Raw genomic sequence first — 131395 nt, 5'->3', positions numbered from 1 at the left:
TGATTTTGTCAATTGTTAAGGGACTTTCCGTTTTAAATTTTCTTGGAGTTCGGTATTTTTGTTGTTTTACTTTTTAGATAAACGTCATAGATATCAAGTCAACGTAAAAAGCTAAATTCTATCGAAGGCTCGACATACGCTTTTCAGCAACCCGTTAGTGTCTATATAATATGTCAACTCTAACTCAAATCCAGTCTAAAAAGTTGTGAATAAACAAACATCATAAACACCCAAATCTTCAATTGAAAATAAAATCATTGAGATATAACAAAAGAAAACTACTGACGAGGTGAATATTATAATTTTACTTTTCAATATCTTATAATAGTAATGGCCATAGAAATGACAGTACAACCTGTTAAAATTTCTCAATCTTAGCTTGATAACTTTTTAATAATTTTGATTAAGAAAATCCGGAAGATAATCAGAATGCCGTTTAGAAAAAAAATATGCCAAACTTGAATCATATCATACTTCAAACCCAATGAACGCTATGGAAAAAAAACAGGTAACAGGGCAAATGACTGGTTTATTAATTTTGGATAACTTTGTCTTTTGCAAAACTCAAACTTGAACTTTTGAAATATCTTAAATGATTTAACCCAACAATTTTCTGTATTTTCATCTTAGAAATTGTTTGATAGAATAATATAAAGGGTAAAATGAATTACCAGTTCTAAAATTACGGGTTGGAATTATTTTTATGGTTAGTGTATTGCAGTACTCCTCTTACTTTTAAAGACGCAAGGATTTTAGCTAAATTTTCTAAAGACTATTCCCAAGTGAGTTGCTTATCAAAATATTCAAATGTCTACTGAAGAAAACTTCCATTTCGTTACATGATATTAAATGAAATACTTAGTGTTCTACAGACTTTCCTTTAAACGCCTTCTTTATGTTAAAAAACTGTAACGGAAACTGACACCAAGGCATTTTTTTCTTCTTTTCACTGAGTCTTCATTACTTGTATGTTTAGGCTTCGTACAATAAGTGTGCTATTGCATTGCATTTATTTGTTTCTACAGGGCAAGTAAAATGTAGTCATTCCTCTCCGGTAACACTTCGTTTACTTTTTTCTTTAATAATTCTTCTCAAATGTTCTTAATCTTTCTAATAGAAAAATAAGTTTCAACAATAGATCAGCGTTTGTGCATTACAATAGAAGGAATGCCTGTCTCCTAATGCTTTGTGATGTTATGTTCAGCAATACAATTGTATTATTTTTCGGTTCTAAGAATTTCTTATCATGTTACTGTGCTAGATAGAGTCATTAAAACACAGTATATATTTTTTCGTTCCATGAGTTGATATATTTAAAACTAAAAAACAATTGTAAAATCTTACCGTTTCTTTCCTTGTTTGAGCAAGAGTCACATTCAGCAGGTAAGAAATCAACAAAGGATTTTTCTTTAAAAACTGTAATGAACTTTTTCAAAACACTTTCGTTCTGCATTATATACATAATAAAACGCTTTGCCCTGCTTAGTCTTGACCGTTTACAGTTCATTACAGATTCCTTGATAAACTCAGAAGCATTGCATAAGTGGAATGTTTTTTCGATTATGTCAGTTTCCATTTCACCAAGTATAAGTTCTATATTTCCACGAACTGTTTCTCGAAGGATCTAAATTAATAATAAACTATAGCTTATCAATGAATGCTCATCGTTACAGAAATTAAGCTAAAAGTAGTTAGATTATGCCATCCTTTTCTTCAGAGTGTATGTCATACACCAGCAGTATAAACATTACAGTAAGACAGGATCTTGTACAATGCCGAGAACATAGGTGTTCGTGTTTTTGATGCAGAATAACAATTAAACATTTTAGTCTTTAATACTTCAAACGATTGACGTTCATCCCAAAAAAACGCAATACGTTGCATTTGAACAGTATTATAAAACCCTTTGCAAATAAATTTATTTAATCCAACAGAAAGATCTAAACGGAAGTTCATAAAACTGTAATTTTAATTGATATTACCATAAAATATGAAATAAAATTTTATATCAATATAACTTTCATTTAAATCTGAGACGTGATTACAAACACACGCATATCCAACCAAATGTTAATTCCGTAAGAAGGAGTCAACCGGACATCATAATCAAAGAAAGAAAGATTAACAATAGGAAAGAGAAAGCCGCTCGGTTTATCATTTTTACAATAAACTTATCATAAACTCTAAACCTACCTTGAACATCCATCTTCATATGTGCTACATGTATCTTTGATTTTACCTACAAATAACATAAGCAATTTATATTGTGTTAGAATAAAGAATTCCGGTACACAGCTTTGCAATATTTGTAAAGAAATCATCATTTCATAACGTATAAATTTGTTTAGCACTTCTGTGTTGACATGCACTATCATTGATATGGTCATAATTATAGATTAGCTGTTTACAAACTTTTGAATTTTCGAAATACTAAGGATTTTCTACCTCAGGAAAAGATTAACTTAGCAGTATTTGGCAAAACTTTTAGGAATTTTGGGTCCTCAATTCTCTTAAACTTCGTAATTATTTGGCTTTTTTAACTTTTTTTATTCAAGCGTCACTGATGAGTATTTTGTAGGCGAGACGCGCGTCTGGCATACAAAATTTCAATCCTGGTATCTATGATGAGTTTATTGTAACCGAAGTGCAGATTTTAACAAAAATCGAATACTCCCACCGAATATAGTTACTTTATTTCAACGTAACATGAACATAATACTTTGAAAAGTCACTTTTATCTAAATAATCTTACAATCGCCATTACCATATACTTTTATTGTAGAAGTATTATCAGTTTTGTTTATTTGAAAATATCATTACCGTGTCTGTCAGTCAAAAATGAACCATGCAGTTTTCGTTGAGGAAACGTCACCACGAAGATTTTAGTTTTAGAGCTTTCCACAAATAAATCCGATTTTAAAACGGTTTGTCAAATTTTTTAAATTTTTTTTATTCGTAATTCTTCGTCTGCCATGTTCATTTTTCTATAACTTTGAGGAATGTATTATAAATTGAGTTTCCAGGATAAATGTCGAGAACACCTTGTCTTTCAAATTCCTCCAAATGAACTCTATTCATAATATTATCGTTTATTGAGTGTCCCTCTATACCGATAACAAAATCATAATCTACTTCATCGGAAACAATACATATATTTCCAAACGTCAAACCATTTAGATCAGAAACACCATTTGCTAAAACAAAATTAAAAGTACACTAAATAGTTTTGATATCAGTTGTATTTTTCCTCCATTTTAACTTCATGTACAGATTTGATACCTAAAATCTATTCATTATTCATACTTTTTATTAGATATCACGAAAATGTAAGACAATGCTCAAAGTATCTCTAATTAAGCATTATCTAATATGTCCTTTTTAACGTAGCTACGATTTTACTTGAAGAACATTTTCATTGTAGATTTTTCGTTCCGAGTATAATAGATTCTACTTTGGTTCAACTTTCTTCAACTTTGAATCGAGCGCCACTGACAAGTCTTGTGTTGACGTAACGCGCGTCTTGCGTATATATTAAAAGCAATGTCTAGCTAAATAACTGTTTTAACTGTTGGGGATACTGGATAGAGGTTAGGTGTTTAAACTCATCATTAAATAAAAAACAAATAAAAGCCATGTAAAGTAAGTCTAAAGAATCTGTATTATGCACATGTTATAGGTAGATGACATCTCTGTTAAAAAATCATTGATCTATATTTGCGGAATAAAAGTTAGTCATTCTAAGATTTAAAAAAGTCTAGCTATAAGAACGTTCATATGCAGAGGCTTTTATGTGTTGTATATTAGAAGTATGCAAGCAGATGTTAATGCAGCAGTTAGTTAAGCATACAGTTCACACTAAAATTAGACGGCTACTATTTCTACTGTTGATGTATATTGATTATATATGTAGGGCTCTAAAGTGCAATGGTACTCTAAAGTGCGATGGTCACGCTAAGGTGCGATGGTCTACGCTAAAGTACGATGGTGTCTCACGCTAAAGTGCGATGATTGCTAGTTTGCTAAAGTACGATGGTATAGCACGCTAAAGTGCGATGGAACAATAGGGTAAGGTTCGAGGGCTTAAAACATCCAGTCAAGTGCATGGATGTTAAAAACAAGTCTTTTTGCAAAACCTAGTATGCTAAGGTATAATATATGTAATAGGCTTTATGATTGACCGGTAGGCTTAAGTGATTGTTTCTAAATTGAGAAGACCGACCACGTAATCATTGCTAAAAAGGTAATTTATGTGTCACAAAATATTGTATTTCTTGTTTGTAATGATTTTTTAACAATTTCTTTCGTATTAAATATTTGGATAATTGGTGTAGCTTGACTCACAAAGTCTATCAATAATTTTACAGTCGTCATTGTAAATTACAAATACAAAATGCGTTCATTGTCGGAATAAGTAAGTTAGAATTTATTGCTACAAGGCTTCAAGCTTAAATGCGAGAAAAATGCGATATTCGCCGAGCTTTCTCCTTTTTCACAAATACATGTCATATTTTCCTACACTGAACAAGCTATGTTTTAGCCAACAATTTATAATTTACGCTTAAAAAACATGTACCTTTATTTTACCGACGTTACTTCAATAAAATCGACTGACAATATTTTAATGGGGACAGCCAATTAAACTGCAACGTAAACAAATCATATGATTTAAATGTATTCGTTCCCTTCCAATAGAAGCAGGATACAGGATACCTATGCGTATACTATTTTGTATCTAATAGTTAAATGGTCGACTGCAGGACACAAGTCCTTCTTCCAGCACCCCAAAAAACACGTTTGATTCAGCCGACAAAGGACGGTTAGGTCTGAAATTAAGTCATGGACATTTGATTTAAAAGTTGTTAATCAAATACTCTTAATTTATCTTCCGCGGAGCATGTACATTTTTGGTTTGTATAAACGACTGTTAACGTCATAATCCAACTACGCTTCTTACGTCTATACTTTCGCGGACCATCGGACTTTAGCGTATGGAGGCATCGCACTTTAGCGCAGACCATCGCACTTTAGCGTGACCATCGCACTTTAGCGTCCCTATCGCACTTTAGAGTCTTACATATATACCGCAAAGTCAGATACATGGTGGTAGATTTTGTAATTGGTGTCTTAATGGGGAGCTGTAAAACCCAGGGGAACATTATATTTCGGCGGATATTTTCTTTTTGTGAATTTCATAACAGTATATGCTGGACATGTTTTCAATCTTTCCAAGAATTTCTGGGTTGTTCAGTATGATTCCCAGATTTGCAAAGTTCTGACAGTCTAGTATAAGCGTCCATATTGCATCACGGTTATTGAAGTGAGTTGTCAATTTTGTATGATATATAATACTCAGCATAAAGTTTTTGATGGGAGTATATAATGCTTTCCTGATATTCATATACATCGGACAAGTTGACGAATGACATAGATCTTCCGTTTCGGTTCTGCAATTTGGACAAATCGGGTCTACCTCTGCCTTGTTAAATATGTGCCTATGAGCTTGTAATAGATAGGTTCCTGTTAACATGCGGCTTTTTGTAATTGCTTTTCTGATGTGTGATGAAGAAACATTAAACCAAACAGGATGTGTGACACCTGTTTCTAAGTTTGAGATTGCTATATTTCGTAGAGTTGATTTTTCTTCACATTCTAAGCGTAGTTTCCTAGTCCAGTGTTCGCTTATTGCTTATTTTGTCATTTTTTTCCACTCTATTGTTGTATACTTCTTTTCAAATACTTCAAGAAAGAAAGGTAGGTTGTACATCTCTAGAATTTCTGCTGTTTTGGTTAAGAAGCTTGTTGATTTACCGGACATATATTGACGCATAGCTAGGGATCTAATGGTTTCATTGTTGCTTTTGAGAACACCAATTAAGAAGCTAAGTTTTCTTTTGTCAATTTCGGCAGCGGAAGAGCTCCCAGAAGTGGGTAGACCGATGCACATGCTGTCCTTTTAGGAAGTGACTGTATTTTCCTTAGAATATATAGGTGGAAGCTGGATAGAACCATCATTCTTTGGAGTTCACATGCAGTGTTTCAAGCCCGTATAGCAGTCTTGGTAGGACGTATGCTTGGTAGATCCTATATGATGATTTTGGGTGTAAACCATATGAGCCATGTAAACCCGTTTTTATGAGAGAATATAGCGTTCTTCTTGCTAAACGGATCATCTACATTTATTCTGATTGCATCTTTTGTTGATCTTGTAAGTCCTAGATGAGTCGTATGGTCAGAACAAGTTAAATCGTTGTTTCCCATTTTGAAAGCCTCGATATCTTCAGGATTTTTATGTATTTCCTGACTTTATCATAACATTACTCTTTTGCGGATGGATGTTAAATCGATGATCTTTTGAGTAGTTATCAACAATGTCTAGCATTTCTTATATTTCGTCTCTGTTTAGGGATAGAGGTACGATGTCATCAGTGCAAGTAGGACATCCCACATAATTGTTGCCTATATGAGTAACTTAATTTCGTTTTTGTAGATCGAGAAGCAATTCATTTATGTAGGCCTTATATAAGTGAGTAGATAGGACACCTCCTTGTCGCACGCCTTGGTATATATGAAAGCTAGTACTAGTTTCTCCTTTCCATTTTACTGTTCAGGTTACACCGTTGTATAGCTCCTCAATATTCATATTAAATCCGTAATGATATAGCATTTCCATCAATATTTCGTGACTTTCAACGTCAAAAGCCTTCTGACTGTCAAGTGTTGTGACAAAGATGGTTTGCTTTCCTGAGATTTCTGAGCATGCCTTTAAGTATTAAGACTGCCATGTTTGGAGATAATCCTTGAGTAAAACCAAATTGCAATGGAGATTGTCCAGATTTCATAAGGTTGGCTTTGTACAAAATGATATATTCAAATACTTTTCCGATAACTGATGTAACTGTTATACCACCGTATACTCTTTCGTAGAATGTTTTTCCTTTCTTCAGAATTTGTGTTACTGTTCCAGTTTTAAACATTGATGGTACTTTTTCCCCTAATATTTCTCTAATAGAATTTTATTAAAAATTTATTGTAGTATTTCTAGTACGCTGTCCCCGGAATGTTTCAAATGTTTTACGGCTAAGTCATATGCATATGCTTTCTTAGTTTTCAGTTGGTTTATAGCTTTCTGGATGTCTTCCCTTGTTATGGTAACTTCTGAGTTGGTTGAAGCTTTTGCTATTTCTTTTATAGACTTTACATCTTTTTTTACAGTTCAGAAGGTTTTCGTTGTTAAAATTCATGTTGTCTTTTGATTGGGCCAAACCTTCAAAGTATTTTGCCAGTAATTCACATTGTTCTGTTTTTGGATACAGCTTCTTCCTTTCCCATTTTCAGAAAATCAGTGTCCGATTTTGAAGTTTCAGATCTATTTCTTCGGATTAGTTGGTAAAACATTTGGTCATTACGATTTTTTTCAAGTTTTTGAATGAATTGTTCTATTTCTATTGTAGTTTCTTTTCTCTGCTGTTTTCTGAGATTTCTTCTAGCTTCCTTTTTTTCTTTAAAGAGAGGGTGGTTATCTCGTGGTCTACCTGCATCATTCCAGAGTCTGTTTGTTTTTACTTATTACAGTCATTTTTTTTTAATCAGGGAAGCTTTTCTTTTGAGTCCATTTAGCTTAATAATTCTTGAAGGTACTGCTAGTTTGATAGCTTTATGCAAATTTCCCATGACACACTTTAGCTTACCATTAGTTGTAGTTTCATGGGATGGAAGGTATTGAAGATGTTTATCAGTGTTTATCAATCTCATTTATATATACGCCTTTATCTATTTCTTCCCATATAAATTTATATGCTTCTGTATTTGTTTTTTATTTTCTGTCCTTCTTTATTTCTAGATACAGATTTGTACATGCTTTTACCGGTTCATGGGTTGAGGCGTTTACTGGATCCTGACTGTATATATTGGTTGATAGTAAAATGTTGTTATTGGACAGAATATAGTCAATTTGAGAAGTAGCTTTTCCATCTGTATGAAAATAATTAGGTTAGGATTGGATATCGTGCGATGGCTTTAATCCATTATATGAAGTAAATCGTTTGAGTCGAATATCGTGCTTGTTGTTTCATGTTGGTATTAATGACCCATATAGATCTCCACTTAAGATGATATTGTGTGATTGATCATATTTGTTCTTGATGTTAAAGATGATGTTGAGGCATTCCTTGTATTCATACAGTGTGTTGCATTTGTTGGCATGTAGGCATTCATAAGGCAGGTTGGTTTAGGTACAGTCATTATCTCTATTGCTATAATTCTTTCATTCCTATCGTCTAATTTTGAAATAACTTTGTCGAATTCTTGTGGCCAGTCTATTACTACACCAGCTTTTCCTCTTGGTATTTAAAAGCTAGTTATTGGTTATTACAATCGTGACTCCGTCCAAACACCTTATAATCTGTCATTTTTTCATCCAATTTTTTGAAGTTCAAAAGACCATAACCAGTGTTCTTGTAAACAAATGATATCTAGTTCTTTACTTGAATTTGAAAGATAGGCCGAATTTTCCTTTCTATGTTGAAGGTATTAATATATTCTTAATCTCTGCCGTGACTGTTGAGTGTTTCTGTTGCCATGATTATTCTGAGGATGTCTGGTGGTTTGTTCTTGAGGCTCGGAATTTCTAAAATAGAGGTTGTTTGATTCAGTCTTCCTTCACCATTTTCACCTTGATTGTTTCCTGTCATTTGCTTAAACCATTTCATCAAATTCCTCAATATTTTTCACTCAGAACAGGTACTACTTCTGATTGTACTATTGAAGTAGACTTTTCAATGTTCTCAATTATCACAGGATTTATTTCTGATTGCGTAATCTCTGTTGTAGGCTGTATACTTGGTAAGTAGTGAGTTCTTTCCTTCTTTTTACGCACCATTTTATTTTGTCCATCTGAACATGTATTTCTTGCATCTTGAGCTATGTTACTTGTTGATTTGTCAGTATACAATACATGTGGATTATTTTCTAGTTGTTTTCCAATATATTGCTTGATGTGTTTGTATTGATATGTTGAGGCAGCCCTGTTTGGTTGTTGTTTCTCACTTGCTGACATTGAGATGATCTTTGTAGATTGGCTTGATGGTAGGTTGGCGGAGGTGGTATGTGCCCATTTGCATGCCTGTTTTGAGTCTGATATGGTGCCATGAGTATTTTGGTGTAAGTAATGACTCTGAAGGGCTGGATTCAAGTTGACATATCCTTGACTAGAATGGTATGCAGAAATTGAAATTGGTTGTATAGGCCTGGTTGCATAGCTGGTTGAGTGGTTTGATTATACATTGGATTTTGATGATATATTAGTGATTGTCCTTGTATATATGGAGCTGGTTGGTTGTGGTACCATATTGATGGTTACAGGTGGTACTTGGTTCCTTGAAGAAAGGGTCTGTTGCAATTGCATGGAAATTTGCGTTGTCAAGGCAGAAGTGATACACATATGCTGAATCATTTGTTGCTCTAAAGCCCGAATGTTGTTGGAGAGGTGCTGATATTGACATTGAGATTGGCATCCATTATTGTTATGTTGACTGTTTGGTTGTTGAGCATACATGAGATAAGACTGTTGTTCGTTATTTCTTATCTGTTGAATTGCTAATTGTATGTAACCTTCTAATAGTGCCATGTTTCATTCCAGTAAATTTATTGTCTGGTCTCGGTCTTTTATAAAATTGAGAATGGAAATGGGGAATGTGTCAAAGAGACAACAACCCGACCAAAGAGCAAAAAAACAGCCGAAGGCCACCAGTGGGTCTTCAACACAGCGAGAAAATCCCGCACCCGGAGGCGGGCTTCAGCTTGCCCCTAAACAAAAATGTGTACTAGTTCGGTAAAAATTGTGTTTTGACGCTCATATATATAGTTTTTGAATTCTTCAATGTCTTTAGATTTTCTTTGTTGTACTTTAATCTGGTTTAAACTACTTTGGTTGTTGTTCTTTTTATCCTTTACAGTTGGTCTTTGTTCTGGTTCTATTGCGGTTTTATTTTGCGCAACTACATGTATGGAGCTCGAGGTTCTTAGCATATTTTGGTCGTTTGGATGCAATTCTTCTGTTACCACGACGCTACTGTGGGTTGTAACATTCTTGATGTTATTGTGTGTTTCCCAACCTTCTTGTGATGTCACTGTAGATTGGTCTTTGTCTTTTTGGAACTCAATAGTTGGTTCTTGTTGATACAGATGTAGTACTTCCCTGGCCGAGGTGTTCACGAAGGTGTTGTGGTCCATTTCAGTACTATATAGGTTGTTTTCAATACATAAGCGACAGACAAATGGATTGTCTCTTATCTTATCAATATCGCTGTTTTTTAGCCCTGCACAGTTGAAATGTATCCATTCATCGCATTATTCACAAGCAACAGTACGTTCAACTGCTCTTTCATCGCGTATAGGACAGAATTAAATGGTGAAGTGGCCAATTTCTTGAAATTTCTCACGGAGGTGGATAATGGTAGAATCTGATGTTGATCTTATATTAATTTTGTGGTCTCTCTCTTTGACGGTTAAAAGGTACCAAGCCAGATATATATCCAATTGTTACCAAAGTGTCTTATTGCTCTATCAATATTTCGTTTGATGTATTGAAGACCATCAGCTGCAATATATCCAGAGTCACCCCACCACTGGATTTTTCTTTCTATGGTGTTATAATTTCTTTGATTACATTATTGGTACCCATTGCTGTCTTCTAGTAGTATTGGAGTATATTGTTTGATACCATGTGAATTTGGAGTTTCAGTCTCTAAAAATCTCTCGAGTTTTGATGTTGATATAAGTAACTTAGAGTTGTATGATGATGTTCGAAATGTGATTAACAAGTTCTAGATTATGTGTAGAGATTATCTGAAGAAAGTCGCCAGTTGTAAATGGTAAGTACAAGTTTATATATATTTCCAAGACTTTAAAGATGAATAATTACACTTTAAGGATCCAACATTTGTTGTTCATGTTAGCCTAAAAGAATTCTTGTTCAAATTTTAAGTTCAGCTTTATGGCCCTGTCCTGCTCTCCTAGCTATATGGAATATTTGTATCAAAACTGTTTTATAGTTTCATCAAATGATCAATCCTGTATTTTGCTGTTTAAAGAAAAGAAATTGAAAGTGTGTAGGAACCAGAAATAGGGTTCATGCAAGGAAAGTTTTACAATTGAATATATTTATGGTCCTTACATACAAAATACTTATTATCTTTTACAATGCAAATAAGTTAGGTTTATAGCTTACTATACATTATGGGTTATGCTTATTGTTGAAAGCCGTATTGTGACATGCAGTTGATGACATCCTTGTCCTTTAGTCCTCTAGATAGTTGTCTCACTGGCAATCCCACCACATTGCCTTATTGCTTTTTAAGTGGTCTTCTGTTTTTGAAGGTTATAATTATACTGTTGTTGCTAAATCATTGCATCTGGCATTCTTAGGGATTGATATTAATTCGATTACCTATAGTATGAAACAAAACTAGAAAGTGGTTTTTTTTCTGTAACTGTACACAATCATGTCTAATAACATGGCTGTATGAAATCTTTACAGACATATAGCCGCCAATACTGAGTCTACGACAGCGTGTTTTTTTATGTTCTATTGGATTAATTAATTTGAATTGACAAACACACAGAAAAATAAATAAATATTTATTGTATTAAACAGAAAATTGCACAAGATAACAAGTGTATCAGAAAAAAGAAAAAAAGCTATTTTACAGAGGTTAACAATGTTGTTCAAAAATTAATGATATATCAGAGGTTAACTATGCTGTTGAAAAATTAATGATATATCAAGATTTAAGGTTTACACAATTCTTTTCTGCATAAATAACTAAATTTCTTATTCATTGTATACATGTCCTCTGGCGACTATGACAGATACAACATCAAAACAAAATCATCACTTCATTTTATGTAACAAAATCCACAGTTCCTTTTCTGGTATTATTTTATGATATTTCTGATGCTTTGAGTAAATGTTTATCTTTAAATGGTATAGAGTGTTTTGATCAATAAAAATCTGGTATATCTATATCCCAAAACTCAATAACTAAATAACATTCCAAAACATAAAAAAGCTACTCTATCCATTTATGTAGAATATTACAATACTGTGTGATTATCAGCACATTGTCGAGCCCCACAATTTCAATGCCGGAAATCAAGTACCAGTGAGTCACCGCAAGACATCAGTTTACAGACATTGATAACAATATAATGGAATTCTACAGAACATACTTGCTTGGTCCTCAAATGTAGTTAATTTAATAAACAAGAGGCTGAAAACAAACAGGGTTGTTCTTACATTCTTAAGTACCATTGTTATAGAGGAATAAAGGGCTGTTCCAAAATTAAATGCATGGGAGGCACTTTTTTTGAGACCCCAACCACCCATAAAATTAATTTAAAAAAAATTATTTTAATTCTTACAAAATTCTTAAGAAAATGAAGCCACCCATATTTAATTGATTTGAGTGTCTCACAACTCTCCACTAGATAAAATTGGAACAGACTTAAACTGCAAAAGTGAAAATATTTATAAACCAATCTTGGCCTCCATTTTGTCATGAGAAACAACATATTGAATTTTTAAAAAGAATTGGATCAAGAATTCTCAATTTATGACATGGTATTGATATAGAATGCAATTTCCAAATCAAACACTTAACAGTAAGTGAAATAAATCTGTATTGAACTTGACCTCCCTTTTTGTCATCAGTTTCAACATATTGAAATTTAAAAAAAACATTGGTCAAACAAGGCTGTAGTTATTGCACAGAAATAGCTTGAGTCCCCTGCCTGCCTGACTTTTGTAATACCCCAAATTTATAACCAGATTTTCTGTTGGAAATACCACTTCAAAAGTATGAGTTCAAGAATTTTGTGATTAAGGAACCTAAAAATCGTTTCAATCATATCTCATCCTTTGGAACATTTTAAATAAACATCAACACTAACAAATAAATATGACCTGTTATAAAATTCTACCTGTAATTAGAAATTTGTAAAAATTTGTCTTTATCACAGATAAATTACTGTTATAAGTGATAATTTAACAGTATAAGTATGAAAACTTTCCGTCATTGATGAGAATGATATTTTACAAGTAAACATCTTTAATCCGATGTGTCACATCACCTCATTCAAGTCAATCTGAACCCAAAGTCATCTTGAAATTCATATTTTGCAAACAATCTTAATATTAAAGATGGTATGTTTGTTATTATCAAATATTTTCCATAAAATTGTGTGATAAAACACCATACCACATTACCATGTCCCCTCATCAAAGAATAGAGACATCAATGACAAACAAGAAGATGTCTGAAAATCAGTTGCACAATTCATGCTGATGGCTATGGTAGACATGTAGACAACATTATAAAGCTTCAGTTTATAGAATTCATAAACAACACTCTTAAATATCACAAGTTATTTCATACATTTATCACAATTATCAATATCTCAGTTTGCCACACACATTCCACTGATCACAATCACCAACAACTGTCACAACATATATTTATCTCCTCCTTGTTCCTCCAAAACCTGAGGCAGTGCGTGTTCCACTACTGGAGCTGGTACTTCCACCTCCCAAACCTCCTCCACCACCACCCCAACCACCTCCTCCAGCACCATATCCAGTTCTTCCACCACCAAACCAACTGCCCCACCCTGGTCTGTTGTAGTTTGTGTATGGCTGGTTGTATGGTGAGGCATATGTATGGCTGCCATAAGAATTTCTGTTGTTGCCCATCAGATATCCCAGCATGCCACCTGTAAATGCTCCTGTCCAGAATCCACCTCCTTGTGGCTGTTGTTGTTGGTGTGTGCCTTGTGTGTTCCCAGTGTAAGTACCAGAACAAGAATCTGAAATGAAGAACATCAATATAATACAAAAAAAGCAAAACCTTTAAAAAAAGAACAGCAATAAACACAATTTGCTGTATTAATAATGTGTAATAATAATTACTGGCACTTTAAAAGTTGTTATCTCAGGAAGTTTATTCCATACTCATTTCCCCAATGGTTTGAAATACAACAGTCTCTAATAAACTGGTTGTAGTATTAGAATCAATGCTTCCTATTACTCCCTGTAACCTGAGACTAAAATCTAAGAAACTGCAACTATAGCTAGTAAAAGGCTGATTAATTGCTCAGTAAATATTCCATTATACATAATGAGTTAGACTTACATGGTTTAAAAAGATTAGGAATGGTGTTTTACTTGCTGAAATAACATAATGATGCGAGTGTTTCTTATAAAGTTTTATCAAATTTTATGAAAATGTGACCAAGGAATTTGGATAGCATTGTTTTACTGTACATGACCATTACAGCCCTATGTTGTATCTTTACAGTATTTCTAAAATCATATTACTTGTTATCATATTATATATGAATTTTACTTATTAAAAATGTATAGTGGTTCTAAAAAATCAATAACAAATCTACTGAAAGTAACAGAAATAAATAATTAAACTGCTTATCAAGTTTCCTTCATTTATAAGGACATCAAAATGTCTGAACATTCTGATTATTACAGATGATATTTAAATTTAAAAGATATTTACATCCTAAAAGCTTTTTATCAGTTTAAACTGCTAACCTGTGTCATTGTATTTTCTATTAACATGCACCTGTAATTATTAACTTCAATGGTTGCGATAAGAAGTGTTCACAGGAGGTTAACAAAGAGTCAGTTATTCCTTAACCAACTGATATTTCCTGTCCATTAAAATTGCTCTCACTTCCGTCCCCTTCACTACCCTCTCTATTTTCCCTAACTGTCTGTTCCCATTCTTCTAAAAGTCCTACCACAAGGTTTCTGCCTAATCTTTCATACCCTGACTTCATGAAAAATGAACTACTTGTTTATTTCTTTACAAATGTAAAATATACATAGAGATAAATTGTAAGAATGAAAGAACCTTCGTGAGCAAGCTCCCATATCCTTTGCCCGCATATATTAAATATAATGGGATATTTTTACAAGTCCCCTTCCCCCAAAGAGAATTGTCTGATTATTGAACTCATCTGCAATTTTGATGATTGGAAACCTTTCAACAAATTTGAAGGCAATCTTATCAACAATAGAGGTGCTATCTTGGAGACAAGACTTAATTTAAGACATCCCGAAATAAATGGGTCCATTTTCAGATTTTTTTTCTATCAAACTCATGCACAGTTTTGATGAGTGGATTACTTCATCTTAATTTGAATAGGATTCAACAAAAAAGATCTTATCCGGACAACAAAAAAGTGATTCGCCAAAATGGACAGACTGATGATATAATACCCTACAAAACCTTGTGGCTTCGAGTATAAAAAAATACAAATTAAATTCTTTCAATATGAAGGCTCCAGAAACCCATTATATCCTTCAATACTTACCCCCATTGTTTGGCATGTAGTCTTGTCTAAAACCTGGAGGTGGAGGTCTGGATCCTCTGTCATGTGATCTGAATGATGGGTCACCTGACTGGCCATGTGATCTATCAGCTATACAAGTCCTGTATATGGCATAGATTATGATTCCAACAATGCACAGAATTATAATATCACTACATATGGAGGAGAATTGCTTTCCAAAAGTTCTGAAACAAGAAATAAAATCACATAGACAGATGAAGTCATAAACAATTACCATAAGGATCCTGTTGTTGTTGCCATCTTTTGTGAAGTCTTGTATATTTACCAAAGTACAATGACTTGTAAGAAGGACATAGTACTGTCTATCAGTTTCCATCTTTTGTGAAGTCATGTATATCATGGTATTAGAAGACATATATGAAGAAGTCATAAGTTACTGTTGACTGTAAGACATTTATTAAAGTTGAAAACAGTTAACTAAAATTGCTTTCTTAAAATCACTCCTAAGACTTATAATTAACTTATTGTTTTAATCATAAGCATGAAAGCTCCTCTTAATTATGTTTCAAAGACTACTCAACTAATTCTGATTTGGACTAGGAATTGTTCAACCCTAATCTCAGTTGACTAGGATAGCCAGTTTTCCTGCAGTAGGTCAGTGGTTCTCTCAGAGCACTGTAGCTTCCTCAAACAGTAAAACCTGGACACCATGATATAGCCAATAGTGCTGAATGTGGCATTAAACAACAGCAATCAATCATTCATGAAAATTTTTTCCAGCATAAAATATTTTCAATTTTTAAGGCCTGGAACAATTGATTTTATATTCCATTTTTTTTTTTTTTTCAATTTCAGCATAGGTCGGGAACCCTTTTGGAAGAAAAGCTGATTTCATTAGGAAAAATTGAGCCTGACAACTGAAGAGTTAAATATGTGGGAAAGGCAAAAGTTCATATATCACACCAATATAAACTTTTCTATTGTTGCATTGGTGTCATTCATTTGACTTTCAATCCAAATACCAAAATATAAGTGACCTATTTGGAATACGGTAGTTACTGAGGAACAGTTCCTATTCTGCAGAATTCACCTTACCACTGAAACTGTAATTAGCATTTAAATGTGTTCAAGGCCATATGGCACATAAAAGATATTCCTCATTATCAATAATCATACCAAGTATTGTTTATCTGTTATAGTAATAACAAACTAGGCATTATCCTAAAATTCAATCTAAAAAGTGCAGCGGTTATCATTAACACACTTACAATCACAAATTAAGATTAACAAGCATTCTGAGGGTATTGCATGGCAATACATAGTCCCCTACCGGGTAAAAATTCATTATACTGGAACAAAATGCTAACTTGTTCTACAACTTGTCATGGTGTAAACAAAAAGTAAATATCATGTCAATATCTTCAAGCATGACTAAAAACAGTGTTGAAAATTATTATATGAGTGAATTTTTCAAGTCCAAGGACCATAACTCTGCACAAAATTATTAGACCGAAACAAAAATTTGAACTTTATCTTTAACTTGTCATGATAAAACTATATACCAATTATCAATCAATATCTTATAAGCATGATGAAAAAAACATTAGATATGATTAATAGTTCTCTAGAATTAGATATGATGTAATACAGTGTATATCTATTTTCAAATTATAATCAGATATAATTAATAGTTCCAAATATTTTTTTCTTTCATTTGTCACAAACTAATATAGATTTGTAACTTATCTATAAAATGTCAACAACTTTTATCTACACAATGTAATGTATTGAAATATATACATTAATAAAAATAGATTATTATCTAATTAAAGGATTTCTCTTCATAATTTTTTTTGATATATATAGCATTCAGAAAATTAGTTTATACTAAATAACAAACAAACCTGTGAAAAAATTCTTTAAATAAATTAACAAAGAATGTCTTTTAAAAAATGAGTAATCTCCCTTTGTACAGAAATATGGTTTAACATAGTACTCTAACATTAGATATGATCCAGAGTTATGGTCCATAACTCTGGACTAAATCATCAGACCGGAACAAAATTCGAACTTGATCTATAACTTGTCATGATAAAACTATATACAAAATATCAAATCAATATCTTCAAGAACGAAGAAAAAAAGTGTGGAAAGCTGATTTGCCGGACGGACAGACGGACAGACGGACAGACGGACGGAGTGCAAACCTAAAGTCCCCTTCGACTTCGTCGGTAGGGGACTAACAAATGCAAAAGTGGAAATAAGATATAAATGTATTTGTCCATGCTGTATTCAAAAACGAATATGTAAGATCTATCTTCCTCCCTGTCTTTGGCCACAAGCAAAACAAACAATAAAGGTATGTACCCATCAATATGTTTACAATTCTAAAATTAGAATGGCTAACAAGATATTTACTGTTAGTTTTAACAAAAGTATTTACATCATATTTATATAATATTCGACATGTACTAAAATTCAAAACATATGCTCAGTGCTGAAAATTCAGAAACTAAAGTGATGTTTTTTTACTGGTGCAAAAATAACCACTGCAATTATTCCATAATATTTGACTATCCAACATGTTCATGAGTCACACTATTTTTTTCCTATCATTGTTCATTTAACAATAATAAATGAACACATTAGATTTAAATTTACAGTGTTACATAAAATTTAAATAATTTCGATCCAATAACTTTTTAACATATTTCTGTATAGATAGGAAAAAAATCAACAGCTATAAAAACAAAACATCTACATGTATGAGAGATGACTCTAGTTATCACCCACTGTGTGGCACAAGACAACTGTTTTTCTTGAGGTCTTGGTAATCCATCAAGTAAAATAAATTCAGAAAATAAAACAGTCATGACAGTATATCTGATATCTGAATGAATCAATCCATGATCTTTTAATAATTAATCATGGACAGGAATATTACTGACAGTATTATCAGAGTTATGTTTATATCCAAGTTCAACTGAAATACGTTTTTTTACTGTTTTGTTGATTTTTTAGTCTTCTTCAAATTCTTCATAGTACCTGTAAAGTGATATTGTCTGTAAGAAGGACTTCTTCAAAAATAGTACTATGCATAAATAGGGAAAAGATTTTTAAGGATAACAACTTATTTCTTTTATTATAATTGGATTTACTTTCTTTTTATTAGAATATTTTGCTGTTTAAAAGTCTGTATATTTTGTAGTGAAGATATATATATAAACTGTGATTTTAAAAACCACAGTCAGCAGTTTCCATTCTTTGCATGACCTAATCTAATCTCCTCAAAAGTTCCATATAATGCATGTAAAACTACATTAGTTTGAATTACAAATTATTGAAACATAATGAAACTTGTACGTAAATAAACATCTCTATTTTTTTCTACTAAACCTATCCTCTTAATCTCCATAAAACATAAGGCTTTCACTAAAGATGACTGGTTTTTTTTCACTGTTGATCTTAAGTTGTGGAAAAAAAGAAAGAAAATAGAATCACACTATCATTTGACAATTAAACTGACCAATCAGGATTGTGTCCCCTTCTGTGATAATAATGGTCATTGTGGTCGTAACCATGGCCGTGGTAATGTTGACCATGGTAACTGTGGTCATTGTCATGGTAACCATGGCCATGGTAACTGTGGTCATGATAATGTCCATTGTAATAATGTCTAGGATTATGGCGGCTGTAATAATGACCTTGATTGTGTTGGCTGTAATAATGGCCAGGATTATGTTGGTTGTAACTAACAATATAGATAACATAATTAGACAGTATAACTTGAATGAAATTGGCTTTTAATAAAATGTTTATCAAGTGATTACAAATATTTTGCGAAACATCATTCATGTCCCACTTCTAAGTCAACCCTATGGTACAAATTTTTTATAATAACTATAGACACAAGAAGCTGTTTTCCCTAGCAAATGGCATGGAAAAAAAACAGAAATCCAGTTTACAATTTAATACATAGACAACTCAAAATTGTCACATCATAGAGATGAACAAACAATCAACAAACGCTTATTGGTTACAGCACGAAACAAGACAGGTAATAAACAAATAATGAGACACAACAAATTCAAGTAAATTCTTTGGTGAAGTAAATTCCTACAAAAAGTAATAATAAAATACTTGGTAGCCATAGTAAGAAAAAAGTTATTAACTTACCCTTGTTGATGTCTTTGGTGGTAATTATCATGATGACTACTGTGCTGAGAACCATAATAGTCATGGTTTTTCTGTTTTTTATGCATGTGTCCTTCCATTGTCAAATCTAATGTGTATTCCAACTATTGAGAGAAGAAGTTATCAATTAAAAAGGAAATAATGTGTTCAGCTTGTGTTTTCATTAAGCATTATTTAATATTTTTCTTACACCAATTTAAATGAATGTAAATAGATTCTAACCTGTTATTATGAGTAATAAAACTAAAATAAAAAGTAAATTCATAACATATTTAATTTCTGTCCCATATTTTTGTTAATTTGGTGGTAAATAAAAAATATCCAACTGGATCACCTTAAAACCAGTCCTTCACATATCACCTTAACCATCCAAAGTTTCAGGGGTAGTTACTCTACATGAACCTATGAAATACATGGGTCACCTGAAAAAAACCAGTCCTTCACATATCACCTTAACCTTCCAAATCTGAGTCTAGATGATCAAAGCCTGCAATAACTATATGAACATCAACTGCCCCAAGCCTCCGAGATATTTCTCCCATAAGAGTCTCTGTAATTGTATTTGTCATCTGGAAGATCAAGCTATCACATACCTCCATAACCTTCCAAAGCCTCAAGAAAACTTAGCCCTCAAGATCATTTGAGAGTGAATCAGATGTTCAGATGATGAAAGAATTCATACTTTCTAAAACCTTTGTGATACATACCCAAACAAGAGTCTTTGATCAAAACCTCTGTACACTATGTCATTCTAAAAAAAACTTACCCCACATGAGCCTCTGAGTATGTATGGGTCATCTGGATGATCAAAGCCTTCACATACAACCTCAACCTTCCCAAATCTGTAGGCATTATCCATATCTGTCTTACATTCCCACTACAAAAGAAATATTTATACATTGTACCAGTTTCTAATAGTGTTGCAGTAATAGGCACCTTGCAGTATTTAAAAAATTATTTGTCAATGGCCATGTGACATGTCGTTTGAGATATTCTAAACCAATGTGGTATTTTGTTGTATTTCAACATTCCTTATATTGCAAAATCAAACAGCAATTTATTATGGTGTACTGGCTACCACAACATTTACCATTCAATAAAATGGTCATTTCATGAAAATTAATGGAATGCAATCCTACAAATATTCATTAATAACCCTAATCATACCCTACTATTTATTAAAACCACTATTGTATTCTTTTTTGTATATTTTGTAAATTTTTAAATGTATATGTATTGAACAGTATAACAAGTAACTACATTTCACTATAATTTACCTGCATATCATAGCCATCACCTCCTCTATTATAACCCGGTGTGACTAGTAACTACATTTCACTATAACTTACCTGCATATCATAGCCATCACCTCCTCTATTATAACACAGTGTGACTAGTCACTACATTTCACTATAACTTACCTGCATATCATAGCCATCACCTCCTCTATTATAACACTGTGTGACAAGTAACTACATTTCACTATAATTTACCTGTACATCATAGCCATCACCTCCTCTCTGATAACACTGTGTGACTAGTAACTACATTTCACTATAATTTACCTGTACATCATAGCCATCACCTCCTCTATTATAACACTGTACCACTTGTGGAACAAATGCTTGACAACCAGCAGTACCTCCAACACATTTTAACTAAAATTCAAATATTCATTATTTCAAATTTGTTACTAGTATTTATAAACCACTACACTAACTAGAGGCTCCAGCTATCTGGGATATTGCCTCTAAATGCTTGAGGGAAGATAATTTTTCACAAAAAAAATGAAATTTATTTACAGAAAATGTAGTTAGTTTTGTTTTCATCAAACCTCAAATATTTCAATCCAGTTTGCTTGGTAGTTTCAGAAGAGAAAACTTTCGAAAATTCAAACAATTAAAACTTTCCTATGTCAACTATGTTTCTCCTCCTATTGGAACCAAGTAAGGACAGTGTGTAGAAGTCCTTCCGTGCATAGTTCCGAATCAGGGTAATTGATGAAAATTTATTTTCTATAAGGTTTTAAGGGAACTTTGTGCCAATCATGTTGCCAAGTTATCCACCCGATCAACATTTTATTTTAATCATTTGTAGGTCTGCAAATAATCAACCCCATAAAGTTTCAAAACATTTAGAGAAGTTTTGTTTTATTTGGCCATCAGAATCAAACACTGTCTCTAGTGGCTACATGTTTATCGTTTGATAGCAATAGTTCCAATCTTTCCAAAAACTGTAATGTATACTGACAAATGAATGTTTCATGTATATATGTTACAGTGTCTTAGCTAGCCCAAAATAGAAGGATGCAGTTCCCCTCAGTTCTTTCTGCGCTCCCCTCTGCCCATTTTGTGTGCCCCTCTGCCCTTATTGTCCTGCAGTATGACTTTTGTGCTTTCTGAAGGAAAATAAATACTGTTCAATGCAAAACATAACCATTACAACTAGAGGAAACAAATTTTTACATCCCATGAATAATGAAAATCCAGTAAAAATCCATTAAACTATTCAGTGATGTCAATTTTTAATTTATAAACATGACCAAGCTGACCCTTTTCAGATCAGAAACTCTGCTAATGTGGCCTTTTTCATAAAACTGTGGCCCTTTGCCTTTAAGTCCTACCTAGAAAACTAAAGTACATGTAGTTTAATTTACCTGAGGAACAGGGGATGACCTTCTAGCATTTGTCATTCTACCATGATAAAGTGTTAATGCTGAGACTTCAGATAGTAGCATTCTATCATTGTATTTGTCATGTCCTCCAAAAGCTCCTAAAATGTAAAAGTGTTTGATTAAAGAACATATTTTCCTACTTTGGATAACTTTCATTGGTATGGGTCTCAGTAATGATATTAAAAGAAAAAAAGCTGATTGCAGAATTTTGTAATTGTAAAATTTTCTCTTGGTAACACAACTGAAAATTTGTATTCAGCAAATAAATATATGAAACATATATGAAATAGTATTGTTTACACAGCAGACATTTCTACTTTCATTTTGAAACAGTGAATGGGTTGTGCATTTATATATTTATTTGAAAATGAGAGTGCACAGCCTAAAAATACTTGTCTGCTTAATTTATCATAACTGGAAATACTATACTGGGTAATAAAGGTCTTACTATGTGTGTCCTGACCACTTCATAAACTAACCAATCAAAATCTTAAGATGAAGTCAACAGCAAGGTCAGACTACCTCAAAGCATTGTCACTTGTTTAAGTACTCATTTTACTGAATTTAATGTCAATCCTTGGTTGTACATGTAGTTTTAACATATTTTATTGTTCAAAATGACAAATGGATCAGACACATGTATTACAACTTAATAACATCTTGTCCAAACACATAGTATTCATGAAAAATGAAACTACACAAATAATTTATAGGTATACCTTTGTTGTACAAAATTCTTAAGGACTATGTGCAATGTGTTGTATCTAACATGTATTAAGTATGGATAAGTCTCAGTTTTAGTTCAATACTGCAATTTTAAAAAACTTACAACTCATTTCCAATGAATATTCATCATTTTCCATAAAATTTAGTTATGCTGAAATACATTTGAATTTAGTTGTCCCAGAATTGTACCTTCACTTTACTACTGTAAGCATGTTAAAGAAAATCTGTTGTAGATTTTGATTCAACAGTTCAATTTAGAAGGGTTTCTGGTAACGAGTTTCGTTTACTTTAGAAAGTTTAACCGTATTGTGAAATTGATGCACCAAAAACAATCGTGCTTACATGCACCTCTAATCTTAAAAAGAGTAAACTTCATTTAAATAGAAAGTCTTACCAAAAACTGTTGATGAGGACAGTAAAAAAATCAATCCATACAACAAAACAATCTTCATTTCTGAAATTAAAACAGACATAAAAGTTTAAAATGAATGATCTTCAGACAAAATTTATTGCACTTCATGTACATGTGTATGTTAACAAAATATTTACCATTGTTACATGTAGGTGGTATGCTACCACTGCTATTGTCTAAAAAAATAACCTAGCAGTGACTTTATGATGAAGAACAGCAATAAAAGCGCTGTTTCTTTGCTTTTTGCTGTGCATGTACTGATTTTGTGTCGTGGATGGATACCTCAAATCCTTTGTTTTTCTATTATATTTTTATTTTTCACTTTTTCCTCAAAGACCTTACATAAATTCAAAATTTTAAAGAAAAACTTCACTAGATTTAAGTGATCTAGTGATAAGGGACATTTACCCACCCATAGAACATCTCTTAAAAGGTAAATGTCAACTATCAAAATCAAACTTACATTGTAACCTGTACATTATGGTCCAAGCAATTGTGTTAGTTAAAATTCAAAAAGATTCTGGAAAGTGGTATTTTAGTGTGTAATTAGGAAACCAAACAAAAAACTATATATATTTTTTAGATAATTTAGGGAAAAAACAGTTAATGCCAAAACTATTCAAACCTTAGTTATTGACCTGAAGTCAATAGTACATGACATATTGTTTAAATTTAAAATAATTTTGTCAAGTGATATTTATATTATTCTCCAGAAACAACCCAAAAAGTCCCAATTTTTAAGATAATTAAGGGGCATAACTCTTGAAAAATAAAATGTCAAAGCTGTATTTTTACCAACTTTTATGGTTCATCATTCATAGCATGTGTTAAAACCTAAAAAGATTGTATCAAGTTAGATAATCATAATGAGAGATTTTAACATCTGCTCAATGGTCACAAATAATTGTCTGTACCAACATGACCAAGCATACAGCAAAGTTATCAATTTGTTTGGTTTATAGCAGATTATTACAGAAGCGACAAAGGTTACCAACAAGACTAAATTATTGCTTGACCATATTCTTTGTAATTCAAGTGAAAAGATCGGGCAGTCAGGTGTTATCAGTACTGGTATTAGTGATCATTTTTAACCTATTGCACAAGAAAACAAAGAAGTCACTGTGTGTGTTTAAGCAACATAATAATGTGAAAATCAGAGTTAAACAACTTCGTCTGAATCATGCATTTAATGCATTTCACGACAAATGTCCAGAATACTTAAAAAATGGTTTTTCAAAAACTTCCACGAATAGGAACAACTGCTTACAGTTTTTATGTTCCAAATGTAAAAGGCATTAGATGTACCTAAAGTGACAACCATTACTATATTTTAAGGTTGTATTTAGCTAAGATTCAAAATCTTATTATGTATTTGTATATAAATGTTTGTATTGCCTATACATTGTACCTGAATAAACATTATCAAGTTTTAATTGAATAAAAATCCAGATCTGTATGGTTACTCAAACAATAAATAATAAAATCAGATTCCTGTATTTCATGGTCAATGAAATGTGTTCAAATTTCAGAGATTTGGTCATTATGTACATGAAACCAAATTTTTGACAGACAGATGCCTGATGGACATATACTGACCATGTTTAACAGGAGACATAACTCTGGGTTAAATCCCATCTTACCTTCTTTGAGGCAGGGTATAAAAAGATATATTTCCATTTTCAATAGTCTAAATACTGTAGAAAATGTACTTAAACTTAAACTGTGTGTGCTTAATCTAGCAGAAAACAAAAAAACTGGAGTTAAAATTATTAACAAATAAAAAATTAAATTGTTCTTCATTTTTCAACACATGGCCTGTAAAATTTAAACCACAAACTAGGACATATTAAAAACATATTAGTTATTCTCTTCTCAGCCAAAAACAACTTCAAAATATTTTCTCGAAAAAAAAGAGTTGTCAGGTTATCTTGTTCCTCCCAGGTTGAGGAACCGTAGCTCATAGGTCCTTATGATATTTTTTGACAATTTGCGGACCAAAATCCGTAGCTCTATGGTCCGCAAATTGTCAAAAAATATCATAAGGACCTGTGAGCTACGGTACATGTACAGCAGCTAGTTCCTCCCCATTCTCATTTGGACCTAAAGACGTTTCACCTTGGTTAAAAACGATCTGGAGAATCAGTACACATTACAAGTAAAAAGAGGATCACCCATTATATGTAATCCAAATATAAAACAGAATTTTTTAAGTCTTATCAATTTAAAAATTATAAAATAAGAAAAAAGTGGTATGTTGTTTAAGTCTAATCTGATCTAATTTAACTTATCTTTAATTTATTGTATAATTATATGGAGGTGACAGTGAATTTCATATGAAAAAATAAGACTACCAAATATTGAGTTATGATATATATAATATATACAGAAACCCTCAAAATATTAGCTTGTCAATTTATTATTTAGTGTCCTTGCATACATTTTACTGAATTATGTATGCAGAGCATGTTCATGCAAATACAAAACATACTTTCCTGAACAGTAGTTGTCAATGACACTTTCTAAACAACGTGTTGTTGGTCGAAAAAAATCTGTATTCTCTAATCACCTGAGCTTCGTTTTGTTTTTATTATTACTTATCGGTTGACGTGTACATGTAAGCTTCCGGTATGACTAAATTGTAAAATACAATATGCAATCCTGATGGAATGCCGATCATTTCAAAATTTTTAGACCATGACTGAGTAGGCAGTGTCAACTAATCTCCACGGAAATGAGATGTGCCAATGCTTATACAACTTCATCCCAAATATCCTTAACTGATCTTATACAATTTAACTATCTACTATTGTACTGAGACTACTATAACACATAGTAGTCTCAGTATTGTATAACACAGAGATTGGCAACTTCACGTTATGGCCAATCAAATATTCTGTTGGCATAAAAGCATAAAGATAAATATTTTTATTTAAGTATGTTCGCTCCTCTGTTTTTAAATAACAAGCTTTTTAAAAGGCTATTATAAACAAAGGAACTTAAAAAGAAGGGAAAAATGACAGGTCCGTGTCCTTGGTTTTGAATAAGATAAGATAGATATCATAGCCAGAAATTAGTAGTACTTTTGCTAATTAATATTCATAATATGTAAATGAGAATTGTACCACGTGATAATAGTTTGAACTGGACTGGCTTGATATCATTAAAAGCTTTAAAACACGGATATTATAAGTTGCCCGTCACAGAGTCCTTGTTTATAATCACTCTGATATTTCCGTAAAGTTGTCAGGCGGTCAAAATCAAAACAATGAACGCGAATTTAGTGAATTTTTCGTGTTTTCGTGAGTTTATTCTTCTTGAAATAGAGGCATTTTAACTTTACGTGGGAACCTAGAGTTCAACGACTACACATACAAGGTTTGGACTTGCTTATTCTTTGGACATTCAAGTTTCAAGTTTCACCCCGGCAACCTGTATTTCTAATGACCTTGTTAGCCAATTTTCAACACGAAGTTTCCAAATTTGACGTTTAAGCCATTTTAGCCTGTATTTTATACTGCAATGTTAAAAGCCTCTCGCTTCGATTTTTAAAATAGCTCAGGAACCTTGATTTTTGAAACGACAGTCATTATATTTCGTTTAAATGGTGTATATTGTTGAGTATATTTATTTTCTGCCCCGGCAACCTGTCTATCACTTAAATCAAAGTTAAAACAGACATTTTTTAAAAATTCCCTATCATTTCAATATAATTTCCGTGACCCGTATCCGATTTTTTTAGTATAATCATAGATATAATATAAGCAAAGTGGTGTTGATTTCTGGATATGTTTTATTACCAATTAATAAGGGCCCACAAGGGGCGTATAGAAAATACGGCATGTATAAGGAAAAAGAACATCGATTAGCATAGATACATAGAATTTAAATACACAATTACAATACAATTAGACTGTAAAAAAAAACTTGGTTTAAAGTATATAATATATTTATATGAGAAATAAATACATCTAACTCATATTATCTTGAATAAATTTTCCAACAGCATTAATTATAATTACCTGATTGTCTTCACAGCTCAATAAATATATGAATTTTTGCTGATTGTCCAGTAAAGTAAAGTTTGGCATTTTATGGCTAACAAAGTCAAAGAGAGCATCTCTATCAGAGTTAAATTTTTCACATGAAGTTAAAAAATGGATCGCATCTTCAATACAGCCAGAGGAGCATTTTTGCAAATTCTTTCATTTCGTGGAATAGTTGAAAAACGGCCAAATTCTATTTGAAGCTTATGAGCAGATATACGTAATTTACAAATAGCTCTTCTAAAATCAAAGTTCTTAACCAAAGAGAGATAATTTTCATAGCCAAAATTTTGTTTAAATTTCAAATAATTGAACAATTTTCAATCAGAAGCATTTTTTTGGCTAACATACCAATTGTTTACCTATTTAGTGTGAATTAATTTGTTAGATATATTCAAAATTTATATTGTCCAAAATGTTTTACTTCTTGTTTAATTTCAAAAACTTCTAATAATTTCTTACTGAAAAATGAGAACCAATTGAGAAGTCATGTTAGAGTTTGTGAAGCTCTTGGCTGCATTTATAAGCGTCTTTCAACAGACTGAATTCATTCTGAAGATTTTCAAATCTATACCAGTATTTAACAGTTGACTTTACAATATCATAATGTAGGGGAAAATGCCCGTTCTCAAGTGATAATACAGCAAAATTTACAATTCTTTTGTGTACACCAAGTATAAATTTTGAGAACTTGAGATGAAGTTTCTCACACTGAAGATTTTTATAAATATTTTCAAGATTAAATAAGGAGGATTGTAATTTATTACAAGAAACATAATAACCTCCCCATACCTCTGAATTATATGACAGAATGGGTTTAAGGGTATGATCAAAAATATGAACACAGGATTTTATTCCCGGAGACAAATTTATGAAATACTTTCTTAGTTTATAAAAGGCCTTAAGAGCCTTATTATATAGTTCAGTTTTAGCTAAATGAAAATTTCCAGATGCAGTAAAGTGAACACAATTATATGATCAATTAAAAATTTGGCGGGGAAAAAATTCTCTCAAGACTTTTCATACATTTAACATTGGCACCTTTTTTCTTTCAAAAATTAAGAAAAAATAACAAGGATTTTATAAGATTTTCATCAAAAAATTGTTTTTTAACTATATGTAATAAAAAAAAGTATGGGTTGGCGTAACCCGAATAATTCAATCGTTATATTCCGCTGATCTACGATTACTTCATTAACTCGCAAGTAGGAGAGATCTATTACGGGGAGGGACTGAATTATTCGGGTTAGGGTTGGCGGGCAAAATTTGTATTGGCACTACATGGATAAAACTAGAGGATTCCGAATATCTGACAAAAAGTGAAAAACTAAATTGCGAACATCCTTAGAGTCGGGTATACATATAACAATACAACAGAAGCTCTGTAGAGCTTTAAACCGACATACTTATATAGCCGACCATACGGTATGGGTTTTTCTCATTGCTGAAGGCCGTACGGTTGCATATAATTTCTTACATCCACCGTTCATTTGAACTTTGGTGGATAGTTGTCTCATTGGCAATCATACCACATCTCCTTATTTTTATATACATAGGAATGATTTAAAATATGTTATAGTAGTCTCAGCTGTAACATTTGAACCATCAGATTGTCAGTTTAAAGTCAGTCTTTCTTACTCTCTACAGCACATGCACTTGTCTCTGACATTTTTAACCTATATACCTAAATGTAACCTATAGACTGCTATAAAGCTAATGTATATATCCGCACACCTAGCATATAATAACAACAAGTAGTTTAGGTATGGAGCAATGATAATCATTACGTGCATAAATTATCACCCGTCTTCAACCGATTGCACTAAAATGCACGATGTATAAACATGTAAATGACAACACAGTATTTGTACAATACAATATTTTTTATTTTCCAAATTAAAGGGCCCATTAAGAGCATAACATTAATAACAACATGACATAAACATTACAGAGTGATTAAAGAAACATAAAATAATAGTTCAAATGCACGAGGAAAGGGTCAGTGGTCAAGGGGAGATAATTTTGCTATCTATTAGAGTATTTATGTAATTTTCTGATTTTCTAAGTTGCAGGCCTTTATCAAGGTATGCACATAAAATAGATAAAAAAACTGCTATCTTCATTACTCATGATCCATGTAAAAAGATCATTTCTGTTTAAATTAACTAAACTTGGGTATTTTTTGATTTGATCAGTCATATCTCTTCTGAGGTTATTGTAAAGAGGGCATTCCAGAAGAAAGTGCATTTCATTTTCAATAGAATTTGAATTACAATATAAACATATCCTCTCATGTCGAGGTAATATTTCATACTTACCACATACATTGATAAAACGTTCATGTCTGCCAGTTTCTATTCTTAAACCATGATTGCTGAGTCTGTATTTTGTTAACAAATGTTTTTGGGGGTGCTTTAAATCTAAATAATTTTCATAGTCAAATGACCTCTTGAACGAAAAATACGTGTCCAATTTGCCTTGATTCTGTAAATAAAAATCTCGCATTTTCTCCCAATCATTTTGAAAATTTAATTTGAGCTGTTTTTTTCAGTAAATTTTTAAATTTATTTTTGCCTAAATTTTTACATATATTTAGGTCAATACCCAATTTTTCGCTGTAGAAAATGATATTAGAGAGCCATGAATTATTGGAGATAGTTTGAGCTTTACCCTCAATCATTTTTAACTCAGCATAAGCACTTTTCAATAAATCAGATGGGGAATTCTCTAGTCCATGCCAATACATAAACATATGTGTTAGCAAAATATAAAGAGGATATCTACCCAGTTCAGACAGGACTGCTACGTTTGTGCACATCTTTGTAACACCAATAATATACTTGAAAAATTTTAAATTTAGCTTCTCAAACTCCCAATCTTTAAATATGTCATAAAGGGATAATTTTTTCCTTTTAGGAGTAATGTTAATAACACCCCAATTTTCACAACCATATGTTACAATTGGCTGTATACAATGATCAAATAAATGCAAAAGAGTTTTAATAGGAGGATTTGATGATTTCAAATCTTTATACAGTTTAAAACTGGCCTTTTGACTTTTTTGGAATAATTGTTTCCTGGCTTCATTAAAGTTTCCAGTATTTTGGATGACTATGCCAAGATATTTGTATTGTTCAACACATTCGATAGAATTATTTCCTATCGTGAAATCTTCATTAAGGAGTCTACCACTCCTATTGAATATAATAATCTTTGTTTTCTTCACATTTATTTCCATACACCAATCTTTGCAAAATGTGCACAAAGTATCAAGTCTCTTCTGAAGCCCTTCTTTTGAGTCAGATATTAATACAAGATCATCAGCGTATAGTAGACATGGTATCTTTTCATTATCTAAATTGACATTATCATAATTGTTTGACAATATATCTGGCAAATCATTAATAAATGGTTTAAACAATGTGGGACTCAAGACGTCACCTTGTCGTACACCAACATTATATAAAAAAAAAATCAGTTATTTTGTCTTCTACTTTGACACACACTTTGTCATTACTATACATAGATTTCAATATGTTATAAAAAATACCATTATTTGTATGTTGTAATAATTTGTATAATATACCAATATGAATAACCTTATCAAAGGCCTTGTGAAAATCTACAAAGCATACATTTGAGTTTTATTTATGATATTATTATCAGATAGAAATTTATCAAGTCTGTTATACAGAATGGTATTGAAAAGTTTGCCAAGACTATTATTGATGGCAATACCTCTGTAATTTTCAGGGTTTTGTGGGTTATCAGATTTGAATATAGGAGTAATGTAACTCTCAGACCTATTAGGTCCGGGTACACAGTTATCGTCCTTTGATTTTCGTTGTCCACAAATATAGTCCCTAGTGTGGACAGTGTGTTACTTGTCGATTTTTTTTATACCCCTTCCGAATTTATTTCTCCATGTTTTATGACTCAAATAGTAAGTAGGGGGGTGAAATGACACTGTAAAAAAATTTGGGTCATGAATTTTAAAGTAAAGTAGTGATTTGGTCCAGCTGAAAAATGTTAAAAATTAGCACTTCGGAGGCTGTCAAAAGATTTGAAGACCCCCTTAGCATGAAATTGTCCATATTTTGAGTTAGAGCCGATGAAGTTTTCTATAATTTTGATATAATTTGTCCCAAAAGTAGTACAACACACTGTGAAAATATTATTGAGAAAGCGCAGGTGGGATTTTTTTAATTTTCATTTATTGTCTAAAAGAAATGCACTACGAAATAACTGTGTACTCGGACCTAAGAGGTGAAATCTGGAAATATAGAATCTGTACTTTGGCAACTTCCCTGAATGATTTGATGGTGTCAATTTATCAAATAGCATAAAACTAAAGGATTTAAACTTTTATTTGATAGAATTTCTGCAAAAATGACCAATTTTGGCATTTTATGGTCAAAATAAGCATTTCATAGCTTTTTCAATTTTGATGCATAAGTGGCATTCTGACTTTCTATCTGACAGGTTTTTATGTGTCAATATTTGTGTTTCTATGCTTCAATCCAGTTGTATTACTCATTTGTGAACTCTGAATCTACAGAAAAGAAGATTATCTCAGACAATATGTGCAAAATGTGTTGTATATATGGTCCTCGTCTAGCGCCCTGTTTGGATCAAGTTAAATGTGAGGAGCTTGGAACATAAAAGTTGAAGTCCATTATAAAGACCTCACTAAATTTGTATAAAAAGCACTTAACAATGTCTTTTGTGCCTGTTTTATGTCACATAATATCTTTCTTTTCTTCTGTAGGATAGCAAGTGGTTCAAATATAAGCCTGTTGAGACTAAAATTGCATGCATGTTTTTCACTAAAAAGTGAAAAATCTTTGTATCAGACCATACTGTCTGCAAAAAAAGTTGAATGCAAGAGTCTTTTTGTGCTCAGATTTATTGTATCATGTCACCTGAGTATAGAAATGATAGAAAAGACACAAAATTTTATTTCATATAGCTTCAATATGCATTTTTAAATGTAAATATGTGATACGGCCTAAATTGACCCTAAATTATTTTCAGTCTTACTTGGCCTAAGACCCTTTTAAACTAATGTGATATGTTATTTGTAAGTTTTCTTTCCATTTAAAGTACATTAAATATATATGTAAGGATTATTTATAACCAAAAAGCTTTACAAATTTAAAATTGCTGGAAAATATTACATCTTCATGTAAGGCCCCCCTTCATTGGAAAACCTCCATTTTTAGCCACAGGCTCATATAAATTTGACTTTTTAATAATTATAATAAGTCTGATAAATCAAATGAGTACTCTATTGCTTTTAATACATAATATATTATATATTAAGGCATTTCAAAAGTATATTTTTGCAATATTTTAATTTTTTAAGCCCCAAATGTTGATAGTTGAAAATTTTCAATTTTAACGTCTAAATTTAACACTCAAAGTTGAATATAGAATATAGTCATATTGTCTATAATATATATTCTATTGCCATGAAACTTTGTAAGCAGTCTTATAATTTAATAAGCTTTGGTCATACCTAGTTTCATTAAGATTGGTCAACTTTTTCTACCCTATTAGGTCCGGGTACACAGTTATCGTCCTTTGATTTTCGTTGTCCACAAATATAGTCCCTAGTGTGGACAGTGTGTTACTTGTCGATTTTTTTTATACCCCTTCCGAATTTATTTCTCCATGTTTTATGACTCAAATAGTAAGTAGGGGGGTGAAATGACACTGTAAAAAAATTTGGGTCATGAATTTTAAAGTAAAGTAGTGATTTGGTCCAGCTGAAAAATGTTAAAAATTAGCACTTCGGAGGCTGTCAAAAGATTTGAAGACCCCCTTAGCATGAAATTGTCCATATTTTGAGTTAGAGCCGATGAAGTTTTCTATAATTTTGATATAATTTGTCCCAAAAGTAGTACAACACACTGTGAAAATATTATTGAGAAAGCGCAGGTGGGATTTTTTTAATTTTCATTTATTGTCTAAAAGAAATGCACTACGAAATAACTGTGTACTCGGACCATTTACTGGGATAAATGCCAGATAGAAGTATGGCATTAAAAAGTTTTAGTAAGCAATCTTGCATATAGCTCTGTGAAACTTTTAACATTTCATTTGTAATAGTGTCTAGACCTGGACTTTTCCCAGATTTTAATTGCCTCAGGGCTTTTTGGAGTTCACCAGGGGTAATTTTAAAGTCAATCTCACTGAATCCAAAGTTTTTACTTTCTAATAGTTCAAGTTTACTCTTTATCTCTTTTATCTTTGACTTTATATGTTAATTTTCAGGAATTCATGACAATTCAGAGAAATATTTGTACCAGATGTCACCATCTATGTTGTTTTTAGTTTCTTGATAATTTTCATGACGGAGTTCATTAACAAGGTTCCAATAAACTTTTGGATTTTCTGATTCTAGATTGCTTAAACGGTCCAAAATATTTTCTCTAAATTCTCTTTTTTTTCTCCTCCTTAGTTTGGCAAATTGTTTATTTAGTTTAAAAAATGAGCCACGCAATATCGGATCTTTCGGAAATTTTGACATTAATACAGCTTTATCATTAACATGTTTTTTCATAAGTTTTAAATCTTTGTCAAACCATTTTTTATGATTACATGTTTTTACCCTTTTCTTCTTCTTTTTCAGTGATACTTTGCATACTTTCTCATAAATTGAATGAATACTATATGTGGCATCGTTTACATTCTTTTTGTCTAAGACAATTTCGTTATTCAAAAAAATTTTCAGCTCATTTTGAATGCCAGAACCATAATATCATTAATCAACAACTATTGCATATGCAATGTAAAATTGGGGATTTCTAGAATGTATTGATAGGAACATGCTGTATGCTCTGTGTAATATGCTGTTTTTGACCTACCACCAAAAAGCTTAACGCAACAGTATTGGCTTGCAAACTGAGTAAATACAAATGTACATGTGATCAAGTTTTAATGAATCACAAATCCTTATAAATACTGATTTGATTAATAATATATACAAATATACACCCGCACCCACTAAAAACTCTTACCAACACACAAAAGAACGTACCATTAATCTACCAATTCATGCATATATATAAGGAATGACTGTAATATTTTTTCTGTCTATAAAGAAATGATCGATGACATCAAAACTGTGTTGCACAAAAATGTGTTACATCCAAAATTAAATTATATATATAACGGTAACGGCAAAAGCGTGCTGTACAAATACTGCGTTGTCGTTTACATGTTTATACATCACGTGCATTACAGTGCAATCGGTTGAAGACGGATGATAATTTATGCGCGTAATGATCATCATTGCTCCATGCCTATAGGTAGGGCACTAAAGGTTAATGTCTTATACTTGAGATATACTGTAAATACTGGATAGATGCATTCATCTGCATTTTATGTAGAATATGTTCAACATTTAGGGCACTATGCGGCAAACACGCAGGAAAAGACAAAAAATAAAGCACTATGTAGTAAATGTCCAAATAGATGATAGGTAGATTTAAGCACATGATAGAGATATAATCTATATATTTATATAAACACTTCTCAAGCGGATTGTCGTTATTTTAGAAAAGATCAAATGCTTCTAGGAATGTCTTTACTACGCCCTCATCTTACCCTGCAATTTGTCTTATTCTACTGGTATGCATATCATAGCATAACAGCCATGTGAGGTTTTCTAGTTCTAGTAGTGTTGTTGTTTCATATGGAATCCATAGTAATTGCTTTTGTGAGTACAGTCCATCACAATTTGTATAAGCATGTCACAGTCAACCAAGTTCTGATAGAGTCCATTCTTTAAGTTTTCCAGGTATAATATACTTTCTGGAGTTGACTTTCACATGTATGCTTATGTATACTGCATGAAAGTATGAAGTGTTTTAGATCTTCATCTGCCGTATTACACAATGAACATATTGGGGGTATATTCTTATTGTGTTTAGACCCAACTGTCTGTTGCATATATGTTTGTGTTACTGGTCTGCTCTTTATTTCTCCTGTTTTCACATTAGTTGGGTTGTTTCCCGTACATTGCCAGATATTATGCGGCATGAAGGATGGGTTTTCCTGTATTTGAAGGTATTCCAATATCTTTTTATTGAACTGGTATCCTAAGCATACTTCATGCCAGTATTTATTTTGATGAAATCTTACTATCCTTTTCCATTATTCCTTTGATTTTGGGTGTTGCATAAGAGTATTAACAGGTTCCATCCCGTACTTTGTCAGAGCTTCCTGTCGAGGAAAGTCGCAGTATGCGAGACATAGGTATTACTATCCGGCGGCGGCGATGTAAACTATTTGTTGTTGTTACGAAGTTTCCGTCTGTCACATGTCCATTGTCCTTGACCTCATTTTCATGGTTCAGTGACTGCTGGAAAAAAGTTGTTTTTTGTCATTTGAATTTCTCACTTATCATGAATAACAGGGTAACTATATTTGGTATATGGGTTTCTTGCAATGCCTACATGTCCGTCAGACAAGGATCACCTGACCGCGACCTCATTTCATAGATCAGTGATCACGGTTAAAGTTACGTGATTATGTCAGGTTTTTTTTAAATTTATATTTTGATGGTAAGAGGAAAGAAGCTTTACTAGAAAGTGCCCAGTCAACCAATTTGTGAAGATCTTGTTTTATAGCACTTCGTATTGTTTGTTTGTTTATTTCACTAGTTATATAGTCCTGTATTTTAACTGCATGTTGGTCCAATTCGTTTTGTTTTGATTTCGGTGAGATAGTGTGGTAGATCAATCGCTGGGACCAGCCCCCATTTTGTTGAGGAACTGGAGTCTCTGGAGTTTTAGATTACCCAGTAGTAGTAATCGTCGAATAGTCCCTTTTCCGCTTGAGCAATAATTTCTGATGATGAAACGGACACCCCTTCGTTGTATTCGTTCAATTTTTTTGATGTCACCTCTCATATAAGGGTCCCAAATTACCGCTCCATACTCGAGTGAATTGTTGATTTCACAAGTGAGATGTAGGCATTTTCCTGCAAGACGATGAACTGTTTCATAAATTTCTACGGAGAAAATCGAATGTTGAACTAGCTTTCAACGGTTGCAGATATTATTAATGTGGGTGTTTCATTGTAAATCTTCTGGAATAATCATAATACCTAGATATGGATTTTTTGGTACTGCTTGGAGAATGTGCTTGTTTAGTTTGTAGAAATGGATAATCAGTGCTGTATGCTGAGTACGTGTCATTTTTTTTTTTTGCATTAAAGCGGATGCCCACTTCGTTGCCCATGTTTCTAGATGTTTGAGGTCTTCTTGAAGTTTCAGGTGGTCTTCCATTGATCTTATTGGCCGATACAATAAACAGTCGTCAGGAAAATGGCGTACTTGCGATTCAACCGTTTCAGGTAAGTCGTTGATGTGACATAGAAAAAAAACGGACCAAGCACTGTCTTTTTGGGTACCCCAGAAGGGACAGGTTCTTCATGTGAGGCTTCTCTCTCGACTACCACTCTCATGTGCCTATCACACAGAAATGATCGCGACCAGTCTTGCAGCGATCCTCTATTGCCATAGTTTTCCAGTATGTGCAGTAGCCTGCCTTGCGAAACTGTACCAAAGGCTTTACTAAAGTCTAGTATGACAATGTCTGTTTGTTGGTTCTTGTCGTAGTTCCGCGCTGGTATTCATTGGTGATGGCGTGTTGAGTTTCACATGAGTATCCACTTCGAAATCCATGGTGTCAAATCAAATCAAATTTATTTAAAGTCGGTAAAAATCATATGATACAGTAAAACATAAGCTCTTTATAGCTTTTAAAAACGACATACTATAAGTACAAACATAACAAATAACTTCAGACAAACATTCAAGAACACAGACGTAATACTGAGAAAAACAAAGGATATGGGGTATCCACCCATGACACAAAATCAGTATACTAGTACATGCACATGCAGTAAACATACAAAAACACAAAAAGCAAAGGAACAGCGCTTTTTGTTTGACACCTTGTAGATTTGTTGTGATTGTTTTTGTGAATACAGAGCTGAATTGTTTTAATAGAGTCTCTGCTTTTGATGCACTGTTACTTAGTAGTTGTTTTTTAGAAGTGGTGATACGCCTACGTTTTCTTGTTTCCTTGCTTTTGCTTTAACATATTTTCGGAAAGGTTTGCCATTGTTTTCAGCCAGCCATTTCTCTATTTCTTTGTGTATGTATGCTCATTCTGCTTGTCGAAATTTCCTTTTGCATTTTTTTTTTGGATAAACCTTTACGGGATGAACAGTTTTTAGTTTTACGAGCTTGTGTGTATACACGGAGTTTCCTGCCTTATATATTAATTGTTCACAATTTTATAGAAAACATATTTAGTTCAATCTGATTAAAATGCAGGTCCTATTTTCACCCTTTGCTGATCTGGCAACACTCTCTTTTGTTTAATTTCTGTTATGGTTATTTTTACATCGGCCAATTAAACCCCAACCTATATGTACAAATGTCTAAGATGTGTATCATTCTGTCAAATTCAAAGGATCCGAGTCTTTAAAACAGAAAGCAGATCGGAGCGTTGTCATATCTTTCACTAATAATAACCAACAATATAGCCAAGAGTGCTGAAAGTGGCGTTAAACAATAATAACTAATCAATTAATTTTTTTCATATTTGTGCAGAATCTCAATTTTAGTCGATAAGTTCATAATCCCGGTGGATTTCAGCTCCATCTTTACCAACATAGTTATTATTTCAAATAACTTAGAACTATTAAACAGTGGGATATCAAAATTACACATTGACGCGTACTGAGTAGACATGAGAACAATAAATGCAAATTATAAAACAAATCAATATCACAACTTCAGACGTTCTCATTTTTACCCTCTTCAACTGGACCAAATCACTACTTTATTTTTTAAAATTCATGACCCCATAAAAGTGTTTACCGTAGATATAAGAATAAGAATATGTGGTATGATTGCCAAAGAGATAACTATCCAAAAGAGTCCAGAATAAAGAGGATTTAAGCAACTATAGGTCATCGTACGCCCTTCAACAATGAGCAAAACCCATACCTTACAGTCAGCTTTATGTCCCGACTTCACAATATTCAAACGAAAAAACCTACGGCCTGAATTATGAAAAAACAATAAACAAAAACAATTATGACAGACAGCAACAAACGACAACCATGCACTGAATTACAGCCTCCTGACTTTGGCCGCGGACAGGCACATATGGAATTGGCGGGGTTAAAAATGTGTGTGAGCGCTCAAACCTCCCCTATTATGGGCCGTGACAGTGATGTAAAAAGTAAAATAACAAAAACAACGAACTACAAGGAAAATTCAAAATGGAAAGTCCCTTATCAAACAACAAAATAAGAACTCACTGTAAAATCAGTTGAAAATTGTCGGCACGAAGCACACAAAAAAACTAACATAAAGTCAAAATACACAAAGTGTCGATCTAAGAGTACAAAGAATGTAGCTACGAAGCCAAAAACAACTAATGAATAAATCATCCATGTTTTCCCAAGTTTGTTATTTAAAATTGATTTTGTTTCTTCTAATTTGCTCTGATTTGGGGCTTCATCATTTGGCTTCAAGTCAGATATCCAGCTTTTCATTGTAATGTTCATGTAAACTTTTTTTATTTCTATTCTATGGAAGTTAAGATTTTAAGTATTGGTGTCTTCCGCCATCTTGAATTGTAAAATGGCAGGACACTATAGGTCTAGATTTTAAAGACAGCAAATTTCGATGCAAGAATGCAATTTCCTAAAAAAAAACTTTCATTTAAATAAAAAAGGTACAATATTTTTGCTCGATTCCAAATTTTTGAACATATCGTATTAAGGGGAGGTAACTCAGAAATTGTGCAAGTTTACAAATGAATCTACAAGGAATTTCTATTTTATGTTATAACCATGCAGGAGAAAACGTACGGTGAACCAGTTTTTCTTTTTATATTATGATAGCACTTTATGAGAGCTATTTTAATTTTATTTATATATCATTTTAAAATTCTATCTATTATTCATTTAATGATAATTTTCTCTGTATAATCCATACAAAATAAGTCATTTTTTCACGACCTGTAGCTTGAATACAAGCCCGACGACCTTTGATTTTTATCATATTTTTTAACATACCACAAAGTGACAATATATACTATATTTTGGCAAAGTACGAACAAATTCTACCATTTTTCGTTTATACTCCAACACCACTTTAAGGTAAAATATCTTTTTGTTGCTTCATTTGAAAGACTGGACACTGCAGATCGAGCCCGTTCACCCTAATTGATAACTTTAAAATTATCTTCTTTTTTCAGAGTTACTAAAAAAATTTGTACAATATGAGCGAGTATAAAATTGGTGGTTTTAAAATTATGAAAATTGTACAGTAGACTATAGTGGTAAAATTGGAACAAGGGTTTATATAGTACTATATGCAAATCCTTATTTGAAACAAACCCCGGGCTAACACACGGCGGATATCTTTCTATATAACGGTATACACAGACGTGCCGCTGGTAATGTCAATGGGGTGCAATTTCACGGAGGCTTAATATTTCAATGGGTAGAAACGTATATGTCAAAGGGTCATAAGTGTTCATCTCCTGTTAAAATGTCTGTAAATCTAATAATGTGAATGATCTCATGCGGTTAAATAAGCTAAATAAGATATCATTATAGCTGGGAACTATATATAAATGGGTTGCCAGTGATTTTGCAATGAAATATATGAATGGGTGGTGATTTTTCATCAGTGCAAAAATCAATGTATGAATGGGGCGTGTTTTTGTTCAGGCAGTGGCTATTTTGCCGGAGCCGGCAAAATAGAAAATATGCTATTTTGCCGGCTCTGATTAAAGTATCTTAATTTTAGCCGGCAAGAATACCATGTTTGTATAGCAATGGCTATTTTGCCTGCGCCGGCAATATAGTGAATTTGTTATTTTGCCGGTTCTGTGTAAAAGTTAATTTTGATATTTTCCTTTAAAAAGTACTACGAAAATGTGCATTGCCAACTTCAAAGAATCAAATTATTACTCATATAGTAAAGTAAGATACCAGAAACAATATTTGAGATACGAATAATCGTTTATAAACATTTATGGGTCCAAGTGAAAATAGAAATTTGATAAGACATAAAAATAAAAATATTGAGCATCCATTTTCAGCAATGAAATCATACCAAAACATTTAGTTGAAGTACTGAACATCGGATGACTGCAAGTTCTTGTGGATGGTCACAAGCACTTGTCTCGGAAAAAAAATCACATCTCTATACCTGAAAGTGAGGTTAATGTACAGATATTTTTTTTTTCTGACACAAGTTCGTGCGTGGATGATAAATAAATGACAGGGAATTCAACCTCATCGTAATAACTATTATATTGTAGTGATACAAATCAGTATAATCTGGATTGTTGTTATATATTATATTAATATTTGTATATTACAGTTACATATATATATAATTTTCATCCATTTGTATATCATTCTAATTTACTATATTAATAATAGTGCAGTGCAAGTGCAGGGTGGACACTGACTCTTCTGTAATAATTCGATTTTTCTAATAGATTGGATTTGAGTAGGCATTCATATTTTCCCGCCAAACGTTCAATCTCCCATGCCGAGTTATCGGTCCTTGAGAGAGAGCAAAGACCGATAACTCTGTATGGGAGATTGCAAACGTTCTTGAGATATTCTTCCGCATGCGTTAACCTGGGAACAGTATATATGTCAATATATATGTTCCTGCGTTAACACACTTTTTCTGTACGTGTGCATAGATATTAAAGATTTTTTACTTATATATATATTTCTAACGACAAAACATTTTCATATTATTAACTTATGTTCTAAAAAAAATATTTTTAGGAGTATCCATTGAAAAAATTAATTTATTACAAGCGATAAGGAATGTTATTTTTGCACTCGATAATGTCCGCGTATTTATCATGTTTATAGATCGGTTACCGTGAATCCCAACACGAAAGTTACGTAATGGAAATCTAGGCGACAGCAATACACCGGAATGCCTTCACGGTCATCCGATGTAAAAATTGCATATAAATTTGATAAAACATTACGTACACAATCTAACAAAATCATTCACATAGCTTCAAAACCAAAAATGTTGAATTACATTTGCTTTTGAAATAATAGTCAGTTCTTTGAATTGCATTTCTGTAAACACAATCTTTTTTACTGGCCAAATTGGCTTCCGCTTACCTAGAGCCGGCGAAGTAGCCTATGCTATTATAGAATATGCTATTTTGCCGTATTTAATCGGTATCAGGTCGTTCCGTCCCCAAACCGATCCGGCCCCAAGTCGATCCGGCCCAAAGTCAAGTTGATCCGTCCCACGCCGATCCGGCCCCAAGTTGATCCGGTCCCATAACATATTTGAATCAGTATAAATTCACTGATACACTAATCAGAGCCGGCAAAATAGCATATTTTCTATTTTTCCGGTGCCGGCAAAATATCCACTGCCTTCTGTTTAACCGGACGTCTGTACCCAAATTTACATGTTGAGGACCTCTCCTCCAGTGAGTCAACAGGGTATCGGGTCCGTTCGCGCCCAATACACGTTCGCACCCCACACGTTCGCCCCCTGGGTCCGTTCGCGCCCTTTTTTTTTATTCAAAAACCCGATGAATTATAAGATGTTTTTTAAGATGTTTATCTCAAAATAAAGAAAAATTCGGCAATTTTTTGAATTTTTTAAATGAAATATTGTTTTAAATTGATTTGATGATTAATTATTATATGCTAATTATGTATGATTACTGTTAATTATATATGGTGTTTACACAGCTAAACTTGATGTAAATTCTGCATGTAGTTATATTAGCATGTATTTAACTTGGTATGAGTTAAAACAATTAAGATTCAAAATGTTATTGTTGTTGAGTTTAAAGCGGTTTGGTATCTTAACATTTAAATAATATTCAACACAAAAAACTTTTTTAGAAAGTCACTTTATTTTGAAACAATGAAACAAAAATAAATATAGCAATACACTAACCAAAACACGATTAAAAAGATATTCAACACAAAAAAACGTCACTTTATTTTGCATGTTTTGAAACAATGAAAAAAAAACTTATTTATAGCAATACAATAACCAAAACACGATTTAAAAAATATTCAACACAAAAATCGTTTTTAGAAAGTCACTTCATTTTAAAACAATGAACAAAAAAAATATTTATAGCAATACACTAACCAAAATACGATTGAAAAATTAATTAAGACAAAATCAATAAAAAGGGTGCGAACGGACCCGGGGTGCGAACGTGAATGGGCGCGAACGGACCCGGATTCAGCAAACAGGTACCTGCAGAGGAGAAATCCTTCTTTTATTCACCTCAATCTCTTACTGGTTTACTGTTTTTCGGAACCAGTTGCAGACTAAGGACGAAAATGTCCTCTACTCCAGGAGGTCTCACTCCAGAGGACAAGAAGCACTATACGTCGTTTACCCCTGACTATACCAAATGGCCCGACAAGGTTTTAGGCCCTTTAAATTATGATACTCCACTGCGTCTGCTGCTTAAAGATGCGAAATCCAACTTTAATGAGCCATCTGGAAATAATGCTGAGAAAAAAATAAAGGGATTGACGATTGTAGCAGCCATGGGTGGTTAGTTGAATTAGAGACATAAAAATATGTCTGGTTGGAAAGACTTTGGCGCCAGCATCTATTAAAAGACGTATTTACTACCATTTTCTGCTTTGGCATATTATCATAAACATTTCATATGCAATTATATGAAGCAGTATCCTCGTATTATCAGTTTTCCTTTACGTGCTATTAAGAACGCATTGTGAATTCACAATTTCCATTGAAAAAGCAAGCATAGTAGGTATTCATATGGTGTACGAAAACATGTGATCTGACCATAACTGAAATGGCTATGTGTACATCTTTAAAATTGAAAAAAAGATTTGATATTTCTACAAAAACAAAATGCATGTAACTTTAATATATCTTGTAGAAGGTCCTATAACAACAACACTTTAAGGAATGCTCCAGTAATTTATTGAGATCGACATGTTTCGGTGTCTAGGGCACCGTCATTAGGCACTGAAACATGTCGATCTCAATAAATTAGTGGAGCATTCCTTAAAGTGTCGTTGTTATAGGACCTTCTACATTTTATGTTTTTATCTTAACAACCCTGCATACCCGAGGTATCCACTTTATGGAATCTACTGACAGAAGATTTACCAGGCGTTGTTTCACTTGTGTTTAATTATGCTGTAGCGGTAGGAGCATTAAGTTTTACCCTTGTCCGTCTGTACGTACATAGTACGTTCCAAAATTGGTTTCCGTTCTCTAACTTGAGTTTACCCCAACCAAATGTTATGAAACTTATACACAATGCTTATTACCACAAAACACAGATCGTTTGAATTTTGGTGGCGTCACTTTAACCGTTCTAGAGTTATGCCCCTTTATAAATGGAAAAATTGCAAAATTTTTAGTTTCCGTTCTCTTACTTAAGTTTGCCTCAACCAAATGTTATGAGACTTACACACAATGCTATTACCACAAAACTCTGATCAAGGGAAAAAATTTCAATGTTTGAATTAAATAATTCCATGTTTGAAACCTTTTTTTTTTTTCAGGAGGATTTGTTGGAGTGTTTGAAGCTTTTGTTAAAGTTGCACCAAGTATATTCGCTGTTGGAGGATATTTCAGCAGAGCAGTAGTTACTTTAGGTACTGTTAACATTGTTCACTGTTAGGGATATTTCAGCAGAGCAGTAGTTACTTTAGGTACTGTTAACATTGTTTATTGTTAAGGATATTTCAGCAGAGCAGTAGTTACTTTAGGTACTGTTAACATTGTTTATTGTTAAGGATATTCCAGCAGAGCAGTAGTTACTTTAGGTACTGTTAACATTGTTTATTGTTAAGGATATTTCAGCAGAGCAGTAGTTACTTTAGGTACTGTTAACATTGTTTATTGTTAGGTGGTTCATTGTTTGAGATATTTCATCAGAGCAGAAGTTATTTGAGGTACTGTTTAAATTGTTCACTATGAGGAATATTTCCGCAGGACAGTAGTTACTTTAGGTACTGTTAACATGGTTCATTGCTAAGGATATTTCGGCTTCAATATCAAAAGCTTGGTTACCTGGCAAATCCAGGTATGACCAATCGACCTGAATCTTTTACACAAAAACATCTGAAAAATAGAGGTTCACTGACTTTGACCTCATATTAGTGGTTCATTGATTAAGTATAAGTTTTTTTAATGCCTGAAATAACTATTATCATAAAATATTTTTCAGTTCTAATCAAATATGTAAATGGCAAGACTGATATTTTATCAGGTAGTGTTTTATTATACCCCACGCAACGAGTTGCGGAGGGTATAATGTTTTTGACCCGTCCGTCAGTCCTGTTTCTTGTCATCGCAACTCCTCTCAAACCACACAACAGAATTTCACTAAACCTTTTTATACGACCGCAAAAAAATTTTTGTGGTCGTATATTGGTATGACGTTGGCGTCGTCCGGCGCCGTCCGAAGACACATTGGTTTTCGCACTCTAACTTTAGTTTAAGTTAATGGATCTATATGAAATTTTACCACAAGGTTCAATACCACAAAAGGAAGGTTGGGATTGATTTTGGGGGTCATGGTACCAACAGTAAAGGAATTAGGGGCCAAAAAGGGGCCAAAAATAAGCATTTTTGTAACTTCCAGACATAACTTGTGTGTTAGTGTATGGATTTCTCTGACATTGTACCACAAGGTTCCATATCACAAAAGGAATGCTGGGATTGATTTTGGGGGTAATTGCCTCAAAATTTTAGGAATTAGGGGCCAAAAAAGGGGCAAAAAATAAGCATTTTTCTAGTTTCATGACAATAACTTGTGTGTAAGTATATGGATCTTTCTGAAATTGTACTACAAGGTTCCATATCGCAAAGGGAAAGCTGGAATTGAGTTTGGGGGTAATTGCCGAAACGTTTAGGAATTGGGGGCCAAAAAGGGGCCAAAAATAAGCATTTTTCTAGTTTCCAGACAATAACTAATGTTCAAGTGTATGGATCTCTCTGAAATTGTACTGCAAGGTACCATACCACAAAGGGAAGGCTGGGATTGATGATGGGGGTAATTGCCTCAATATTTTAGGAATTAGGGGCCAAAAAGGGGCAAAAAACAAGCATTTTTCTAGATCCAGGACAATAACTTGTGTGTAGGTGTATGGATCTTTCTGAAATTGTACTACAAGGTTCCATATCACAAAGGGAAAGCTGGGTTTGAGTTTGGGGGTAATTGCCCAAAACATTTAGGAATTTGGGGCCAAAAAGGGGTCAAAAAACACATTTTTCTAGTTTCCAGACAATAACTTGTGTTCAAGTGTATGGATCTCTCTGAAATTGTACTGCAAGGTACCATACCACAAAGGGAAGGCTGGGATTGAGTTTGGGGGTGATGAATCATAAGGGGGTTCAAAAAATTTGGGGGGGGGGATTTTTTTATTTTTCCTATTTTTTTCTTTTTTTCCTTTTTTTTTTTCTTTTAAAATTTTCCATTTTAAGTTGGTTATTTCTGATTTATATTTAAAAGCAAATAATAATGGTATGGTAGGAGATACACACCAAACAGGATGTGTAAATTATTATATAATAAGTATTGTGCAATAGCAAGAAATTTTCAATTACACAGTATTGCACAATAGCAAGAAATCTTCAATTGCACAGTATTGCGCAATAGCAAGAAATCTTCAATTGCACAGTATTGCCCAATAGCAAGAAATATCCAATAGCACAATATTGTGCAATAGCAAGAAATTGTCAATTGTACAGTATTGCGCAATAGCAAGAAATATTTAATTGCACAGTGTTGTGCAAAAGAAGATACTTCCTATAAATTGCTTATTTCTTGACCAATTTCAATGGGGTTTTATTCTTGAATTCTTGGGGTTCTTTAATATGCTGAATCTAACCATGTATTTAGTTTTTTGATTTTGGGCCCCATTTTTAAATTGGTCCACATTGAGGTCCAAAGGGTCCAAAATTAAACTTTGTTTGATTCATCAAAAATTGAATTATTGGGGTTCTTTGATATGCCGAATCTAACCGTGTATTTAGATTCTTAATTTTTGGTAAAGTTTTCAAATTGGTCTACATTAGGGTCCAAAATTAAACTTAGTTTGATTTTAACAAAAATTGAATTCTTAGGGTTCTTTGATATGCTAAATCTAAACATGTATTTAGATTTTTGATTATGGGCCCAGTTTTCAAGTTGGTCCAAATCGAGGTCCAAAATTAAACTTTGTTTGATTTCAACAAAAATTGAATATATGGGGTTCTTTGATATGCTGAATCTAACCATGTATTTAGATTTTTTATTTTTGGGCCCCGTTATCAACTTTGTCCACATTGAGGTCAAAAGGGTCCAAAATTAAACTTTGTTTGATTTCATCAAAAATTGAATTCTTGGGGTTCTTTGATATGCTGAATCTAACCATGTATTTAGATTTTGGATATTAGACCATAATAGGTGAATGTCCAATTTAAATTTTTTAAGTTCTTAGACCACATTCATTCTGTGTCAGAAACCTATGCTGTGTCAAATATTTAATCACAATCCAAATGCAAAGCTGTATCAAGCTTGAATGCTGTGTCCATACTTGCCCCAACTGTTCAGGGTTCGACCTCTGCGGTCGTATCAAGCTGCGCCCTGCGGAGCATTTTATTAGATAATAAGGACATACTATGTAGTTGTGCATATCGACAGGAAATTGCAATTCAATTTTTTTTCTAGGAGTTACGCCCCTTTGAACTTATTTACTTTAATATACTACTGCAACAGTTTGTCATCGCAACTCCTCTGATATACCACAACAGAATTTCATGAAACCTTTGTAGATAATAAGGACATACTATGTAGATGTGCAAATCAACAGGAAATTAGGGTTCAATTTTGTTTCTAGGAGTTACGCCCCTTTGAACTTATTTGCTTCAATGTACTATGCAACAGTTTGTCATCACAACTCCTCTGATACCACATAACAGAATTTCATGAAACCTTTTTAGATAATAAGGACATACTATGTAGATGTGCATATGGACAGGAAATTACAGTTCAATTCTTTTTCTAGGAGTTAAACCCCTTTGAACTTATTTACTTTAATGTACTACTGCAACAGTTTGTCATCGCAACTCCTCTGATACCACACAACAGAATTTCATGAAACCTTTTTAGATAATAAGGACATACTATGTAGATGTGCATATCGACAGGAAATTACGGTTCAATTTTTTTTTCTAGGAGTTACACCCCTTTGAACTTATTTGCTTCAATGTACTACTGCAACAGTTTGTCATCACAACTCCTCTGAAACCACACAACAGAATTTCATGAAACCTTTTTAGATAATAAGGACATACTATGTAGATGTGCATATCAACAGGAAATTACGGTTCAATTTTTTTTCTAGGAGTTACGCCCCTTTGAACTTATTTACTTTAATGTACTACTGCAACAGTTTGTCATCGCAACTCTTCTGATACCACACAACAGAATTTCATGAAACCTTTTTAGATAATAAGGACATACTATGTAGATGTGCATATCGACATAAAATTACGGTTCAATTTTTTTTCTAGGAGTTACACCCCTTTGAACTTATTTGCTTCAATGTACTACTGCAACAGTTTGTCATCACAACTCCTCTGAAACCACACAACAGAATTTCATGAAACTTTGTAGATAATAAGGTCATACTATGTAGATGTGCATATCGACAGGAAATTACGATTCAATTTTTTTCCCAGGAGTTACGCCCCTTTGAACTTATTTACTTCAATGTCTTCTGCAACAGTTTTTCATCGCAACTCCTCTGAAACCACACAACATAATTTCATGAAACTTTGTAGATAATAAGGACATACTATGTAGATGTGCATATCGACAGGAAATTACGATTCAATTTTTTTTCTAGGAGTTGCGCCCCTTTGAACTTATTTACTTTAATGTACTACTGCAACAGTTTGTCATCTCAACTCCTCTGAAACCACACAACAAAATTTCATAAAACTTTGTAGATAATAAGGAAATACTATGTAGATGTGCATATCGACAGGAAATTACGATTCAATTTTTTTTCCAGGAGTTACGCCCCTTTGAACTTGTTTGCCCAATATACTACTGCAACCTTTTGTCATCGCAACTCCTCTCAAACCACACAATAGAATTTCATGAAACCTTTTCAGATAATAAGGACATACTACGTAGATGTGCATATCGACAGGAAATTACGATTCAATTTTTTTTCTAGGAGTTACGCCCCTTTGAACTTATTTGCTTCAATATACCTCTGCAACAGTTTGTCATCGCAACTCCTCTGAAACCACACAACAGAATTTCATGAAACTTTGTAGATAATAAGGACATACTATGTAGATGTGCATATCGACAGGAAATTACGATTCAATTTTTTTTCTAGGAGTTACGCCCCTTTGAACTTATTTACTTTAATGTACTACTGCAACAGTTTGTCATCTCAACTCCTCTGAAACCACACAACAAAATTTCATAAAACTTTGTAGATAATAAGGACATACTATGTAGATGTGCATATCGACAGGAAATTACGATTCAATTATTTTTTCAGGAGTTACGCCCCTTTGAACTTATTTGCCCAATATACTACTGCAACCTTTTGTCATCGCAACTCCTCTCAAACCACACAATAGAATTTCATGAAACCTTTTCAGATAATAAGGACATACTATGTAGATGTGCATATCGACAGAAAATTACGATTCAATTTTTTTTCTAGGAGTTACGCCCCTTTGAACTTATTTGCTTCAATATACCTCTGCAACAGTTTGTCATCGCAACTCCTCTGAAACCACACAACAGAATTTCATGAAACTTTGTAGATAATAAGGACATACTAGGTAGATGTGCATATCGACAGGAAATTATGATTCAATTTTTTTTCTAGGAGTTACGCCCCTTTGAACTTATTTGCTTCAATATACCTCTGCAACAGTTTGTCATCGCAACTCCTCTGAACCCACACAACAGAATTTCATGAAACTTTGTAGATAATAAGGACATACTATGTAGATGTGCATATCGACAGGAAATTATGATTTCTTATACAATTTTTTTTTCTTACAGTTATTTTATTTCTCCAGTGACAATGTGGGGACGTGGGGTATGTGAGCGCGCTCACTAAGGTTCTTTATTTATGTACTGCATTATTTAAATTTTTGTGCAGGCTTTTGGAATAGATGACTACTAGCCATCTTATGAACTAAACCGACAGCCAGACTTTTCATCCTGCCAAGACTCAAGGGAAACATTTTGTGCTTTACGTTAAGAAACAACAGAGATTATTCAAATTTATTTATGCAAAGAAATATAAAAGATACTACTATAATTTGCCCCACAATGTTTGCCTGAGCTCAACTTGATAATTATTTTAACACCATCTTAGTACAGGTATATAGTGTAATACATGTATATGATGTGTAGTGTAATAAGAAAGAGAAGGTAATTTTTGTTACTGTGATAGTACTTTTATTCATGGGCTACCAATTTACTTGGTTTTCATGGATGGCTTTATCCACAAATTTAAGTATCCAACAAATTATGTAACTACTGTTGTCAAAATCAAGACATGGAGAATATATTCCCCTATCCATGCAGTCAAACCTACAGGGGGATCTTTCAAGAATACATTGAATATCAGCAAATGTACTATGATCTATATATACAACTTCTAACAGGATTTTGCCCATTTAATCTTTAAAAAAAAAAAACTAAACTGTACGACTTTTAACTTTTTAATTCTCATGAAAAATTATTTTTGATCAATGAAAGCCAGAATACCGGTAATGAAATGTGATGATGAAGTGTTCATTTTGTCTCCTCATAATTCTCATACGAAAAAAAAATAAACAAAACTTTCACCTTGGGCTTGCTCTTTTTATTTCATAAGAATTAATTCTACAATTCAAGTAAATGTGTAGCTTTGGTTATATGTAACTTTAAGTGACATGTTTATTGTCCAATCAACACCTGTGATGATCGTTAATCTGTTAATCATTCGATCTCCGGTTAATTGGTGTCACACTTCTATAACCCGTGTGCAACAATTAAAATGTTTACTTTGCAATTCAATTTGTAAACATAGATGAATCAGCTTATTTCCTAAAGCAATTATTTCATTAAAAATTTGATGAATGTTGTCAGTAATGAAAGACGAACAAGTAAGTGAAAATAAACACATTATTTTGCAATGCTCAAACCATGAAAATTGATACCCAGAAATAAAAGTACTTTCAAAGTATTCATTTGTATTGGCCTGCAGATTTCTGTTGGGAGTTGGAACACAAGTAACTGCAGTATTAAGGGAATAGGAGAGATAATTCTTGTTATTCATTTGTAGGGGCCTCAGGATTTCTGTATGGAGTTGGAACACAAGGAACTGCAGTATTAAGGGAATTGGGGAGATCATTCTTGTTATTCATTTGTAGGGGCCTCAGGATTTCTGTATGGAGTTGGAACACAAGGAACTGCAGTATTAAGGGAATTGGGGAGATCATTCTTGTTATTCATTTGTAGGGGCCTCAGGATTTCTGTATGGAGTTGGAACACAAGGAACTGCAGTATTAAGGGAATTGGGGAGATCATTCTTGTTATTCATTTGTAGGGGCCTCAGGATTTTTGTATGGAGTTGGAACACAAGGAACTGCAGTATTAAGGGAATAGGGGAGATAATTCTTGTTATTCATTTGTAGGGGCCTCAGGATTTATGTATAGTGTTGGAACACAAGGAACTGCAGTATTAAGGGGAAAGGATGATTTATTTAATTATGCAGTTGGTGGAGCTTTAGCAGGAATACCAATGGCAAAAAGATGTAAGTTTGTGTCGGTAAAGTAATTAAACTGATAAAGTCATTTTCAAACTGTTGACATTTTTTCTGTTCAGTGGTACTTTTTACCCCAAGCATAGCACGCAGTATAATTTTGTCATATATGTACATGTATATGACTGTTACAATCATTATGAATTAACAAGAAAAAAACATAGCAATTTTTTTATTAATGCTATATAAATAAAAGACATGACAGAGTCGCACAAATATATAATGCAGATTCAGGGATTCCATTTTTTTGTGGATTTTTAAAGAATAGTTTATTTTCATAAATACTCGATTTCATTGTTTTGACAAATTCTTGTCTAAATGTGTTCTAAAAGGACCACCAGTCCTTCACCTTTCATCTGATACCTTAATTACTAAAATATATTCTACATAGTTTCATATTTACAGATATGCGTAGGAACTATTTTGTTTTAAATATGTACTACTTTCCGTTTTTTTTTTTTTTTTTACCGGGCCCAATTTGGTGGTGTTACATCTTACAAAAAAGTCTATCCAAATTATTTTTGCAAAGAATTCCGCTCAAGCTGGTGCTAGGACCATCTTAAACTTGCAGTGTGGTGAGAGTTTTTATTGAAGGCCTCACTGTGACTAAGATGATGAACAGCAATAAAAGCGCTGTTCCTTTGCTTTTTGTGTATACTTTGCTGTGCATATACTGATGTGTCATGAATGGATACCCCATATCCTTTGATTTTCTATCAAAAGCCTATTGAAAATTTGTATTCTACTTAAGAAGTTCAATTTCTTCAACATGTTATGTGTTGCAACTGTACCCAAAAATGCAATAAAGGTACAAATATAGTTCTCCACAAATAGTAATAAATCCACAGTATCAGTTTAATCAAAGAAACAAACAGTATAATGACTCATTTTATTTTGTAGATGGAAATGTATGGGCTGGTCTAGGTTATGCGCTAGGATTTACAACATTGGGAATCTTTACCAGGACCTTACTAGTTCGCCCAAATGGGGAATTTACCACTAAGATGCCTCAAGAATTTGGAAGTCTATATAGACGAAGTTATGGATATAATTTTTACCATTATAATTCTTTTGGTCGTGATAAGGGTACTTGAGACTGTTGCATTTTTATTTATTTTTCTAAATAGTATTACAAGTGTCACTTGATGAAATTAAAAGATTAACCAACTTGATGATTTAGACTGTTTTCACTTTGCCTTTTCCATACATAAATCCTTGATAATCATAGGAAGATTAGTTGTTGAAGTTAAAGGTGAAGGTTCGATGAGGCCCTAAAATTGCCCCCTTATTTAGCTTAAATTTAAAATTAGGATTTATTGACCAATACTACAATGAATCATAGCTAATACAGTGACTTGACAGGAAATAAGACTATTTTTTGACAATTTACGTTCCTGCGTTTTATTCATGGCGTCACAAATAGTACTCGTTTTGATTTTCCACGAAAAATCAATGAAAATGGCTAAATTTCCATTTAGTATTGGACAGGAAACATCGAGCACTTACGTCGACAAAAAAGATCTTTGAAAACAATGTTTGTAATGACATTTTACATGTCTAACTTGAATATTGTTGAGCCTTCGACTTTTGTCGAAAAAGCGAGACATAGCGATCCTACATTCCGTCGGCGGCGGCAACGTCCACAAATATTCACTCTGTGGTTAAAGTTTTTGAAATTTTAATAACTTTCTTGAACTATCCTGGATTTCTACCAAACTTGGACAGAAGCTTGTTTATGATCATAAGATAGTATCCACAAGTAAATTTTGTAAAAAAAAAATCCATTTTTTTCGTATTTTACTTATAAATGGACTTAGTTTTTCTGCCAGGAAACATTACATTCACTCTGTGGTTAAAGTTTTTGAAATTTTAATAACTTTCTTAAACTATCCTGGATTTCTACCAAACTTTAAAAGAAGCTTGTTTATGATCATAAGATAGTATCCAGAAGTAAATTTTGTAAAAAAAAAATCCATTTTTTCCGTATTTTACTTATAAATGGACTTAGTTTTTCTGCCAGGAAACATTACATTCACTCTGTGGTTAAAGTTTTTGAAATTTAAATAACTTTCTTGAACTATCCTGGATTTCTACCAAACTTGAAAAGAAGCTTGTTTATGATCATAAGATAGTATCCAGAAGTAAATTTTGTAAAAAAAAAATCCATTTTTCCGTATTTTACTTATAAATGGACTTAGTTTTTCTGACAGTTAACATTACATTCACTCTGTGTTAAAGTTTTTAAAATTTTAACAACTTTCTTAAAATATCCTGGATTTCTACCAAACTAGGACAGAAGCTTGTTTATGATCAAAAGCTAGTATCTAGAAAGAAATTTTGTTAAAATTTTATTCCATTTTTTCCATATTTTACTTATACATGGACTTAGTTTTTCTTCCAGTTAACATTACATACAGTCTGCAGTTTTAAGTTTTTAAAACATTTATTAGATTCATAAACTATCCTGGATTTTTACCAAACTTGGACAGAAGCTACTTACAATCAAAAGATAGTATAGAGAGGAATATTTTTATTAAATTTTTTTCCTCATTTTTGTTGAGCCTGCGATTAACAGCAAAAGTAGGCGAGACACTGGGTTCCACGGAACCCTTACAAATTGTTTAGTTTGTCAACGCCATTTGCTCTATGTTTCCTGGTCCTTAATTTGGCTGAAATCTGGCTGACATTAAAAAACTAAAGACTGAGCAACACGAACCTCACCAAACACGGGGGATTTCAGCTGCTCCAGAAGGGTAAGTAGATCCTGCTCCTCCTGTGGCACCCGTCGTGCAGCTCATGTAAGTAAAAACCCGGTGATAATTCTTAATTTGTAGATCACACGTGGTTATGACAATTGTAACATATCCGTCGTCATCTTTGAAACAGATCTTCCAAAACGATCAACCAACTCGCGATGGCGTCCGTAAAATTTTCAAAGGGATGATTTCAACTTGGAACTCTTAGGTTAATAGCTATCTTGTAAGCAGCAACCCTCTATCAAGGAAATGCAATTAAGCTATTGAATATTGATTCATCTGGGAGATATATAGAGAATATCATATGGCTTTTTCAATATCACATCCGTATCAACCCAAGACACCAATATAATCCCAAGATCTCTGGTCGAGGGATTATATTGGTTGAGGGTTGATACAGTGTGTGATATTGGAAAAGCCATATCATATACACTTTATTATATACATATACCTCACGTAGATGTTTTTTATTATATACTTAGTAGTAAATACAGATAAATTGTATGTGTAATACAATCATTGGCAAGCGTGCTGTATCAGCCACCCGTGATGATATCGATATCAGCACGGTTGCAAAGGCTTTATCACACCTTTAATCTGTATGACGTCACGTCATCGATTGCAGTTACTGTTGCAAAGGCTTTATTAAACCCCTAATCTGTATGACGTCATGTCAAACTTATAATCTGTATGACGTCATTTCAAACCTCCTTATCAGTATGACGTCATGTCACATAAAAAATCATCTACGTGAGGTATATGTATATAATAAAGTGTATATGATATGGCTTTTTCAATATCACACACCGTATCAACCCTCAACCAATATAATCCCTCGAGCAGAGCTCTTGGGATTATATTGGCGTCTCAGGTTGATACAGATGTGATATTGAAAAAGGCATATGATATTCTCTATTTATGTGACATGATGTCATACAGATAAGGAGGTTTGAAATGACGTCATACAGATTATAGGTTTGACATGACGTCATGCAGATTAGGGGTTTGATAAAGCCTTTGCACTGCAATCGATGACGTGACGTCATACAGATTAAAGGCGTGATAAAGCCTTTGCAACTGTGCTGATATCGATATCATCACAGGTGGCTGATACAGCACTATTACCAATGATTATATTACACATACAATTTATCTGTATTTACTACTAAGTATATAATAAATATATATATTACATATGTAGGCGCTGCTGGAATGTTGATGTATGAAATGGAAAGTTCAAATTTGGAAGCTGAAATCATCATTTATGTTGTAAAGTTTTGTTTTCAATTGAACCTCATTGTCAATATTTAGATGTAGGTCACGATATGAGGCAGACTGTTGATACCTTTATTTTGGCATTGCACAAGGTCGTGTTTTTTTCTCTGACTGTTAATGAGGTCTTTACACTAAATCCAGTGGATGTTGGATGTGTACTGATTGATATTTTAGTCTTAGATACATGATTTTTTTATTATAAAAATAAGAGATGAGGTATGATTACCAATGAGACCACTATCTACCAAAGTTCAAATAAAGTGGATGTAAGCAATTATAGGTAACCATACGACCTTCAACAATGAGAAAACCATATACTGCATAGTCAGCTATAAATTGAGAAATATTGAGAAAACTAAGGGCCTAATTTATAAAAAAAACAATTTACGAAAAACAAATATGACAGACATGAACCAACGACAGAAGGACAAACTATAAAAATCAGTTGAAAAGGCTTTTAACTCATCAGATCGATACAAAGCAGAGAAACATCAAACAAAAACGCAGACCAAAATTCCCATATTTCAAATATTTTTAGTAGTCATGTAGTCATATACGTTGTTCAAATATTTCAAATGATTTAAGTTTGTTTGTTTGTCGGATTTAAAAGTGCAAACATTTGATGGTCGTCGTACTTCATATGCTAAACAATAATAATTTCTATTCCAATAATTAGCTTTCTAATCATTTTGATTTTTATAATATGTTTGAATGTTTCATTATTAGACGTATCCGCATATATAGTTTCAAAATATTTGGTCAATTTGGCATTTATCTATTTACTTTATTTTCATTAACCCTATATGATCAAAGAATTATACATAAACTGCAAACGATACAATTACCCTAGCTAACAGAACATTCAATGGTAACCTACCACTACAAAAAATAAATCAGTTCGAACAACATTAGTGTCGCTACTTTGCACAACAATGTCATCAAAAACTTTTTTCAATAGTAAAACAACACATAATGTAAATCGGGAAAATTTTGAATAATTTGTTACGTGCCACGAATACTATGGGTGCTTCTTAATAAATAAAAAAAAATCTTCTTTCCATACTATCGCGTATGTTGTGTGAACTTTATTTTGTATTTGTCACACCAAAACCACATGTTACAAGGTTACTTATATAAAGTCAGGCAAAACAAATTAATTGGGTAAAAGTATACGACAAGATTATGAACAGCAATACCAGCTAAAGGCTATTCGTTCTTTGATATTCAATTATATAACTGTTGTCTCAACTACATCCTCCTAATATTAGATTTTGAAATGGTACTAATCGTAAGTTGAGTGTTAATTATTTCCGTAAGTTCCGAATCACCAGGTAAACTCAAATTTCGACAGTAAAACTACAGATGGACGTCCGCAAAGCTTCAAATACAATACAGTTATCTCTTAAATATAATCAACTTAATTTTAAGATGTTAAGCCACACCAAGACCAGAGCAATAAGCAAACGCAAAGCAGTAATAAAATAGATTATATAGAATGTTCACAGACAAAATTAATGTTCTTAATGGGTTACATATGTAAACATATCTGTACTATATTGATAATTTTCTGAGTTCAAAACATTTATTGATAGAAGTTCAAATAATTTTCAACATGCATGACAACGCAGTTAGAAACGACTCTTTGAAACGCTGAATATGCTGCAGTTGTTGAAGAACACAATATAGAGCCTCCTCATGGGGTTTTTGATTATGTGATCTAATCGCCGTTTTTTTAGTGATTATTTGATTACTAGACCAAATATTTCATGATTACTTGATTATTTGATCATCTTGGAATGTATTTTTGATTATTTGATTACCGAGTTTAAGCAAATATTTAATGATTATGTGATTATATTGGCCAAAAAAAATTGTGATTATGTGATTACTGGGATCCCCCCATGAAGGGCTTCACAATACCTTTCCATTACATTGACGAAGTGTTCTTGTCTGGTATCTTTTTTTCTCTGCAAAAATGGTAAATAATATATAAGTCGAGCAGGTTGAAAATGACACATGTTTATTGTAGGACGGCATGCATTATTTCAAGTTTCAAGCCGTAAAGTCATAAGAACAGGGTGAAAAGATCCCTTGTTTAAACAACCAATGTAAATGTTAATAAATTTCTTACAGGAAGCAAAGATTTGTATAGTAAGTATATCTTACTATACAAATCCTTGCAGGAAGAAAAAAGGAACATTTATGTCTCGTTTCAAACACAAAAAAATATAAGGAATCAATAAAAGCCCCCAACGCCCCCTAAAAACAAAGAAAAGAAAACCAGACGCGATGTTTCTGCAATATAACAGTATAACTACATCCTTCATCAATTCATATATTAACCAAACGGAAATATTTGAAGGAATTTGCTACACTAAAAGATATGATTACCACTAAAACTGCCAATGACTTTACACTTTTAATCAAATTTCTGCAGGTCGTAGCATAATTCCACAATAAATCACTATAAATCATTATACTTATAAAAATTGACCAAAAGACATCTCAGTGAAGTGCAACATATAATCTTCAAAAATAGACCGGTGTATATACCACATGGTAAGTTCTAAAAGAAAAACATCAAAGATATGACACACGACAACTAATGATGAGGGTCCTGACCTATAACAGCCACATAAAAATAAGGCGGGGTTAAACATGTTGTTTTTTTTTAATTTCAACCCCCTGTTTTTACTGTCGATTACTAGATTAACAAACTGTACATAAAGGATAACATACGATGTGAAAACGATACGGGAAAACAAATTTAACTCTAATATAAGCCGTAAGGGAATAATACTATAGATAACAAAAAACACAAAAAATAAATAACAAATTATACCGCCTGAAAGAATGCTCACAGTCACTGAAAGCAAGCTCAAAGCAATTAACCTTAATATAGCATACCATCCTACACTTAATGTTTAATGGAATCTGAGACGTTATTTCATTCACTGCAAAGGCACGCATTTTTAATGTTTCAGTAACAATAATATTAGCCTTCTATGCAACATTGACTCGGATGTGTCTATGACAATAACTGTGTCACTGTCAGCTTTGGCTCGGTAATATCTATTACATTAACTATACACTGTCAGTTTTGACTCGGCAGTATCTATGACAGTAACTGTACACAGTCAGCTTTGACTCGGCAGTGTCTGTGACAGTAACTATACACTACCAAGAAGATCAGGATACTTAAATACAGAATAAAGAAATGAAAGTACTTCACAGAAAATGTTAATCAGATGCGTTTTTGACAGTTGTGGCGTTTCTTTCAAATTGTTTTCTACATGCACGTATTGGTATAATGACTCTGAATCGACCATTGTTTATCCTTCTAAATGCTTCAAAGCTACAAATACTAAACTTAAAGCCTTTAATTTCTTCATGACGTAAGCCTAACCCTTGACTTCTCACGCCACAGACGGAGGCGGTTATACACGTTGGGGTGGGCATATAATTAATTGTACGGATTTGTAGACAAGTTTAAATACTCTACTTTTTTTTAATGAAAAAATATAGTTTTTGTGATTTTTCTAAAACTCTTTCTTTCAACTCGGTTATATAGTTTTTAAAGCAAGTTTTCAACAATCATTAACAAGAAATGCCTCACCATTCTTTCCATTGTTATGTTGTAAATGGGACTAAAACATTATAAAAATTATATATCTAAGCTCGGAAAATTTCTAAAATCTGTCAAGAGCAATAGCTACAGGCGTGGTATACTAACTAATTTAGTTACAATTGTTGTATTTTGTCCTAACTATTCTGAGTTTTTGTTGTTCTATGTTGTTCGTCTTTGTGTGTGCAGGTTTTTCTCGGAATAAATAGATGTTTGTGGTTGATGTGGTCAGTTGTACTACCCAATACTTTTGCTGGTTGATGTGGTCAGTTGTGCCACCCAATACTTTTGCTGGTTGATGTGGTCAGTTGTGCCACCCAATACTTTTGCTGGTTGATGTGGTCGGTTGTGCCACCCAATACTTTTGCTGGTTGATGTGGTCAGTTGTGCCACCCAATACTATAGCTGATTCCTATTATCCTTCTAATGTATCAGTAAATGTAGAATTATATTATAACGATTTTGTAAAACTTGTGTTAAGGAGAAATGAAAAAGAAACAGTTTTGTTATCTTTATTTGGAATATACAATTGTATTATATATAAACGCGACAACAAGTCATTAATTCCAAGTACCGAAAGTTTTATCACAAACCCAACTTTCTACAATCCTTCCTTTGAGTTCAGATAGTATTCAAACATATCTCATTCTATGGAAGGGCGACAACGAAACGTAGTAAGAGAGGGTATTATTCCTTATTGATTATCAGCGAACGCATTATGTGATGTCTGTAGAAGTAATATCCCCATGTCCTTGCACAGAATCCATCCTTTACCAACCATATTAAGTATCAAAATTCTGTGTGGAAGACAATTGAAATGTAGTATCAGAGGACTTCGAGTTGTGGAATCAAATACAATAGCTTCGTTATTTGAATCAGAGAGTAACTGAATAATTCAATTTCACAAATTTCTATTTCTTAGTAATATTATACACACACAAAGTTCAGTGATAATCAACGTCACGCAGATAGTGTTCAATTGTACGTGGAACCATCGCAGATGTCACATCAATGTTTTGAGTTTACATAGCCTGAATAATTGCCACCATCATAAACATTATCACAGAGGCCAGACCATGTACTTTTATGGATGATCCACCATCTAAAAATATATATAAAAAAATGTTAGCTTCATAAGGAAAAATATAATATCAGGCCATTTTGATTGATTAATTGATTGGTGTTTAACGCCACGTTCAACACTACTGTGCTATTTCGTGGCGGTCAGTTTTTATTGGTGGAGGAAGCCGGAGTCCCCGAAGAGAACCACAAACCATTTCAACGAACAAAAGACAGTAGATATCAAATCGAGTTCGTTAAAAGGAAAATATATGTAACATACATCATCATGATGTAACATTTTTACATTGATGAAATAACAACAGATTATGCATTTACGTCTTTAAAACTTATTTTACATGTGCACTTCTATTGCTTTAATCCAATGCATATTTATGGCACTTTACTTGATGATGCAACAATTGTTTTGTAATTGCTTAGTGTAAACGTATTTATGCCCGGTTTAACTTGACAATAAATATTCATTAAGTTATCGCTTTCGTTCTGTGTAATTGCATCGCACTATTTTATACTATTATTCATATATACTAGTTTAGTACAAACTAAGTACAGATCTAGATAAGCAGATACAGTAGCAATAAAACTATGTTAGAACATTTTTTGGTGACCCCGACTGGGGGGGGGGGGGGGCAGGGCACGTGCCCCCTGTGCCCCCTGGTAAATCCGCCACTGTGTCTGTATAGGTGTAAGCATTTTTTTGGTATTTAAATTATACCAATATTACACATTGGAAGTATGTATATAAACAAAAACACATTAAATCCACGTCATTTGGTATCTGTTGGATAGTTGTCTCATTGAAATTCATTGACAATCACACCACATCTCCTTATTATACTTACTGAGATTTGTGTTCATAGTGTAGTTCATGACATTATAAAGACCGTCATATTCTACTTCACAACGTATGTCTTTGTTGACATCAAGTGAGGTCAATGTCAAAGCGGCACTGGCGACAGCATCTCCGTATCCTAAGATAAAACAAAAACAAACAAAAAACATAGAAGTGTATCTTTTTTTTGTGGTTAAAAAAGACCCCACAATTTGCTTTTAAAGAAAAATTTAAGCGTCTCCGGTAAATAAAGGCAACAGTAGTGACTTGGTCCAGTTTATACACCAATAAATTCCTTTTAAAAGGCGTTTAATCCTTATAATTCTTATAAATTTGAGATGAGGAATTTAATTTCCCCACTCATAACCTCTATCACACGTAAATTGTATATTTGCGTCATTGAATTGGTCTGGTGCATGAATATATTTTTTGGTTAACGCAAAAAAAAGTACTCCATGAAATTTGCTATCTGATAAAGAATAAACTACAAAGATATCTTATTATCATTCAAATATATGTTGTGTGTATATTATATATTAGTTCTGTTTACTTGCAGAGTTGCGGAGAAAACTTCGACAATCTTGTATAAAGATCTGATAGTGTAGTACAGACATAGGCAAACTTTTGTTGTTGTGAGCAATAAGTAGTTAACCTTTATATATTATTATTGATGATGGAAGGCAAAAACACAGTATTCATTAGAAATATGAATGACCAAACATTTCTTATGGTAAAAACAAAGACAAATAAAACAAATGGTCATAACTTCTTACATGAAAGATCCGTTAGAACTCTTTTCATATTTAGCCTTTTTCAATAAACAACAGTATATGATATCAACCAACAAAAAGAATGACGATAATAATACTTACCACTAGATCTGGTGTTTTCTGTGTAATAATATGCTAGATGTGTTATGTCAATGTTATCTTTGTAAATCCTCAGATATGGAGGAGGTTTGCCATATGTTGCCCGGCAAGTGATGTTGACGATGTTCCCAATGGATGGGGATGTCTCCCAGTAGGTGGACACGTTAGTTGGCAAAACTAAAAAAATAATAACATCTTAGGTGCGTTATAGCAGATAATTGATTCATTATATTTGCTTAAAACTCAGTAGACACTGCTTTTTGTAATTTTAACTGAATGTGAATAAACAAATGCTGAACTGACTTTAAGCAACGCGTACATCAAAATATTTGAACTAGCTATAGCAATTATCAGCATTATTCGTGTATTCAATCAGATTTTCAGTATCTATCCTCGTTGAAATGGCAGTGTTTGTTTTGTTTTATTGTGTCTTATTGTTGATATATTTCGCAATATTTGTGCGAGCTTAACTATTTGTGTATCGTATTGTTTTGAATGCCTTTCATGATCCTAGCAGTTTGTACTTCTAATTTGGAACGCTCGTCTTTGCATCTTTAGGACGAAGTTATCGCCAGGTCAAATCTTAGACAAAACAAAGTCGTCACCGAATATTCGGGAGAGTTTATTCAGAAGGTGTAAATACCGACAACCGCAATATATTTACCCACGGCTTGTAAGGAAGCTTGATTTGTAGTAGCTCCGATAACACACTGATAGAGTCCTTCGTCTGAAGTCTGTACATTAACTACCGTTAAGTTATACGTTCCAGTCACAGCATACTTGCTCTTGTCACTCGCTAGAATGGTAGTATCTAGAGTTAAAGCTGTAACTGAACTGCCTACCACCTAAATAAAAAAAAAAACACACATTACAGTATAAATCTGTAAAGGTTCGTGATAAATAAAAGAAAGGGCATTCCTAAAAGAAAACTTACATCCTAACAGTCTTTATCAAAAAGCCATATAAACATTGGTTATGAGTGTTATAACAGTGTTCTTAATCTATTATATATGTTTTTTTCTTAATTTCGAAGTTAAAACAATTTTGTACTAAATTTCAAAGTAATTATATCAACTTAGATATTGCAGTGTTCACAGACTCGAAAAGAAATAAGGAAAAATATTGTTATCATTTTTTTGGCAAACTAGTACACCTTACTTTCTTCCACTGTACATTTTCTCCGTTAGCTACAGTCACTATGCATGCCAATGTACCATTTTCTCCTAGGACAGCCGATGTGTTAAATGGCGTTATTTGCCATGAAGCTGCATGGCAAGCTGTTAAGACAAAACAATATTCTTAGTCTATGTAGAAATTGATGTCAGTGTATATGAGCCATTTATCGGAACCTGTATTTTTCCTTATCTGGTTAATTGTTGAAAATAAATTTGAAGTAGCAAGTAGCATCAAAATAATTACAATACAATGATAATTTACCCTAGAATCTTTTTTCAGATTAATGTTACTATATCTCCTAGAACTAAATTGAACTCTTACCCGTAAAGAAAGACAACAAACTTAAAACAGTCCACATCATTAATAATCGTTGCTCACATTATCTGAGACAGACATCTCCAACTTTTCTATATAAATACTTACTTTTTGTTGTTATTTGGAAACCTTGGTCACTGTTAGACAATGGTCTGAGGTTGTTCTCTATAGTTCCACGAAATTAGCCAGTTCATTTTACATTTAATAGTATTAGTCCATTTGTTTGATGTATAATCTAGTTAATAAAGAAGACCGCTTTTAAATGTGATATTTTTAAATCATATTTTCTATATCTTTAACCTTCAGTTTTAAATAATTTTAATAAGTCTCGTTCTATTTCGATATGAAGTAATGTTCCCATAAGGAAAGATTTTATGTCCTAAAGTATATAAACGAATTTCTACTTTGTAACTGCCTACTCTAGTGCTGCCGTAATTGGATGTTGATAGATTTTGAATAAAAAAAAATACAGACATGTTGGAGTACACACAGTCAAAATCCCATCGTCGTTTAACGGTAATAAAAAAAACATTTGATCTTGAGATCTCAATTCTTGAAATTCCCAATTTGAAAACAGACTGACAGAATTAGACCAACTTTGTTTAACAATTAAAAAGAGTGAACGGTATAGATGGCTAAAGGGCTAAATTATTCTTTGTTAAAAACACTTTGGTTTGAAAATAAGTTCACTTTAACTACCATCAACTATATGTCTAATTTTTAATGTTTTATTGACATCATATTTGTCACGTTTATTGGACATGTTTTTCTATAGACAACTATGGATAAAAGGGGATTTTGGGTATACTCCTTTGAAGTTCTGTCAATGAGAAAGCAAACCGATAACGACAATAAACGAAAGATATATCAGTAGAGGTCAACAATTTTGCATACAATCTTCAAAAAAGGTCAGGTGTCTTTACCTTTTGAGAAGTTCTAAATCTCCCGAGTTACCAGTTTCCTATCAGGATTTCCTTTATAGAGAGGGAGGCTTACAAGGAAGCTATTGAACCAATGGTTCTAAATAATTAATGGCATCACTCGACTGTTTAACGGATACAATCATGACTAAGATGGCCGTGACGGAATATCTGTGTCACTGGTGGCCGTAGAGATGTTTTCATTTGTCGTTGCCACAAAAGCGTTCTTTCCTAGCAATGACTGTTTACACGTCAGTCTCACCGCCGATGTTGCTCCATTGGAAGTTTTTCCTTTTTAGATATTATTGTTTCATGCAGCTAAATTCAGCTTTTCCATAATACCGTCTTTACCAATAGGATAGAATATAAAATGTTGGTGTGTAATATATTTTATGCAGATATGGTTATGTCTTCTTCGGTATCTATAAAATTTCATGAATTTATATTTCTGTCTGATCTACGATCGAGAGGGGTTTGAATACGCCGCTGGTATATTTATATACCAATCCTAGCGAAATTATGAGAAACAGATTTCAGTGCGCATGATAAGTGCTTCTTACGCAGCCTTCGTTTTTTGTATTCATAAGAATTGATCAAGAAGAGTATATTGCAAGTTTCTCACAATTTCATTCAATCGTCCTGAAAATGCATGAAATATTTGCCACTGGACGTTAACCAACCAACAATCAATCAATCAATTTCTTCAGTACCAACACACTGCAACCTTTTTTTTCATAGTCTTTGGATGAAAAGTTGTTTTTTTTTAACAACAAATATATTCTTTATTCTTTAGATTGCCTGTTACAATAATACTTCACTGTCCAAGCGCCAGTGGAGTATTCCTGTGAAATACTTCTGAGTTGCCAGGAACATACTCAGAATATAATAAACAACATTACATGAACTATGACAAGATATATAAATTTTTCTATTAAATCAATTTTTTCAAATTTATGAAAAATACATTTTGAGAAATCATTTTGCTTTCATTTATAACCCTTCTTTATTTTTTTTATAAACAATTCATACACATCTAAGCATTTCAATTATTGCTCTGAAACATAGTATGACTTGAAAATGCAAAAACCTAAAACTGTCAAAATATTGTTAAAACCATAATAACCCTGATCTGATATTTTGTATCCAAATACTATATGTTAAACTGATATCTTATTTTCAAAATTGAGTTGTGTAAGAAGATGTTACACTTTATCCCAGAAGTCTTTTAAAAAAGAACATGTAATAAAGAAATGAAAGTAATCTTCCTCTCATTCTGTTTTACAAAAAATACATTTACTATTATTAGCAATTTTCCATTTGAATAGCAACTGCTTTGTGGGAATAATATAATTTAGCAGTTTCCATCTAAACATTTTCATCTTGTTCTCTCTTAATAATTTAAATATAAAATTGTTTACGAATGACATATGTGGCTTGTAATCTAACTTTAAATATCTTGTCCAGATATTGATAACAATTGGCTGTGTATATTTTTGATCTACTAAACTATATATAACATTTTATTATAGATATCTTTTGTTTCTATTTGTTTATTTCCCCATCTCAATTTATCCTTACTAATACTGATTTTACTCTTTATAGAGTTTTTTTTAATCAGAACTTGCTGCCCTTCCTTCGGCATGGAGGATTTTAATATCTTAAACTCTGCAATCCAAATTGACTTATTGCTTAATTTTTCTAAAATAAAAACCTCTGATAACTTTCCCTCACGATCTAGTATGTCGTTAATATATATCAATCCACTTGCTACCCAGTTTTGAAAGATCAAACTTTTGTTGCAAAGTTTAATGTATCTATTTCCCCAAATAATCTGTTTTCTGATATTTGAAAAATGATCTTTAAATTTTGTTAAACCTCCCCACAATCAATCTTACCATGAGTATGCATTCATATCTATAGGTAATGTTAATATAATGTGATTCAGTGGTTGTTGTTTGTTGTTGTATGATATTTTTCTTTTTACCATGTAATGTTTTGTTATAACTCAGGCCACTGTTTTTTTTTCTCCTCTGAATTGTTTCACTTTTTGTCTTATCGGGCCTTTTAAAGCTGACTATACGGTTTGCTCATTGTTGAAGACCGTACCGTGACCTATACATGTAATTGCTTTTAAAAATCCACGTTATTTAGACAATGTTGGACAGTTGTCTCATTGGTAATTATACCACATCTCCTTATTTTTAACAATGAAGTACTGCTGCTACTGTATGTTTTACATGTAGCTCACATTAACTAAATTTAAAAAATAGATAATAAATCTGGCAAATATTCTATGTAGTGGGACCAGTTTTTAATGAGCATTTGCACCATTATTTTAGTTTGCAACATAAAACTCATAAAATTGGTATTGTTTATTGTCTTATTTGGTACTAAACATCGATTTCACTTTTAATGTCCATATTAGACAGATTTTGTCCTTTCACACTACCAATTTGCTAAAATGTTTCACTCAATTGCTGTTTTACTAGTAATTCATCTCTTTAAACTGATCAACCGGTAAAATATTTTAGCCCATTGCTTATAAGTTATGAGTTAAGAATTATTCCATTGATTTTTAAAGTTTGTTCTTATGTTGTGCTGTTTCGCAACTGTCACAGGTTGGGGTCGGGGGATGGTCGACGGGCGCCCTCAAACATGTTTAACCCAGTCACATTATGTATGTGTCTGTACCATGTCAGGAACATGTTGTCGTTTTTTGCTGCATATCACATTAGTTTTTCGTTTATTGTTTTGTACATAAATCGGGCCGTTCGTTTTCTCGTTAGGATTGGTTTACATTTGTCATGTCAGACGGTCTTTATAGTTTGCTTAGCGGTATGGGTTTTGCTCAGTGTTGAAAGCGGTACACAACTTCTACATCATTTGATCTCTAATGGAAATTTGTCTCCTTGGCAATAATGCCACACCTTATTTTTTATATGTATTATAATTCAGGTATTTACATCATTTGTGGTCCTCCATACATGTTGGCATAGCACACGGTCATGTTTTTCTCAGACTGCTTTTGACGTTTGTATACTAAATTCGTCGGAAGTTTACTGATCGACATTTTGTCGAGGAGAACAATGTTTATCTATTACTAGTAGTTGAAACTGTGCTGTAAACTAGCTTTCAGTAACTGCGAGTACAATAAGATCGGTTCTGTTTATGCAAAGTACTGACATGATGAGTCAAGCCTTTTCAAACTGATTTTAGACTTTATTCTTCTGTTGTGTTTTTACACAGCTGTCCCATGTTAGGTTGGGCACTTACACACATATTAAACCCCGCAACATTCGTTATGTGACTGTCCCAAGCCAGGAACCTGTTATGTAATACTTGTCGTTGGTTCAGGTCTGACTTATTAGCTAGTCGTTCATTAGTAAATTTGCCTTTTTGTGCTGATGAGGCGTAAAGCAATTACCAATCAATCAATCAATCAATCAATCAATTAGTAAATTCTTGAACAAGTCTGGAGGGTATTATTTAGACACTTGTATTTTCAAGTTCCAATAGCTTTCAATCATATCTTTATTTTGAACTTTTAAGTGAATAAACACCTATATCGTTATATTGTTTAGTACAAATGCCAATTTTGATTTTCTTAAATTAATCTCCAATAAAACTGATAAAACAAGGAAACATTTTGTTATCTTTATTTTCTATAAATATATACTTTCACAAAAATAAATTCACACAAGTTTTACAGATCAATAATATCACAGTATACAACAACATCTAGTCATTGCTTCCCAATACCGAAAGGTCACTACATTCCTCCCCAATTCCTACAGTTCTTCTAGCAAATATATCTCATCAACTGGTAAAATGTTTACAGATAAGAGAAATTTACTGGAAGGATTTAAACGAAAGTTGTAGTCATAAGGGTGCTGTACGTTTTGTATTTTACACATAGAAATGTCAAACAAAGAAGTTTTAATTACACTAAAAAAACATGATTATCATCAGCTTAAAACATCAACTCAAGCAATAATCTCTGACTATAGAGTCACATGCAAGCAATTTGTGGAACGTGCAAATCAATAAAACAAGTATTCGATTTTCTTTTTGTGAATTCGATTGCACTGTCCACAAAAAGCACTACGAAAAGTAATAAATACAATAAATATAATAAATAAACTAAATAAAGTATATTTTTACAACTGACTAGATTTATCTCATCCATGCTCAACAACAGAGTAACCAGTATATCAAGAGCTATTTCATTGTTTCTAATACAGCATTCGTGACAAAGTGCATTGGGAAATCTCATAGATGAAGCCACAATTAAATACAAGTCTTTATAAACTCTGAGTAACCGCAACCATAATGAACATCAGGGCAGCAGCAAGACCATGTAACTTGATTGATGCACCGCCATCTGAAAATAAAAAGCGTTATTATTATACAAATCAATCTTTTTCATCATGTTTGCCAAATCTTTACAGGTATACTTAAACCTAATTGAATTTTTACTCTTCATTCTAATATATTTAATTTTTTTCTTTCCTTAGAACTGTCAAATTGCATTAAAATCTAATGTTAGAATCTATTATTTAACAAACAGCGGTATAATTCAAAACGACAAACTACTATGTTATTATAACAAACAGCGGTATAAATTAATTCAAAACGACATACTACTATGTTATTATAACAAACAGCGGTATAATTCAAAACGACATACTACTATGTTATTATAACAAACAGCGGTATAATTCAAAACGACATACTACTATGTTATTATAACAAACAGCGGTATAATTCCAAACGACATACTACTATGTTATTATATCTTAATTTGGATTGGATATCTGATTCATTTTTATGTTTATATATAAATCGTGGATAATATTATACATTGTAACATCTCCAAAATGGCCAGAAACATTAGTAATAGCTAATCTAAATGCAGTTTTACTTTCAACTTCTTTTCTTGTAGTACAATGTCAGCTATAACATAAACAGTTGCTATGAATAAATAAATCTTACTCAAATTTGTGTTCATAGTGTAGTTCATGGCATTGTAAAGACCGTCATATTCAACTTCGCATCGAATGTCTTTGTTAACATCAAGTGATGTCAAGGTCAAAGCAGCACTAGCAACAGCGTCTCCATAACCTGGAAAAAAATTTAAAAAACATATTAAATTAAACCTGCTTAAAGATGTTTGATATATTTGAAAAAAATAAAGGCACCTCTAAGATTTATATCTTTATACTACATAACATTATTACTAAAAGTTTTCAAACGTTTCATAAATTTAAAACAATGGCTAAATATGCGTATTAATTCTGCACAACTGAAATATCACTACCCAAAATACTTACCACTAGATCTGGTGTTTTCTGTGTAATAATACGCTAGATGTGTTATGTCAATGTTATCTTTGTAAATCCTCAGATAGGGAGGAGGTTTGCCATACGTTGCCCGGCAAGTGATGTTGACAATGTTCCCAATGGTTGGTGATGTCTCCCAGTAGGTAGATACATTGGTTGGCAAAACTGAAAGAAATATATCAATTAAATTTGACTCACGATGCCTACATTTTCAGTTTATCTAAGTGGTGAAAACATTTAAATGGATACACATTTAGCAAAACAACAAAATTCGTCTCCTGTCTCACAGCTTAGGAAAATATAAAGACTGGTACAAACCAAAATGACAACGACAAAAGAAAAACATAAAATAATGGAATATTAAATGAATGATTGAAGCAACTAATGATCCAAAACCACACCAACCAAATAACGGCTCTCTAATATATCAAGATCAACCAGCAAATGAGTAAACACACAAAAAAATAAGTTAACAAATAAACGACAAAAATACCAAGTTGAAAATCAAAAACTCGGTATAGTTTACCGACGACAGAACCAGCATTATATTAGACCTTACCGACGGTTTGTAGTGATGCCTCTTTAGTAGTAGCTCCGATAACACACTGATAGAGTCCTTCATCTGAAGTCTGTACATTAACTACCGTTAAGTTATACGTTCCAGTCACAGCATACTTGCTCTTGTCACTCGCTAGAATGGTAGTATCTAGAGTTAAAGCTGTAACTGAACTGCCTACCACCTACAAAGATACAAAAATGTCGAGAGTCGGATCGATTTAAACACTCAAAATGAGTTTCTTTTAATTCAAGTTTTCACATAACATTTTTTTAAAACCATACATAAAACCTTCTGGCTTCGATTATCATGTCATGTTCTTCAATCATATAGTAAACTCAGTTTTAACTAAATATTTAAGGAAGTTAAAAAAGAACAATTTCTTGATTAAAGCAGTTAATGAGAAAGATTTTGTGTATCAATTTTCTGCCTAAAAGGATTATGCTTGGCATGGAATGCATAAAAATACTTTAAAAAGGGACATGAATCACATAAAAGACCAAAATTTTGCATACACTTTGTATTACATAAATATCTAAAATTAATCAGTATGTGCAAACATTATCACACATAATGCGGTATTGGCCTTAAATCTTATGAAATAGAAACACATAAAGTTATCTTACCTTTTTCCATTGTATATTTTCTCCGTTAGCTGTAATGGCTATGCAGGCCAAAGTCGCATTTTCTCCCGTGACAGCGGAGGTATTGAATGGAGAGATCTGCCATGTTGCTGCATGACAAGCTGTTTAAAAAAGAAATTCATTGAAATTCGTATTTTCTGACGAATAAAAACTTAGATAATACTAGTCTCTGAAAAATAATTTAGTTTGTCAATCTGATCCTTCAACCCAAAATGTAAGGATTATAAGTACACATAAATTAAAAGAGATCTTCACTGCTCATATTTGAAACATTATCAATAAGACATTTGCGAATTGATGAATTAAAAGCTATATTATATGAATGAATTGAAAATAAACAATAAAACACATACAGACACATTTTTAAAACATAAAACCCAAATTTAGTAGTTGTAATTGAAAAGACATATTTTGTATTCAAATCTTACCTGCTAGTAAAGTAAAAACAAAGAATACAGACAACATCATGTTTATTCTCCTGTTTGTCTCACTTTCAAATCAGACTGGTTCACATGAAGTTAAATTTTCTAGCTCCTCATATAAATACTGTCCGTTTGTTTTGTTTAAAAAATCTATGGTTACTAAAAACCTGTCGTACATCGCACCACATATTTGAATTAGTCAAAATTAGCCAGTTAATGTTTAACTTACATAAAGTATTTCGGACCATCAATCTGTGAGCTGGGTAATTAACTGTAGTATTGGTTATTTTTAATACTGATGCTAATTTGTATTGTCTATATTTTGTGAAATGGCGACACATTTTGTCACCATATATATTAATAATCATTTATACTATCATCTCTACGTCATTCCCTAGCAAACAATGAACATACATTTTGAACCAGAAAAAAAGATATTCTTGATGTGCCTGTCCCAAGCAAGGAATCTTTCATGTATTACTGTCTGTCAAAGTTGTTTTTCGTTGATTGTTTTAGTATAAATCAGACCATTGTATATCTCTTTGTTCTCACTTTGTTATCTCGGGGCCTCTTTTAGATTATAGTTACTATACGATATGTGTTTTGCTCATTGTTGAAGTACGAACTTTGACCTGTAGTTGTTCACATCCTTGTCATTTTGGTCTTTGGTCGGCAGAAGTCTCATTTGAAATCATACCACATTACCTGGTCATAATATTATGCACTTGATATAAAATATTGGTTGATTAATTGATTGATTCTCTTCATTTCCTCCATTATACAGAAGATTTACATTTTGATGAATATATAATTACAAGAACAGAACAACAAATAAGTTACAAAATACAATTAAAGCAAACAAAGATTTGTTTTATATATATACATGTATATCTATATGCTTTGAAACCCTTAGATGAAATTTCAATATCGCTTATAAGTTCCTAGATAAATGTTAGGGTTTTCTTGATGATACTTTTTACGGGCTAGTATCTCTTTTAGTATAAACTTTAGTAAACTAAAAAACATACTGTATCAATTGATTACCTCTGAGAATAAGGATTTTAAGTACAAAACGGAAGTCAAAAATTGACATCAAGATATTCATCACAATACCTAGTCTTGTTTCTTCTGGAATAATGCATTAGTCCAAGTTTTCTACAAATTCGCTTTAGAGCATTTTAATGATTATTTTAAAAAAAATTGAAATGAATATACTGCCTACATTTTAAACTGTCTAATATGCTTACATGCAGGTTAAAGTGCCTTACTCCACGAAAACAAACATTAGTGGGTGTAGGTTTTTAGTCCTGTCCATATAGACATTTATGCAATTATTGTATATCTTTGGTATTCATTGTTTTATTCCATCAAACTAGGATGGACTCGGGCGACTGTCTCATTGACACAGGCCTGCGTTTCACTAAAACTATTACGACTAAAGTTGATCGTAGATATACTGCCTGAGTTGTTCTTGACTTATGATAATAATTTTAGTCGTATTGTTTTAGTGAAACGCCGAGCAGCTTCTTTTATCAATAATTCAAACTTGAATGAACAGTGAAAAAAATTTCAAAAATGGCAAACATGCATGCAATAAAAATGAAACAAAGGTCAGATGGCATCTGCAATCCCATTTGCTGTTATCTTTGGCTTGTGGACTGTACTGTAGTTATATATATACAATCTAAAAGGAATCACAATGACTATACATAACATTCGTTCAGAGGCTTTTTTCCTAGTTGCTATCTGAATTGTCAAGTACAATCTCTATCTAGGAGTATGCGTATATATATATAGCGTTTTGTTAAAATATGCTTTTTCACTGTTTTGGTCTTTTGGAAAATGTTGTTTGTGCTGTATTTAGACCCCTCTACCAAGAAATTTGTTTTGCATGCACACGTATAAAAATTGCAGTATCCAACGCAATCATAGGTTTGAACGTTGTTTTCAATTTAGACTTGTATATATATATATATAGTCTTTATATGAAAATTTAGATACTGTAATTTACAATGATCCTTTTTCTGGTTGTATGTATCAAAAAAGTCATTCAATGTTCTCATAGAATTAAGGCGTCAGTTTCACAAAAACATTTATACTTAAAATTGATCGTAAGTTATAAACAAAAGTAGTCCCAATTATTTAGGGATCTTGATGACCCATATTTATTTATGGATTTTTCATATAGTCTAGTGCAGTACAGCAAAAACAAACGGTATTCAACTCCATATTTGTTTTGCTAGAAGGCGAGTATGCATTTCGCATCTGCTTCATAATGATTTTATATGAAAACACCAAGAAAGATTTAAGTTTTATGATAGCTTTTCTTTTCAGCTAATCTAGAAGAATATTTAAAATCAATCATAAATTTTGTGGGGATTAAGATAAATTTGGACATAAATTTATAATGCATGCTACTATTGTTCATTGTAAGAGGAACAGCCATTTATTGAAACTTGGTGTTAAGTTGCCAATCAGGGCCAATTTCAAGAACAAAACCTAAATATTACAATAATATACACTTTCTTGTCTCTGTAATATCGCTTTTTTCACATCTTATTTCATTTATTAGAAATCAAAATATTTTTTTCGTTGATATCTTGTAAATCTTTCGCCTTGTGCGATGATTTGATGGAATATGCACCGAAATACTATTTGACAACAGGGAAAAGTCGAATGAATAGATAGCTACGTTTTAGGTGGGTGTACTAAAAAATAAATTATATACCTGAAATCACCAATAAGTCCCTTAAAGTAGACAAACATTTTTCGGTGTCAAATTCATACCTCAAATATCCAAACAAGTTTGTCTTTCTTATACATATTGTAAAAGAAAGACCTATATTTACTTAAAATCTCAACTAAAATATAGTTTTGTATCCCTCGAAAATTGAGAATAAAGCTGCTCTAGGGACTCATTTCATATCTTTAGTGGGAAATTTAAAATGTTAAAAGATATTGATATTAGACGATTATATTTGTGGTTCATAATACATTTATAAAGTACAAAGACATATAATACTAGTACTTTGATGATATGAAAGCTTGACGAACCACATAGACCAAATATAAGTTGGAAGACAAAGGATTAAGAAACAGACTAACCAGCCAGTCAGAAAAACTGTATGGGTATAGGAATATCTTTCCAATTTATCTATCTGCATATCAAGATCTAACAATGTACAAATTTTCGATTGTAGGACAGAAAGTCACAGGACAAAAAGTCACGGACGAAAAGTCACAGGACAAAAAGTCACAATTCAGTTTTGAGATTATTTTTCTCTGAACAAGAAAACACTAATTTTAAAAGTAAATTTTTGATTTTTTCTTGAACTATAATATATGAAGCAACTTTGTTATTAAAATTTTTTCAATAAATATCAATGATGATCAAATAATTGTTATGATAACAAAATGTCAAAGTGGTTTGGCACTTAAATGGCTTCATGGTGCCACGAAATATATCATTTGCATGATTAAAATTTAATATTTTTTCATTTATCAAGGCTTATGAACAATTTCCTATACTTAAAAATGAATAAATGTAAAAAAAGAAATTATTTGAAGATCTTTCTCTTATATATTCAAACAATTGTCAACAAATTATTTGTGACTTTTTGTCCTATCCAATTTGTGACTTTATGTCCTGTGACTTTTTGTCCTGTGACTTTCTGTCCGTTTACCAAATTTTCATGTACATATGAAAAAATAGTGCACACTGAAATATTTCGCCTGTTTTACAAATTATGATTGAATGTATGTTGAAATTATTTAAGATAAAGGTTTGATACACCTGGGAACAGTATATCTAACATATATATGTTCCTGGATACACGTATACCACAACATTATCAATGATTGATGTAAATAAGGTCAAGGTAAGATGAATCCTGAGAGACGGACACGTACACTTTATATTCATTCCATACACCGAATATAACTATGAAAACTTAACGTTGACCAATGAACCATTAAAATGAGGTCAAGGTCATATGAATAGAATTGAGAATGGAAACGGAGAATGTGTCCGAGACAACAACCCGACAAAAGAGCAGAAAAACAGCCCAAGGCCACCAATGGGTCTTCAACGCAGCGAGAAAATCCCACAAACGGAGGCGGGCTTCAGCTGGTCTCAAACACTGCCAGGCTGACATGTACAAATAGCAATCATTCCATAAAACTTAACATTGACCAACAAACCATGACAGCGAGTTCAAGGTCAGAAATACCCGGCCAGGCTGACATGTACCTTAATAACACGTACAGTTGACGTGTTGCGTATATTGTCCGAAAAACGGACTTAACCACAAAAACTTAACATTAATCATCTAACCATGTCAAATGGACCTGTACATCTCATCCCCTTCACCAAATATAGTTGACCCTTTCTTATAATATCTGAGAATTAACACAAGAGTGCACACGCTGAAATGTCTCGCCTGTTTTACTGACCATTGATTTTATGTTGAAAGCCTTAAAGATAAAGGTTTTACTACTAGTATCACATAAACTTAACATTTTTAAAGATCCATGACAATGAGGTCAAGGTCAGATAAAAACTGTCACACAGACATGTACACCTTACAATTATACCATACACCAAATATAGTTGACCCATTGCTTATGGTACTTGAAAAACAGACCAAAACACAAAAACTTAATGTTAACCATGGAAATGATTAGATGATACTGACTAGACAGACATGAACACCTTACAATCATTCCATACACCAAATATGGTTGACCTATTGCTTACAGTACTTGAAAAACAGACCAAAACACAAAAAAATAACAATGACCAATGAACCATGAAAATGAGGACAAGGTCAGATGAAACCTGCCAGTCTGACATGTACCCCTTACAATCATTCCATACACCACAAATGTTGACCTGCTGCTTGTAGTATCTGATAAACGGACCTAATCACGTAACTTTAACCTTGATCACTGATCCATGAGTCGAGGTCAGGTGAACCCTGTCTGACTGACACGTAGACGTTGCAAGGAACCCATATACCAAATATAGTTATCCTTTTACTCATAATAAGTGAGAAATTTACATGACAAAAAAACTGTAATTTTTTTTCAAGCAGTCACTGAACCATGAAATTGAGGTCAAGGACAATGGGCATATGACAGACGGAAACTTCGTAACATGAGGTATTTGCATACAAGGTATGAAGTATCCAGGTCTTCTACCTTCTGAAATATAAAGCTTTATACAAATAATTTATGCCGGGCGCCGCTGCTGCTGCCACTGCTGGATAGTAATACCTATGTCTCGCATACTGCGACTTTCAGCGCAGGCGAGACAAAAACCACGAAAACTCAACATTAACCAATGGACAATGAAATTAGGTCAATGTCAGATGAACACTGCCAGTGAATCTGATGTTCAGTAGTTGTCATTTGTTGATGTGGTTCATAAGTGTTTCTCGTTTCTCGTTTTTTATATAGATTAGACCGTTGGTTTTCCCGTTTGAATGGTTTTACACTTGTTATTTTTGGGGCCCTTTATAGCTTGCTGTTCTGTGTGAGCTAAGGCTCCGTGTTGAAGACCGTACTTTGACCTATAATGGTTTACTTTTATAAATTTTGACTTGGATGGAAAGTTGTCTCATTGGCACTCATACCACATCTTCTTATATCTATTTACATCTTACAATCATTTATACCCTCTAACTTATAGTTGAAACATTGCTTACAAAATCTTGTTCACTAATCCATGAAATGATGTCAAGGTGAACCCATCTGACAGACGTTTAGACTTTGCAAGGATACCAAATTACAAATGTAGTTATCATATTGCTCCTTACAAGTGAACAATTCAAGTTGACATACAAAAGGATCAGTTAAAGTATGGAATAAAAATAAAATGCTTTAAACTTCATCTGAATGGGACATGATAAAGAAAACAGGCACAGTTGACCATGGATGAATTTGGCTATTCCTTTTCAAGTCTCTTTTGGTCCACAAAATAAATACCTGCACATTTGACACTAACAATCAATCAATCAATCAATCAATCAAAAATGTTAGTGTTTGTCTTTTTTTGTTGTTTTTTTTAAGTCAAGTGTTGATGCATTATGTGGTCTGCTGTAATGTAGAGTATTTTTGATTGATTGATTGATTGATTGTAAGTGTTGAATGCCAGTTTCAGCACACTTGGCTATATCATGGTATCAAGTTTTTATTGGTGGATGAAGCAACAGAGCCCCCAGGGATAATCACCAACCTAAGGCAAGAACAGTATAAGATTACTGTTGTCCCTTTTTATGTATTATTCAAAACTGTTGAAAACATGACCCTAGAAATTATTTCAAATTCATTTTATTACAAAATAAATATGTCAAATATAGAAGTATAAGTCATAGATATGACAGCAGTTTACATTAAGCCAGCACTGTATAGCAGATATAATATACTTGGTTATCATAGGATAATATTAAGTTTATTCTCTTCCAATCTGTCTTTATAAGCAATTAATAAATGCTGTTCAGATATAAACAGAAACTGAATAGATGTTTGGAAACCCTAGTTAAAAATAATTTCATATTTGTTTATAAATCATATACATTAAGCAACATCAAAGTTTCTTAAATAGTTATGCTTATCTTTCAAAAGCCATTAATTGTTATATCCTTATATCCTGATTGTGCTTTGTTATTATATATATATGGTAAATTTATCAAAGCTCATTTTGTATGAAACATAACTGTTATTATTATGTTATATCAAACAAATTATCTGGTTCAGGGACACTACACTGAGAAAATATTGACAGCTGAATTAAATGTATTAATAACTTAAGATAAATACAAATAGATTTTTAACTTCATTTTTTACTTGTTCTCAAGTTTGCACTTTTGATAATGGGAAAAAATGAAACATAAAAAATTGAGCAAGGGAATAAAAAAATAAATTTAAAACATAACCTCAAATGTCATTTGTTAATAAAAGCACAAACTGGCACATGGATACATGTCAAATCCCCATCCTGAAACACTTGTATAATGTCCAAGCCCATTATATTGAATCAGTCTATTTATGACTTATATATTACATACTCATAGGAATGGCTTATTAAAGGTCATATCATTATTTAATAATTATCTTTATATGAAAGAACATTAACAAGCACATAAATCTCTAAGTAACATATGCACTGTTGTAATAAACAAATAAGCATTATAAATAAACTTTACAATATATAAAAATAGCATTTAAATAAATTAAACCAACATTTACAGGTCATATACTTACATGCAAATCATACACGCTTTCACCTGGAACCAAACCCAATAGAAACACTTAAAGTAGCTTTAACAAATATTCATCCCATTTCCCCCCCCCTTCCCCCCTCAACAATGATTCACTATGGATTCAAAATTGAATTGGTGTAACTATATAGTAAATAAGGATACATCTACAAAATAAACACAGAATGGAAACTTTTATCTAGATCATAAAAGAACGTAGGTGAAAAAACTGTCAAAATAGGTGCAATTTGGGTACCCTCATGTTAGATAAGGGATGGAGTAGGAGTTAGGGTTAAAATCATACATACGCAAAATTGATAATCCAGATTCTGCAAACTTTCATCCATGACACTGAAAGCAATATTAAATTAATTCAAAAATTCATCTAATCATTCAGACATACAGCACTCCTCATTCTCTATCATTCTGATCACAGTCATTCAAGTACAAAACATTTTTCAACCACTCAAATTCAGATATGAAACATTCCTTTACCACTCCATATTCATTCAAGCAGGCATAAATCATTTCTCTATCTTTCTGAAATAAGTGATTTACTTTTCTTATTACTCTCCTCAAAGTAAATTATGTATAAATAGTTTCTTCATCTCAGAATTTAGTGACTTATTTTCATAATGTTTTCTCCTCAAAGTAAATTATGCATGTATCATTTCTTCATCACTTTCATCAAAGTCATCTTCATCAACTTCTCCATCAATGGATGACTTCCTCTTCTTGATGACAGCCACCAAAAATCCTAACACCATAAACTGTAGAAAAAAACAAACAATGTTATACACTATTGTACACAATTATATACACTATACATTTATTTCCTGTGCCTGAGGGAGATATGAAGATTTGTTCACCCAAGAAAATCATATTTCCATATATCACCCAAGTGAAATATAACTTTTCGAGGGTGAACAAATCTTCATATCTCCCTAAGTCAAGGGAAATGAATGTTTTATTCCACTGTCTATACTTGTTTTACCTCCTGAACATAAAACATTAATTTTCATACAATGTTTTATATCCGCTTGCTTTTATAAGTTAAAACGTAATAAACATTTATAAACAATAAGAATCAAAAGTTTTTTATCTATTTTGATTTTAAATCAGAAATAATTTTGAAAACAATAATGACTATACTATGGCTATCTTTAAAAATAAAAACGTTCAAAGCGTTATGTACATTAACCGCACGTATTGTCGCACAAGGTAGTCCCGATGTTCAGAGGGGAGTATGATGATTTGTTCAATGTCAATTGGGATAATCTCTACTCTCAACCAATCAAATGTTGATTTTGTTATAAATATTTACATGCAGTGGAATAAAATGTTTTACACTATTGAACTCAATGTCTTACACTATTGTCAATGTTATACACTATTGTACACAATGTTATACCCTATTGTATACAATTATATACACTATTGTACACAATGTTATACCCTATTGTATACAATTATATACACTATTGTACACAATGTTTTACAATATCACTAAATGTATCATTCCTGGACAGTATTCTTTAAAATGTATTGTATAAATCATTAGACATCTGTAGAAAATTGAAGACTTTGCCTTGGTAGTTTTAACATCAGATTTTACTACAAATGTTTTAAACAGGTCAGATGCTTTAACACAGTGTAATCTGTTAAAAGATATGATAATAAACTTTTTTCTTTGAGTATCTAAGATCAATAAATTCACTATTTTACTTACCCCTAGAAAGATCCAGGTTGCCCAGTAATAAGCTGCTCCAAAGAACCACATTTTATAGAAAAATCTGTTCAATAACAAGGCCATTCTTGTGATTACACAATCATCTGCAATCACAAAATTCAATACCTATTTACATTATTTGTAATGTCATATTTATTATTATCTGCAATTCATACATCAATGAAAATTTGTTATTGAACAGTCTATGTGAATAATGGAGATGAAAGTGGTCATAAAAACTTTATCTATCTATTATTGCTTTAAAGATGTAAAGCAAAAACTCAAAAAATTGGGAAAAAAACGTAACTAAAGGGCAATAACTCCAATAAGGAGTTGTCTGACAATTTTGATGAAGTTGACTTATTTGCAGATCTTGTCATGCTGATCATTTTTGATAGCAAAAGTTTCTCTCTATCTGTTATAGTTTAAAGATAATAGGCAATAATGTAAAACAAGAGTGCACACGCTGAAATGTCTCGCCTAATTTACTGACCATTGATTTTATGTTGAAAGTCTTAAAGATAAAGGTTTAACTAAAGCATCACAGACTCTCCGGTCAGATAAATGCTATCAGACAGACATATACACCTTACAATTTTTTTATACACAAAATATAGTTGACCTATTGATTACAGTACTTGAAAAACAGACCAAAACACAAAAATGTAACATTGACCTATGAACCATGAAAATGAGGTCAAGGTCAGATGATACCTGTCAGAAAGACATGTACACCTTACAATCCTTCCATACACCAAATATAGTTGAGCTTTTGCTTATAGTACTTGAAAAACAGACCCAACCACAAAAACTTAACATTGACCAAAGAACCATGAAAATGAGGTCAAGTTCAGATGAAACATGCCAGACTGACATGTACCCATTACAGTCATTCCATACACCAAATATGGTTGACCTGTTGCTTATAGTACTTGAAAAACAGACCAAAACACAACAAGAGTGCACATGCTGAAATGTCTCGCGAGATTTACTGACCATTGATTTTATGTTGAAAGTCTTAAAGATAAAGGTTTTACTACAAGTATCACATAAACTTAACATTTTTAAAGATCCATGACAATGAGATCAAGGTCAGATAAAAACTGTTACACAGACATGTACACCTTACAATTATTTCATACACCAAATATAGTTGACCCATTGCTAATGTAAATTGACAAACAGACCAAAACACATAAACTTAATGTTAACCAATGAACCATGGAAATGAGGTCAAGTTCAGATGATACTGGCTAGACAGACATGTACACCTTACAATCATTCCATACACCAATTATAGCTGACCTATTGCTATTAGTATTTGGAAAACAGACCAAAACACAACAAGAGTGCACACGCTGAAATGTTTCGCCTTCTTTATTAATCATTGATATTATGTCGATAGTCCTAAATATAAAGCTTTATTACAACTGTCACATAAACTTAACATTAACCAAATAAACAGCTGCGCCATGAGCGCATGATACGCCCGTCGTCTTGTGTGTGAATTTTTATGCAATAAGCATAAATAGTTTCTGACATACGGCGTGACATGCGAAAACCCCCTTTTTTTTTTTACAAAAAACTCAATATCTATAAAATAAAATTTTGAATCAAAACCAAAAAGTATACAGATCTTAAGATTAATATAACTAAGAAGTGTGTAAAATTTTAAGCAATAATCATAAATCGTTTTTGAGATACGGCGAGACATGTGAAAACACCCCTTTTTAAAAAAAAAATCAATATCTCAAAAATAAAATTTTGAATCAAAACCAAAAAGTATACAGATCTTTAGATTAATATAACTAAGAAGTGTGTAAAATTTTAAGCAATAATCATAAATCATTTTTGAGATATGGCGCGACATGTGAAAAACCCTCCCCCGTTTTTTACAAAATACTCAATAACTCAAAAATAAAATTTTGAATCATCACCAAAAAGTATACAGATCTTAAGGTTAATATAACTAAGAAGTGTGTAAAGTTTTAAGCAATAATCATAAACTGTTTTTGAGATACGGCGCGACATGTGAAAAACCCCTCCCCCTTTTTAACAAAATACTCAATAACTCAAAAATAAAATTTTGAATCATCACCAAAAAGTATACAGATCTTAAGATTAATATAACTAAGAAGTGTGTAAAGTTTTAAGCAATAATCATAAATTGTTTTTGAGATACGGCGCGACATGTGAAAAAAAAACACACACCTGTTTTAGTTACTAAGTCCCGTAACTCAAAAAGTTTTAATCTTATTTTCACCAAAAAGTATACAGATCGTTTGACCATCATAAGAAACAACTATGTTAAGTTTCATGAAATTTGGATAAGTCATTCTCAAGTTACGGTGCGACATATTTACGCCGGACAGACAGACGGACAGACGGACAGACAGATGGACGGACGCCGGACATTTGTATAACATTATACGTCCCGTCAAAAATTTGACGGGCGTATAAAAACTAAACATTGACCAATGAACCATGAAAATGAGGTCAAGGTCAGATGAACCATGCCAGGCAGACATGTACAGCTAACAATTCTTCCATACAACAAATATAGTTGACCTATTGCTTATAGTTTAAGAAAAACAGACCATAACACAAAAACTTAACACTGAGCAATGAACCGTGAAAATGAGGTCAAGGTCAAATAAAACCTGTGCGACCGACATATAGATCATAAAATATTTCCATATACCAAATATAGTTGACCTATTGCAAATAGTTTTAGAAAAAACTCAAAAACTTAACTTTGACCACTGAACCATGAAAATGAGGTCAAGGTCAGATGACACCTGCCAGTTGGACATGTACACCTTACAGTCCTTCCATACACCGAATATACTAGACCTATTGCTTATACTATCTGAGATTTGGCCGCCGGATCACTATCCCTATGTCGAGCTTTCTGCGACAAAAGTCGCAGGCTCGACAAAAACTTAACATTGACCAATGAACCATGAAAATGAGGTCAAGGTCAGATGAAACCTGCCTGACTGACATGTACCCATTACAGTCATTCCATACACCAAATATGGTTGACCTATTGCTTATAGTACTTGAAAAACAGACCAAAATACAACAAGAGTGCACACGCTGAAATGTCTCCCTGTTTATTGATTATTGATTTTATGTTGAAAGTCTTAACAAAAAAGGTTTTACTACAAGTATCACATAAACTTAACATTTTTAAAGATCCATGACAATGAGGTCAAGGTCAGATAAAAACTGTCACACAGACATGTACACCTTACAATTATTCCATACACCAAATATAGCTGACCCATTGCTTATGGTCATTGAAAAACAGAACAAAACACAAAAACTTAATGTTAACCAATGAACCATGGAAATGAGGTAAAGGTCAGATGATACTGGCTATACAGACATGTACGCCTTACAATAATTCCATACACCAATTACAGTTGACCTATTGCTATTAGTATTTGAAAAACAGACCAAAATACAATAAAATAAACTGCTTCGCCGAGCACAGCTGGATACGACCACAGAGGTCCAACCCTGAATAGTTGGGGCAAAAATGGACACAATATTCAAGCTTGATACAGGTCTGAATTTGGATTGTAATTAAATATTTGACACATTATAGGTTTCTGACACAGAATAAATGTAGTCAAAGAACTTGAAATTGGTTATATGATTTGAATTTATATTCAATTGAAGACTTCTTGCTGTTGTGCAATATACTGTGCTGTTGCGCAATACTTAGTAAGTCTGTTTTCAGACTATATACAAAGAATTAGCAAAATAAAATGTGACCCCAAATTTTTTTTGGGGAAAATTGATAATTACTTAAATCTTGAGAAAAAAAAAATTGACCCCACCCCCCCCCCCCCCCCTTTTCCAAAAAAAAAATTATTTGAAGAAATTTTCTTTTTGTGAAATGTGGTACATGTAAAATTTAAGAGTTATCCATACACTTAAACACAAGTTATTGTCTGAAAACTAGAAAAATGCTTGTTTTGGCCCTTTTTTGGTCACTAATTCCTGAACGGTTTGGGCAATTACCCCCAAAATGAATCCCAACCTTCTACTTGTGGTATTGAACCTTGTGGTACAATTTCAGAGCAATCAAAATACTTATACACAAGTTATTGTCCTGAAACTAGAAAAATGCTTGTTTTGGGTCCCTTTTTAGCCCTTAATTCCTAAACGGTTGAGACCATCACCCCCAAAAACAATCCCAACCTTCCTTTTGTGGTATTGAACCTTTTGATTAAATTTCATAGAGATCCATTCACTTAAACTAAAGTTATTGTCCGGAAACCAAATGTCTTCCGACGCTGACGACGACGACAACAACATGATAGCATTATACGAACACAAATTTTTTGTGGCCGTATAAAACTAAACATTGACCAATGAACCATGAAAATGAGGTCAAGGTCCGATGAAACCTGGCAGTCTGACATGTACTCCTTACAATCATTCCATACATCACATATAGTTGACCTGCTGCTTGTAGTATCTGAGAAACGGACCTAATCACGTAACTTTAACCTTGATCACTGATCCTTGAATTGAGGTCGAGGTTAGGTTAACCCTGTGTGACGGGCATGTAGACGTTGCAAGGAACCCATACACCAAATACAGTTATCCTATTACTCATAATAAGTGAGAAATTCAAATGACAAAAAAACTAATTTTTTTTCAAGCAGTCACTGAACCATGAAAATGAGGTCAAGGACAATGGGCATATGCAAAGACGGAAACTTCATAACCTAAGGTATCTGCATACAAGGTATGAAGCATCCAGGTCTTCTACCTTCTGAAATATAAAGCTTTATACAAATATTTTACGCCGCTGCCACCGCTAATGGATAGTAATACCTATGTCTCGCATACTGCGATGAAAGTCACAGGCGAGACAAAAACTCAACATTGACCAATGAACCATGAAAATGAGGTCAAGGTCAGATGAAACCTACCAGACAGACATGTACACCTTACAATAATTCCATACACCAAATATAGTTGACCTGTTGCCTATAGGACTTGAAAAACAGACCAAAACACAAAAACTCAACATTGACTAATGAAAATGAGGTCAAGGTCAGATGAAACCTACTAGACTGACATGTACTCATTACAGTAATTCCATACACCACATATAGTTGACCTGCTGCTTATAGTATTTGAGAAACGGACCTAATCACGTAACTTTAACCTTGATCACTGATCTATGAAAATGAGGTCGAGGTCAGATGAACCCTGTCTGACGGACATGAAGACGTTCCAAGGAACCCATATAACAAATATGGTTATCCTATTACTCATAATAAGCAAGAAATTCATATGACAAAAAAACTGAAATTTTTTTTCAAGCAGTCGTTGAACCATGAAAATGAGGTCAAGAACATTGGACATATAACAGACAAAACGTCGTAAGGTATCTGTATACAAGATATGAAGCATCCAGGTCAACTACCTACTCAAATATAAAGCTTTATACAAAAATTTGACGCAGCCTCCACTGCCGCCACTGGATAGTAATACCTATGTCTCGCAGGCGACACAAAAATAGTAAAATTTCTTAATTTAAGCACAATAACTTCTATAATAGATCTGAATATTCTGAATATTCCTGCCCTGTAAGATTTTCTTTATTTATAGTGGCTTTCAAGATAATAGACAAACCTGCATTTTCAACTAGCCATATTGGTTGGCAGGCAGGGTCATTCGACTCATTTTTTAAACTAAATAACCCTATAGTAGCCAAGTATGGTTAAACTTGACCCAGTAGTTTCAGACATGAAGATTTTTGTAAAAGTTAATGGACGATGATGACAGACGCCAAGTGATGAAAAAAGCCCACTTGGCCATGAGAGCTAAAAATGTACAAAGAACAATATCTTTGTGTCATGTGACATCAAAAGAAAAAATACATGTATTACAATGTGGTTATTCATTTTGAAGTGACTTTTTAGTAATTACAGACATTTCTCTAGCTATATTTAATCATTACAATTACATTACCTCTAGATGTGTCCAGAGAACAATGTTCTAGCTTATATGAAATTGTTGTCTTTTTCATTACTGTAGTATTATGAGCTGCCTAGAAATAATAATCATGGTTATATTTTTAAAGATTACAATTATTCAAATGATTGATTGAACTGTTGGCTTTATTACTAATATTCATCATTTTTTTTGCTACAAAATAAAAAGAAATTAATACATATATTATTTCCCTTACCTAAAAATTTGAATATTTGAATTACATAATAATAGATCATTCACTGGACTGAAAAAAAGCCTACTTGTTAGCTAACATTCCAGTAGATAATCATTAAAATGAACCTCAAAAAGAGGTGAAATGAAAAATACATGATTTTTGTCATTATTGAAATCTTAATCTTAAATATGCATGTTTCCAGTAGTACATGAAATACTCAATCCAATAACAATAAAAAGAGCAAAGGTGATATCTTGGAAGCCTCGCTGATTATCGGATTGATTTGAAAATAAATTCTTGTAATATCCTTTGTTTTCTGCCAAATCTAGGTCAATCAGGCCAAACTTATTATTCTTTCTAAAATTTTCATACATATTTAATTAATGTTATGTTAATGACAATTTCAAGTTATACATACCTGCCAACTTTTCAAAATCTCCATGGGGGATTCTAAGCGCAAGAGGACATAATACTCCTCTTATATTGCCATAAGTGTTTTTAATCTACTACAATATTGATTGAATGAGTATATATGTGCTTGAATACCCTTTTATCTCGTTTAAATGACTGTTTTGAGGTGTTCAGTTCATATAAAGCAGAATTTCAAAATTCAGGTCAACACCTCTCATGGGGGATATCCCCTATAAATTGGGATAGTTGGCAGGTCTGGTTATAGTCATGGAGAACATATCAATTAAACAGCACTAGGGGTCATCAAACATGATATGCTATGTAGAACAGAATTATAACCTCTGAGTGTGACACTACATACCTTGTACATCTGACTGCCATACATAGAATATTGTGGTGTCAGTTGGTATACAATTATATTGATGGCCAATATTATGAACATGAGTATCATACATAACATAAGTATTCCTTGTGGCCTTGTCCGACGAGGTCTTATCTTATACATCTATAATCAAAAATGAAAATATTCAAATACATTTTAATTTTTTTTCTTAACATTGTCAATACTATAAATATTGCTTTAAGAAGAAATTCTGAGATCTAAGAAAATTACCAATGGCCCATAGTCAGTCAGTCAGTCAGTGAGAAGTTAATCTAGTGAAAAGAAATAAAAAATTGATCTGTAACTCATCACTAAGCAACTGCACACCAAATACTGGTCAATACCTTCAGGAGCTAAATAGAGTCGGGACGATAGTTATATATCTTACAAATACTGATAAAACTGATAAAACAATATTCCATTAACATTTAGTGTTGGGGATTAAAAACCTTACAGCTAATCATGATTTTGAACAGTTTCACACTTAGGACTGTTTCATTATAGCATTCATGTCACCTTTTTGTCTATTGCAAAATGTGTTGTGTTTCAATATGTAAAACCACTTAAAGAATAGTCTCATTAGAAGCATAAAAATTTACTCAGAGTAATATTGGGGTGAGATACATATGTATTAGATCATTCCTAAATCTTTATGAGAAAATTTCAACATAAATTGTAACAAATAAACTAACCTTTAGCCAGAAAAACCATATTCCAATATTTCTGACTCCTGACATAGAGCAGAATATCAGGTACATCACAACTGCTGTAAACAATATGTAGTCCAGTGGAAATACCTATGGAAAATAAAATAATAGACATCAGAAAGGCTGTAAACAATATATAGTCCAACGGAAATACCTATGGAAAATAAAATAATAGACATCACAACTGCTGAAATAATATATAGTCCAGCGGAAATACCTGTGGAAAAGAAAATAATTGACATTACTGTTGAGAATGTCATGGGAATATAATGTCTGTACTATTGTACTTGTCTATTGTTGACGTCATACTGTCAGTGACGTTGCCGCGGGCGGAAATACATTAGTTGTATATTATATGTTATAGCTGAACAGTTGTCTTTATACACACTGCCTTAAATATCATCTATAATTACATCACAACTGCTGTAAACAATATGAAGTCCAGTGGTAATAAATCTGAACTGCTGTAACAGAATGTGGTTCGATAAAAATATCTTTGGAATAGAAAATAATGGGCATCAAAACTCCTGTAAATAGAATGCAGCCCATTCAGACAGAACAGCTGTGCAATAGGAAATCATTTACAATCAATCACAATTGATGTGAAAATGTAGAACAACAGAGGAAATACCTGTATAATGGACATCAAAACTCCTGTAAAAAGAATGTAGTTCAGAGGGAATACCTGTCAATCAAAAAATCATGGACATCCAAACTTCTGTAAACAGAATGTAGTCCAGAGGGAAAACCACTGGATTATAAAATAATAAATCATTCAGCTACTGTAAACAGAATGTAGTCCAGAGGGAAAACCACTGGATTATAAATAATAAATCATTCAGCTACTGTAAACAGAATGGTAGTTCAAAGAAAATACCTGTGGAATAATAAAAAACTGATAAACTGACATGTCAGCAAGGGCCTTGTTTGCACATTTTTGTATGTGACACAAAAACAAATAAATACATTTTTGGAAATGGTCGCAAACTTTTATTTTGAAGTAAGGTTTCACTCTGTTATAAAACAATTGATTTATCATACAGGAACCAAGATAACTGATGTATGGACAAATTAAAAAACTAAATTTATTGTAAAAAAATATTTCAGAGGAAATACCTATAAAATATAATAAATTGCTTTGCCGAGCGCAGCTGGATACGACCGCAGAGGTCCAACCCTGAACAATTGGGGCAAAAATGGACGCAATATTCGCGCTTGATACAGGTCTGAATTTGGATTGTAATTAAATATTTGACACATAAAAGGTTTCTGACACAGAATAACTGTAGTCAAAGAACTAAGAATTGGTTATATGATTTGAATTTATATTCAATTTTTTGCTTTTGTGCAATACACTTTGCTGTTGCGAATTGACCCCCCCTCCCCCCCAAAAAAAAGAAAAGAAATTCCCCCCCCCCTTTTTTTTTGCTTTTGTGCAATACACTATGCTGTTGCATATTAACCCTCCCATCCACCCCCCCCACACTTTTTTTTTTGGCAAAAAAAAAAATATTTGAAGAATTTTTCTTTTTAATTTCTGAAATCTAAAATGAGAAAAAATTGACCCCCCACAATTCCTTTTTACCCCCCCCCAAAAAAAAAAATTCTTTCCCTTAATATATGGTCATTATCTCAATTCAAATTTCCGATGGAGTTTGCAACCATAATTACCCATTTAAATTTACCATAGTGCTAACTTAATCTATTTTATAATAGAATTTAAAATATGGTGTTACATCTTTCATATGGATTTTTTTGTAGAAAAAAAAAGATGCAACATTTGCAGATATTTTTACTGATCTACCTTTATAAATATGCATTTCTTTAAACATAATTTAAAAGCAGTGTAAGGGAGGTAATCAAAACGTTGTATTTGGATTATCTCCCTTACACTGCTTTTAAATTGTCTTAATTGTTCATTAACCTTTACTTTATACATAATTTAAAAGCAGTGTAAGGAAGGTAATTCAAATGATGTATTTGAATTACCTCCCTTACACTGATTTAAATTATGTTTTGTACTAAAGTATTTGTCCTTGACACCCTTGTTTTTCCCCCTTTTTTGCCCCTAATTCCTAAACGGTTTGAGCCATAACCCCCCAAAGCAAATCCTAGCCATCCCTTTGTGGTATGGAAACTTGTGGTATAAATTCAGAGATCCATACACTGTTCCACAAGTTATTGTCTGGAAACTAGAAAAATGCTTATTTTTGGCCCCCTTATTCCTTAACTGTTGGTACCATAACCTCCAAAATCAATCCCAACCTTCCTTTTGTGGTATTGAACCTTATGGTAAAATTTCATAGAGATCCATTCACTTTAACTTAAGTTATTGTGCGAAAATCAATGTGTCTCTGGACGACGACGACGACGCCAACATCATACCATTATACGACTGCAAAATTTTTTTGCAGTCGTATAAAAATTCGTAAGGGTTCCGCGGAACCCAGTGTCTCGCCTACTTTTGCTGTTGTCTATGTTTTCAGTGTGATAGGGGAATGCACATAATAGATTTACAGTTAATGCAATAAAACGTTTGAAATGTATGAAAAAAGTTATGCTTGTAAAAAATGAATATAGTACGCAATCAAATCTATAGATTTATAAAAGAGTTGAAACATAAATTTATTGAATGAACAAATGATAAAGAAGATATTTTTACATTGATTGCTTGATGATTTATCCCTTAATTCATCAATTAAATGCATGTAAATAGAAGATGCAATTATAAAATTATAAAAATAATGAACTGGATGTTTTTTTACAAAATCTTCTTCTGGATACTATCTTATGATCATAAACAAGCTTCTGTCCAAGTTTGTTAAAAATCCAGGATAGTTTAAGAAAGTTATTAAAATTTTAAAAACTTTAACCACAGAGTGAATGTAATGTTAACTGGCAGAAAAACTAAGTCCATTTATAAGTAAAATACAGATAAACGTTTTTTTTTTTTTTTTACAAAATTTACTTCTGGATACTATCTTATGATCATAAATAAGCTTCTGTCCAAGTATGGTAGAAATCCAGGATAGTTTAAGAAAGTTATTAAAATTTCAAAAACTTTTACCACAGAGTGAATATTTGCGAATGCTGTCGCCGACGGAATGTAAGATTGCTATGTCTCACTTATGCAACAAAAGATGCAGGCTCAACAATAAACAGCTGCGCCATGAGTGCATGATACGCTCGTCGTCTTGTGTGTGAATTTTTATGCAATAAGCATAAATAGTTTCTGACATACCGCGTGACATGCGAAAACCCCCTTTTTTTTTTACAAAAAACTCAATAACTCTAAAATAAAATTTTGAATCAAAACCAAAAAGTATGCAGATCTTTAGATTAATATAAGTAAGAAGTGTGTAAAATTTTAAGCAATAATCATAAATCGTTTTGAGATACGGCGCGACATGTGAAAACCCCCCTTTAAAAACAAAAAAAATCAATATCTCAAAAATAAAATTTTGAATCAAAACCAAAAAGTATACAGATCTTTAGATTAATATAACTAAGAAGTGTGTAAAATTTTAAGCAATAATCATAAATCGTTTTTGAGATACGGCGCGACATGTGAAAACCCCTCCCCCTTTTTTTACAAAATACTCAATAACTCAAAAATAAAATTTTGAATCATCACCAAAAAGTATACAGATCTTAAGGTTAATATAACTAAGAAGTGTGTAAAGTTTTAAGCAATAATCTTAAATTGTTTTTGAGATACGGCGTGACATGTGAAAAAAAACACATATCTGTTTTAGTTACTAAGTCCCGTAACTCCAAAAGTTTTAATCTTATTTTCACCAAAAAGTATACAGATCGTTTGACCATCATAAGAAACAACTATATTAAGTTTCATGAAATTTGGATAAGTCATTCTCAAGTTACGGTGCGACATGTTTACGCCGGACAGACAGACGGACGGACGCCGGACATTTGTATACCATAATACGTCCCGTCAAAAATTTGACGGGCGTATAAAAATAGGACACCTCAAAACACTGTAAACGAAATGTAATATAGTGGAAGAGTAAATAAATGACAAAATATTTCCTCTCAGATATGTTATAACTTGGATTGATTGATTAGATTACAATATTATCATACCTTTTGGCAGAACACTAGTACAATATCTATAGGGTTAGGTAATGTTCTCTTTGGTAGAGCATATCCAAGTTTGTATCCTTTTCCATGAAGAGCCTTATCAATGCTGAAATACATAAACAAATATTTTTTTTCAAAAGAGTGCACACCCTGAAATGTCTCGCCTGTTTTACTTATCATAGAATTCATGCTGATAGTCTGTAATATGAAGATGTTCCAACAATTATCACAAAAACTTAACATTGACCAAGGTCTTAAGAGCCCTGCCAGACTGACATGTACACCTTACAATCATTCAATATACCAAATAAAGTTGACCTATTGCTTACAGTATCTGATAAACTGACAAAAAATAAGGAAAACATTATCATTGACCTATGAACAATGAAAATGAGGTCAAGGTCAGATGAAACCTGCCAGACGCACATGTACCGGTACATCAAATAATCAATCCAAGAACCAAATATAGTGGTCCTATTGCTTATAATATCTGAGAAATAGACCAAGCACAAAAAACTATATATTGTCCAATGAACAACGAAATTGAGGTCAAGGTTAGATAAACCTGTCAGCCAAACATGTACACCTTAAAATCATTCCATACACCAAATATAGTTGACTGGAATTGACCTATTGCTTATAGTATCTGAGATACAAACTTGACCACATAACTTTAACCTTGATCACTGATTTATGGAATAAGGTCGAGGACAGGTGAACCCTACCTGACAGATATTTTGTGGACAAAGGAGAAGGTATAATAAGGCAATTTTAAATACATGTCTGGTCTCTTGGAATTGGAAAATCACACAGAATTATAAAAAAAATATGAAATAATATCACTCATGTTCATTAGGCATAAGTTTAACAGTAATTAATTACCTAATGTTGACATCTTCCCAATAGTATTTAGATATGAGCAATCACATTACTTCAAAAAAGAATCTTTGCCATACAATGTCTTATACAAAATTTATTATGTGATGTATGTTGCACTCATCAAGTTCTATCAAAATTTTATGTGAAACAGTTGTTTTTGGTCAAAACTCAACCGACAGAAAAAGTTTTCACACACACTTTATCAGCCATCAATAGACTCAATAGGGATTATAAAGTTCTTCTACCTTCAGAAATATTAATTTTTATACAATTAGCCTACACAGCATTTCCATATCCCTCCACAAGACAATAATGAAATTGAAACATAAATTTGAGGTGAGTAATTTTTCAACTATGCCATTTTACAATCCTTGTATGTTCAACTTTAGCTTTCCTTCCCCTTTAACTTTTAATACCTGTCATATTCATATTTTTTTCAAATCTGAATAAAGAACAAACAGTTTTTTTTTAATTAAGTATAAAAAATATAGTGTAATGTATTTTACTGTCCAGTCAAAGTGTCACAGGGGGCAAACAACAGTTACAGTTCCAAATACATTTATATAAACCCAAACAGTAAGGAATACAAATGTAAATAAAAGATATAAATATATAAAATTGTTGTACAGCAGTTTCATCAGTGACTATAAGATCAGAGTATTGTAAGTAATTGATTGCCAGTTATACTCTAGGTTGTCAATGAGCAGCAGATATCAAAGGTAGATCATATAACTAAGAAAATATGTTTGGTAAATTTCAATAAGATACCGTGCTGTCTTTTCTACCTCGCTGATGGGATGTTAAGCTAACAATCAATCAATCAAGCTTGCTACCTTACTGACAATTACATCATATACCTTTATGTACATATTGTTTTGATATAGTTTTTGATGGTTGTTGAATCTACCTGCTTTTACTATAACTACTGTGTGGCAATCAAAAGCAGTATCTGGCATAAAAGCAAAGACTTCTTCTTTTAACTTGTATGCATATTCAAACTTGAATACTACCACACCTATCTCATAACATCTTACTTTGTAAGTAGTAAAGACAGAAATATAAGTAATGTCAGAAGTTGAAAAGCTACTCCTATAACCACTTCAAAAGGTCTGAATATAACCAAACATCTGTGGAAACAGTTTGTTTTCTCTTCCAGATGAGCTTCCTGTCTCTCCAGTAACCTTTCATCCTCCTCCAACTTGGATACAGTTTGTCTGTTTCTGTTTCCTCTACTACCATACTGTAAATATAATAATCATATTTATACATTGTATTATATAGTGCGCTTCCTAGCTATTTTGAATCAAAAACAGAAATAATCCCATCAAAGTTTACAATAACATAAATATAATTTTTACCTTATGTTATAGTGTACCATTTGGCCAAGCATGACTGTATATGAAGTATTATCAAGAAAGTTTATTAAAGATGTATAGATTATCTTGTTTTCTGCACATTGATATAAGAAAATATCAGCAGCGAGCCTCAATGTGAACCTTTTTGGTGAGTGAGTGCAAGGAACGATTAAAAGTTCACATTGTGTACAGCAGCTGATATTTTACTGTAAACAGAAAACTGGATAATCTGTTTATCATGCTTTATCTGGTCTTTGATCCACCCTTAGACAGTTTTACAACAAAAAAAGTAAGTTTGATAATGTCTCCACACACATTGTGACATCACTGATAACTTCTCCTGAGACACTATGACATTGATGATAAGCTGTGATATAAAAATTATGGAGAGAGTGAGCAGGGTGATATAGGCGAAGGGAACGATGATCAAGTTGATTATTTCCCTTTTTATTACATCTTTTTATTGTGTATCCTGTTTTTGTATTGCAGTTTTGGAATAAATGGTAGAGCAGTCATCAGACCAGTGGACTGAATTGATCTGTTATAAAACTGCATGAACAGTATAAACAAATAATAAAAAGATCTTTACATGGGATTTTCCATATTGGCCCTGGCATCATCCATCTCCCCATATCCCAACCTTTGGCTGAAGCCTTCAGTCCAATATAAGAGTCTCACAATGATTCCAGGGCATCAGTCAAAATTAGATCTGATTTCTATCTTAACCCTTTCGCCGATGAATCCAGGTTTACCAAGATTCACGATTCAGACAGCTGACATTTCCCGCTAAAAACATTGCAAACACAAGTTATCTTTCTTTGTTGAATACCTGGATGAAAGTGTAAACATGGCGCTTCCGTTTCATTGTTTGTTGAAAACCGTGTCAAACTCAGATGAAATTTACGGATTTTACTAGAATTTGAAATAAGGGAACATTTTTTTTGAAAGAATATGGAAGAATTGAAGCCAGACCAGTATACTCTTTTGACATAAAATGCCGTTTTACGTACAAAAACACTTGGAATGAACATCGTTCAGTGTAAGAAATTTGTACAACCTTGTTAAATTTTCAAACTTTTGCCGTTTTGGGTTAAAAAAATACGATTTTGGGTCAAAAAGTTGAATTTCGAGAATTTCATCTATCTAATGCCGAAAATTTGCAAATTTTGATTTTTTATGAAGAAAAAATGATCAAAACATTAACAAAACTGTGTCCACGGTGTAAGTGAATAATATAAAGACATAAATAACTACAGACAAGTTTTTATTGATATTTAATATGAAGATCTCCCACTTGTGTCATAAAAGCCAGGGAAGCCATCGTCTCAGAGTAGCTTCTGTCACGGCGGCTATTGGTGAAAGGGTTAAAGCCATTTTAAACATTAAAATAATTTAAACCTCACCTTCTCTCTGACTGACTGAATGTGAGCTTTATTATCCTTTTGTTTCTGTTTAACTTTCTCTAATTCTGATTTAGCATTGCTCTGTCCTTTTATCAGACTCATTGGTAAGGCTGACATTCCATATGCCTAAAAAGATAATTTCAAATTGAATTAATTAGGTTTACTTAATAAGAATATCTGACTTTCTTCAGCCATAATCTTTAAATTACTGATATTCAAATGGGAGTTTGGTAAAATAATTATTGTAATCTACTTACTGTATTTGTGATCAGTGTACATCCTAATAAAACTTTTTATGTGATAAGGAGACACTGCTTAGTCCATATGTTACAGCTAACATTCCAATAAAACTAACAAAAGGGAGGCTACTTACTGTGTGTATAGATTTCAGAGCCGACATTTCTATCAAACTTAATATACTGATAATTGGAGGCTACATATTGTATGCATGATCAGCCTAATTCTCAATAAATTTTTTATGACGTCAGGGGAAACCATTTATTGAATAATTTAAAGCTAACATTAACATGAAACTGAGTAAAGGGAGGCTAGTTACTGAGTGTACAGTGGGAAATCTAGTGACAAAATATTACCTCCCCTGTAAACACAGAAATCTTAATCTTTTCAATGTTTGTCTCATTTTAGCAAGGACGCTATTAATTATAAATTCACAAGAAAATGTTCTGGTAAATAGTAACAAATAAATCAAATTGAAATAAAAACAAATTTTCATATAATGTTATAATTTCCCTCCTAAAATAGCAAACGACAAGTACAGCAGGCTATAGAAGCTTTGTGTAAATTGGTATAAACTGTTGCTATGCGAATATATTCCTGGAGTACAAACTTAGAAAAAAAAATTCTACTGGCTGTATACCTCTCTGGAACATGCCAATTATCTGTATATGTATGCAGCTAGATCAGAGAAGTTTAGGGGAAAAATTACAATGGAATCGATTAATATGCAGCAAAGATGAACACTTTTGAAATTCAGTTACTAAGCAAATTCAAACAGACCTTATCCCAATGTAAACATAGAATGTGAATAGATAGAGAAGACCGTAAACACATGAATAGAAATCGAGATGACCTTTTCCTAAAATTGTATAAAAAATAGTAAAAATCATTTAACAGATAACCTAAATTTATAAATATTTCTATCTTTAATTTTTGAACCTGCACAGCCATGATTTTTTAATTGTTATATTCACGAGAAGACCATATTTCTATATTAAAAGTTCACATGACTAGAGCAGACAGGTGTACTCGAACAATTAAGATGTAAAAAATTGGTATATTTTAGGAAATTTTAACATGCTAACTAACATGTGGAACACTCCGAAATTTTTTTACCTAAAAAAACTTGATTTTGTATGTACATGATTTAAACAATTTTTTTATCAATATGCAGCAAAGATTAACATTTTTTCAAAATTAGTTTGACAAGCTTCTAATGCAATTATCTCTGTAAATAATGAACATAAATCATGGTGTCCTTGTATGTATATTACTTATATCACAGTTTAACAAAAAAAAATTTATTTTAAATGCACGATTGTTGTTTAGAAATAACTTTTGATCAGTATCGTCACCGGCATTGTTTTACTTTTGACTTTCTCATAAGAAAAGAGAATTTTCTAATGTTCTAGGTCATAGGTTTTGCCACTGTGTATAGAAGAGCCAACATTCCTATAAAACCTGATATACTGATCATTGGACATTATTAACTGTATACATGATCAGCCTTATTCCCAATAAAACTTTTTATATGCGGTCAACATCAAAATAAATCTGAAATGAAGACTACTTACTGTATATGTTATCAGAGCCAACATTCCAATTAAACTTAATACACTAATTACAAATGAAAGGGCATCTTCCCCACCTAAAACACAGGAAAGGCAAATCAAATACACTATATTTTTTACAATACACAATAAGATAAATCTGAATGTAGCAATAATTATTATTTCAAACTACAAGAAGTCAATAAAGCAACATTCAAGATAATTTAACAGTAATATAAATATCTTCTACTTTATCAACATCTATCTAATAAAAAGTTCACTTTATAGCTAATATACAAACACCATTAACTGATTGCAAGCTTTCCACATATTAAAAAGATGACTGTGAAAATATTGATTAGTACATATATATTGAATGTCTACTTAGTACTTGCAAATCGTCTTTTTTTTCAAATTGGGTTGCTGTCTCATTGACATACATCTGGCATGACAAAAACTGATGTATTTTTGGAAACGATGAATTCAGCCTTCTGAAAATAAGAATCCGCCACTTATTTATATCTGTATATTACCATTCGTGCCCATCTGCATAAACAGATTCTTCACATTATCCCATTCTGTGGCATTAACATTGGGCTGTGTCTTTGATGGTACAATACCTCTGAAATATCATACATTAATTAAAATGGCATTCAGTATTTGCCTATGTCTTTGTTGGTACAAGACCTCTGAAATGTCATACAATAGTTAAAATAGTATTCAGTATTTGTCTGTGTCTTTGTTGGTACGAGACCTCTAATATGAAATGTCAGCGAGAGTCCTGCTGGTACCTTTGTGTATGAGCCACAGAGACAAACAAAAAATACTCAAACAAGCAAAGCAAAGTTTATGAGGTATCAATATTTTTAAATTTTAAAACCAAGAATTAATTCAGGATGTATCATCTATAAATATATTGTTTTACAATGTATTAAAATCAAAGCACTAGATATTTAGGTTGCCATATCAAAAATGGTAAGCAACAAGTAATTTTTGACACAGAGAATCAATTTCAAATAGCAAGTTAGGCCTTCATACTGATTTTCATTGAAATCCTAGCAAAAACATATGTTTCTTAAAATTAGACATTTTTTTAATTAAAGTAAATTTCCCCCCAATATTTGACACCAAGAATCTGAAGGAAAAGCATATTATACCTTTATATCAATGTTTGTTAAAAACCTTACACAATAAGATCAGAAAAACAAAATGTCCCCTAATTCTAATAAATCATAAATTACATCATGTCAGAGACAAAGATTACAAAATTAACTAAGTTTACAAGAATAAAATATCATACAAGAAATATACAGTTTAAAAGTTTTACATTTTTTTTTTAAACATTGTTAACCAGAATAAAAGGTTCACAACTTTATAATGCTTACCCTATCAACATCAGGACACCAGCTATAAACAGAAACACCACTGTGTACTTCGATGCTGTGCAGAATTTCTGTAAAAGCAAGCATAATTTCAAATTCAAAAGTTACATTTTGTTCAAATGTTTATGTCTTAAAAATGTTAAATGAGCTTATAATAAAAAAATTAACTTTAATTATATGAATATGATCATTATAAAAATAAGAATACTTTATTCCCATAAACAAAATGTCACTTAGAACACAAGGAGACATGGTATGATTGCCATTGAGACAATTAGTAGCTAAAGACCAAAAGATGTAAACTACTGTGTTTCTATCATTTCTTGAATTAATGCAAGTGTTTTAAACTGTTCTTCACAATATTTTCCAGTGTTGTTTTGTTTTTGGCTTTTCATTAAATGAAATTATTTTTCAATATTTTTTATTTCATTTTATTAAAATAAACACTTTCTTGTAAAGAAAAGATGACTACACTCAAAAAATTTGTAAAAGTACCTCCATTTTTAGAGTATAGAATACAAATGTTAATTATTTCACTTAATATATGATACAAGTAATAGAATGGTTATTCTATCAAGGGTTGCATGTGATAGTATTTTTTCCAACTCATGCTCCCACTCAAATTAATCAAAAGTTCAAATTTTTGACAACCCTGATATTCATTAGTTGAATATTATCTCCCTTGTTTCACAAAAGAAATCTACAATTTCAAATAATAATTTACTCAATAATTTATTTTTTAATTTGACAAAAAAAAATTTGTTTAATGTATTTAAGATTGATTGTTTGCTGTTTGCATAATTTTCAGTACAAAATGTATTTAAGATGAATCCCTGTTGACTATACATTAATTAAAAATTAATTTATGCATTTGTATATGACACATAATTATGGTAATTATGGTAAGAAATAAGATATCACACATGGTTATGGTAATCACAGAAATAACACTTACAGATTTACAGGACGTTGGATTTGACTCATCTTTTTCTTCATAAAAGAAGTACATAAACGGTAACAGTAAGAACAGACAGAATGTAACCAGTGCATACAGAGCTAAAATAAACATGAATATTCAGTTATGGCATGAAACGATAATACTTAGAAAATTGAACAGAAAGCCATGACACATCAACTTGGAAAATTTAACAAAAAGTCAGAGACTTTAAAGTTATAGATTGCAAGATCACATTAATATCAATGTAGGACAAGAATTATTTTTTTTTAAAATGCACACATATTAAAAATATGTAAACACAACAGTACAAAAGTATATCCTTCAAGATTATTGACTTACTGTAGTATCCTATGGCTACTGTATTCTCTACTGAATCCCTGGTATCTGACGAATTGGCCCATTCCTAAAATGTTTAATTTCTTATTAATCATGTAAACAGAATTATTCAGAGTTCTTCCAACTTACCTTAATGAGTCATGAACTTGCAATTTTTATTTGGGACTCAAGAATGCTGAGTGGTAGTTTTTTTTATAACTTTAAATAAATCTCCATACATTTTTGAAGAAATTTGTGCGAGATTAAAAAGATCTTTTTGACTAGTGTTCTTGTATATTCTACATTAAAAAAAGGATTTTATAATCAGAACAACTGTAAACAAACAGACTGCTTAACATGCTGTTAATCTTACCTTGAAAGTACCATCACTGTTCTTCATAAATGAGGCTAGAAACACATCTATTGGCACCAAACATACTGTCAACAAGGCAATGGTAAGGGAGATAATCCCAGATAATGTTGTTGATAACGATGGATCATACTTGCTCATAAAATACTTAATATATACTACTGAAAACAGCAAGGCAAGCTAAAACATAAAAAAAACCATGTGCATTTTGATAAGTCAAATCTATGTGTTTAAATATTGAAAGCATGAGACCACTTAAAGAGAATTTCCCACATAATTTACATTTTCAATGAGAAAATAAAAATAGAGTAAGTAAATAAATAGTTTATTATAGTGTCACATTCTATAAACACAATATAAAAATCTTTAAAAACTATATTAGATCCCTGCCTTCAGACATATGAGACACTTTCATCCTTTTCAAAATAAAAATATATGTTATAATGTAAAATGAATATTTTAATAATAAAAGTAGTTTTCATATGATACTAAAAATTTCAAATACTCGTTAATGTTCATTTATACATTCAGAAAAGATTAAAAATTTACAAATTTATCTTCCTACATTTAAACATAAGATGCAATGTCTTAGCTAATAAAACTTAGGACTAGGTATCCTCACAGTTCATGATAAAGTCAAACTTGTCATCAGAATTAAAACCATTTAAAGAGTTGCTAAAAACATCAATATAATTAAAAAGCTCTTGTCTTATATCTGAGTAAAAATTACAGTCTATTAAAAATTGTTTTTCTGTCTCTATAAAATTGTCATTGCAAAAAAGACAAAAGTCTATAACATAATAGTGTTGTCAGCTTTGGTGTAATGTCTGGTCTCAACTGCAAGCAGCAGTGATCCACACCAAAAAGTTCGATAAAATGTGACGATGGTCACAAAATTTGACTGTTTTAACAAATGTACTAGTTTTAGAACTGTTGTTAAGCCTTCTTAATGTTCTTGGCTTGTTTCCATTTTCACAATTTTTATCGTTAAAAACATAAGTAGCCCATTTCTCACAATCTATAGCTGTCAATTTATTTTGAGCAGTATGTAGCTTTTGTTTGGTTGTTATGTTGATATTGTTTAAATAGTCTAATTCACATTTTCTCAGTAAAGCTAATACATGTGAATGCCACAATTGCTGTTTCGTCTTACTGGTTTCATGGATAGTTCTAACTTTTCTATCATCCTCTAAATTAGAAAGTTTGAAGAAGAATCTTATAACTTCAATGTTCTGTTTTGCTTTTACTGTTTTCCATCCCATATCAACATGGACGGCTAAATTCAATGAGTTTTTAAAAGGCCCCTAAAAAGTATCGACATGCCCTATTTTGCACAGTTTCTAGTTGCTTGTGTTCCGATATACCCCAAATACTAGATCTGTACAACAAAAAGGGCTGAACAAGGTTTTCATATAATTTTTGGTATATATCAAAGTCCACTCCCCCACAGGCTATAAATTTCGTATAAAGTGCCGACAAAGCTCGACTGGCTGATTTTCTAATTTTTCTAACCGTAAACCTCCAGTCTAGGTGTTCATGTATCCAAATACCACGATACCTATATTTGCTGTATTCATGGTATTTTTCAACTGTATTTCCACAATCAAAATCAAAGTTAGAGAGGTACCATATAAAAACTACCATCATTGTACAATCTTAAAGATAAGAGCAAGAACACAGTAACCAGAAGGCTTGATTTGGATTCCAAAATTAATTACTGTGCCAGCTGAGATTCAAACTCGGGACTACTGGCACAGTAAGCCAACTGAGCTAGTAAAGGAGTTAAGGAGTACTCCATGAGTGCAGCTAATGGTGGGCGGTTAAATATCTACTAGGTAAGAGAAGCACCGCGACACTTCCCTCACCACAAGTCAATAAGGACGATATCTTTATCACTTTCCTTGGGTAGGTATTTCTTCTAACTGTGATGGTGGGTTTTTTTTGTTGCCTGCCAATTTTGTAAATGGAGCATGATTTTCCTTCCAAAATTCATAACTGTTCCAACTGAGATATCATTTCAGGACCCATGGCACAGTTAGCCACGCTCTACCTGATGTAAACTGAGCTAAAGGAGAACACCACTGGCGCAGCTAATGAAGGGCTGTTATTGTTCTTTTAGGTAAGAAAATACGGCTACAACACATTAAATAAGTGAAAATAAGTTAAAATCTTAAGTAATATTTACTAAAAACATAATATTTAGAATGGTTACACAAACTGGATCACTACGGTATCAGAGGAAAAACCAACAAATGAATCCAAAATTTTCTTTCTGACAGGAAGCAAGTGGAAATTGTAAAAGGGGAAAAATCTGAAACAATCAATGTAGAATCAGTACTCTGCCCAGTTTGTTTCTCTTCTACATAAATGACATGCCAGAAGGTATTCGCTCAAGGGTTAGACTCTTAGCCGATAATACCATAGTATATCTTACCACAGCATCAGACACAGAAAGTGACAATTTACAAGTGGATCTCAATAATTTGGCAACCTGGGAAACAAAATGGAAAATGGCCTTTTATCTTGATAAATGCAATGTACTAACAATGTCAAGAAAATGCAAACCTATTGTCAGAGAGTACACACTGCATGGCCACACCCTTCAATCTGTAAAGTCTGCAAGATATCTAGGTTATACCATCAGACATGAAATGGAATGAATATATCAAAAACATATGCAATAAGGCAAACAAGACCATTGGACTTCCATTGTGTAGAACACAGAAGTGAGCAAAAATCTTTCTACACAAGAACAATTAGAGACTGGAATCACTACCACATGCCGCCACCAGTGCAGGTTACAGTCTTGAATGTCTCAAGACTCACCTACATGAAACGAACTAGACCACAGTCCAGGATGTTTTTAACTTTGCTGTTTATAGAATGTATAGCATAATTCTCTCTTTTTCCTAAGTTTATTGGTGGTGGCTGTGTAATACACCTTATCGCTCTTTGTCGCCATTACTACACGGACATCACAAAGGTTCCCATCAAATTTTGACGCCACAAAGAAAAAGTGATTATTTATTACATCAATAGTTCAAGTGTCGCATATTCACAAATAGCGATAAGGTATATGGTATTGTCACTATTGGTAGAAGTAGAAGAAAAAAGGGGTCCATTTCCCAGCACCTGTGGCATTGGCATAGAGTCATTCCATTTCTTCATGTTTATGCATATGAAAAACAAATTAATCAATAATATGTTAATTTTTTTAACAATTTCTATAGTTTGTTAAGGTTCATCATAACAAATGGACAAAAATGGCCGTATTTACACCCCAAAAACTACTCTGAGTACAGACTTACCTGTCCAGTTGGAAAAGTTTTAAGGCCTGGCATCCACTAGATATATAAAAGGTAAATGCATTTTGTGTTTCAGAAAGATATAATCTTTTTTGGATTTTGATGGGCATTTTTTTTTCCTTTCTGCAGAAGGTGTAAAAATAAACATACACCTGAATTGCTTTGATACTGTCCACTCAGTTAAACCCTTTAACTCACCTATAGTTGTGCAGATATCTATTGTCTGTCTATTATCTATGTCAATCATGAAGGACAATCAATACTTTTTACCTGAGAGGGAGCATCTCAAAGTTGTATCCCAACTTAGTTTATATTTACACATTCCGCAGGAATGAAAAAAAATGCCCATCAAAATCCAAAAAAGATTTTATCTTTCTGAAACTCAAAATGCATTTAACTTTTATAAGGGGACGAAGTCCCCTATTATGGTAGAAAAATCAAGAAAAAAAAAAAAGAAAAAAAAATCAGGAAAATTTCCCGAAATTTTCATTGTACTAATGAACTCAAAATCGTTAACTTTTTTTTTGTAACTTTTTTTAATTCCCGCATTTGCGCAGAAATCTACTTCCTTCTTCCGGTCTCGTTTGTCATGAGACTTTGAGTGAAATATATATTTATCAGTCTAGTAAAATATAGGAAGGAACACAATAACAATTTCATTTCTAATTATTCTTTGATATGAAAAAACGTTACCTGATGATAGCGTTTCTTTGTTTACATTAAATATGACGTCATAACTAAAATAACGTCACAACTAAAATCCCTAACAACAGAACCAAAATCAGAAACGTTACGGTATTTCCGTTTCTTTTTTAACAGATTTATAACATAAAATATGTTTGAATTAAAAAAAATAATTTATATAGACTTCGTCCCCTTTCACAGGTAATGCCTGCCTCATATTATATCTAGTGGATGCCAGGCATTAAAACTTTTCGAACTGCACAGGTTAGTCTGTACTCAGAGTAGTTTTTGAGGTGGAAATACAGCCATTTTTGTCCATTTGTTATGATGAACCTTAATTCAATTATTTTATGTCCTAACAGTAACAGGGTCATGAGACAATGAATCACAGTGAGTACAGGGGCCATTCCACTGAAACCAGGAACACTTTATAGTGAAAATCTGAACTAATAGTTAGAAGAATAAAAGATGACATGACATGCTTACAATTATTATCACTACAAATGGAACCCAAGTAGCCGCAAGAGCTCCACTCAAGCTGACCATTTTGTTTTTGTTTTCGTTGAACGTCAAATTAAAGCTTTAGCTAGATTTATCCCTGTTACTAAGCGTACAGATGCAGTTGAACGTAAACATCAGTTGTCTATCGACAAAGTCCGAAATTTCCGAAAATATTTGTTTTGAGCGGGAAAGGCAAACATCAAAAAGTCAACAAAATGGATTTTTCAGGAAACAGCAAAAAATCTGGCCGATCCACAAGAAATAAGAAACAATTCAACCGCGTTGGTCATAACTTACAGTTCTACAAAATCCCACCAACTGGGGAAATATCCTTGCAAGAGTTTGAAGAATATGCAATTGACAGATTAAAAGGTTTCACCATTAGATGATCAATAAAAATCTATCCCCACTTGTCTTGTCTCCCTATAATGACGGTGTGACCGTCTAACTAATTAGCAAAAAGAACATTTATACACTATTAAAACATTACATTTTTTTTTAATTTAAGTTTTCTGACATGTCCGAGTAAAATGAATAAATTATGCATTTACTTTTCAAATTTCCATTATTAAAAACTATTTCTTTGGAACTTTTTTACTCTTTTATTTGGATACAGTTATCTACCAGTGGTTAAAAATCCACTAGCCCGTTGCCTGGGTCTAGAGCATTTCTGCCTCGGGCAATCAAAACTTATAACCCAATTATATGCCTGACGGATTAGTGACAAAAAATTCTTTGGCATTTCCAAAATAGAAAGTGAGAAATCCCTTCATCACTATTCTATCTTGTTTTTTTAGACAATATATTGTGTCATGCAAAGAAGAAGATATTTTTTTATATGTACCATTTGAGTCTGAACTAGGAATATTAATATATTGTGTAATAGGCACAGATTCGTTATCAGTATGTTGATGGAGTGCTGAACTATAAAGAAGATCTAAAATAAATAAAAATTAGATTATCTTTTAATTTGGTTTGAACCTTTGAAAAGAGGATATCCTCAACCATGCCGGCTCTACATACATCTTGATTTATTCATTTATACACTAAAGTCGCTATCCTTGATAATAAAAAAATCTCAACATTCACCATTTTAAGTAAATAAATGAAAATACATGTATTGTAAAAAAAAACTTTTGATGAATGTTTCTATAATAGAAATGATCAATATTTAAATTTCTTAATGCTTAAGTTGTTTTCTTGTTGCTAAATTAGCCTTCTTGTCGCTAAATTATTATTCTTGTCGTTATTTAGGTGCGACCCTAAAATGAAACACTGTATCTGTATAATACCTGGGACTAATACCTGAATATAAATAGTCCCATACAATACTGGAAAGTAGTTAACATCTGAACATAAACTGTTCAGGACTTAGTAGGCATGTGCAGAATAGACCGATTTCAATTTTATGATTGAGTTACCCCATTTGACCAGGAGTCATTCATGGGAAAACATGTCATAGGACACATGATGTTAAGACATTTGCTTTTTATGATGACAAATTTGTCTGGATAAAAGCACCAGTTGGAAAATCATGTATCGACCTTATGACTACAGTTGAGTCCTATTAATCTGCAAGTCCTGTAAATCCACCCTCCAAATATCTGTTTATATCATTATTGTTGATAAGAGTAGGTTGGATCAATATTCAGACAATATGCATGTAGGGGCCACTGTCACATTATTTAAGATTAAGCACTATAGACATTTCCAGCTCAGGAATATTGGTCGTATGAAAAAAATGCTGTTTTTTCATGAATAGGTGCCATCTCCAGTAAATGTCGATTAAAAAAAAGAAATTTAAGACTAGAAAATTCAAAAATATCTCTCATTTTGCCTCTTGGATTTTTCTAGCATTCCACAGGTCCGTTATTCGTAATGGCAATGGCAAAAACCCTACATTTTTGTAGAGTCTTCGACTTTTGTCGAAAAAGCGAGACATAGCGATCCTACATTCCGTCGCCGTCGTCGGTGGCATCCACAAATATTCACTCTGTGGTTAAAGTTTTTGAAATTTTAATAACTTTCTTAAACTATCCTGGATTTCTACCAAACTTGGACAGAAGCTTGTTTATGATCATAAGATAATATTCAAAAGTAAATTTTGTAAAAAAAAATTCCATTTTTTCCGTATTTTACTTATAAATGGACTTAGTTTTTCTGCCAGGAAACATTACATTCACTCTGTGGTTAAAGTTTTTGAAATTTTAATAACTTTCTTAAACTATCCTGGATTTGTACCAAACTTGGAAAGAAGCTTGTTTATGATCATAAGATAGTATCCAGAAGTAGATTTTGTAAAAAAAAAATTCCATTTTTTCTGTATTTTACTAATAAATGGACTTAGTTTTTCTGCCAGTTAACATTACATTCACTCTGTGGTTAAAGTTTTTAAAATTTTAACAACTTTCTTAAACTATCCTGGATTTGTACCAAACTTGGACAGAAGCTTGTTTATGATTAAAAGCTAGTATTTAAAAGGAAATTTTGTTAAAATTTTGTTCAATTTTTTCCGTATTTTACTTATAAATGGACTTAGTTTTTCTTCCAGTTAACATTACGTAACAGTCTGCAGTTTAAGTTTTTAAAACATTTATTAGATTCATAAACTATCCTTGATTTTTACCAAACTTGGACAGAAGCTACTTACAATCAAAAGATAGTATAGAGAGGAATATTTTTATTAATTTTTTTCCTCATTTTTGTTCAGCCTGTGATTAACAGCAAAAGTAGGCGAGACACTGGGTTCCGCGGAACCCTTACGAATTTATTCCCAATATTTGGGAGCAAAATTCCCAAACAATCTCAAAATTCATTTTCATCTGTATATTCATGACAACGATGTTCATTTTGTTCAACTGCTAGCTTTATGCTGAAAATCGCCAACAAGTAATGTGTAAACCCGAGTAAAAACATATCTGACTGACAAAAACAACATCGACAAACAATGGCCGCTATAAACCGGAAATGTAGACAATTACAATACCAGATCAGATTCCAGGAGCGGATAAGGCTAATTTCCGGGGTTTGCAGATCAAATACAATAGATAAATAAAAAAAAATTCCCAGCAAGCGACAAAATACAGCTATAAAATATAAACACTAGAGTCTAGAATTGAAAACCAAAGCATATTTGAAAAAGAAAGAAGCAACAGGAAATATTTTATACAGAAACTCAAAATTATTTTAGTTCACAAATTTTCATGACAAAATCCAATAAAATGTGACATTACTTTTCTTTATCACTAAAAATGTTGATATTAGATGTTTTTATAATTTGAACATATAACTACAGATCCAAGAGGTAATTTCTTCTCAATTTTGAAAGGCCAGTAAGTGAATTTAGAAAAGTGTTAAAATACATCTTATTTCTATCCCTGAATTATTTATTATATTAACTGTTACTGTCTTTCTGTCTTTGAAGATAAAAAAGGCGGTAAATTTTTATGACGTGCGCTTTAAGAACTACAATATTTTGTTACAGAAATAAACTTGATCTCCTTATTTTTATATTGAGTGCCTTGTCAAGTTTAAGAACAGAAAATAAAATTCTAAATAGCAATCATGTAGTTTCTTACTTTATTTTCACAAAAAAAGATAATTTTTAATGAACTAAACACACTAAAACTCACATCTAGTATATTTGTTGTTTTCCCAATTTCATTGAAAATCACGTAAATAAATTCCCTAAACTGGCCAGGTTCTTTTTTCCCAAAATACCCAGAAAAACCCCTGGTCCTTTTGTCCCCAACCTGGTAAACAACTGGTGAAATAGCTATACTTACTTTTATTGTATCTAACTGTAAAATGATTTTTGATGCAGCCAGTGGCTGGATCTATGTTATCATTCCCGATTTTAAGATGGTGCAAAACTTTGAATTGAAAACATATATATTGTATGACTTGTAAATGCAGAAAGTATATACACCATTTTAATTATCTGCTACCAAATTTGACATGTAATTTGCCCTTAATATAAGAAAAAAAGAGATTGAACTGCTACTAGATTTTGAAAATTCACCATCACAAAAGAAAGAATCCCGAAATTTTTCATACCATTTCAGTCATTTTGAGAGGACTTGAAAGTTGGGATCCTTTTTTCCAACTATCAAATTCATTCTAGATTCAAGGCCTAAATGATGCTGTAATGATGGTCTCAAAGCATTTACTTGATAAAAAAAAACCTTTCATGAAATTAAAGTGATTTTAATGACTTAAAACTTCTTATTGCGTAATAAAAGTTTTGATTTTTAAATTGGAATTGCAGAATTTCTTGCTGAAAAATTATAAGATAATGAGGTAACTTGTCAAATTTGAGATTTGGAATATACACAAGTCTCCTATTGTACCAAGATTGTATACTGTGGATCTTTATTTGGAACTATTTAATTAAATGTATTTAGATGAATCTTTATTTGGAACTGCAAGGATAAACTTTTTATAGATGCATCTTTATTTGATGATTTCTTCTGTTTCAAAAATTTTAAACTAAACATAATTTCATGAACTTGCATATGCAAATTTAGTGACTCTCCGACATTGACACACATAAAGCCAATTTTATCAACTGAAAGAAATGATTATCTTTCGAAACGGTTACCTAATGCAATAGCATTGTATTATTAATATTTCTTGGTTCACAACTGAAAATATGATATGAAATTATGCTCACTACCCTTTCAATAGTTTCATTAGTGATTTCGATCACTTAGAATGTCTGAAGTACCTCAGAAGGCGCACACTTTTCTCAGAATTTCGGGAGCTGAAAGGTGAGATTTTTTAGCGCTTAACTGGAATAACTGATATGCTTAGTTAAGTTTTGTCAAACTTGTTTATTAGATTTTATTTTTTTAGTATTGAAAGCTGTTGAAGTAGCTGGGATACGTCTCATGAAGGGTTCCAATGAATACATACAGAAACTACAAGATGAGCTGAGAAAAACATCACTAGGACATGATCTCATACGGGTAAGCAGGGATAGATACTATTTTTCTGAATGCAGTAGGTGAAAGGAATAGCTGAAACAATGAATTGTCTTCGGTTAATAGCTGAAGTAGCTTAGTCACTATCATGTAGCTTTAAAAGCCTACAGGCTAGGTTTGAGGTCTACACAACAATTTTTAGAAATAAGATGCAATATTCACCATTTTTGGCACAAGCAGTGGCTATAAACAATGATTTGTTTGTCCCAAATGCCCTTTATCTGGTAACAGTAGAACTTGTTTTCAGAGACAAATTATTCTGCCAATTGCAAGGAATGCACAATGCAATTAGATACTGTACTTAAAATTCCTTTGGCAGCGTCATTGAAAGCCAGTGGGAGGACTGCCACTGAAAAAAAGAAGATTTGTTGATTAGAGTTTTTGGCTTGCTACAGGACAACTACTGGCAATGCAAAGGTTCCAAAGTGTACAACAAAGTGCAATCCACCAATGCAGGAATCAGATTTAACCTTCCATTCTGTTTGAATCTATGCCTAATTTGAGAGATAAAATTAAAAAAAAAATTTAAGAGGCACATACATAATGCTTGTTTTAACATTTACTTCTGATATATATTTGGTATTGACTTCCTTTTGTGTGGGAGATTTTGATAATTATAATACAGCGTAAAATATTTGTCTGAACTCTTTTAATACAAATCTCTTTAATCTTAAAACTGAAGTGATGACATTTTGATGCAACCAAACTTCTACTCAAGGGGAGATAACTCCAGTTGATATGATCATGCATTATACTTGTGGATTCCTGCAGATTTTTGAGTCAATAGTGTTCAAGACAAAGTGAGTACTATATGTACACTTGTTACACTTGTTACACTTCTCTTTTGGATATACTGCATCCAAATCATCGTACATTTATTAAAATGCCTAATGCTTAATTTGTTTGTAGACGGACAAGAAAGAGGACAAAGACTTCAGACAGAAAGATTTAGTATCCCATTTTATTCTGAGACTTGCTTACTGTAGATCGTAAGTATCAGTTGTTATGGCTGTTATTGTTACAGTAGATAGTGGGTACAAGTCATATTAAATGACATTAACCGTCATTATGTTAACTGGTTATGGCTGTTATTGTTACAGTAGATAGTGGGAACAAGTCATATTAAATGACATTATGGTAACTTGTTATGGCTGTTATTGTTACAGTAGATAGTGGGAACAAGTCATATTAAATGACATAATGGTAACTTGTTATGGCTTGTTTGGTATTAGAAATGAAAAAATACAATATTTGTGAAGTTGAATATGTGAATGCAATATCTAATATAACCAGTATTACATGTATAAAGAGTGAAAATTAGTATGAAAGAATTAACAGTCGATTGATTTAAAAGATGGTTGTTCATTTTATGTGAGACTGTTTTACCTTTTATCTGGTGAAGAATTGAGATGCCTTAGTGTTTTTTTTAGAGAAGAATTAAGAAGATGGTTTATGCAGCAGGAATTGGAATTGTTTCGATTTCGTTTTCTAAGAGAAGGACCTGATAGCAGGGATGAATTCCTTAGAGAAAACTGTCTGAATTATGAACCAGTATGTATTTTACTTTTTCTTTGTAATCCTCTATGAGTTTTAACATTTCCATCCACTTTCTTCCTCCAAAACCACTTCAGGTTGCGTTATTATGCAATAAAACAATTGAAAACCCAATTCAATTGAGGATTACATCTATCAAAAACCCAATTTTATGTCAAAACTATGCGTTTGACACCCTTCTAGTCACTATCATGTGCGTTATTTACCCTTATCGATAAATTGTTGTCGTGTAAATCTATTTTTGTAATATTAGGTTAATAGGAAATCTACTTTCGTTATAAAAATAGTTTTTTGCATCAAATAGCTAATCTGGGTCCTGGGTGGAATTGTGCCTAGCCCAACATAAGGTAAACATAAGGGACCAGTTTATAAAATTTTCTATGGCAGATCATGAGTTGGAGAGGCAGAAAAAAAGCACTACTAGTAACAAAGTCGTATATCCTGTTGAACTAACAGACCGCCATGCGGAAGCAGAGCGGTGCGCAAGTCATATAATCAATTTCTAAGTGGAGAAGGAGACAACTCCGTTTATATGTGGTATTTTAGACAACATCATCAACAATGTCTTTTCTTCTGATAAAAATACTACTTAATTTAATTAAAGACACACAGTGTCAGATAAGACATTCTTTGCCTAGAAAGGAAAGTATCCATGGCTAAATAATATATATATATATTAGGGATGTCAACTTGGTGAACAATTACTAATCGAGTAATCGTTGGTTTTATCGAGCGATACTCAAGTACTCGCTCGGGAATATATCTACAACATGGAAACACAAAAATACGTATTTTACATTTTGTGGTTTGTTGTTCAACGGACGAAAAACCATGTTCATAAGTATCTGGGACAAGGAATTACGCACCATAATTAATAGCTCAAATACCAATTAAGTAAAAAAACAATATTCTAATCAAAATAATTTAATGAACACCTATTTAAAAATTATATCAAGGAAAAACCATATCAAACAATAGTATTTGCTACTTGTTATGAAAACACATTTATTGTTTACAAAGGCGTAAGGATTAGAAGTTAAACTATTCACTGAGGGTCACCAGAGGATGCAACGAATTTATTTTATTTGGAAACATTTTCTTGTCAACTATTATTGGCCATGGGCACGTTCGGTTTTGCAACTTTGTAAATTACAGTTTTTGAGAAAATATTTGCTCTGATAATACCGATGTGACGCAATTGCAAGACATGTTTAGTTTAAAGTGTTAGCTTAGGTATAACCCACACTTTCGGAGGCATTTTAAATGACAATTTAGCACAAGCATTCGAAACAAAATGTATTTTATTTACTAGTATGATTAATCAGTGATGCCTATGTAATTTTCCGAAAGAGGTTCTCAAGAAGATCAATTTTATATTAAGGAGACAGTAATATTCTAACAGGAAACCGATTAGTCGAGTATCGTTTTGATATTCGATACTCCGTACTACCGAGCGATACTCGAATACTCGAGTACTCGTTGACATCCCTAATATATATATATGTATATAACGGAGGTCTCATATATATATATATATATATATATATCTGCATATTTTGCTCTGAATGGAAGTCTGCCTTAAGAGACAAAAATAAAATTCAAGTGATTGGGGCCAAGAAGGGACCCCAAATATTCAGCTGTCGGCAGTGACAAGATATAATGACAGTACTGAACATATGGATATCATCAATAAAAATTTACTCATTGCAAAAGTTTTCTAATATTGAATGTGATGATAATGTAGCAGAGTGTAACTCACACTTCACCCTAATAAATGATGACAAAATTTTGTTCAACACTATTTACCATACTTCGAAAAATGAAATGCAAACAAGCAATGTCAAAGGTGGAAGATACCTAGTTGACATTCAAAACTTTAGTCAACATAAACTGACAACACCATGGCAAGAAATGCAAGACAAAGAAAAGAAAAGTCCACAAATACTACATAACACTCTAAAAACTTAGCCACACTAACGCCAACATAAACCGAGGATGATGGTATGTGCTCTCGAAAGGTACTGTAAATTCAGAAATTATTGCGAGGTTTGTATTTATGCGAATAATGCAACTGGGTGAGTATTGCAAAAATTACTTGCATTCTAATATCTTTTAGATATATCCGTATGCAGTTTTTCACGAAATCGCATTGATTAATCTCGTATTTTTGTTTATTCTGCAAAAATCACAATAATTCCTGAATTTACAGTAATCAGTTACTGCCCCACTAGTGACACCAATTTATATAAGTTGACAGAAAATACAAAACTGGCAGAACGGTTGATTTAAATGGGACTTGTAGATAAATTTCATGTAGTAGTCCAAGGTTGAAACAAACCAGACACAAATTGAACAAAAAAATGCTGATCAGTGTATAAACCAAATAAAACAGCTATCACATATATACTTGAAAGAAACATATTTAAGATAACAGTGGATGAACATCTTGGTTTGATATGATTACATTATAACATGCCTCATTTCAATATTTTGTTGAAAAAAACCCATTACATTCAGAAGCTTTGTGGTGAAAAAAATTTGATATTTGCTTGAGGGGTGAATTGGAATTAGTAATGCAATTAAAAAAACTATTTCACTCAATTGCAAAAAAAATTGTGGGTAAAAACCCCAATTTGTGAATTCTTGTCTTGAGCTCTTGATACCAACCAAATATCATGGGCACTGTTACCAAAAAAACAAAAGTAAAAGAAAGAAAATGTTGTGTGTCTGATTATTTATATGACCATGGTTCTCTAACAACAAATTTTTATATTGCTGATTTTGATAATTTAATAAAAAAATACATTTCACATTTTGAGCTCACCTGACCCAAAGGCTCAAATGAGCTTTTCTCATCACTTTGCTTATGTTTTTGTCATCCGTTAAAATCTTCTCCACTGAAATAACTTGGTTAAATTTAACTAAGGTTGGCCACAATCCTCATTGATATCTAGTTTTAAAAATGTTTCTGGTGACCCGGCCTGCCAACCAACAGAGTCTACATGGCTAAAAATAGAATATAGGGGTAAAATGCAAGTTCTGTCTTTGATCATTAATACCACTATAAAAAGAGAATATCTGATGGGAAGAAATATTGAGATCTACGGATTGTCTTTTTACATCAAAACTGTCAGATGACTTCAAGATCAGTTTTGTCAGAAACATTTCTAAGCATAAGATATCTGACAGTCCAGAAAGAAGCCTATAATAAATCATTGTCTTCTCCTTTTCTGCGTGAATGACAAGAGGAAAATATAACCACCATAAATGTCATTAACAATCAAAAACATCAGGAAAGCCAAAATTCAAATTGATAACTTGATTTTCAAGTATATTTGATATGAAAATGATAGTTGGCAGAAAGGTGGCCTTAAGCAAAAAGTCGATGAAAACTTAAATTATTAAATGACCCAAGTCATATTAGTTCAGAACAATATTTGAATTTCTTTTAGGAAAATAATTATGATAGTTCTTTCATTTAAATGCTATTAAATTTTCCATCATGGGATGTTATTATAAAAAACGGAATGAATTTAGAATAGAGAATGGAAACAGGGAATGTGCCAAAGAGACAACAACCTGACCAAAGAGCAGAAAACAGTCCAAGGCCATCAATGGGTCTTCAACACAGCCAGAAAATCTCGCAGCCAGAGGTGGGCTTCAGCTGGCCCCTAAACAATAATGTATACTAGTTCAGCGAAATGGACTCCACACTAAACTCTTACTGACACAAATTAACCAAAATTTTAAAAAAACACACAAGACTAACAAAGGCTAGAGGTTCCTGACTTGGGACAGGCAGGGTTAAACATGTTTGTGAGATCAAAACCCTCCCCCTATACCTCTAGCCAATTTGGAATAAACAAACACACCACAAAAGGTACATTGTCTGTTATTTCATTGAGAAGTTAAGGTGTTAATTATGACTTTGAATGTTATAGATCAGTGACGACTTAAAGACAGAATTGGATGCTGAACTACGAGCAGCAGCAGGGAGTAAATCAGGAGTTGTGGATACTATTGAATATTTTAAGGTTTGTATGAACTTGGTATGAGCAGTGTGTAATAGTTTGATATGGCCTTATAACTTACTATAAGCTTTTGACCCCAATGGATGAGCAATAGTGATAGATTTCATTCATCAGTAAAACTTGGTGAACACTGCTTTCCTTGAGGTTATTTGTCGAGAAGCTTTCATACTTGGTTAGAATGTGTTTCATTATGTGTAGTTAACCATTTTCTGTACTGCCATTTTGATTTGACAATTACTGTGGAACTCATCAATATTGAGGAGAACAAAGAGTGTAGTTTTTCATGGCAAACCTTCCATTCTGGTTTTCATATTTCTATAAAATTGCAGTTAAAACAAGTTTTTTATAACTGTCAATTTTTGTAATACATTGATGATTATCTAAATTTAGATGGATGAACTTTTATGTTTGCAACAAAAACATTCCTGCATTGTCTGCTTTTACTGGCAATTTCCACAGTTGCATTATTCTTCTAAAGTTAGGATTAGATGAATTGATAACTGTTCTGCTTACTCTGCAATTAAATTATGACTTGATTTCCTCAACCTAATATTCTGGTTCAAAGTTATAAGCAACTGAACTCATATTTATCTGATTCAATGTATTGTTAACTCAATGTAAGTCTTTGACTGGCTGAATATGACAGTTGTGTTTATACTGATGCTAAATGGAATAGGATAGAAAGGAGTAATATCACACATATGAGATATATAGCTGTTGCCTTGTTTTGGAAATTTAAAAGATTTATTCAAATATACCAAATCAATGTCCTTCTGATATATAAATATATAAACATGTATTTTGCAGGTGCCCTTCACAGAAGTGTTTGATTTAGTCAGTAAAAGAAAAGTATATTTAGAGGATGGATATGCATATGTGTCTAGAGATGATATGATTTCCATTGTCATCACCCATTATAGAAGTCACCTGTCTCACTCATTGGCTGTAAGTAAAACTACTCGCCCATTACAGAAGTCACCTGTCTCACTCATTGGCTGTAAGTAAAACTACTCGCCCATTACAGAAGTCACCTGTCTCGCTCATTGGCTGTATGAAACTACTCGCCCATTACAGAGGTCACCTGTCTTGCTCATTGGCTGTAAGTAAAACTGTTCTCCCATTACAGAGGTCACCTGTCTCACTCATTGGATGTAAGTAAAACTACTCGCCCATTACATAGGTCACCTGTCTCGCTCATTGGCTGTATGAAACTACTCGCCCATTACAGAGGTCACCTGTCTTGCTCATTGGCTGTAAGTAAAACTGTTCTCCCATTACAGAGGTCACCTGTTCCACATATTGGCTGTAAGTAAAACTACTCGCCCATTACAAAGGTCACCTGTCTCGCTCATTGGATGTATGAAACTACTCGCCCATTACAGAGGTCACCTGTCTTGCTCATTGGCTGTAAGTAAAACTGTTCTCCCATTACAGAGGTCACCTGTCTCACACATTGGCTGTAAGTAAAACTACTCGACCATTACAGAGGTCACCTGTCTCGGTCATTGGCTGTATGAAACTACTCGCCCATTACAGAGGTCACCTGTTTCACTCATTGGCTGTATGAAACTAAATTGTCGTAATTTCTGCTTCTTGCTATGTTTTGTCTATAGTTTTAAAGCCAGCAAATACGAATAATTTCACAAAACTTGTGACTAAACTAAGGGATAAATAAATACGGCCGTCAAATCTGTTGTCTGTTCTCTCTCATCATTGGTAGCGTGAATAAATAATCAATAGTAGAAAATGATACTTTTATTAAACTTCTAGAACAGCCGATATATTTCCATTCATGTACAATATTTGAGCAACAATTATATTATTTACATACGGGGCGGAGCTACTAAAATAACATTCTTTCTCTTGTATTTTTGTACGGACCAAACGGGATTATCTTAATAAATAATACAATGACAACGTAAATAAATGCAAGGCATACAGCTATCTGCGCTGCTTCTTACCTCTAAACTACGACCCTAACTTGTAATATAAACTGCGAGGCATACAGCTAAATGCGCTGCTTCTCACCTCTAGGAACCCCCGGGCTGAGCCTTGCTGCAAGCCAAATGTAAACACAGCAAAAGACTGACGAACGTGACGTTGCACAGGTATTTATTTGAAATTCCCGGAAGTAAATATTCTAAGCAGGAAGAAAAACATAACGTCAAACGCTGACATAAAATATACAAGTCCTCGACTCAAAATGCTTATAATAATACACTTTTGTTACTAAAACAATCAAGACATATTATTTCTTCCAGTTGAGAGATCACAAATGAACACTTTTGGGTTCACGATTACAATATTTACCCAAAGGTAACGTTCTGAATAATACATGACAAATTTGCGCCATATATGACGTTATCGATACATCTAATAACATAAAGTAAAACGTACGTTAATTACTCATTCAATATACTAGAAATACTAGAAATAACTTCTGAAAACTCATATAAACTCTCTTAATACAATAATAACAATATGTCTTTACTTGGAAATAACCAATACACACATTTACAACAGGCTGTATGAAACTACTCGCCCATTACAGAGGTCACCTGTCTCGCTCATTGGCTGTATGAAACTACTCGCCCATTACAGAGGTCACCTGTCTTGCTCATTGGCTGTAAGTAAAACTGTTCTCCCATTACAGAGGTCACCTGTCTCACACATTGGCTGTAAGTAAAACTACTCGCCCATTACAGAGGTCACCTGTCTCACACATTGGCTGTAAGTAAAACTACTCGCCCATTACATAGGTCACCTGTCTCGCTCATTGGCTGTATGAAACTACTCGCCCATTACAGAGATCACCTGTCTTGCTCATTGGCTGTAAGTAAAACTGTTCTCCCATTACAGAGGTCACCTGTCTCACACATTGGCTGTAAGTAAAACTACTCGCCCATTGCAGAGGTCACCTGTCTCACTCATTGGCTGTAAGTAAAACTACTCGTCCATTACGGAGGTCACCTGTCTTGCTCATTGGCTGAAAGTAAAACTACTCGCCCATTACAGAGGTTGCCTGTCTCACTCATTGGCTGTTAGTACAACCATTTAAATAAATTAATATTTTGATAATGAAATTTGATAGATAAGTCTCCTAAGTTATTTGTATATAACTATTTTTATGGCTATTAATTAGCTGTGATTCTTCTTGAACAAATTGTTTAACCCTTAGACTGCTACACGCGACTATTGTCGTTCCGATAAAGCAGTCCGCTACTGCTACGGGCGACTATTGTCGTTTCCGTAACTCGTTTGTTTACACAGTTACCATGGAATGGGCGGAGTCAATATTCATGAGATTGCGGCAGTTTAGACTTGTATGGATTCTGATTGGTTAAAATTCTGCGTTCTTTCGAGTGTCTCTTGACTTTAAATTGGGTATAAGCGATGAAACCGAAAGTGAAAAATTTTGATGAAAAAAGTGACAAAATGGCGGATATTGTTTGGAATGATGGCCAACACGTTCAGAAGTATTTCTATGATAACGATGTAACAGTGGCGGCTGATTTAAAGGATTTTGAAGAGAACAGAAGATATAATAGATGGAAATAGAAACATTCTAGCAAAACTGCGAACAGAAGACTTTTAAATAGAGAACCACAGGGATTCCCCAGACCATGTTCGAAATGGATGACATGAAACAGGATTTGTGATGTTTATCATTGCACCTTTCAACTGTGAATCAATATTGATCACTGACATCGATATATCCGAACTTTAAATTTGTCAAGATTATTTATTGATGAAAGCTATATCAATGAACTTGTTGTATAAATATATTTGTACATGGAAGTAAAAGTCTGCGCAGTGAAAGTCGGAAGGAAAATACCGGAAAATAGTTGCATAAAAAAGGCCGTTGGTCCGAGAAGAAACTTTTTTCTTTTGATAATCACAATGGAACTAGTTCTTAAAACAGATTTTTAACTATACTGGTTCAATTCTGAAGTCATGGATACTTTTGTAAAGTTTTTACATTGATGGATTCGTTAATAAAACATGAAAAAAAATATTTACTTTTGTTTACCTCTATTTGCACCTGTACAGGTAATAAATGACCAGAGACTCACACAAAAATAAAATAAATAAAAAATACAGAATCTAACAACTTTTTTATATGACTTTCATTGATGAATATTAAATATTTACAAAGATATAGCAATTGTAAGTAAACATGTTTATTTCATCAGTGATTAAAATTTTATTCAGCAATACACAAAAGTACAATAGAAATGAATGCAGCAGTCTAAGGGTTAAGACAAAATTGAAAGGAAAAGAAAACTAACATTGTTTTTGTTTGTCTAATGTAGATGGTTATGACCAGAAAATATGTTAAACTAATGTTAAATATGTAAAAAAACAAGTTATAGTTTAAGATGATAACAAAGAACAAACAAGTTTCTAACAGAAATAAAATTGAGAATGGAAATGGGGAATGTGTCAAAGAGACAATAACCCGACCATAGAACAGACAACAGCAGAAGGTCACCAACAGGTCTTCAATGCAGCGAGAAATTCCCGCACCCGGAGGCGTCCTTCAGAAAATATTGCTTCAGTATTTCAAAAATTTTGTTACATTCAGACTTACTTGAATGATTCTTTTTGTATTAAATTTCATTTTCTAATGTTTTCCATCTTAATATCTAATATTACCAAATTTCCAAAAAATGAAGGACTAGCAAAAGTTTGTCTTTTGTCAGTTCTTGGTCTGGCCTAAAAAATTGAAGTTTCTCAAACTCTACATTTTTATACTTAACATGATCTTGCTGCATATAAACACTCATAAGTGGACATAATTAAGTGAAGGACAAACTAGTTTCTCATTAAGTAACATTGAAGAAAAACATCAGCAGCTTGAACTTGATAATCTATACAATTTCAGGAATAATTTTTTTTATCCAATTTTCAATGGTAATGTTACAATGTGTATTTTCAGGTGACAACAAGAGCTCTCCCACACTTAGAGGAAGATGGTCGTTTATTGCCAATGTTATGTGGATTAAGCAAGAGATATTTGGGTCAAGATTTTAATGCTAAAAAGTCCAATGTTGGAGAAATAACAGCTGATATGATTGAAATGGTAGGAAGCATAAACTTGCTGATATGATGGCATACTTACTTAGTACATACAATGGCATGCTATATAACCTTATAGGCAATCATGATTTTTATCCTTCTCATAAAATGGTATGAAATGTCCAAAAACATTATTTTTTAACACATAATAAAGTACAGATTCAGATACAATCTGCTAGTGCAGAGTTCTGGAAATCTTTTTTTTCCTGGTGGTCACTCGGACCTTCAAGCTTACAAATCTGGTGGTCCGAGAGAAAATTTGTTGGTCCTGTAACTGTACTTGAATTAACTCTATTAATTGGTTGTAGAATCAAAACAAGCTGCTGATCCCCAGCTGACCACACTTTGTACGTGTACTTGCAATCAAATTAGCCGTTGGCTATTTTGAACTTTTCATATTTCAATTTTGATAAAATAACAGAAAGAAATCTGCCGTTAATATCCACCTCTAAACCTACCGAAAAGTACAACTGGTCAGCGCGTAATAAATAAAAATATAAAAATCAGCTGAGTTGCAACATTCTCATGACACAACTCATTCATTGTAACATGATAACTCAAACAATCGCTCAGTTCTGCGTTACAATTGTTTTGAATGTAAAATCCAAGGGGGTACAAAGTCGATGTTGTATTTATTTCTTTTCATTATCCACAGTATTAGTCCTTGGTGAATTTGAAAATCTCGATTTTCCTTGTCAGTCGCCATTTTTGTTTACATGTGCAACTTGTACCGATTTTGATGGCAACACAACTTGTTATGAAGTCGGTCGACCGGAGAGTTTTACGGATTTTGAAATTTTTTAGCGACTTAAATCGTCCTTTCGCAGGCAAGTTTATGCTCTTAAATGAAATGGGCCATGCACCAGGTGCGGAGGCTGCCATTACAACTTAGATAACTGTTTCCTTATCAAGACTATTACTATAATTTTGAGCTATGCTACAAAAGTTTGTTTACAGCAGTTACCAGTTTAAAAGCTATCAGAATACCAAAAAGCCTAAAAAAATATATTGAACAACCACCAAAATTTAGTCGGTCATCAGGACTGTCACTACACACGCAACTGTCGGTCCTAACCAATTTGTTTCAAAGAACTCTGTAGTGTCTATTGCTGTTTTGAAAATACAGTGTATAAAATAATTTCCTTAGGAATTTTATTTTGCTAGAAAACAAAATTCATTTGCACCAATTTACCTGTTCATTTATTGTAATGTCATATTTAAACTGAATATGCATTTCTATATTGAGTGATGATCTTTGTGACTGTTTTTCATACACACTTTAGGGACTTTACAACTCCCCAGGAAAATTCTTTTAATTTTCATTTAGAAATCTTAGTCTATATGCTGGATGTTAAGTTTCTTCACCAGAACATTATTTAGTGTAATTAAAATTGGAACTGTAGCATGTTGCTATGTTTAATTTCAATTTTAACAGCAGTGTAAATCAGTTGATTCTGATTTTCGAACAAAGAATATCTAAAAAAGGTTCTTTTTATTCCTGATTACAATCTTTCTGCTAATGTTTAACACAGTAATTGCAGCATGAATATTCTACACAGCACTTATTATAAACTTACTTTAAAAAAAAATTACCTGCAGACACAGGAAAATTAGTTAGACACCATTTCCAATTTAGATAACAAACATGGCCTTATAATGACTGAAATCTGTATATATATAACATTGCACTTGTTTTTCGCTGATATCGTCAATTTTCTAAAATGTTGTCATCAATTACTACCATCATTAATAGCCTTTGAAAGGAGAGATATTGATCACAAATCAAAACAACAAAACAAAAGTGAATGCCATGTATAAATATATACCTAAAGGATCATTAATATAGGATCATTAATAGTCTGTTATGGTAATTTCTTTATCAAATCAGAGACTTAATTGTTAGTATTATAATAATATAATTTGTTTTACAGCTCTCCAAGAAGTCCTTTCCTCTTTGTATGCAGCAATTACATCAGTCATTGAGACAGAATCATCATTTACGCCATGGAGGGAGGCAGCAGTATGGACTTTTCCTCAAGGGCATTGGTGTGTCCTTGGAGGAAGCAATGAGATTCTGGAGAACTGAGTTTTGTAAAGCTATGGATGTTGATAAGGTATTTTAAAGTTAATTTTATCATGAAAAATTCACATACCACAAGAATTTACTGTATTCTTGTCAGTTTAAATCTTAACTAAAAAAAATGTAAATAGATTATGATATGGATATAGAGTGGTATTAAAAATCACTTTTATTGATTGTAAAAACTGTAAACATGATACAGATTTCAATACACACAATACGAAAAAAAAACTGGAATACAACCTTAAGCAAGAATGTAACATGACAATGGTTTGGCCAAATGCTGATGTTAAATGCAAGTTGTGGGTGCCTTGAATGGATAAAAGAATATCAAATTTCAGTCAAAAAGAAGCACAACTAAAGCACAAACAGTGATATAAATTACAAAATGCCTTGAGGATATATGTTTTTGTTTATAGTTTGATAAGCAGTATTCCTATAATATTCGTCACAATTATGGAAAAGAAGGAAAAAGAACAAACTACACACCGTACAGCTGTATGAAGATAATTACTACCAATCCACCTGGACCAGGAGATTTCCATGGTATTATCTTATCAAATCTGCATATAAATTTTTGTTTTAAAATAGATGTGGTACAATTTTTAAAGGTTTAAAATTGCTGTAAATCTTATCTATGTTGAGGCATACTAAAAATTTGAAAAATGAACATTGTTGAAGGCCATACGGTTGCCTATAATTGCTTACATCCACTTCATTTGAACTTTGTTGGATAGTTGTCTTATTGGCAATCATACCACATCTCCTTATTTTTATAAAAAAACAAAACCATAATCTAAGTTGGAATCTGCCTAAAATTATTAATGAAATATCACATTACAGATTTGGTGCCTCAGAAGCCCTTTTCTAGATTTACCTTAATCTAGTATGTTATGAATGTCCTTTTCTAGATTTACCTTTATCTAGTACGTTATGAATGTCCTTTTCTAGATTTACCTTTATCTAGTACGTTATGAATGTCCTTTTCTAGATTTACCTTTATCTAGTACGTTATGAATGTCCTTTTCTAGATTTTCCTTTATCTAGTACGTTATGAATGTCCTTTTATAGATTTACCTTAATCTAGTACGTTATGAATGTCCTTTTCTAGATTTTCCTTTATCTAGTACGTTATGAATGTCCTTTTCTAGATTTACCTTTATCTAGTATGTTATGAATGTCCTTTTCTAGATTTACCTTTATCTAGTATGTTATGAATGTCCTTTTCTAGATTTACCTTTATCTAGTATGTTATGAATGTCATGACTTGATTGTTTTATATCATGTTATTTCTTGCAGATAACCATTTATTTTTTACTTTTCAGGTTGTCCATTTAAGCACATGGAAGTCGACATGTTAGCACAGAAACTCAGAGGTCAACACATATCAAAAGATAATGTTGAAAAGGTTGGTAATAATCATTCCAAAAAATATATGCAGCAGTTATTTACCTGCAAAAGTTTATATTGATGGTTAGTTATCAACCTCTATATGCTTTGTCAAAAGGGACGAATGGGTTAAGTGAGCTATTTGCATCACTCATGGCTAAAAATAGAACAAAGGAGTTAAATGGAAATTTTGTCTATTATCTAGAAAAACTGCTTAAGATGAGAGAAAATCACAAAGGGGCAGAAATGTTCAGAATGCTGAGATCTACCTAATATACATTTGTCATAAGGGTTCTTTTATAGAAGTTATTGCCATTGAATTACAATTTTTACCATTTAATTTGCCGCTGAACATTAAGCAGACATCCATCATCATCATCTAGTTGTTTACTCCCATATTCTGATGCCCAATCTTTTTTTATATTTAGATATTTAGTTGATAATTTGGTTAATAAGTAAAGAATGGTGATTTACAGATCAATCATATAACTTTGTGTAATGAGGCATACAAGAGAGTTAAAAGCCGTCAACCAAAATAGTTCATGTTGACCATCATGTTGTGCTGTAGAAAAGTAAAGTATTTGTCCAAGTAATTTTATAGATATTAAGTGACCTACTATCATATAGCACTTTATTGGTTAAATTAGGGGGGAACAATGTGAACCTAGTTATACCTCATAATCTACGTTTCTTCCATTTAGAAACTTTTATAAGGTCTTATGGTTTTGCAAATGTCCAATCTAGTTTTATTTCTGATATTTTACTGTTACAGTATACAAATAAGAAGATGTGGTATGATTGCCAATGAGACAAATATCCACCAAAGACCAAATGAAGTGGATGTAAGTAATTATAGGCAACCGTACAGCCTTCAACAATGAGAATAAAATGATCTGCATGACACAGCTTGATACGACCGCAGAGGTCATGCCCTGAACAATTTGGGCATGTATGGACACTACATTCAAGCTTGATACAGCTCTGAATTTGGATTGTGATTAAATATTTGACAAATCATAGGTTTCCGACACAAAATGAATGTGGTCAAAGAACTGAAAAATTTTTAATTGGACTATTACCTATTATGGTCCAATGTCTAAAATCAAAATATATTATTAGAATCAACATATAAAAGAACCCCAAGAATTCAATTTTTGATGAAATCAAACAAATTTTTATTTTGGACTCAATGTGGACCATTTTGATAATGGGGCCCAAAATTCAAAAACTTAGTACATGGTTAGATTCAGCATATCAAAGAACCCCTTGAAATCAATTTTGTTAAAATCAAACTAAAGTTTAATTTTGGACCCTTTGGATCTTAATCTGAACCAATTTGAAAAAAGGGCCTTAAATCAAAAATCTAAATACAGGATTAGATTCAGCATGTCAAAGAACCCCAAGAACTCAATTTTTGTTGAAAAATCAAAGTTTTGTTTTGGACACTTTGGACCTAAATGTGGAACAATTTTAAAACCAGCCCCACAATAAAAAATCTAAATACACTGTAAGTTTCGGCATATCAAAGAACCCAGATAAGTTAATTTTGGACCCTTTGGACCTCAATGTGGACCAATTTAGAAACAAGGTCCAAAATCCAAAAACGTGGTTAGTTTCAGCATATTAAAAAAACCCAAAGATTTCAAGACTTTGAATTGAACCCAGTGGCGGATCCAGGGGGGTTGGGGGGGTTGGAACCCCCCACTTTTTTTGACGATCAATGCATTTGAACGGGGACATATAGTTGGAACCCCCCTTTATCCTGGGTTGGGAACCTCCCCTTTTAAAAATGGATGGATCCACTCTGAAACCCCAATGAAATTGGTCAAGAAGTAAGCAATTTATTCAAAGTATTAGAAAGGTATTGGTGTTGGCCCATAACTCCCAAAATCAATCCCAAACCTTCCTTTTGATGTATGGAACCTTGTACAATTTCACAGAGATCCATACACTTATACATAAGTAATATTAATTCCTAAACAGTTAGGACATTAACCTCCAAAATCAATCCCAACCTTGCTTTTGTGGCATGGAACCTTCTTGTACAATTTCATAGAGATCCATACAATTATACTCAAGCAATTGTTTGGAAACCAAATGTCTACGGACAATGATGCTGACAACGTTGTAACATTATACAACAACAAACATTTTGTTGTCATATAAAAACCCATACCATATAGTCAGCTATAAAAGACCCCAACATGAAAAATGTGAAACAATTCAAACAAGAAAACCAACAGCCTAATTTATAACAAAACAATTTACAAAAAAAAAATGTGACAGACATGAACTAACAACAACCACTGAACTACAGCCTCTGTTAACATTAACTTGGCAAAACAGCTAACTCATATGAAAACAGCTTACACACTAGATCTTGATATATATACATCACTGTAATAATAAAAGTATTTATGTTTTAGATCACAAAATGTGTAAAAACAGGTCACTACCAGATAGCATGTGCACAGTATTTTGAAGCAACACATAATATACGTAACCCTGAGGATTCTGCCAGTATAAACATTAACCATCCCAATGGTTATTTCCTTGACAGTTATAAACTACTAAATGGACCTAAAGAGGGTAGGTTATTAATGTGAGATAACTTTTACAGATATTTTGTATAGAGGGATAAAAAAAACTTCAAAGGACTGTTCCAAAATAGGTCATGGTGTTTGGGCTGGGACTGGATGTAAAGTTGCATCTAGAAGAGAATAAAAGGTTCCCAACAAAATAATGTCACTTTTCCATCACTGCTTCAGTGACTTCCATTATTTCATTAGTATACCAATAACTTTGTAAATGATGCAAATTGTCCTTGAAAAGGTTTGTGCAATAGTTTATACACAACCAAAAACTGTAATGAGAAGCTGTGTAATGCATGAATATTTTTAATTCCATAAACATAGAACAATTGTCATTAGCTGATTGTAATGCATGTGTATTGAGTATCAAAGAGGTGTCTGAATGCAGTGTTCTTCCCAGGGCCTTATAGCCCCATGGTACCATTCTATATTTTGTACCATGGTGCTGAATAGATTTGATGATAGAATGTATTTTAAATGTTGTGCAATAATATTTTGGGAAACATTGCTTTTTCATACCCATTGAAATATGAAAATAGCGTAGACAACACTGTAAGTCATATTAAACCAAAACTCAGGTCATTGACAGGAAATACTGAAAGTCCTGCTTTGAAGGCTTCCTTCATTCGAGATAATAAACACAAACAATGCTTTTTTAAAAGCATTTGCTTTTATTGTTATGGTCTACATGCCATTTAGTTTACAGACAGTCACGTGAAATAGAGTGCACGTTTTTCTTTCTACAGTTCTTTCAAGATCGAGTAAAAGTATGTGTTTGCTTGATTTTTGTATTGAAAATTACGTTAAGTTGATCAAATGCAATATTTAAATGGAAGATTAATAGTTAACCCTTTTACTTAGAAAATGATCCGCTAACATTATATAAAAGACTTCAATTTTCGAAGGTAGTGATTCAAGAAATTCAGCGTTTAATCTCAATCTGTCTTGTTACCAGTTTAAAGCATACCAACACGGTCATATTTATTTTTTATGAACTAAATTTTGCTGTTATAAAAGAATCAACAGGGGCTCTTGCATGTTTAAATATCAAAATACTTTTGTTAAATTGATCAGTGTCTTATTTGTAAACCTTACTGTGTTTGCGGATCTGCAACAAGTCGTGTTTATTTCCATGTGGTAATTTGTGGTATTAAGATATAGAATTAGCGGACTAGTTTACGATGTCCGTTATTTTGTATGGAAACAGTTTAAAAGAAACGAGCTAGATTTTGACATTTTCTGCAATAAGAATAGGAATAGCCAAGAATCTTATATAATTACGGACAAGTTTCAATGTTTCAAATGATTTAGACCTGACACAACGAAAGAATTGTTTTTTACCCATTAGTTTAAAAGAAAGAGAGAAAGAAAATAAACAATAGTCAGATGGAAATAGACGTATTTACACTTGTATTCAAATTTGTCCGCCATTACTTAAAATCACACAAGTTCCCATAAAATTTGACATCATAATTAAAAAGTGATTGTTGCTTGACGTCAGAAGGTTATTCTGAGACAGATCTAAGGTCATTTGGAGACATATTCAGCTAAATACCAAAAGTGTAAATAAATTTATTATAGCATGAAATTTCTGTGTAAGATTCTACATTCATTCATATGTCTATTCTTAAGAGTCATAAGGGAACAACCATTTTACTCTTAAAATATTCAAATCAGAGAAAAAAAAAATCCTGAATATAAGTAATGTTAACAGAGACCTATAATACAAGTATTAAGAGGGTGGTAAAGAGGGGTGCTTGCACGGAAAAAATGTTAAATAAGACATAATTTCACGTTGAACGTGAAATAATTTCTGTCATGAACGTTGCACAAAAAATAAAGACTTTGATGTGATCCCTTTTGTGACTGATTGACTGTTTTTCTTGTATATAAACTCACTGTTTTACTTGATATTTCTGAATTAGTACACACATTAATGATATAAATGGTTTACAGTTTTTATGAAAGTATATTACGATCTCCTTAATTTTTAAAATGCAAATATCCCGCAGACAAGAAAATTCCTTGAAAATACCGAGCACGCAAAATAAGCATTTGAAAATCATGATACACTTAAAATTAAATAAGCAGAACACATTGATCAAGGAAGCTCTCTTGCATACTGAACCCTTTATTATATGTCTCTGATGTTAAGTTCTTAACAATATTTTTGCACTTTGTGTAACAAAAAAAATAATAATTTGATGCGTGTGGTATCAAAACATATTTTAGAAAGAAAAAAAATATAACCCCTTACTCAAAGTTAAATGGTCTTTCCTAACCAGTTTTGATAGAAAAAGAGTGATAGTGCCACACATGCTAGACTCCATGACAAACATGGAAAGTCTTTTGATTTTATCAATATGCAAAGTAATCTGAGTTTCTTATCATGTTGATAGTTTCACAAGTTGTGATGCATAGTTTTTGAAAAGTGTCATTTAAAAAGTTGAAATGTTATAAAGAAGTGAAGGCATTTTTCTATAGAATAAAAAAAAATGGACAGACAAATTTTAGACTATGTCAATTCAAAAGCCTGGCAAGACCTTTTTCAAGCGCTCTGGTCTTGGAGGGCTTATCAAGTTGACTTAATCTTTGATAAGTATCATAAAAGTTTGGCCAATCTTTGCAGATGTTTTAATTTACATCCAATAAAGAGCTTAAATAGAAAAAGTTTCAATCATCTAAAACCATTTCAGGCATGCTCAGAATACAGGATTTTGCATCTTATATTTCAAAATATTTTCTTAAGAGGCATGCCCCCAAACCTTTCTAGCTGATTCGTCTAGCTTTAAGGGCCTCAGTTGATAGTCGAAATTTTCTTGGACTATTTAAAACATTTTTAAACAAGTAAAATCTGATGACTTAGGGACGACATCAAAAGATCGATGTCGGATAAAAACTTAATTCAAATAGTTTGGGTGTGGGGGGTAAAAATCGCTGCAAGTTTTGTTATCCGACATCGATTTTGGATTGAAAAATACGGATTCAAGTTCGGCCCTTACATATGTTTGGACTTTTAAACCAAATGAAATCCATCAAATCGTACCAGAAAGCAAATTTTTGGCCGAAAGTATTTGGGCGAAATTAATCATAGTATCTATGTCGTTCAAACGCTTTATTGATCGTGAATTTTGAATGATATGAAACCATATACAGATCAACACAGATTGTTTAGGTCCACACAGCATGGTGGCATTCAAAAATAAACTATAAAATTTCCTTTGAAATTGTGTTAATTATTTAATTATTAAAATGAAAACTGAAATATGAATTAAAATAAAAATTTGAAAGTTTTATAGAATTTTGTGAGATAGTAGAAAAATATGAAAGTGGTCAACAGATATTGAATAGAAATTACATAGATCATATCACATTCACTATAATCATTTGGGATTGTGCTTTTCCCCCTCTCCACAGTTGGCACAAATACACTGCCCTGTCATCACCATACATTTCAATGGATCACTATTTAGTTTAAAGCTATATACGTTATATGAAACAATAGACTGTTTTATATTCATTTGAGAAAAGAAACAAAAACAATCAAAACCATAAACCCACTATTTACCCATGCCAATAGTGGGCAGATGAAAAATGCAGAATCCATGCTGACTAGTGTTTATAAAATTATAATTAAACAGTGCCCTTTTTGATGCATAATAAAAATACACATAACTTTTATCCAATATTTTTTAGAAGTGATGTCCAAGTCAATATACAGAACAAACATACATTGTTGAGGAAAAACAGGACCCATGATACAAAAAGTATCATCTGAGAGCATATGCCCATATTGGTCAATCAATTTTTCCCAAATTAAGTTAAGAAGGGGGGTGGGGGGGTCAGTGAAAAAACTATGTGAATTAAGTTTTTTATCCTACATTGAACTTATGATGTCGTCCCTTACTAGCCCATAGGACTAGTTGCTTTAGGTTTTTGGTGCAGATTGTGGTATAAAATTGATTCAGGACTTGTGATAACATAACCAATCTTGTATTTGTTTTATAAGAAAGGACACTTTCATACATGTATATTTCTTAGGATCGGCAAATGCTTTTTCTAGTGCTATCATGAATCGATTAATCCTCTAAACATAGACTATAAAAACTTTTTCTCAACAGGAATTAAAGTATATGTGTTTGTTTATATGGAACAAAGTTCCGTACCACTGCAAAACTTGGATTTATAACTAATTTTTAATAAAGCAGTAAAAAGTATTGAATGTTATCTGTATTTTCAGATTAATTTTTTATCATTATATAATTTCCATTGAAGGTACCAAGCCAGTGCCAAACACACCAAAAGTGATCAAAGTGAAAGTAGAAGGAACAGGTACCTCATCATCACAAACAAATAAACAAACTGATCTTAATGATATGGATGATGATGACCTGATAGCCAGTATGGAAACAGACATGTGATATTTCTCATTCTATTTATAATAAATATATATTATATTGTTTTGTTTCTTACCAAATAATAGTGGTGTACAGCGATCTTGGATCTCACTCTCTTTGTATCACCTTTCCTATCTTGAGTTTCAATAGTTTCTCTTTACATAATAAATCTAGCTAAAATGCCTTATATTTTCAACTGCTTCACTGATATGAATATAAAATACATATCACGAGACAGCATTCCAAGTGAAAAAAAAGACAAGGCTTAAAATTGAAAATTCTGGAAGAGTTATAAGAGTTGCTAATTTTGCATATTATCTTGAGAAGTATAATAGAGAGACAGAATCTGTAAACAGCAAAAAGATCTTCACTACAAGATAAAATCAAAGTGCTTGTAAGCACTGATCAGTGGAAAATAAAATTAAACATTGTATTATATGAAGCATTGGTTATAAGTTGATT

The 131395-nt window shown here is 32.5% G+C and overlaps 6 protein-coding genes across 7 annotated transcripts; 2 read left to right on the top strand and 4 right to left on the bottom strand.

Moving 5' to 3' along the window:
* Nucleotides 1–11622: 11622 nt before the first annotated feature.
* Nucleotides 11623–26007, bottom strand: LOC127735442 (store-operated calcium entry-associated regulatory factor-like). The gene is made up of 8 exons (XM_052245606.1): nt 25858–26007; nt 23352–23411; nt 22214–22329; nt 21123–21215; nt 20324–20434; nt 19540–19661; nt 15385–15587; nt 11623–13860 (listed from the first exon to the last, which is right to left on the bottom strand). The coding sequence occupies exons 2-8, from the start codon at nt 23407–23409 to the stop codon at nt 13514–13516; spliced, it is 1050 nt and encodes a 349-aa protein (XP_052101566.1). The 5' UTR covers nt 23410–23411; nt 25858–26007; the 3' UTR covers nt 11623–13513.
* A 16743-nt stretch (nt 26008–42750) lies between these two features.
* Nucleotides 42751–52469, top strand: LOC127735349 (uncharacterized). 2 transcript variants are annotated; one of them, XR_007998331.1, is made up of 4 exons: nt 42751–43032; nt 44022–44171; nt 51169–51288; nt 52198–52469. XR_007998331.1 is itself a non-coding variant. In XM_052245513.1 (4 exons), the coding sequence occupies exons 1-4, from the start codon at nt 42813–42815 to the stop codon at nt 52389–52391; spliced, it is 627 nt and encodes a 208-aa protein (XP_052101473.1). In that variant the 5' UTR covers nt 42754–42812; the 3' UTR covers nt 52392–52469. The 2 variants fall into 2 exon arrangements, 1 of the variants encoding a protein (XP_052101473.1); XM_052245513.1 differs by having other exon boundaries at nt 42754–43032; nt 44022–44114.
* Nucleotides 52470–59451: 6982 nt separating this feature from the next.
* Nucleotides 59452–63346, bottom strand: LOC127735364 (contactin-1-like). Its single transcript, XM_052245527.1, has 6 exons — nt 63232–63346; nt 62893–63011; nt 62399–62579; nt 61738–61911; nt 60876–61004; nt 59452–60055 (listed from the first exon to the last, which is right to left on the bottom strand). Exons 1-6 carry the CDS (start codon nt 63269–63271, stop codon nt 59976–59978), a joined length of 723 nt encoding a protein of 240 aa, XP_052101487.1. The 5' UTR covers nt 63272–63346; the 3' UTR covers nt 59452–59975.
* Nucleotides 63347–67785: 4439 nt separating this feature from the next.
* LOC127735358 (contactin-1-like) lies at nt 67786–71182 on the bottom strand. The gene is made up of 6 exons (XM_052245518.1): nt 71113–71182; nt 70667–70785; nt 70044–70224; nt 69476–69649; nt 69138–69266; nt 67786–68526 (listed from the first exon to the last, which is right to left on the bottom strand). The coding sequence occupies exons 1-6, from the start codon at nt 71150–71152 to the stop codon at nt 68447–68449; spliced, it is 723 nt and encodes a 240-aa protein (XP_052101478.1). The 5' UTR covers nt 71153–71182; the 3' UTR covers nt 67786–68446.
* A 6237-nt stretch (nt 71183–77419) lies between these two features.
* On the bottom strand, nt 77420–104943 carry LOC127735236 (probable lysosomal cobalamin transporter). The gene is made up of 15 exons (XM_052245356.1): nt 104816–104943; nt 100344–100520; nt 99995–100058; nt 99653–99753; nt 98701–98768; nt 97849–97937; nt 97340–97413; nt 95529–95654; nt 93805–94010; nt 91895–91997; nt 87779–87883; nt 87066–87209; nt 86095–86173; nt 80095–80198; nt 77420–79135 (listed from the first exon to the last, which is right to left on the bottom strand). The coding sequence occupies exons 1-15, from the start codon at nt 104873–104875 to the stop codon at nt 79022–79024; spliced, it is 1614 nt and encodes a 537-aa protein (XP_052101316.1). The 5' UTR covers nt 104876–104943; the 3' UTR covers nt 77420–79021.
* A 61-nt stretch (nt 104944–105004) lies between these two features.
* LOC127735247 (DNA primase large subunit-like) lies at nt 105005–130996 on the top strand. Its single transcript, XM_052245368.1, has 12 exons — nt 105005–105202; nt 109685–109797; nt 110722–110801; nt 111243–111363; nt 115308–115400; nt 116205–116342; nt 120337–120480; nt 122408–122590; nt 122976–123102; nt 123882–123964; nt 126372–126534; nt 130812–130996. Exons 1-12 carry the CDS (start codon nt 105046–105048, stop codon nt 130955–130957), a joined length of 1548 nt encoding a protein of 515 aa, XP_052101328.1. The 5' UTR covers nt 105005–105045; the 3' UTR covers nt 130958–130996.
* Nucleotides 130997–131395: the final 399 nt, after the last annotated feature.

This window comes from Mytilus californianus, unplaced genomic scaffold, assembly GCF_021869535.1.
Source record: "Mytilus californianus isolate M0D057914Y unplaced genomic scaffold, xbMytCali1.0.p SCAF_1, whole genome shotgun sequence".
In the NCBI taxonomy this organism is placed as follows: domain Eukaryota; kingdom Metazoa; phylum Mollusca; class Bivalvia; order Mytilida; family Mytilidae; genus Mytilus; species Mytilus californianus.
The sequence above is the reverse complement of the archived record's forward strand: the minus strand, read 5'-3'. Positions and strand labels throughout refer to the sequence as shown.

What these genes read in the sequence shown, in the direction of transcription:
- LOC127735236 (XM_052245356.1), bottom strand. Translation starts at nt 104,875, where the DNA reads ATGGTCAGCTTGAGTGGAGCTCTTGCGGCTACTTGGGTTCCATTTGTA. An exon ending in TGGCTCTGATAACATATACA is followed by an intron (nt 95,655 to 97,339) that starts GTAAGTAGTCTT and finishes TTATCTTTTTAG; the next exon opens with GCATATGGAATGTCAGCCTT. An exon ending in CAACCTGGATCTTTCTAGGG is followed by an intron (nt 79,136 to 80,094) that starts GTAAGTAAAATA and finishes TTTTTTCTACAG; the next exon opens with TTTATGGTGTTAGGATTTTT.
- LOC127735364 (XM_052245527.1), bottom strand. Translation starts at nt 63,271, where the DNA reads ATGATGTGGACTGTTTTAAGTTTGTTGTCTTTCTTTACGG. An exon ending in AGCTTCCTTACAAGCCGTGG is followed by an intron (nt 61,912 to 62,398) that starts GTAAATATATTG and finishes TTATTTTTTTAG; the next exon opens with TTTTGCCAACTAACGTGTCC. An exon ending in CACTATGAACACAAATCTCA is followed by an intron (nt 60,056 to 60,875) that starts GTAAGTATAATA and finishes ATATATTTTTAG; the next exon opens with ATGGTGGATCATCCATAAAA.
- LOC127735247 (XM_052245368.1), top strand. Translation starts at nt 105,046, where the DNA reads ATGGATTTTTCAGGAAACAGCAAAAAATCTGGCCGATCCACAAGAAAT. An exon ending in ACCTGTCTCACTCATTGGCT is followed by an intron (nt 116,343 to 120,336) that starts GTAAGTAAAACT and finishes GTGTATTTTCAG; the next exon opens with GTGACAACAAGAGCTCTCCC. An exon ending in CAAAAGATAATGTTGAAAAG is followed by an intron (nt 123,965 to 126,371) that starts GTTGGTAATAAT and finishes TTTATGTTTTAG; the next exon opens with ATCACAAAATGTGTAAAAAC.
- LOC127735442 (XM_052245606.1), bottom strand. Translation starts at nt 23,409, where the DNA reads ATGAAGATTGTTTTGTTGTATGGATTGATTTTTTTACTGTCCTCATCA. An exon ending in GGTCATCCCCTGTTCCTCAG is followed by an intron (nt 21,216 to 22,213) that starts GTAAATTAAACT and finishes TTTGAATTTTAG; the next exon opens with TTAAAATGTGTTGGAGGTAC. An exon ending in TACTCAGAGGCTCATGTGGG is followed by an intron (nt 19,662 to 20,323) that starts GTAAGTTTTTTT and finishes TTCTCTCAATAG; the next exon opens with TTGGAATACACATTAGATTT.
- LOC127735349 (XM_052245513.1), top strand. Translation starts at nt 42,813, where the DNA reads ATGTCCTCTACTCCAGGAGGTCTCACTCCAGAGGACAAGAAGCACTAT. An exon ending in CAGAGCAGTAGTTACTTTAG is followed by an intron (nt 44,115 to 51,168) that starts GTACTGTTAACA and finishes ATTCATTTGTAG; the next exon opens with GGGCCTCAGGATTTATGTAT. An exon ending in AATACCAATGGCAAAAAGAT is followed by an intron (nt 51,289 to 52,197) that starts GTAAGTTTGTGT and finishes TTTATTTTGTAG; the next exon opens with ATGGAAATGTATGGGCTGGT.
- LOC127735358 (XM_052245518.1), bottom strand. Translation starts at nt 71,152, where the DNA reads ATGATGTTGTCTGTATTCTTTGTTTTTACTTTACTAGCAG. An exon ending in TGTTTTTACTTTACTAGCAG is followed by an intron (nt 70,786 to 71,112) that starts GTAAGATTTGAA and finishes TTTTTTAAACAG; the next exon opens with CTTGTCATGCAGCAACATGG. An exon ending in GGCATCACTACAAACCGTCG is followed by an intron (nt 69,650 to 70,043) that starts GTAAGGTCTAAT and finishes TATTTCTTTCAG; the next exon opens with TTTTGCCAACCAATGTATCT.